General features: G+C 39.7%; 2 protein-coding genes across 6 annotated transcripts; both read right to left on the bottom strand.

Moving 5' to 3' along the window:
• Positions 1-57,099: 57,099 nt before the first annotated feature.
• Positions 57,100-80,922, bottom strand: LOC116995361 (ADP-ribosylation factor-like protein 8B). The gene is made up of 7 exons (XM_033058037.1): positions 80,622-80,922; positions 76,297-76,377; positions 67,863-67,936; positions 67,407-67,500; positions 64,941-65,008; positions 61,918-61,988; positions 57,100-59,221 (listed from the first exon to the last, which is right to left on the bottom strand). The coding sequence occupies exons 1-7, from the start codon at positions 80,808-80,810 to the stop codon at positions 59,172-59,174; spliced, it is 627 nt and encodes a 208-aa protein (XP_032913928.1). The 5' UTR covers positions 80,811-80,922; the 3' UTR covers positions 57,100-59,171.
• Positions 80,923-84,724: 3,802 nt separating this feature from the next.
• Positions 84,725-119,622, bottom strand: SPAM1 (sperm adhesion molecule 1). 5 transcript variants are annotated; one of them, XM_033058908.1, is made up of 6 exons: positions 119,394-119,622; positions 106,851-106,986; positions 101,728-101,999; positions 91,720-92,890; positions 90,069-90,158; positions 84,725-88,264 (listed from the first exon to the last, which is right to left on the bottom strand). In XM_033058908.1, the coding sequence occupies exons 4-6, from the start codon at positions 92,686-92,688 to the stop codon at positions 87,560-87,562; spliced, it is 1,764 nt and encodes a 587-aa protein (XP_032914799.1). In that variant the 5' UTR covers positions 92,689-92,890; positions 101,728-101,999; positions 106,851-106,986; positions 119,394-119,622; the 3' UTR covers positions 84,725-87,559. The 5 variants fall into 5 exon arrangements, with proteins under 5 accessions (XP_032914799.1, XP_032914798.1, XP_032914797.1 ...); XM_033058907.1 differs by lacking the exons at positions 101,728-101,999; positions 119,394-119,622 and adding an exon at positions 119,313-119,383; XM_033058906.1 differs by lacking the exons at positions 101,728-101,999; positions 106,851-106,986.
• Positions 119,623-144,179: the final 24,557 nt, after the last annotated feature.

The raw sequence follows: 144,179 nt of genomic DNA, 5'->3' as shown, positions 1-144,179 counted from the left end.
GAAAAAGTTCATTTTCTAACTGTGGTGGCTGTTTATGGAACAACAGCTACTGAGTGCCATGGGCAGCATGTTGTAGTGGCCACACACCTTCACTGCACAAATCCCAGGTAACAACTGCCTGCATTTTTTTTAGCATACCATGCTGTGTCAGTGGTAGTAACTCTGCTGCTTGACAGAGAACTTGTACGTCTTCTTAAGGAGTGAAAATGCTTCCCCAGGTCACTTACAGGATATGCAGGAAGTCATTAAAGCACGATTGCTGGTCACAGAAGAACTTTGCATTGAAGGAAAGTCCTTGCATATAGGTGCCCTCATTTATTCTAAGCACTGGATGTGACCTCCTTTAGAGGTTGCAAGAGCTTTCCCTTCAAAATGGACTTAAACAGAGAGCAAACACCCCAGCAGAGTATAGCTGTACTTCAAGGTAGCAGAACTATGGCAAGCAGCAAACTAAAAGCCTGGCTACTAAATCTCTTATTTTCTTTACCATAGGGAAACTTTTTGAAACAGAAATAGTCAAGAAGGAAAACTGTCTCTGGAGACATTCTGCTTCCTAGCATCTAACAGACAGAGAAAATAACTGATATGAAAAGACATGAAGACTTCAAGGAAAGGAGCAGCCAACAGCAGCACCAGAAACATGTCCTAAATTTGTAATGCTCTCTAAAAGAGCCAGAAAACAAATTTATGCATGTACTGTCCTTCTTTGGCAACAAAGAAAATATTACCTAGTACTGTCCATATATTTTTATTTTATTTCATTCCTAGTGCACAGGGTATACATCTTGCAAAACATATATTTTAGCAGGAAGTGATAGTTACTCACCTCAGATTATTTTTGTCTTATGAACATGCACTAAGATGGCATAAGATGCATGAAGACCAGAAAATCCCGGAGTGTCTTTTCTAAATATTTCAATTGTGTGTGGTTTTGTTTGGTTTGCATTTGATTTTTTTTTTTTTTTTTTTATTTTGGGGTTTGGGGTTTTGTTGCTGTTGTTGTTTTTGAGGGGTTTTTCGTGGGGGGTTTTTTGTTTTTTTTAAGTAACACCTAGAAATATCTTCATGCATCTTAGATGTTATTGTATGCAAACTATGTGTGCTCACAAATTTGGGTGATAAAGAATATCCCTTTAAAGCAAAATAATCACATTTAAGCAAACAACCTTAACCATGCACTGCATTTACACATTTATAGCATATTAGATTGGACCTAATAGCTAGGCAGAGGACTCCAACAGGGGTGGAATTACTTCCTGCAGTCATTTGCAGTATCAGATCCAAGCCAATCTTTCCCAGGTGCCAGTTGGGAGTTGGTGGCTCTGGTATAAAAGTGTTTGCTCAGTCAAGGACTTGAGAATTAATCACAACTTACTGAGGGAATGATATTTCAGTTGGGTAAGGCTCTCCCAGAATTCATGGCACTACTGGGGCCATAAGGGAAGAGATGGCAGCGTGTGGTTGGGTTTTACTCTGCAGGTATAGGAGAGATCAGCCCTGTGGTAGAAGAATTACAGTAAATTCACGAATACAAGCTGCACTGACTATAAGCCGCATCTCTGGGTGTTGGCAAATATTTCGGTTTTTGTCCATAGATAAGCCGCACCCGAATATAAGCCGCTCTGTCGTTCGCAGCGAGGACCCGCGTGCAATTAGTAACAGAACCGCGGGAGGGCGGGGTTTACTGGCTGAGCTAAGGCTGTGCAGGCTCGGCCCGCTAGGGGCCGCTGACGGGGCCAGGTGGCCCAGCCCGGCGCTGCCGCTCGGGGCCGGCTGCCGCTGCCACTGGGCTCGGTCACCCCGGGTCGGCGCTGCCCCGCGGTGGCAGGCAGGGACGGAGCTTCCCCTGCTCCTACGGCAGCGGCAGCGGGCGGGGACGGAGCTTTCCTGCGCCCGTGGCGCCGGCGGTGGGCGCGGACAAAGCACCCCGCCTCCTCCCCGAGCCGCGGCAATGGTGGCGCGCACTTCCCCCCACCTCCCCGGGCCGCGGCAATGGCTGCGCAGGGTTCCCGTCGGCTCCCGGAGCCGCGGCAATGGCGGTGCGGCCCCCCCCGTCGGCTCCCCGGGCCGCGGCAATGGCGGCGCCCCCCCCCCCCCCTCCCCTGGGCTGCGGCAGAGGAGGGAAGAAGAGAGCTCTCCCGCCTCTCTCCCCGCCCCCCGTGCTGCCTGCAGGGAGCCAGGGCAACACGGTAACACTGTAACAATTGCGAAATGCCGGCTTTTACTGGCCGGTGCTTGGCTCGGCACTCTGGCTGGCATGTCTGGGGTTGTAAATGTCAGAAAATTATTAATATATTAGCCGCACCCGACTATTAGCCGCACTTCCGGGTTTCCACCAAAATTTTTGTCAAATTGCTGCGGCTTGTATTCGTGAAATTACTGTAACTTAGACCAACTAAACTTCTCGTAAACTTGACCACAAGAAAAAAACCAGGCAGAACTTCACTCCAGAGGAGATAAATTGGGTGTAAAATGGGTGGGTTTGGATGACTAAGAGAATGTTTTTTGCTTTGATTCATCTTTAATTAGATGAAAGACAAATATTGCATCACATGCTGTTAGGGCTTAACACAGGCAATCAGCAATAAAAAGTTCCATGTTATTTACATTTGTTTTCTCTCCCCTCACTCCAAAAGCTGTTCTGGTGTTCACATTCATTACATAGTCACTTACAGGACTATGTTTGTTTCAGTAAAGTGAAAAGGAAATGTATCCCTTTGTTCTTTACATAAAATCCTCTTTTAGGATTTGCCTGACCCAGTATTATTGGGTATCCCTCAATGTCATCAACATCATCACTGGATTGACTCTCAGGCTGGTTTATTGCTCCAGTAACATGAGGGAAAAGAGGTATTCACCATCACTACTCATGAGATACAGGATGCGTTCTCTGCTCTGCCTGTACCAGTCTATTTCAGACATGAGGTGCCTAAGATGCATGTAAAATTAATCATTTTGCCCTGAGATGCAGAGCCCAGAGTTAGTCAAAGCTCTGTATAGTGTCCCAAAACCAAATGCTAAATTCCACTCAGGCAAAATTCCCTAAGTGGGAATAAAATTATTTTGCATTTATCTCCTAAGGCATATATTTTACAAGGAAATAAAACAAAGGCAATAAAACAGCTTCCCCTGGATTGATGCCTGACGTCTGGCAGAGAATCTCTTCATGTGTTTTGGATATGGATAGGAAATCTTTAATGTTATTAGAGAGAAAATTACTACCCAGAAATGTTCCAGAGAGAAGGTTAGTAGAAACAGCTTGGAAAATATTTCCTTGGGTGTGACAGAAGATGCCTTCATTGTAGTCACTGTAATAAGAAAAAGGATGCTGTTTAAACTTGATTTTATTAAGAAATAAGACATTTCAGAAACTTGCAGAAAATAATCTTGGATTGTGAAGTAAAACATTAATTCTGTTTGAGTAAAATCAAAAAAAATAAATGTAAGTCTGTAGCTAAGACTTTTTTCAATAACCCGTGTTCACAATTCAAAGAAACTTCATAGTAAAATCAAACCAGTAAAGGCACAGAAAAACCCTTGAAAGTGCTTTTTCTACATATCAAAGGACCTAACATGATCCAGAGTGTGTATTTCACAATGAATGAAAACCTTGAACAAAGATCTTCCTGATCCACTGGAATATTTAGGGAAAAAAAAACAAACTGAGAATAAGAAGGATATTTTTAAAAAAGAACAGAATCAAAAAAAGAACACAGACATCTATATATTGAAGGATAAGCCAGGCAAAGTTTGCTATGATATTAACCAAAAATAATCAAGCTATTTCAGCTTTTGAAGGAGGGCAAGGAGAAAATTTTTCCAGCCGTATAAATAAATTATTATAGAGCAGGGGCACAAGAATGCTAAAAAGGTAAAGCACAATATAATATTTGTGTAGTCCAAAGCTAAATATACTTTGGTTAGCTTCCAAGATTGATGATGTAGAAAACGAATGCAAAATGAAACTAGATAATGAGAATGCATCTTTAAAACTAGAAATTGTCGCTGATGCAGAGTAAAAACATAATGAACATAGGGCAGGTAGTGAGATAATTTGCTCAGAATTGGTACTGAATTTGTAAATCCCACAGCAAGTATTTTAGCAAATCCTTCGGCATAATTGAAGGCAGCAAATGAGGTATCTATATTTAGGAAAGTGTGAGCAATTTCAGTCTAGACTCCAACCTAGCAAGCTGGAGAACAGACTTTGAAGGAAGGAATGACTAAAAAATTAGAGGTATCTGAGACAAAATCCAATGTATTTTGCTAAGGAGACTTATTAAGAGATTGACTTGGAAGCTTTCTTTGATGGTCTTTGGCCAAACTAAGTGAAGTATATCTCATTTATCTGGATTTTAACAAATGTTTAATATTCTTCTGTAAATATGTAAGCATTAGTTAAGCTGGAAAATTTAGAGATTAATAAAGTATCCATAAGGAATACATTAGAAATATCACTGTGTGTGATTTGTTTTAATTCCTGGTTCTTCATTAATGGTATAGTCTAGTAAAAGAGTGGATGCCTTAAGTTTTAGCTTTCATATTTCTCAGATACTGTGCTGGCTTGGTGTGGGACTCTGAACTTCCTATAAAGTGTTAATAAGTTCTCTTCACAAGGTAGTTAGACAAAACAATTCTTTTCCAGCTTGAGAACCAAGGACAACTTCAGGCCCAAAAAGCACAAACAATGGTGAGTTGAAGAGATCAAATGAGGGGGATGGGACTTCATAACCTGAAGCTGTAATTAGACAATTAACCCCAAGATGTAAATGGACCAAAACATAAAAGTGTGAAAATTCGTGACTGGTTGTCCATATTGTGTCCATCTTGGATCCATCTTGGGTGTAGCCTCGGCCAGGCTCTTGAACTGCCCAGGGTGTATCCTTTAAAGGCCTTTTAAAGACCTACTTTATTCCTTTAACTCTGTCTAGCCTCTGTTTCAGGAAGCCTCTCAAGGCATCAGAGGGAGCAAGCAAGGTATAACACCTGGGAAGAGCAGAGGCTTGCTCCTTCTCTTGGAGGCAAATAGCTTTGCCTGAAGGTCAGCAGCTTTGAGAGACGGCCAAGGAATGAGAGAGAAAACAGGCAGAGCTGGGAGCTGGAACTCAGGCTGAGAATCTCAAATGTTCCTGTAGGGACATGAGAGGACAGGGAGGTGTCAGAGGGGGCAGAAAGATTTTCCAGTCAGCCAGAGATGATTGAGAAATTTCCTGCAACTCAGAAGTCATTGACCTAACTGAGGGCAAACACAAAAGGAAAGAGCTTTCCATAAGCACCAAATGGGCACTGGGTAAATATCAAGTAGTACTTTTTTACTAATGTCTCTTGCCTGTGTACATTGTATTTTTTCTGGTTTTGGGAGTTAATTGTTCATATTCTCATTAAAGCTGATTTCTTGAGTTCAAAATTTTGGGGCAGTTTGTAACGAGTAGGTCTTACCTAACTGATTTCAGAGATGTAGGTGACTCAGGGTCTTGTCAGGGAAGAGAATGGCATAAACAGTAAATGATAATGGGTAGAACTGAAGGGAGAGGTATTTGGCAGAAAATAAGTAACCAGTGCAGTTCATAAGGAGTCATTGTTTACATTAGTGACTATAAAACACTGTATGTTGATGAAATCCATCCCTGGCACAATACTGAAAGTATCATCAAGGCAGGGAAGGTAGAAGTATCCTACATAGAGAAAGACATAATTAAAGGAGTATGAAATATAAAATAATGCAATAGTATAAAGTGAATTAGCGATATCAGTTCTGAACACATAGAGAAAACCACATTAAGTTAGGAGCTCTTCCTGTTGAAACATCAGAGAAAGATAATCTGCTTTTGAACTCAAGGTTAACTCAGTAGTGCATGTGATGAGACCAGAGCAATGTAACAGTGACCCCATGATGTTTTAAAAGAGTGGTTTCTGCTAGAACAGTAACACTGCTGATACCTGTCTCATTGTACAAAGCATTACTAAACACTTGCCAACAATACAGAGAACTTGTCAGAACCTCTATGTTAAACAATCACAGAATGAAAGAGTGCCTTGGGTTGGAAAAGACCTGAAAGATCATCTAGTTCCAGCCCCCTGTCATGGGCAGGAACATCTCCTACTAGACCAGGTTGCTCAACGCCCCATCCAACCTGACCTTGCAAAGAAAATAAGAGGTCAAACCTCATATAAGAGATAAGGAGGAAGAATACAGGGCTGAGTTTCTATACTTTGTGAGAAGTATCAGACCAGGCATGACAAATTGAAGCCTGAAATGGCAATTTATTCCTTTCTATAAATATATAAGTCAAGTAAATTATAACCATTACAAAAAAAATCAGCAAAGGGATAAGTGCAAGTCAGAAGTGAGAGTTATGTCCAGAGTGCTCCCACACATTTATGGAAATCAGAAGGTTTCTAACTGAGCAAAAAATGTAACTTGTCTTCTCTTAAATAGTTTCAACACGTTTCCTGTCCTGCTGTAGGAGGTGGGAATATGCAGCAGATACTAAACTATATCTACATGAAAGTCTGAGGAAAGAAAAAGTGTCTTGGCTTAGTAGTATAATTTTCCAAAATACCAGCAATATTGAAGAAAAATGGTAAACAAAAGACTCCATAATAGCAATGAAAACGACAATTTGAAAAAGAAATACAGTTAAATTTTGATACCTCTCTTACCATTTTCCCACATATTTTTGCTTTAATGAGAACCTTATCCATGACCAAGTCTGTTAGGTATCAGATGTAAAACCAAGTGCAGTTACAAAAGGCTGCAATTTGCCATTTATTTCATTCTCAGGTTCTTGATCAGCAGAACATCCCCATGTTTGTGCCCTCTAAAGGCAAGACACATTCCTCAGCTGGGTTTCGGCTGGCAGTTGGAAGTATATTTAAAAAAAAAAAACCTGCTATGAAAAATCAGTGCTTTTACTGCATGCACTGAAGGAAGAGGATGAGGAAGAGAATTTACCATATGAAACAGATGGTTGTCAAGCTGCTTAATCAACTACTACAAAGTCCTGAGATATTATGAAGGGGGAACTATAAGAAAAGTTATCCCAAATGGCCAGGACTGCTATTTAATGCTGAAATAAGAGATTAGTTACTATCTTGAGCACGTCTACATTTCATTGCACTTTAAAATATGCCTTGTAAATTCCACGTACAGCATCATGGCCTAACAGTATTCAATAAAAAATGGTATGTTATCATCTTGGGGCTGTCAAATCTGAATCTGAAGCATCAAACAGTACCACAAGTTTCACCTAAATTATGGATTGTAAAACAAATCATGATTGATTCCCTAATTTCCATTTTAATGGCACTACAAATGGTAATATTTACACCCTTTTTGGCATTGCACCTCATTTTGGCACCATGGAGACTGATAAATAGCATTTTATGTCCATTACCAAGGACATAGATTGTTTACAATTTACTTATTCTCAACACTTTAGATTTATATGTACTGGATAGAGAATAAATTTATCTTAAGCCTAATATTTGTTTTCTACAGGAGATCCATCTCCAAAATTGCACTTGGATCACAAAAATAAATAACCAATGAAGGAAAAATAGATTACATCTTTAGGGGACCAGTCCTGTTCTTTGATGCAGCAGAAACAGCACCAAATCCTACAAGAGGATATTAATATACAAAATAGAAGAGAATGACGATCTTCTGTGGTTAATGTTTACTTCTGAATGTCTATTTTCACTACCTTGCGGAGACAGAGGATCCAAAAGTGATAGGGGATACAGAACAAAAGGCCAACACTTCTAAATTTTTTAATTAGTGATACTGACTTTGATCTAAGTTTCAAGACAGCTCTTTTACAAAGTAAGTGATTAAATTAAATATTACATAAGCCAGAGATTGTGATGGTGAAGAAAGGAGGATTCAATGGCAAGGACTCTTCCAAGGGTGTTCCTTTTCAGAGAACTCAACTATGTAATTCTAGGAGTTGCTTTAATATCTCTTGTGCTCTAGGTACTAAAGGCTCATAGATTCACAGAATATACTAAGCTGGAAGGGACTCATCAGGACAATTCAGTCTAACTCCTGGCCCTGCACAGAACAAGCCAAGAGTCACACCCTCTGCCTGAAAGCATCATCCAAACACTTTTTGAGCTCTATTAGGCTGGTGCTGTGACTGGGGAGCTGTGACTGGAGCTTCCCACTTCCCTAGGGAGGTGTTCCAGTGCCCAAACACCCTCTGGCTGAAGACATTTTTTCTAATATCCAACATAAACCTCCCTGACACAGCTTCAGGCCATTCCCTCAGGTTCTGTCAGTGGTCACCAGAGAGAAGACATCAGTGCCTGCCCCTCCCCTTCCCCTTGTGAGGATGTTGAAGACCACAATGAGGTCTCCCCTCAGTCTCCTCCAGGCTGAACAAGCCAAGTGACCACAGCTTATCCTCATACAGCTTCCCCTCAAGGGGACCCCTCATGGCCCTTTGACTGGATGTTCTCCAACAGTTTAACATATTTTAACCCTTTTTAAGGCAAAAGGGTTTTTTTCATTTTTTCTAATCATACTCATTACTATAAAGATGCAATAGCTTAAGGGCTACTCAAATGAAATTGAAAACCTTCTAGGCTAATGTTTTGGTTTCTTTGTTCCATTGTGCTTTTCTAAATCAGCCTCCTCAGAAGCTGTTCTTAGGCTGGTCATGTCTCTCTGAAAGATACTTCTCTGTGTAACATGATCTTCATGGTTAATGCCCTTTTATTTTTCTGTATTTTCTTAGGGAAGAGGACCACAAATGGTACTAAGAGCAGTTATTTTCCAGTATTTTTCCATAGGAATTATTAGTTTCATTTTATACATTAAAATGCCCTTGACTTAGAATTAAAATGGAGAAAAGACATTAAAACATTTGATTTTTCCTTTAAAGTTTTAACAAGAATTTAATGAGTTCCTGAAACCCATTGGGAAACAAATAAAGACAATTCTAGCTACAGTATGAAAATCCCTTGCATTGCTTTGACTACCAAACAAACAAACACCTTCAGGTTTATTGAAGAGCCAGTAGCACATAAGGTTTTCCATATCACTGCATGACTGAAACTTCAGAACATCTGGGAGGGAGAAAATAGGATGACAAAGATAAAAATGTTCCTCTTACCTAGAACCAGTATACTAAACATAGGATTTTCAAAATGGGGAACAATAACAACTCCTGGCAGGCCTGTATGCTGAAGCACTGCACAGACACCTGTTAATCTTTATAACACTCACCAGGCAAGAGGGCAAATATAGCTATCCCCGTTTGACAGGTGAGAAAAATTGAGTCCCAGCTTGCTGGGACTATGTTACAGCAAGAGACAGAGTGGGTGCAGACTAAGGACTAGATCTATGTACCCTATTGTGCCCCATAGCAAGTCCATAAAACAGATAATTAGCAGTCAGGCTGTAATAGCAGTGACAAAGATTGGTTCTGCCTGTGCTGTAATTGGACTTTCTCATATTATTTAGCTTCCATAGCAATCCCTGCAGGACCTTTCAAAATGGACTTTGTTGAGGAAAGTGTTTGGGAATGTCTGTAGGCTGAAATCCAAAATCCTTTAGAGGGTACACTGCCTGAAGTCTGCCTTCAGCTAATCCATCAAACCTGTTATTTTGTCATGCAAAACAAACATGTGCATTACCAGCAGGGTTGATCAAACCTAGGCAAGTGTGACATCCAATTTTTACCTGTCCACTCAAATCATGGTATGTTAAAGCTGACACAACTGCAGTAGTGAGCTGCCAAAGAGCACAGCCTGCTCACATTTGGACAGCTGAACTCAGCTGCATGTTTTCAGCTATTTGGCTCAAGCAACACTGCTTTCACTCTCCTGGCTATTACCGACCTGAGACTTGGACAGCTTTGTGTGAAAGATGATGTGCTATGCCCTGGTATGGCTTTAGAGATTTCACCCCACTGAGTTGTAGAAAGAGTAAATTTATTACAAAAAACCCCAAAAATCTAAGCCCAAAATTATTCCTCCCAAACACCCCAAAACAAACAAGTTATTTTCTCCTCTGTAAAGGTAATCAGAGGGAAGAAATCCCAGTTTTCTGAAACAAATTACGAGCTCTCTCAAGGTAACTGAAGTACAAACTCTCATCAGTAGCTGGACTACATGATTTCTAGAAGTTCCTTCCAAACCTAACTGTTCTCTGATCCTGTGAAAGAAACAGCTATGCAGATTGGCATGATGTTTTCACTGCCCAGCTCAGCTCCTTGTAAAGAATACTCTGCCTTGCAGGCCTGACTGCCCTGCTGATAGCAAGGGAGAGAAGGAAAGCAAATGAGAAAAAATGAAAAAATCAGAATGGCCTATTAATTTAGTAAACCCATAAAAGTTGTCATCTTTTCTGAATCGTTGGACAGATAGGATTTGGTTAAGTTATTGCTTTTTATGATTGTTTTTAGAGCATCACTTGCATCTAGTGTAGGCTCCCCAACAGTCACTTTGTCTAAATTCATTACTATGGATGAGGTACTGCTCTGTGTGTATTGTCATAAATGCATATAAAGCTTGAAGTATCAGTATGGAGCATTTGACTTTATTGCTTTGGCACTGCTCTCTGTTATCTAACTACTCTGAAGTGCTGGACCTTGGCAGGTTTGCCACAATTGTTTATCACTGAAGTATACAACAGTACTTTAAACTTCTCTGCTTCCAGCATATTCACATTTATGGCATTTGTAAAATACTATAATTCAATTGAAAATGGGATTTTATTGTTTGGAACAGAGAGAATTTACCTCACATGAAACAATAATTTGTACAAGTCTGTGAGTGTCCGATTCCTGTGATTTTATTTCTCCTTTTTTCTTTTTTTTTCTCCTTTTAATACTGTAACACTACTATTGTTAGGGGATAGAGTTACCAAGCTATGTCCAGGCAAGATACTTCTCAGTGTTGCACTAGAAATAGTTGTGTTTGTAAGCATTGCATTGCACTGTCTGTTCCTGTCTTCCAAACTAACAGCAAGTATTAGCACCATGGACTGGCTGGTTTTTGTAGTATGTGACATCTCCAGAGCAGCAAGCTGCTTTTTCTTGGTTTTATTAACATGCAAATTTTGAGCCTCTCTTGCGCTGGTCTGCAGCGATGTACGATCCACCTATGCCCCCTACCTCCTCTTGTTTTCCTTTGAGACATCCATCTGAACCATTTAATCTATCTTTGCACCAAATAGGTTGTCTAAAGTCCAATCTTGTGAGGAACAATTGTGGGGACTGGAGCCCACCAGGCCACGTTTTTATTTCTGCATGCAGCTCCCTGCTGAGGGCAGCATCCTGCCCACCTCAGGGTACTTTGGGATGCAGCCTCCCTGTGTGCTGTGCTGGTGGGACAGACAGATGGACAGCATCTGCAGCAAGCAGACCATGAGAGGAGGGTGGCAGCATTCCATTCTGCTGTCCTGTGGATCAAGTAGCTGCACAGAATAATAGAAACAGGATGCAATCCAGATACAAACAGAGCCAGTAACATCCAGAATCTCCTACCTGCCAGTTCTGAGACTCAAGTGTGAAGGAAGGTCACATATCCCCTAGGATATAATCAGTGTAGGTGTACATGTCAAAGGTGATTAAAATCAGCAGAAACACATTTTCCTTTTCCATTTCTTATATTGACTCTTATTCCTTAAAGAATGATAATTTCCATTTTCTACAGTCTGAGGAAATATATTGCAGAAATTGACCTGCCCATAGGAGTAACTCTCTACCATTATTGGTTTATCTTTGATTGTTAGTAACTATAGTTCTTTAAAAGTATCAAAAATATGAAGTTCTCACAGTAATTTTAGCAAAAACATGTGGAAGATGTACCACTGTACTTTGGACAGACATTGCTCATTCCATCATTGTTATTCAGTGAATATGATTCAGAAAGCCAGTGGAAATGAGCTTTTCCCATTTCCAGAGTAATTTCTGTCTTGGAAGCTGGCTTTTCTGCTTCTTCATCAAATAGTAAAACTCCCAAAATAACCAGATAACTTGCTTTCTATCACACCTCAGAACCCACTGAGAGTTCCCACTGGGCCTACCATACCTTAATTTAAAATTGAAAAGCTCTCTCGTTTACTCATAATTTACATTGTAACATGTGAAAAGCTAGAAATCCCAGAGGGCAAAATCATATCTCCTGTCAGTTTGGGTACATTCTCACAGATCTTGTGAGTTTCTGGGATTTTATACTGCATGCCCAAAGGCAAACAGAAGAAAAAAAATTTTAAAAAGAAAAAAAATAAAAATAAGAAAAAAGAAAACAGGGAAATTTCACTGTGTCTGCAACATAGGTACAGCAATATCTCTTGTAGAGGATTTTTGGATTTTCACTGATGCCATGCAGCCACATCAAGCCTTCCTCTGCTCAGCACCAGAGAACTCCCTCTAGGGAAATTTGAGTAATATTAGAGAGGTACATGTGTACATGTATATGTGTACATGTGTACCAGAGCAAAGAATTGAAATGGTCTCTGTCTCACTTCTGCACTTTGGCAGACCCACAACAATCAAACTAACTCCTTATAATAACAAGTAGATGGATTTTTAGATCTTCATTTCCCCCATTCTCCACATAATTTTATGACAAGTGAAGCCAAAGTGACAAAAATGGAGATGGAAGAGGAAAACTGTCATGCCATGGTTTACAACAGCACAGCTTCTCCCCCACTGCTTCATCCACACAGCTCAGAGGTGAAATGCAGTAATCACTTTTCTAGCATAGTTAAGTCTATTCCATCTTTTTCCTCTATGTTTAGATGCCTCAAAAGCCCTGCTGATCAGGCCCTGGTGAAAAAGGCTTGTCTTACACAAAAACGTGTGTTAGAAGGAATTTTTCAGGCCACCAAAAGATTTTAAATAGCATTTAGGCAGAGGAACCTACAGGATGCTGCAGTAAGAAGTTCACTGGACTTTTTGTCAGAGAAGAATATTTCAGGAGTCCTGCACAGGACAGTAATTGGTCCTGCACTGTTCAATATTTTCATTGCTGGTCTGGAGTCATACAGTAAATAATTGCTGATACAGAGTACTGATGCTGCACAGCACTGGGGAAGTGATCTTTGATGATGAAGAAAGGAAGACTCATATGCAGTCATGTGAATCATTTTGCAAGGTAGAGCCCTGAAATGAAACATTTTCAACACAGAAAAGACGTTTGACATCCTGTATGCAATTGTTTCATGTTTGCTTTTATTTTTTATGTAACTAATTTTGCATTAAAAAATTGCTTTTCCAATAGAAATTCTTCAGGGACTGGGTCCAATTTGTCCAAATATTAGTAAATATTTGAGGGAAAGGTGTTATTACCATTTCTTTTCATCCACTAGCTCAGGCACTTGTTCACTGCTTGAGAGACCAGGGATCAAACCTTTCTGCCTGAAGGGATCTGAACTCACATCTGGCACACACCAATGAAGTACTAGCAGTCTGTTAGTGCAGCTATGTTCGGTGTAAACTATTTAAAATTCATTGAACCATCATGGGAAGGAGTGAGTTATTTCACTACCTAGCTTGATCTGCTGGGTACTCTCATAGGATGTTGGACATTTTCATTCCAGTCCCTGCTCCAGTGAGTCTTTCGATATTAATAGGAAACAACATATGACCAAGAAGACAGAGGAAGGACACCTCAGTGAAGAATGATCTTATTTATACTAGCATGGTATGTATGTATGCAGGGAAGTTTCCTAGATATACTGGTTCAAATCTACTAAGTATAACAGAGATAAATATAGCAGAGAAATGAACACAAGCCTTTGGTCTTGCTGAGGATTTTCCTAGGCCTTAGAAACTGGATAAGAGAAATCAATGACTAAAATATCATTAATTCTAGCTCCTCATTTTATTATTTGTCCTTTAAGTGTCAGAAAATCAAATATTCTGCTATGGCCAATGTAATGCTTCAGTAAACACATGACTATTTCTCACTTGTTTTCTAATTTGGCAAAGACAAAACAAACTGAAAAAGAAGATTTGTTTGAACTTTTTAAAATTAATTTTCATTGATTACTTTATTCAGCTGGTGAAGAGAAAATAGATGTTCAGTGATCTTTAATTGGATCCATTTTAGGGTGTAAGATCCTTAGCAATGTATTCAATTGTCACCTAAAAACTTTATCAAGCCTTTAATGTGCACTTTCTGAAGTCTGAATAATTGCTTTGGTGGTGACTGAAAACTTATTATGTGATTTTAATTACTGAGCGGACAATCAATCTATGTTCCCTGCAGCTATAACTCTGCAAGTTTCTATTTAGTGCCTATTTCCCTCGTTTTCTTTTTTAGGTGAAGGAAAATTGACTAGCATGAGTTTTTCCTCTACTGGAAAAAATACTTATATGCCATTTTGGGGTTTACTTTGATGTGCCTGACATAAGCAAGAAGAGTACCTAAGTGCAGTGCATTACCCACTATCAGTTTAAGGAATAACATTTGGCAATAGCTCTGTATTTTCTTGTTCAAAGCTTTGTTTTGAGCAAGTAGGGCTCACTGGCTGGGTGGCTTCTTGCATAGTTGATTTTTTCAACCAGATAATCTTAACACCAAAAGGAAGTTGCTCACTGTGACCTGTTTGGGCAGGGAGAGGTAGGGAGATAAATGTTTTTGCAGTTGTAGATTCTGAAAAGCTTATCCCCTTTGCCAATTAGTCATCTACAGCTGAGGATGTCAACAGGAAAAGGATGGGAAGGCTGGAAGCCACCATAAATCTCTCTGACAAAGTGATATGTGCTGTATGACTGTAAAGCAAATGTAAACTGAAAACAATCTTGGATTTTCAGTTCTACCTCAAGTCATTCTGCTGTAAATTAAATCAGAGCCCAAGATAACCCAACTATTTTCCTACATCATACCCTTGTTGCCACTTATTCTTTCATCCCCCTATTCTGCAATCACTTTAAAAGTACCTGACTGAATTCAGTGTGACCACTCTTGCCTAATTTCCCTTCTTTTGTAATCTCAACTAAACCAGGATCAAAAGATCATACAACTAACTCCCTTTGCAGTACTATCTCATTGCCTTGAAATAACATAGCCAAATCTTCTGTCTAAGCTGATTCCTGGTAGCTATCTGACATGTTCATTTTTCGTAAGATCATGTAGCATTTAGACCTAGCAACCAATTCGTTTAATCAGAGCAAGTCTCACTGTTCCCACTGCAGTTAATGAGGGAGAGTAGCAGTGAAAAAAGCCTTTCCACTTGGACACTTTCTCTGGGCTATGATCATAAAGAAGATCTATCTGATTTGCTTAGACCTTTAAATAACTAATTCTAGTTGAGCTGAATTCCATATGGCATTTGAACTAATGCAGCCTATTTCTAATCAGAATTATGGTTTAGAAATTCTGCTGTCCTTCAGGCTTCATGATCTGGTCATTTTCATATTCCTATGTATTAATGAAAAAATTCTTCAATACCTGGCATGGCCACATTTAAAATGACACACAGCACAAAACATTTGACTTTATGGATAACAATAATTTAAACCATTCAAAAGGCCATAACTTATTCTTTCTCTCCAGGGGATGAATTGTGCAGTAATGAATGAATGAATAAATAATAGAATGAACACAAGAATGTTTAATTTTTCCATACTGGGAAATCTCTATTGCCAATTTTATTTGGTTTGTACCTTTATTTTTATGAAATCAACACATAACATCTGTTGAAAGGCAAAAATAGATCAAAGGCCACTTTAGCTTAGGAGTATCACTAACACATTTCTAGTTTCATTTTATTATAGAGACTACTTTGACAAGCAGGACAATGCAAAATTCTATTAAAAGTTTTGTGGACTTTAGAAGTGTTACAAAAGTTAGTCTTGGAATCACTAGGATTCATTCCTTGTTGGTACTATTTACCTTTCCAAGGAATGATTACTTAAAAACCTTTCCATAGTAAAAAATGTAGTTACTCATATTCCTCCCTTGTGAGCAGCAAAAGAAAAAAAAAGTTATGATGAATCAAGATAAATATGCAAAAAACTGTTCTGCAGATGCTGATCTTTCTGTATTAATGGGCAACTTTTTAGAGGATACTTTATATACTGCACTAGCACACAGTTTTTCATTTGTACTTTTACTGGCTGTAAAATTGCAGTTTTTCAGTTTCATCTCACTGATTTTCATTTCCAGCTCTTGCAGCTGAGCTTATTTGAGAGTAAGAGAGGAGGAAAGAGAAAAGACAGTGTAGAAAGGAACCAGCCTGTGAGAAAGTGCAGGAACATAGTCTGAAAATATAATCCAAGCTGTCACCATGATTAATATTTCTGGCCTTCCTCTCATCTTCTACTCATCAATGCTCCTTTTGCCTGTGGTCTTGAAGCTAGCAATATCACTTACTCTTGATTTTACTTTACCTCCAGGTCTTCTACCCTTTTGTTCCATTCTTCCAAAATTTTGCCTTACTCCTTTTTGCTTTTATACTCTCCCCCTTTTCCATTACCCACAGGCTATCCTGGGAAATTTGTTCTTTAACAACACCCACCCGACAGAGGAAGGTGGACTGAGTTAACCCCTCACCATCATCAGTGGCACTCAGCTCAGCCTCAGGTGGTGATTTCCCTGCTTGCGCCCAAATCCCACACCACTTTCCCAGACCCCATTTCTGCAGAAAGTTGACCCTGAAAGTCTCACCCTGTTCTGTGTAAATGCACTCTCATCAACCAAAATACACTCCAGACTAAACACAAAACTGAACAGAGACTTAGGGGGGGTTAATATAATTACTCTGATTTTTATCTAATTACATAATTCTACTTTGGTAAATAAGGAAGATGATAGAGAAAGAAAGATTCTCATCAAATGTAAGTAATTTGCAGATCTTATCTACAGATAAAACCCAAATCAGTTTTTGTCTGAAAAACAATAACAAAGTTCAGACCTGCTCTAAGCACAGTACAAGAATATAGAATATCTGGACTGATGGAATATTTCCTAATGCAAATTTTTAAGTTTGGTCGGTTGTAGCATTTATATCAGAATGATATATCATAAAAGGAATGTCAGCTGATTATTGCATTCCAAACAGCAGAGTGGAGAAACACCATCTGAAGGATTTACTTTTTAAATTTACTACTTTTAATTTTCTTAAGTTATTTCAACATTTAAAGCATGAAACTCAGCAATATCCCAGTCTGTCCTCGATTAGCTGTTGTACCCTAAAATAATTTCTGATCAAGCATGCTACTGCACAGCAAAAAATGTGGATGATCCAAAAATTTCAGCTACTTGCATCCATAATTAGTAAATTGAAAATTAATCTCTTAAAATAATTCAACCTGTAGCTAGACATAAACACTTACTAGAATTCAGTATTGCTACCAATCACTACAGGGTACTAGGAAAAAACTGTGGAACAGCATACCTAAAGGACAGAAATGATGATAAAAATAAACTTCTGTTGGTATTATGTGCTTCACACAATCAATTTTTGTTTTGTCTCCGAGAGATTTTCTTCTTGAAAAATCTGAAGTGTAGCAAGTGCTAGTTTATGTCCTACAGCTGAATCAGCTGTGTCACCAATTCATCACATCTGGAAGACTGTTACACAGTTCATATCATTTATTTGCTTGCTAAAGTAGCTAAACCCCAAGTTTTTACTTGAAGGGATTATCTACAGATGTTCCCTCTGATACAAAACCTGTATGTGTATCCCAGGAGCCATCTCATTACTTAAACACGGCTGTATCGAAAGCTCTGCCCTGAAATCTGAGTGCTCAGCAATAGGCTGTCACGTCATTCTGGCTGGAAGAAAATGCTACCAGCTGTGCTGAATAAGACTACAACTGAATACTAAGTAGTAGAAGAAAACAGGAATTGCTTTTTAATTTTTTGTTGTTTTGGGTTTGGTTTTGGAATTTTTTAATTTTTTTTTTTTTTTTTGCTAGAAGTCCAGCCAAAATACAGTAAATTCATGAATACAAGCCGCACTGAGTATAAGCCACATCTCGGGGTGTTGCCAAATATTTCGTTTTTTGTCCATAAATAAGCCGCACCCGAGTATAAGCCGCTCTGTCGTTTGCAGCGAGGACCCGCGTGCAACAAAGTTGCCAAATAGTAACAGAACGGCGGCAGGGCGGGGTTTACTGGCTCAGCTAAGGCTGTGCAGGCTCGGCCTGCTCGGGGCTGTTGATGGGGCCAGGTAGCCCAGCCCGGCGCTGCCGCTCGGCGGGACCACTGGGGGCCAGCCGCCTCTGCCACTGGGCTCGGTCACCACGGCCCGGCGCTGCCCTGTGGTGGCAGGCAGGGACGGAGCCCCCCCGCTCCTGCGGCGGCGGCGGGCGGGGACGGAGCACCCCGCCGCCTCCCCAAGCCGCAGCAGTGGCGGCCCGTGTCCCCCCCCTCCTCCCTGAGCCGCGGCAATGGCGGCGTGGGGCCCCCCCGTTTCTTCCCCGGGCTGTGGCAGAGGAGGGAAGGAAAGACCTCTCCCTCCTCTCTCCCCGCCCCCCGTGCTGCCTGCAGGCAGCCAGGCTCCACCCGTGGTGCAACAGAGTAGCGATTTGTAACAATTGCAAAATGCCGACTTTGCAGCTGCTCGGGTTTGCACTCTGGCTGGTGCTTCTGAGGTTGTAAATGTCAGAAAATTATTCACATATTAGCCGCTCCTGTTTATTAGCCGCATTTCCGGTTTAGGCGCAAAATCTTAGTCAAATTGGTGCGGCTTGTATTCGTGAAATTACTGTAAGTTTCTTAGATCTCCTTATATTAAAGAGCATTCCTTGACACTAGAACAACAAATAACTGGACTGATTCCATAATGTAGTATTTTCTTTGTGTTCCATGAAGATACTGTATTCCATGAAATAATGGCACAGTTCATACAGCATCCATCTCTCTCCGTACTTCTGTGACCAAGTGGGCACACTGAACTCAGCACTAGCAGGCATCATCCTCTGACAGGATGGGAGCCAGCAGAGGATGCCCTATTGTCTGCAATGCCATTTCTGTTTCAGAGTTTTAAGTCAGGAAAAGAAAATTAGAGATAGGATTCTATTTGAGTAGTTCGAGTCTTGACTTTCAATATGGCTTCATGTTAGTCCGGATGACGAGAAGCAAATTAACTGCCCAAATTTTTTGCCTAGTTAATGGAGAAAAAAATTAGCTACTGAAACTCCAATCTGCCCTGTTGACATGGTGCTTAGGGGCATGGTTTTGTGCTGGAGATAAAATTTTTAGGTTTATAGTTGGACTGAATTATCTTAAAGATCATTTCCAACTTGAATGATTATGTGATTCTGCGAAAAGGATCTCTCTCCTCCAATGAGTTACACAACAGAAGAGAACAAGTCCTTTTGCTTAGATTTGCAGACTGCCACTCTCACTAAGAGTACAAGTAATTCAAATGGAAATGCTAGCCCTTCATCTGCCCAGCATCCCATTTGAAGGGCTCTCTTACAAAGAAAACTGGAAAAGAGCAGACAGGATGACGGTAGCATTTGAAAGACGCATCACTTTAAGTCTTCCCATGGAAAGAATATCTTTGGTCTGTCTGAGGAAAATTGTGTCCATGTGTCTCCAGTTCCACAGGACCGCCACCTGGGAGGCAGGAGATACTCAGGGTGACAGCAATCATTCCCTGTATCCCTCAAGAGGCCCCACTAGGCAGGGAGGTTCACATGTCATGATAGAAAAATTCCAGAGAGAGAGGGGAGTCAAATTCAGTCCTAGGGAAAAGTGTATATGGTAACAAAAACTGGTTTTTGTTTTTGTTTTTTAGGAAAAAAGGCAGCTTTTTAAAAAAACAAAATAATAATCTTTATAAAGGAAGGAAAATCTCCCTTTCAACTTCCCCATCCCTCTCCAAGTGATTCTTCAACCAGCATCGTTTTACCTCTTAGCTGGCCTCCCTTTGCCCTGACAGTGCCATGTTTTTCAGTATACATTAAATGACAAGAGAAATACATAAAGTGTAGGAGAAAGAAACTTCAGCCTGTAAAATCAGCCTGGCAGGAACACACTTGAGACAAACTTTAGGAAAAGAGAAGAGTACCTGTGCTACATCTGGGCTAGAAGAAGAATCTCTGGCCAAAACAGAGCTGAAGAGGTGTCTCTTTTTTAGCGGGTTACCCATCTTTTCACTTTGAGTATGCAACTGCATGCAAGTTTGACTATAAGTAAATGGCTATGTTTTGATTCCTTTGCATTTTCCAATCTAGGCCTCTTGACTAGTTATTTGAAATAAATGTGTTTATGTTTGTCATAACTCCTGGAAGCAAAACATCTGACACCTAAAATATTTTAGAACTTCCAGAGCAGGAAATGGCAGCACTTCTCACTTTCTGATTAAACTACAATGAATGAAAAAATAATAATCCTTTAAACAAGTGCAAAAAATCAAATCAAGTGTACACACTACAGAAGTGAAAACTCTCCATTAACATGATATTCAGTTTTCTGTCTCCTCTGGTTAGCTGAAATTACTGTGTTCAGATAAATAAAAATCCAGGTGTTCACCTCAGCTAATCACCATTGCAATATCAAGGGAGACCTGCAGGCCAATGAAAACTGAAAAAAATCTTCTCTTTGTGGGAATAGAAGAAAAGAGTCCAAATGGCTTTCAATAGAACTAAAAGGTATTTATGAGAGAAGAAGCTTTTGAGCTGCTTTCATTCAGCATGACAAGACAATTGGGAACTGTAAGTTCAGCTGCCCTTGGACTACAGCCCTTGGCTATGCTGTCATGTAAGAAGATGAAGTAGTCTTATGCCAGTAAGGTTAAAAATGTCAATTCAATCACTTGTACCTTAATGATTTCTGATGCATAATCTATAGGCATAAAACGCTCCATACTGCATTTCCCTGCATTCTTCCCCTATCCTTTGCTTTTTCCTCAAAAGGTGGGTACTTGGGAGGTGGAGGGGGGAGAGTGCAGAATTATACAGATAGGCTGGCAGATGAAAAGAAGAAAACTTAAGGGATATGAAAACAAATCACAATGGTCATACGGAGAGATGTCCATTTTTTTCCTGTGGAAATCATGAAACCCAAATAGTAAAGTGAAACCAATGAATTGAAATTGCCAGAATATACTAAAATTCTGGCCTGAAACAAAGGCACATGTGAATTCACACTGGTTTCAGGTTAAATGAATCAAAAAATCAAGGGACAAGGACATTTTAAGAACTACCAGGTTTGAAATGCTCATCCAAACTTCCCCAAACTCTTCAGTCCCATGCACATTCAGCTCTTGGATGTTGTGGAAAAAAAGGGTCCCTTAGATGATGTGATTTTTTCTGAGAAGGTTATGAGATCTGCTTTTTCTTTCATCTACAAATGGTGGAAATATTGGTCATTCCTCTCCTGTCAAACCAAATCCAGCAGAATCACCTTTTCTTACTTCTTTAATATGATGATAAAGGGTCCTCATAAAGGTTTACTCTGCCCCTTAGATTATAGCTTTACTGTCACAACCGAGTGATTGTGTGAATCTAACACCATGCTTCATTATTTTATCTGCTAATCAGAAAATGTCTAAATAAACCCCCAGATTTTTAAATTATGCTATTTTATTAATATCATGCAGTAAATATTCTTATGAAATTTGGGTGAGTTTTCTTCACTGAGTAATATGAGCAGATGAGATATTTGAGGCATCAAGCAGCTTGCACCTATTGGGTTCTAGATGAACTTTTCAGTTCCGTCAAGTAAAGAGTTGAATTTCAGCTTATTCATTGGAAACAAGTATTACAACCAGTAGCTGGCTAAATCAATAATTGATCAAACCCAGTTTGACAGCAGCTGAATAAAATACTTATGCTCCCTCAGCAATGGTAAATCCAGCTTTGTTTCTATTGCCAATGTGAGAAGTGCTTGGAAAGAAAACATTGAGGGGAAGAGCTGACTGAACAGAGTATTTCATCCAGCATGAATTAGTAAATTACTGTATTTTTAGGTTTTTTGCAAGGAAAAAAAAAAATTTCTTTTTTTCCATTCAATTGGAATTGAATAATTCACTTTTTCTTCAACATTAAATGAAAAAAAATAAAAAAGGTATTATTTAATGGGATTATGGCTTTAAAAATATAGGATTGTTTTTTTAAAAATTACCAAGGGATAAAAAGCACTGGTCAGGCATAAGTTGAGTGAAGTCCAGTATAAACACATCTGGGGGAAGGAACATAGCCCATGAGGATTTGAAAAAGTGAGGATTTGGAGAAGCCATGTGTAACGTAAGACTGGAATGAGGAGTTGTGGGATTGCATAAATCCCTGAGCATTTTGTACATAGTTTGAGACAGGACAGAAATAGCACAAGATCTGAAGAAGAAGCAGTTACCAAAAGCTAAGCTGTACAGATGTAAAGAAAAACAAGACAGAGACATAAGTGTTTTCAATGGGTTGATGATTTTATGACAGACACTAATTTGTGTTTTGATAGAATAACCTGGCCACCCATTTTAACATTTTCAATGTGTGTGAAGATATAACATAATTTTGCTACACTTTAGCTATGACAAATAGCTCCTTTCCTCACATTTTTCATGGCTATCTGCTAATAAAACAACAAAGTCAGGTTCTTTAATTTTTTAAAGCACATTCTGTGCAACTATTTAATGTTATTATTTATCACAAACTGTAACAACCTCTTCTGCAGTACCACTGTTTAATTGGATGCCCCAAAAGCTATACCTGTCTATTGACTCACAGTTCTCCCGTGAGAAATTTTCAGAAAGAACAATTCCTCTGCTGAGATACTGGTATGAGAAAGATGATCATACAGATGACCAGAGTTAGAAAATAATTCTCAGCTAAACTTTACCCTGAATGCTATTCCTCTATGTAAGTCTCTTCTGATTTCCTTTCAATCCCCAGCTTTACCTGACACTCCAGCCATATGATTATGTGTATCAATGTACAATTCTAAGGCTCAGTGAAGACGTGGGACTCTCCTCTAGCTGAAGTGGGCAGTGGATCAGGAGTCACATGGGTCAGCATAACATCACCAAGGGATTCTTTTTATATGGAGACTTGTGCCTCATGATCTGACAAGACAAATGAAGAATAGCACTTATCGGGTAAAGTTTTCCCTGCAAAGGAGATTAATACTTCTACAGAACATGCTGCTAATAACATCAAGGTTTTGTACTCAGTCCCTGTATGAGCCATTTACTTACAAGCTGGAGTTGGTGATTCCTGCAGGTCCCTTCCATCTCAAAATATTCTGTGAATCTGTGAATTTGCTGAGACTTTATTTTTAATGGAGAGGGCACATCTAATCCAGAATAAATAAAATGGAGTAAACATCCTTACAACACTCAGTTAACAGTCTTTCCTCTCTGTTGCAAAGGTTTGTTATATGCCCTATAGCAAAGGGGGAAATACCCAAAGTGCTTAATGGTACTGGGAAGGCTCTAGGACTGACTGTGTGCATAAAAGAGTCTGAAGACTGACAGCTATAGGAATGGCATCCTATAAGCCATAAACGTTTCTATTCTTTCTTGTTTTCAAATTACTACTTATTCTCAAGACAGTTGTATGCTCTTGCAGCTGGGAGTGCGTGATGCTCTCTGTCAACTCCAAAACTGGCACAACCTGCTGCCCTGAAAGAATGGGCAGTCCAAACAGATTAAAGGGAGGAAAAATGCCTGGCCAGAAAACACCAGAAGGCTGCTCACAGGATTCAGGTTGTCTCAATCACTGCCCCATACATTATACTGTTTTGCCTTTCAACATTTATGCTCCCAAATATTCAACCTTTAAAAAAAAATGCTCTTTATCTAATAAAGTACCAAAGTGCAGCCTGCATGATTCTTAGTGCCTTTACATACACTTCCCTCTAGTGTTAAAAGGCAGCAACTCAACATGATCCCAGGAGCTATTGGCTTGCCTTTGATTGTGACACTTACTGTGAACATCAAATCCTCTCTGCAGTAAAATAACATCAAAATAAATAGCACCTTAAGTATCACCAGGGGAAAAAAATCCTATCATTTTCTGTCCTTCAAGAGATACTGCAAGTCATCAGAAGAATCACAAAGTCAAGGTAAAAGATTCAGAGCCATAACATATTCATTAAATTCTGTCAGGTATTTGTGCTCTACAGCTGTGTGTTAATATTAGACCTGACTTTCAATCATTACCTAAGACAGTACTGCTGATATTAGGAATATTACAAAGTAGAATATGTTTTTGTCTGGGTGTGTGAAAGGACACAGTGACAAGTAATGCCCTTCAGTGTAATAACTATGTCAAACCAAATTCAGAGGGCACGCTCTGAAAGTCTCTTGTTCTAGCCGTGGTCAAGGAAGTCACTGACTTTATTAAAACTTATATTGGCTTAAATGTAGGATAGTCATGCTAAATTATAAATAGAAGAAAGAAGAAAAACATCTTTGTTATGCAGACTGCACATTTCAAGAAATTTGAATATTGTGAATACAGCTGTTAAGCTAAAGGAGAATCCATCTGAAAGCAGACAAATCTTCTAGTGGGTTAAAAAATTCATTTAATGAGGACAAAATTTTTACAATATGTATTTTTAAAAAAGTCTTTATGCCTGAACAAGTGGGTATATTTTGGCTGGTCTTCCTGAAACCATTTCTACTTGGGAATCATATTTCAATTGACTATCATTAAGAAAGGTATCATCCTCGCTATTCTAAACATCACCCTGATGCAACTTGTCCTAGGTTTTTCTGTGTTAATAAAAAAGAAAAAGTTTCTAGATAAACGCTTTAAAAACTGTCCATGGGTGCCTTTATAAGCAATATGAAGGCTCCTGAAACCTGCCACAGTAACATCAGCATGAATTTTCCAGTGTTTCCTTGCTTGTTTCCAGATAGTCTTTTCAGCTCCTATTTAGATCCCCATCATCTTTCATCCCTGCAGACAAAGGTGCTGATGCAAATGAATGCAAACTGTTACTGTTCAGATCAGCTAATGCTTGCTCCAATTACCTCATAGGGGGCAAACATGCAAAGGAGACCAAATACACAAGAGATTTAGCTTCCCTATTCACAGGGAATGTGTTATATTCAGGAACCTGAACACAACAGGTGGCTAACACAGCCACAGAAAATGTCTTCTGGGATTCATTTAATAAGTAAAGCTCTGACCCTGCAATTCTCCCTGCTTTTATGTGCTTGCTGCAGCTTTAGCATTTTGGTAAGTCACATATATACCTTTCATTTGGTTCACAGCTCCAGTTGAGCAATGAAACATACAGGACCAGGTCCCAAGCTCACATGATTTAACTCTTGAAAAGCTGACATAGGCAACAACTTAATATGGATGTTCTGAAGAAAGACTGACCAACCTTTCTTGGACTGCTAAGTTTTTGCAAAAAACTTAATTCAGAGAAACTGAGTATTCTAGGATTGAATTGAGCAAATAATTTTGTTTATAAAATAGAGGGAAGGGAATTGAAATACTCCTTTTTAAGAATTCCTGAGTTAAACATCTTGACACAAACATGTACCAGAGTTTGATTCCTTAAAAAAAAAAATAAAGTCAAAAGCTGAAACCTTGTTATCTCCCTGTCACTTTTCCAGATTTTTTCCTTTAATCTCAGAGCCAAAATGCAATACACAACTCCTCCTGTATCTCACATTCTTCCTTTCATGTGGCCCTCTAGACTTCTTTTGGTATCTCCAAAAAGGTCGTCTGGAGATTTATTTATGCGAATTAAAAAATAAAATTTTCTCTCCAATGCTGCAATTGAAGAATGCTGCTTAGAGAAAGGTGTCAGAGCTAGGTAGACTTATAAGAGTCATTTACAGTTTCATATGCATATTTATACATGAAACTGGAAAGGAACTAGTTGGCTAATGTAGGAGCTGAAGGAACATGTAGATGTTCCCTTCTAAGCCACTTTTATGAATGATGTCTAAAAATGCTGCTATCATACCACAGCTTTCTCTCCTTACACAGATTGTGTGACATTTTACTTTTTGAGTAATTATCTTCAGAGAGGTTTAACTTAGACTAAAATACTCAGCAATACTACCCAAAGCAAAACTTAGTGACCCATATACACATTAACAGTCTGCCAAGAAAACTCCTGCCACAGGAAATCTCCTGCAGAGATGAAGTCTCTAATTTTAAGTTTAATAATTAGTCAAAAACAGTTTGTGTGGGATTCATCCATACTAACCAAAGTCCTTTAACAGTTGTGTATCAAAGCCTTGTTCCCCACCCTTTGCTCTGTGCAGTCAATAGAGTGAAAGAGCTTCAGGAGATGATTCCTGTGTCCTGTCTTTCTTATGAGAGTTGGATAAAATTACTTTCTGGAGGTTAGTATTTCTCTACACTAAATGTAAAACTATTTCAGTGTAAAAAATTCAGATATGCAAGTCTAACTGTTAGATGGCTACTTTAGGGCCAGTGAACCCTTTCATTATCTCAGAAATGACAGTGGCTGTCTGAGTCAGGGCAGAGACCACCCAGAAAGGCGGCATCTCTTCCTTGGGATGCACCAGTGAGTTTGTAAATTGTGCAGGTAGCCAGTCTAGCTGGGGAGTTAAGTCACAATACACCTGATAAATCCCAAAAATACAAATAAATAATTAAATTATAAATTCATCTGACAAGCTGTTTTTGATGGCTAGGGTTACCATCTAGTTAACTTGCTCCTTATTGCATGTAGGTTTTGGGAGAAGGGATAAGCTATTGGTTTCTAATAATCTAAAAATTAGTTTGAATAGAAACAAATATAGAAAAAAATCTGCCCAATACTCTGCTTGTGACATAATTGGGAAAGCTTATAACACAATTTTCTTATCTGCTCATCCAAACTGAGGAGCAGAGAGTGTTGCCCTGTTAATATAATTACTATTCAGATCTTCTTTTCCAGTTAACCATAAAAGTTTTGGCCTTCACTGTAACTGCCTGACTTTCATGTGATGTACTCTGAATGTTAAATTTGTGAACTGCTGCACATAATTGAGGTCATCAGAACTCCAAAATACATTTGATGCATCTCAGAAAATCTGGGGGTTTTTATCTTTTTTTTTTTTTTTTTAATTGCATTCAGGAGAGGTGCAGAGAAACTAGCTGTCAGTCTGTTTTTATCAAACTTGTTCAGATCATGTCTGCAACTGCATTTTGCTCAAGACATTAGTATGCCAAAAGTAAGGGATGCATCTGTGTAACAGGGTATAAAAGTAGGTCAATACACAAAGACATCCTCTCAGTGACAGTTTTATGTCTTAAAGCAGTAGAGCATCCCAGGCTACTTGCATTTTGAATTCTAATATTCAAAAAGTAAAGATATTGAATTAATATATGATCCTTTAGCATTCAGTGGTAAGTTTCCTTCACTGAAATCTGTCCATAGAAATTTCAGTTCAAGGTAATATCTTTCCTAAAAGTTCAAAGTTAGCAGCCACTGAATTGTCTTACTCCTTCTTTCCTCCTAAGCAAAGCTGTTGCACATTGGCATTGTACTGAGTCATGCCCTGCCTACAACATCCAAGAGCTGAAAAACCAAGTTTGAAAAACCAAGTTTAAGTATCTTTGCGAAGACTGTCAAAAGTGAAATTGTTGGGCAGTTAATGAGTAGCTTAATATTTACTAATATAAACTCATATGGACGTTTGAAAAGGAAATACAATGTTCAACAAATCTAACACCTGAAATAGCTTCAGCAACACTAACACTTAAGAGCTGGGGCCAATGGACAACCAAATGGTTAATTTGCTTACTAAAGAATTATGGGTTTGATTTCACCTTTCCCTCCCCACCCCCCAAAAAAAAAATTTGCAATGCAATCTTTTCTCAGTATCTATGGGTTATTTGGAAGCATTACTAAGGGACCAGATTTTGAATTTGTTGACTGAAATTATTCATTTTAATTATACATTATGCTAAATAAGCTTGTTGGTATTGTTCTTGTTTTCTGCCTGTGACCAATTTTTTTTTCATGTTGAATAATGAATGACAGGCACATGTCCAAGATTTTAATCACTAGCAGAAAAATAACACTGAAATATCTGAAGGATTCTCAGCCATTTGCACACAATAGACTCTAGTCACAGTGATATTTATGCATAAAGAGCCACATGGACCCCATAAAAAGCCACAAACTTAGGACAGCACCACATCTTACTAGAAAACTGCAGTCTCAGCTACTTCTTTGGAAAAATGTTTCTTGACATATTTACGGAGTGTTAGTCTTCTTGGCCACTGCTATCTTTTGGATCTTTTCAGAACAGTGAATAGTATGGATGAAAATATCAGTTGTAGAATATCGTTCTTCTTCCTTCAAACCTCTCATTTAAAAGAGGTTTTCCTCCACAGTACAAGAAAACTAAATCCTCAAGAAAAAGTTATTGTTATTTGAATGGTTATTTGTTACATTGCACCTGGGTCATGCAACTAGCATGATCTGTTCTCATTCATCATCTGCAGTACAGTAAGTTCTCAATACTTGGAATAAGAGTATGATGCCGGGGAGCTAGGCATTGCACAGAAACAGGAGACAATTGTTTCTCTGTGGAGATTACAATATAGAAAGGAATGTCATTGTAAAAAAATCCTCTACAAAGTATGATACAATCAGGCTTAGCAAAATGAAATAACAATTACTCTTAGCAGCTCAGGGAGCATAAAATCATGGAGATATCAAGTTTTGAGTTCTGTTTTCTGCTTTACAGCAATAGCTTTTGATTTCCTGTATTAGAAAAAAACAAACTTCAATAGCCAGAAATTCCCACAAACCAACACCAACAAACAAAAAAAACATGAATAAAGCATACTACGGGACACAATGTGGTCTTTTCCAAAAAAAAGAAATGTAGAAAGGTACAGCTGAGGTCTCAGAAGAAACACAGTGTGGGCTCTCTATTACTGGCACAACGAAGCCACAGAAAACTGAGAGTCCAGCTATGAGCAGTCAACATGAAAAAAAATGCCTAGAAAATATTTTAAGTAAGCTGATTTGTTTAAATTTACACTGATAATAATTTGCACTCTCAAGACACAAGAAACTCCTTTGTGAATTACACACAGGGCATGTACCATGCCTTATATAGTGACCTCCTCAAACTGAAAGAATACGGTGAAATAAATGGATAAAGACAAAGGAGGCAGGAAGGCAGCAAGATGTTTCTTTCCAGAAGAAAAGGAAAAGGCAAACATTATGCTGTGAAATCACAGTGGCTCAGCTTGCCTGCCTGAGAAATGGAGGAACAGGCTCTGGAGATTAAAAGATAGAATAACCTTCCTAAAAATCCATTGAACTCTGATACTATAAAATGTGAAAGTGGAAAAAGATTTAAAAGCAGAGGCCAATAGAAAAAGTTTTCTTGCCTGTTGTTCATTGATGAGAACATACTCTGGTAAAATGAAAGTCTATGAATTCCAAATATAGTTTTCCTGCAGAATTGTGTACATCTTATGCTGAATCAGATAGTAATAACTGATCAATAGAATAAATGCAGCAAAGTAATTAGGTTGTTTGTAAATTTGAGTTTCATCTGAAAAAGGAGGAAAGCAGTCAATACGAACAGAGTCTGAACAGTCTAGAATTTGGGCATGGCCATCTGAGGCTGAACGATTCTTTTCTGAACACTTTGCTGAAGATGCTCTCGAGTGAAGAATTAAAAAAAACAAACAAAACAGCTCATTTAATTTTCCCTCTGTCATGCTCAATGGCAGGTTTCACAGTATCTTGTTCCTTGTAGAGATTGGTTTAATCTGTTCTTTAAAACCCTCAACGAACAGTGATTTCACAATCTCCTTACACATTCTCTTGAGTTCTTAAATCTTCTACCTCTTAGAAGATTTCAAATTTTCTTCGCTCCAGTTCAAGATTCTCGGCTTTTATCCCATCTGCAGCAGGTATGAGAACAGTTTATTTACTTCCCTTTTGCAAAAATATTTTTTAAAATTTGAGATTATAGCTGTGTCTCCTGCGTTAGTCCCTGCTCCATATTAAACCAATCGACCTCCTTCATTCTTTGCCCACATATTTTGTTTTCCTGATTTTTCTGATGTTTGGCTCTAAAATTTGATCTACCTTGTCCATGTTTGTCTTGACATGCAATACCCCACATGGACATGATATTTCATTTGACATGCTATTTACAACTGCCTATAATGAAAGAAATGTTAAATAGGATCTACCCCGCTTCCTATTTATGTATCTTGCTAAAAATCTCTTTTTCCTGAGAGGTCTGTGATTCTTTTCCAGTCTTGATTTTGTGTGATTGATTACTCCTATGCACAAATAATATTTTCCACTTCTTCCTGTTTAGCAGCCTCCTACTTTTCAAGAATATATTCTGAATTTATTGATAAAATGTGGAATTCTAGACCACTATTCTAAATTAAAGGACCTTCCCAGCCTGAATTTATCTGCAATTCCCACTTCTAGGACTTTAATTAAAATATTGAATGGACTCACAACAGAGCTTGGATCTCTACTCAGAGTGAAACTTGCCGGTCTGATAGTTAAGTATTGATAGCTGCTCTCTGATGACTTAAATAATATTATTTTAGACAAATTGTCAGAGCCTTGACATTAGAAGAAGAAGTATTAAGCAAATGAATTGAGGAAGATACATCCCAAAATTTTAAAGGTATGGGAAGATATTTTAACAAAGAACAAGAGATTTTTCTTATAATGTTCTGTAATTTTCATTTTACCTCTCTAAGGTGTATTATTTGCATTACAGTTAATAAATACCACTTTGAAATACAATGTCTGAAATGCCATTAAGTAACTGTAACTTTTATGCATTTGTGCATGGTATGTATGATAACCAGATATTTTTGACTATTGGCCTTTTCTTTGGTGGGTGCAAATTTGCCAGTGGCTCTCTGTTACTGTTCCCTCTGTCACATCTGTCCCCTGCACCCCAGACTGCAGCTCTGACTGGTCATTTGGAAGACTGCAATAAGTTTATGCAGTAGGAACATAATGTTTTGTAGAAAGTGATTTCTATATGGCTATGATCCTTACCTGACTGTCCAAGCCATATGGGAATCTCTCTGCCTTGATACAGTTGGACAAACTGAAGGATGCTAAATGAATGGACTCAAAAAATGGTGGACATAAAAAAGCATGAGTGAGAGTCTTTCAGTTCCAGTAGAGAACATTCAGCCCAGAAGGCAGTACCACAGTTGAGTGCTAAGTACCCTTCTCCTCCCCAATGTAAGAGCCCACTCAGAGCATCAGAACTTTGAACCTCAAAACCTTATACTCAGAAAAGGAGGGAAATGCAACTCAAACAAATGTATTTTTTGAGCGTGTACTATTTTTTTGTTCCCCCTAGGAGAGATCATGGCAGAATAAAATTGATCAGGAATCAGGTTAATCTATTAAAAATCCTACCTGTTCCTTCCTTTCCTTCAGATGTCTTTCTTCGCTACATCTTCTGACAAGCAGACAGCCCTTTTTAACCATCTGACACCACTCCTCCTACAAGATAAGCACTGTTGCTCCCACTAACAGATGGGAACCAAGGTAACTATCTGGAAGTGGGCTTAGGTGTTGCAATGCTGAAAGTTGCAAGGCTCTTGCAGGTACCTGGATCTCAGTCAGGAATCTGTTGCCCAGAAATGCCTGAGCATTGTGTGGGGAAGTAAAGCATCTCCAGATAGGACTGATAGTGGTTCATTGTACTGAACAGTGTATCTCAGGAGCTACCTAAGATAGCTATTAGGAAATGCTGACAAGAAAGGTTTAGATCAACTCCAACTGTCTTTCTCCAGACGCATGGTAAGGACACAAAGTGCCTCCAAAATGAAGTATCTGTGTCAGAAAAGCATTTTTTATCTGGAATCTCAAGAGACAGTCTTGCAGATAAGACACAAGAGACATGGATTTTATGTCCTCCTCAACAAAGGCACCTCAGTGGTTTGGGATGTGTGCCTGCTAGAGCAGGACTGGACTGCAGGAACTTGGGAAACCCAGCAACGGAAATCTGAACTTCTGAGGGCTTACCTAAAAGTAGCTCACACTCCTAGGCTAATATTGAGGATAAAAGAGTGTAAGTGCCAGTGGCACTGATGTGACTTGGTGTTTCTGGAAGTATGTGACTGGCCCACCTCTACACAGAACATCCAGAATGAAGTGAGTGTTGTAAGACTGGCAAGAGCCCACCACCCTGAGTGATGTCTGTTTTACCAGATAGCTTTCTCTGGGCAGACTGCAAGAGCAGCAACACACCCAGCACCTGCCATGACTGAAACAGGCAGGGTACTGGGCTGTGTGGCACCAAGTTGTCCACCATAGATGCAGAGAACAAGAATTGCACAGGTCTCATTTCATAAAATTGCTCTCTGTTAATGGGGTTGGTTTGCTTCCAGATGCTTTCGAGTGTAAGACTAATTGACTAAATAACCAAAGGTGCATACATGAAACATAAAGGTGAATAATATCAGTACAGTTCACACAGCACCGATTAATGTGAACACAGCATCCACAACACATGGATTAACACTGGCTGAAGATAGGCACACCTCTGAAAACTCATGTTGGTGATCTGTCTCCAGGTAATTCCCCTCCTTAATTATCAACATAAAGTGAGATATATGGAACTACCTCTCATGTGCAAATAGATTCCTGGTGGCTAGATGAAGGTTAAAACTCCTGTTGGATAATTGCCTCAATTTAATACTGTTAGCAGATGCATTTATAGTTTTAAAACCCTTTTTATGATATCTAAGTAATTGCATCAATTTGGCAACATTCTACTTAATTTTAAACAGCTTTAACAGAATGCCTACACTTGAAAACAATTCTTTTCAATGCTTACATCAATTGGCTCATTTTAACTGCTTTTTTTGTATAAGGGGGCAATTTGAACAATTACTCTGAATTGAAAACAGCTTTTGTCACTGCTAAATTGAGCCACTTGAACTGTTATTTACATGTGCTATAAAATTTTATTTACTGCCAAAGGAATTTTCCTGCAATTGAATTTTCATTGTGATTCCTAGATTTTGTTTAGACTGAAATGGTTAATTTATTGATTTTCATTATGCACTCACAGTTGGGAAAAGTGATCCAAACCTGACTTATTAAAATAAAATTAGTGTCAATCCAGCATTACTCAGATAAGAAAACATTATCTTTATTCACTTCCAGTATTAAAAAGACTTTTATTGAATGATAAGAGTCACTGATTGAGTTTTCATCATCTTCTATCTCAAAGCTCAGCTTCTCTCAGCATTTTGTAGCTGTTTCTATTATAGATCATATACTTACATGCCAAAGTAACTGTAAATGCAACAGAAAATCACAAAAAAGATGCAAAATATTCACTGCTGATTAGCAACTAGCAAGTCCATGAGAAAAGACAGCCCTGACATTACTGACATCACTTATGTCACTGATACCTCCCATTTTCATGAATTCAATCAGTTGTCAGAAGTGCCAGCTTTGGTGAGTTTAGGCTTATTTGGCCAGATAAAGATGTGACACAGGCTGTGTCTCCTGCTCTGCCCTTTCAGCCTGCTTTATGGGTTGGTAGAGAGCTCACCTGAGATGAACGGTTCATGCTCTGACAGAAGGAACCAGGTTGTGTAACTCACAGAGGGGCTGTACACATGGGCTTGCCTGCATTAGGAATGGACATCTGTCTGATGAGCAGTTATTTTTGTCTGACCTCAGGGCTGGTGGTGAATTGATAATTCACAGAGTGAAAGGTCTTGATGAAGACAGGGACTGCAGTGGCTGACATTTTAAAATATCAACTAGTCTCCACCACAGCAATGCAAAATGATCATGCTTGGTTCAGTGGTAGAGTTGGGACTTCCTGGGCATTTCAGCAGCCTCACCTTCACTACAATGCGGACTTCATTGCTTTTTCTGCATGATGGTGGGAGGAGAGTTTGATGTGCCTTGGGCTAGGGGTGAATTTAGTGAGAGCTCTCTAGTTCCCCTTCAATCTAATTTTCTCTGATGATTCTTCAGATTATTCTACCTCCATCCTCTGTATCACACCCTGTCTCTTTCAACTTTCCCTCAGTTCTAGGAGGGCATTACCCACTTTTCCCTGGGTGTGCTGTAAGCCCATCCAGCACACACATACTCCATCTCCTCTGCCTCTGGTTGGCAGTTCCTCGGTTTGTTTCTTGCAGACCTGCAGGCTGTTTCATTGGTTTTCTGATCACACACACAATGTTTTCACTCGTATTATAGGTGCAGCTTGTGGAGGGTATTGTCAAGGTCCTTTGTCCTCATCTTCTTGAGGCTGCTGTCTCAGGATTTCACTGCAAATTAACTACAGATCTCTGTTTGTTTTCTTCAGTGCTATGGAATGAATGATTCTCTTGTGCTAATGGCAGAACTGTCGCAGGCAGAAGAATCTGTTGTGTTTACTCAACAGCAGTGCTAGCAAATTGCTATTATTCTGGACAATTTTACTTTTCTTTAATGCCATTATTTCTTTTGCTTCCAGAATCCCAAATGTTTTTATTTTGTTTCCAAGAACTTCTTTGACCTTCTTTTGACCTTTTTTTTGGTCTGTTTTTGCAACTGTGGCATCAGGAAAGTCAGATGCCATCTCTACCTTGCAGTTTAAATGGCTACACCTTTGTCCCCTGTGCTTGCCTATGCACACTTCCTAGTAGGTATTCAGAGACAGGTGGTTATATATACAACAATCTAATGACTTGCTTGGCTCATCTGGGCATTTTCAAATGAGTCAGAATCATATAAGTGGGTTGTTGCTTTTTTTTTTTTTGTTAAATGTCTGTTTACTAGCAGATCAGACCTTGGTCTTGGTCTTTAGCTGTATTGCTTATTTTAAAAATATTCTCTTTATAGTCATCCACAGAAACCACCTTACACCAAAGAGAAAAGCTAGTTGGCATGGTAAACCAGTGCATTAATTCTGAGACCTTAAAATGCTTTGCAGTTCTAGACTTCTTTCTAATTTGCTTAAATTCTGATGTATATTTGGAGATCCTTCCTGTACATCACAACTCTGCTGTCCATATGCAGATATTGTGCAGACTCCCAGTGCAGCACACATACAGATCCTCTAAAAATAGGATATCATCCATAACCATGAGCAACCAGGCGGGTATGGGTACTCGAGATTAGCCACTTTGGAGTGCTTAGTTTTGTAGATTAACACTCTCAGACTATTTCTTTGTCTTGTATGATTAGATCTAATGTAGATAAGACCCTTGAGGTGTTTTTATTAAATCTTTACTTTTTTTTTCTGAAGTGGTGGTTTATATATTTGTAGCAGGTGCACCATTTTCAATCTTGGCAATTGAGCATGGAGCCCTTGTCAGAGTCATGAGGCTGCATTTCAAAATCTACAGATAGCTGAGTGATGGGAAATGAAGGACTTTGATTATTGAATGGTTTCTCTGTAAGCATTTCCATTTGGAGCATCTATATTTGAAAGCCACTTTAGTCAAACAGGTAATCTAAGAATATCCTGGAAAATTCAGATAGGCACTGAAAAGCCCAAAATACAGGGCAAAAAAGTTACAGGAATAGAAGTCCTCTCTATGTCCTTTTCATAGTATCCTTAAATGGTAAATGTTTTTACATCTGCATGAATGGATTTTAATTAAGTGTATTCAAAAATAGAACACTGAGATGACACATTTTGTTGCAAATACAATCTGTCAGCAAACAGCATCTGGAAGAGAGGTTGCTCTGTCAGCTAAAGCAAATAAAGGAAGAGTGAGCCCACCTCTGTTCTCTGAAGATGATCCTTGGGGACCCTTATTTCTCAGAGTTTCAATGCAGGACTGATCTCTGATCATAGAGCCACCCTAACTGTTTCCAGTAACAAATTTATGATACTCATCCCATGCCAAAAACTGCTCCAAGAGAGTGTCCATCTATAAGCATCCAACAGCAGAGGTAGGAAGCCTATTCTTCCTTCATTCCCCACTAGAAATATCCTCATGGCAAATATAAGATGCAAATCTAAGCCAAAAAAAAAAATCAATGTGGGCATCTGTTGTGGGCCTACTTGCATTTCAACATCATGGGCACCTGTTAAAGCGTAGGATAATTTTGAATAATGAATTTGAACAAATGAAAGGGTGGCACAAAAGGACGGGCTGTGTGCCAGTGCCATCGCTGACTGCCATACTGTGCACACACGGCCACCTGCCATGCATGATGGGGCTGGCTTAAGCTGTGCCAAAAGCAACTTCTTTTCAATATTATTCTTTTAATATTCTTTCATGCAATCATTTCCTTTTACTGCCTGCTTTAAATTATCTCCAAAATGTAGAGCCAACCACTGAGGGTCATTAATTCTGAAGCACAAATACTTCAGTGAGATTTTTCCTCAGTTTACATATCTGAGACAAAGTCAGTTCACATATCTGTAGGCACTCACCTTGGTGCCTGGTGTGATCAAAATTGCACATTATCACAACAAGGTTTGCAAACAGAAGTCTCTGAACCCTACTGCCCTGCAATAATAGTACATATGAATGAGTATAGGAGAAAGGAAGAGAAAGCTGAACACGGATCCACCTGGAATCTGGCAGGGTTTTGTCACAGATACTGATAAACCACTAGTAACATAAGGGTTTTAGACCTTACTTTGGTAATGAAATAACTGCAGCTTGTGGTAGGTGCACTTAGCACAAGGTGACACAAGTAATAGGTATATATTTTCCAGGAGACATCCAGGCACATCAACTGTTTCACATTATACTAAATCTGAGATGAAGTTGTCCAGACTCAGCGCTGCACTCCTGCATTAAGGAAAAACAAGGTCCTTTTTGAAATCTGACTACTTTTCAGCAGTTCCTTTCTTCCCAAGACAGTGAGTTCACTTATTATCAGAGCTCACTTCTTAAAAACAGTTGCTCTCTCCTAAACCCTTGTAGATTTTATTCAGCTGCCCAGCTTTTTGGAATTCCTCTCTTAACAAAACAAAGCAATGAAAAAAAATTAATTCTTGTAAACTCAAATACAGCATACATCCGCACCTTGAAATGATTGCCATATTTTTGAAAGCATACACAGACTAATAAAAGCCAAAGTCAAATACATAGAGAAGGGATGGGACAAAAAAGCAAAACAGTGGGAACACTGAGAACACTAGCAACATATGAGAGTGGTTATGTGTGGTTATGTTGTCTCTATCCTTGAAGTCTGGCACAGTGCAACTCAGTGCTGGAGTAAAATGCAAGACTATGTGCTATAACTTTGATATGCATCACTGCTTAGGCCCCGCATTGCAGAGCTACTGACCACGTGGAAATGCTGAACTCAGCTACAAATTCAGTATTTACAAAAATTCAGCTACAGAATGAACTCTTATTCCTAGATATCTATGCATATCCTTGGGGAACTGGTTTTTTTTAAATACCCTTTGTTCATCTGGTAAGCTGCTAATTAAGCTTCTGGTTCCTATTAACAATTGTTAAGTGGCATATGTGATGTTTCTCACGGAAAAGATTGCAGCAAATACAGCCTGAACAGAGTGGTTCCTTCCCACAAATTTTACATTCTGCCAGAAGCCACAGATTTGCAATTATATATTTCTGTTGTCTTTCATTAAAGGCATAAAAAAGATGCAGTGGAACAACACTGGCTTTGGGCATTAACAGAAGGGTACAGCACAGACAAGCTGGGGGGCTTGAAGGGGCTCAGTCCAATGTAGGCTTTAGCACAATCAGAGGCACGTCAGTTTCTTAATGTGTAGAAAACTACACAGATTCCATGCAGAGAGTTGTCATTTCCATTTCAGAGAGAGAGAACACCCTCACAGTGAACCTTGGTTGGATTCCACCCTACCATGAGCATATGTCCAAACTAAGCTCATCTTAAAATCAGGCAACTGTCCTTTTATATGTAGTGCAAGCTGTGCAGGAAACATGCCCAACTGCTTTAAATGCACAATAGGCAGAATAAGACAGCTCTGAACACCTCCAGAGAGCAATTTGGAGAGCCTAAATTGGGGGTTTGCATCTCTCAACTTCTCAGTGTATGCAGAGACTCAAAGGGCCACTTGTCCCTGCACAGCTGAGCAGGCAGCCAGCTCGAGCCGATCAATAGGCAGCACTTAGCACAGGCTCTCAGCCTGCTCCTGCCAGCTGAAACACAGCAGTGCTGCTGCCTGTCCTTGTGCACAGCAGCCTACCCTGCAGGGACCCCTGCCAAGCAAGAGTGAGCCTGATTTGGGCTGCCCACAGCCTGGAAGGGTTGCTGCTCTCAAGTTCCCTGGTTCAAGGAGGGTAGCCATGCATCAGAAGAGGTAGGATTCATGTGGGAACACTCCTCCATTTCCCTGCTCAGTCCAGACCACTATAAAGCTGGGGAACACGAGATTTGCACTGGGAGAATTGTAGCTTGAGAAAATCTAATTTTTACCTAGAGGATTATGCTCTTATTAGAAGATGGCAAATTTATGTGATGTCCTTGGGTTATTTCTACTTTTTTCATACAGACATCAGATGCACAAACAATCCTATGGGTAGGTAGGACTGAAAGGCAAACACCCTTTCAGATCCACTTATTTCTGCCTGATAGTTTTATAATATTCCTCGACATGCAACATGACTGCATTACGTGTATGTTAGGAATATCTGGGACTCAAAGTACAGTAATTTCATGGCTGTAAGGCGCACCCTTTTGACTAAAATTTTGGCCCAAACCTGGAAGTGCCCCTTATAGTCCAGTGCGCCTTACATACGGACAAAGTTCGGAATTTGCCAACCTGGAAGTGTGAGCCACGAGCCGTGGGGGGAGCCGGCAGGGCCACGGTCGGTGGGTGCAGGCGGGGCCATGGGGGGAGCCAGCAGCGGATCCTCGCTGCAAAAAAAAGGTGAGCCTTATAGTCCAGTGCGCCTTATATATGGGCAAAAGTTCAGAAATTTGCCGACACCTGGAAGCGTGCCTTATAATCAGGTGTGCCTTATAGTCATGAAATTACTGTAAGTTCTTTCTTTGTCTCTGCTCTGGCACAGCAAGACCAATAAGGGCAAAGAAATCCGAAGACAATTGAGAAACTTGGCTTTATAGTCAGCAGTAGATGAGATAAAGGCCCTCTCTTGCAGGACTCTACATTTTACTATATCAGCCGCCATTATAAAACTAGTGAGTGGAGACACACTTTTCCTATTCTGAAAATTGTGATTCTACAACTGAAGCAATTATCCCAATAAATGGGCACCAAAAAGGAAATCAATACTTTGTTCCTTTTCTCCAGACTTCCATAGCATTGTGTTCTTCCCTTTACCATAGAGTAGAAAGCATTTCAGCTCTTTCAGAGGCTATATTGGCTTTGTTTTCTCTTTCACACACTGTATTGCCACAGAAAAACCTCGTGTTTTAGCAGAAGATGTTCTCTGCTTAACTTGTAGCTATAATGTTTCTCCGGAAATATTTGCTAAATGCAATATAGCATTTGAATTGGCTTTTTAGAAGCTCCCCTGAAGATGGAATTGAGAAGAAAGCCACTTTGATTAACCCAACAGTTACTTTCTTATGATTACTGCTATTAAAGAGAGAAAAAAAATTCCAGCTATGATTATCACAGAGGAACACAGATGGTTAACTAGCCATTGCTTAAAAAGTAAAGATGCAAAATAAAATTTTCCGGGCAAATCTTCAGCATCAGGTGAAAAGGAATTTGGTTGCTTTTCACAGGAAAATCAGTATATTTTAATTTGGGAGGACTATATATCTATATCTATCTACATCTATATAATCTAGATCTATATCTATCAGTCAATAGATGTTTAGAAGTCTACAGAATGGTAAAACCCAGAGAAACTGACAGAATTATCTAATGATATAAAGATGCATTTATAACTTTAATAACTACTTTATTATTATAATAAGACTGGAGAATTTCATTTATCCTTGTAGTACTTTAATGGTATTAGTTTATATAATTAATGGCAAATCTGTGAACTCTGGTGTATACATTTTTTGAATCAGATTTCTCCCTTCTTGTAACATTAACTTAGTGCTATGGACTTCTCAAAGAAGGCAGAAAAGTTACTTAATCACAGGACTTTAAAATATGTGTCTGTTATTATTGGCATTGCCAGTCAATCTCAGCCAAAATGAACAGTTGTATATACTGCATTTTCTGCATCGGAGCTCAAGGTTTTGGAAACCTGGAAGTCTCAAGTCCTATCTTCTAACCTTAATTGTTCTATAAAATATTAGTTTATAAGAATAAATTGTAAAGAGCAGCTTAGGTTTTGTTTCAACACCTACAGACTGATGTACGGATTAAAGAAAAAGGGACATGGTGATACTTCAATAAAAGTCAAAATTCCAGCAGTATTTCTGACAATGACTAGCTGATTTTATATGATAGTCTGACTACTGGATATACCCACCAGGAGAACTGTTTTTCTTCCTAGTTAATTAGCTGTGGAAGACAGGAAACATATTTTTATATACATGGAAGACTAACTGAAGATGTTTCCCAGATGGAATCTTCTCGAATTCCCTGATGTCTCTTAGTTACTGGCAACTTGTCCATTTTCCATTTTAAAACAATTTCATGTCTTCCCACTCACAGCAAAGAACTGATCTCATTTTGACACAGATTATTAAAGATGTCATGGATTAAATCCTGGCTTTATTGAAGTCAGCAGATATTTTGCCAGTGATTTAAGCACATTCAGGATATTACCTGGCTGTCTGTATTGCCTGGAGCTTCACAGTGAAACTAAAGCTGTTCATTTCTCCCACTAGAGACAAATCTGCTGCCCCACCCAATAGTACAGGTCTTTGAACCATCCAGTAGCTTTTGAGATAAAGCCTCCCATGACAGGAGAGAGACATACAGGTTTTTAAGCACCCTCACACAAGAAACCATTAGCTTGTGGACCTTAACCTTATGAGGCTTTGCTGAACTTAAGGAAATCACTGAAAAATTAAAGAGTTAGTTAAAACATAGTAATTTCAGTTAAATATGAAAAGGTTGGAAGATTCTAAGTTTGCAGGTTGTGGATTACAAAGAATATTTTCAAATGTTATTTCATCCCAGTATAATGCTATGATTATAATATGGTTCCCATTACTATCACTAAAAATATATTTTTTTCCTTCTACCCTGATAAAAGCATAAAGAGAAAGAAAAGCTCTTAGCCTGTAGCAGAAAACATCAAGTAGAGGCAGTTGGAAAATGTTTGACTGAAGCAATAAATTACTGCTAAAACAGCTGGGATCTCATCAAAGTCTACAACTTCCTTGTGAGGGAAAAAGAAGGGGCAGACGCTGATGTCTTCTCTGTGGTGATCAGTGGCAGGACCTCAGTGAATGGCCTGAAGCTCTGTGAGGAAGATTGGATATTATGAAAAGGTTCTTCCCCCAGAGGGTGTTTGGGCACTGAACAGGCTCCCCAGGGCAGTGCTCACAGCCCCAGCCTGACAGAGCTCCAGAAGTGTTTGGACAATGCTCTTAGGCACAGGGTGTGACTATTTGGGATGACCCTGTGCAGGGCAGGAGCTGAACTGGATGATCCTTGTGGGGCCCTTTCTACTTAGCATATTCTGTTATTTTGTGATTCTTCAGTCTCTTAATGAGACTGAGTATCTCCAGCAAGATTCCCAGGACAAAACTTGCTGAGACACTGAGACCAGGCTCCCATGATCAATTAATTTTCAAGACTGAATACAAGTTAGTATTTCCCTCTTGTTAACACCTGTGAACCTGGCTCAGGGTACCTATAATGCTCAACATCATACAGGCAGATAACAGAGTGCTAATGTCATCTTTCAGTATACAGATGAAAGCCAGCTTGGACTGGTCACAGGACACATTAATCAGTGCTGGAACGTCAGCTCATCCCAGCTAGCATCTTCCATGTTCCATGGCCATAGTGACTGTGGTGTGTCTCAGAAGCTGCTGCTGCACAGGAACAGATAAATCACCCCATTCACTCCATCTGTGCAGGCAGACAGTTGTTGCTGTGCCATATGTTCAAAGACTCTGGCTGGATTTTACTGTGCATGTCATATAACCAGCCTGTGCACATATAATACCTCTCTGGGATAATGAGAGAAGAGACCTCTCCAGAAGTACTGCTCCCATGTCCTCCAAGATCCTGAATGTAGTCTATTCAGAGAATTTGCAGCTCTCTGGGGTAGAAAGCTGAATTTTAAAAAAGCAATGGAATTTAACAAAAAAAGAAGATCTTTGTCCAGTTTCTTACATAGTTTTATCATGATACAATATGCAGAGGGAAGATTGTAGCTTGAATACATCTGTGACTGTAGTCTGCAAAATAGCAATAAAGAAGATACCCAACATTTTATTTGCATTTATCCAACATTTGCTAGAGATATTCTAAATTAGCAGCTTTGTTTGAAATAGCATGAACAGAGACAGTACTGATCCATCCCAAACCTGTGAGATCTTTCATCCTGTTGCACCTGAAGTGCCAGCAGGCTCTGCCTGGTACTTACTCTATGACATCTGTCCCAATTAGTGCCATCCCACACCAAACTTGTGTGTCTCTGTCACACTGCAAAGTCACTCTGTTGAAAGTTGTTCCCTTTCTTTGGGTACTGCATGATCCTAGTTCATGATGCAAGGGATAACTTCATTTTATAAAGGTATTAGCTAAAAGCGACCATTACGTATTTTTTTTTAAAATCCCGTATTTTCAAGAAACAGTGAAGAACTAAGAAACTCCCTTCTTTCCCTGCCTTTATCCAACTCATTTAAGATAGAAACAGACTTTCCATGGAGGAACAGCATTCAGCTATTTCTCAGGAGCTCCCAAACCATGGACTGATGGTTTCTGTTCTTTTCAGTGAAGAGGCAGCATTTCAGCAAACTTACTGCTCTAACCAATAACAAACATAGCATTCACTCTTAACACACAGCCAAGCAGGTTCCAGGAAAGCCTACAGGAAAAGAAGGGGAAAAAAAGACAGAAAGCAGCCTCAAACCTTATCAGTAATTTATTTGGTTTAAATAGATTTATCTTGTTGCAATCCCTTGATTCAGCTGCCACATACACATAGACAATGGAAAATATCACTATTACTCTCAGAGGAGAATGATGAAGGTACATCAGCTTGTGGGAAACAGAACTTGTGAACGATTCTGGATAACCAATTTATCTTTCTGCCGCTTAACCCTCCTATCTTGCAAAAATATAGCTGTAGTATCCTGAATTTTTACTCCATTATCAAAAGCAGGATGAAGTTTGCTTTGAGCAACTACTGTATTCTGGCATGTATATATCTCGAAGTACCTTAGTTTATTTTTCCTCTCCTGATAGAAGAATGGGGACATTGCATTGCTTACTGGTTTTGGTATAGGACAGTTTCTTCAGATTAAGTTTTGCATTATCATTCTTAAATATTCGGTTTGTATAAGAGATTAGAAAAGAAAAACAAGCAATAAAACTAACAGTGTGCTTCATTTGTCTGTAACTGCAAAAGAATATACACTGAGTTTTCTTTCATTCACTGTTTCACCAATATCTAGGCTAGCAGTTTAATAAACACAGCAGGACACAAATGTCTCCAGGTGGAAAAGAAAAGCAATTTCTCCCAGAGACAGAAAGGAGTTCCTGGCTATATCCACTCCAAGTTATATGTATGTTAAAAGGATCATCACTTGTTTCAAAAGAGATTGAATCAAGATTAGCAACCTGTGCAGCTAACATAAAAAACAGTCCATCACTCTTAAACCCTTCCCAACCAAGCGCAATGCTCTAGGGAGACAAGGACCTGTTAGGTTTCCCAATGTCCTGTTTCTAAAGATGACAGTGTATGCAGAAAAGAGATGCCTTGACATTTGAAAGTGACTTCAAAAATAGCTTTGTATCATAAGATGAAATCTTTTAAAGTAGTTTTATTTCATAATATGATCTCATCTCTTTAATGTGAAAGTAAAAAAAAAAATGCTTATTTGCTAAACACAAGGCAGAAAACACATTTGCAAAATACAAAGCCACAAATATGCAGAAATTAAAGTAAATGAGCATGTATCTGTAATAGTTCTCCCATATTTGAGTAAGGAATTTAGCAAATTATCTAATGCTGAAGGGTTTTCACCAAAACAGCCCTTCACATTGTGCTGTCAAAGCTCAAACTTCAGACCAAAGCCCAATATATTATATCATATATTTTAATAAAAAGTGCATCAGCTATCATACTATATGGGCATGTGTACACATGTATGTGTACTTACACATGTATCTGGTATTGTTCATATATTCTACTTTAGAATGAAAGGAGATACAACAGTGAACCAACTACCTTACAACAACCTTCAGGGTGAGCTGTTCCTGGCTTTGAGGGACAAGGAGGCAGCAAAGTAGTTTCCCTCAGCTCTCCTCCCTTCCCCTCGTTTTGCTTCATTCTGTTCATATACAGACCCTGCTCAACATCAATATCTTCAGAGAAATTCACCATGCATCTGACTTCATCAAGAAGGTTACCTCTTGCCAACTGCCTCTCATCCTCAGGAAGTAGCTGATAGTTCCATTCCCAGAAGGAAGGGAAAAGACCTAGGATTAATTACTCTCCAGCTAAGTGCAGAAAACAGATTTTCCATTAGACATTTATCATGCCACAACATTCCAAAAAGCCTAATATCTTGCACTTTAAATGGAAAGCCAGAGACTTTGTTCTAAAAAGCCAGAATTTAATTTCAGATGCACCAGAGCAGAGACAATAGGGAGGGAATGTAAGAAGGAAGATGGAAATAGAGAAAGGTAACTGCATTTTTTCTCAGCTGAGTTGAGGTGCAATATGGTAGAACAGAAATGAGAGCTTTACTCATATTTTGCTCAAGTGGACCTCCTAACTCTTTGTAAAAGTCACAGCAGAACTGAGTCTTGTGGGTAATCTTAAACCAGTGTCCTATTTTCATTAAAATTAGTAGGAATCTTCCTGCTGATCTGCATGGACTTGTGCTGCTGCCTCAGCAGCCCAGCTCTGCCTCACTGCCTCTGCCAGGTTGAAGCCTGGCAGGCAGAGGTTAACCAAGGAGGCAATAAACCAGCTCACTCCTAGCTCAGCAGCTCTCAGATTGCTAACTAACACACCACCAAGGCTATGACCTGCTGCAGCTGCAGTGCAGGGCTGCAGCTCATCCCAGCACCTGTGTTGTGAGGACATCACCTCTGGCAGAGGACTGGCATGAAGAGATGGGCTAAGGAGCTTCCTCAGCTACAACAGCTCGACTGCCATCAAAAGCACCTCAGTGGGGATGGAGAGAGGCCAGAAAGATGCAGCCTCATGTGCCCCAGCAATCACAGAGGGGTATGGGAGGAAGGGGAGGCGGCACTAAGTGAAGCAGACAAATGAGCATCATTAGGGAGCAGCACAAAAAAAAAAGGAAGCCAGATGAAAGGGATGCAGGAAACAGCCACATAAATCTTCACTCCCTTTGTGTATCATATTAATTTGCATGGTTGTTATTTTTGTGAGGAGATATTTTTTTCCTGAGGAGTAATCTGTCAGTTTTCATTAGCCCCTGGACAAGCAAACCTCAGTCAGCAATGATGACCTCCAATTCTCCTCCCCAAAAGATTCCATTCCCACCCCAGGATTCACACAACATGTTTTCCTGTATGCAATGTTTGATCGTGCTGATTTGCTGCACTTGATGTAAAATAAGGGACTTGAGCCTCAGTGTATCTCTGACTTGACTGACTTCACTGATTTATACCAGCTCAGCATCAGGCATTTAATTTTATTGCACTGAAAACTAATGGCAAAAATTTTACAGTGCCCATTAGAATCCTCTGTTTAAGACTCAAACTACAGCAATTAAATGTCATTAAAAATATCCACTAAAATTATTACCTTTTTTTCTGTGCAGTGTGAAAATATCTCTTGCTGTTCCCTCATCTTTCATCTCATTTTAAAGACATTTATTTATTAGTTTACAGCTCAAGTAAATTGAGAAGTTCTGATGCTCAGATTTCTTACATGTGACTTTGGAGTCTCATTTTTCAAATGTATTGCACAGTTATTTTGACAGATATGCCAGATTTAATTAGCAATCAGTTTCCCAGCAGTTTGACTACTGCAGCATTATTTTGTTTGTTTTCCTCTTTTACACTTAGTTCAACATAGACTGAAGACTGAACTACAACTTTGAACTTTGTTTTGGTACATGTAAGGCAGTGTGACAGCTTGACTTCCTTTTCATTGAAAACCAATTAATACACCCAGTCGGAAAATTAGTAGAAAAACAAAGTTCTTATGAATGATGATCACTCCCTTCAATAAAGCCTGCCTTGTTTCTCAATTCTTTTAATTTTTTGTTTTTTTGTTTATAGAAATCTATAAACCAACTCATAAAATATTTCCAGATGATCACATTAACATAAAGCAAGAAAGGGCTTCAGTGACCTTACTATAATGTAATCTCAAATAAATATTCCAAGCAATGAAATTGCAAATGTATATGGGATTATTTGCTAATCTCTTTAGTAGTATCTCTAAAATATAAGTCATAAGTGTATTTTATTCTTTCTGCATTCCTGTATTTTCAGAGAGAATGGTTGGTGCTAGCATGATAGATCTTTCTGAGTAGTCTTTATTAAATATTGCTTTCTTGAAGCACTAAAGGTATCATTCTACCCCCACTTACCAACCATTCAACCCTGATTTTTGTGTAATTGATGCAAATGAAGCATGTAATAATGTTTTGTCCAGCACATGAAGAACAGCTTTAGGACTTCCTAGTTATTGGAGAAATGAGAGTGAAGAGAATTCAAGAAGTTAAGGAAGGTTAAGAACCCATTAGGTGATTTTATTCTTCCACTGATCAGAATGCCTTCCAATTCCTCTTCTCTCTCCAAGCCTGAATGGGTCCTGCACCTGGGGAAGAATAAACCCAGGTTACCAGTACTGACTGGGGAACAATCTGCTGGAAAGCAGCTGTGCAGAGAGGGATCTGGAGGCTCTGCTGTACAGCATCCTGCCAATGCCAAGCAGTGTGTCCTTGTAGCCAAATGGCCAATGGAATCCTAGGGAGCCTTAGAAAGAGCATGGACAGACATCAAGGGAGTCCATCCTGCCTCTACTCAGCTCTGCTGAGGCCACACCTGGAGCACTGTGTTCAAGCCTGGGCTTCTCAGGACAAGAGAAATGGAGCCCCTGGAGTGGGGCCAGGGAGAACAACAGATGATTAAGGGACTAATGTCCCATGTCTATTAAGAGGAAAGGCTGAGGGAGCCAGGGCTGTTCAGCCTCTAGAAGAAACAGCTGAGACGAGGCCTCATCAAATGCCTATAAATATTGGAAGGGAGGGTGCCAAGAGGATGGAGCAGGATCTTCTCAGTAGTGCTGAGCAATAGGACATGAGGCAATGGGCAGAAACTGATGCACAGAAAGTTCCACTTGAATATGAGGAAGAACTTCTTTACAGTGTGGGTGATCAAACTCTGGGAAAGGTTGCCCAGAGAGGCTGTGGAGTCTCCCTCACTGGAGATATTCAAGAAGTGTCCGGACATAATTTCATGCCATGTGCTCTGGGATGCTCCTGCTTGAGCAGGGAGGTTGGACCAGATGATCCACTGGGGTCCCATTCTGTGAGACATGCTAGCCTTAACTTTTCAGAGACAAAATACCTTTGCTTTCTAAACCATGCAGCAGACAGACCAAGGAGATTGGCAGCAATATGAATGATATGTAGAATAAGTAATGCACATTTACTGATGAGCAAATAAAGAACTTCTGGAAGTTAGGCACTTATTAAATCTTCACTGCATTGACTAAAATAGTATCCCCATACAGAGATATTTTATGTTCCATCAATTTTTTTGTCACTCGGTGCATTTACAAAAGAGACAGTTACTAACCTAACATGTTTAAACTCAATTCATATAATCTCAAAAATTCAATACAGGTTGGGTCATAAACACTGAAAAAATCTGAGTTAGAAGGCTCACTGACTGGAATATCTGGCTTCCTCACAAGCAAAACTAACAAAATCAAACTCAGGTCCTGGAAACAGAAGACAGCCCTCCTGAGAATTTTATATTAAGAGCATATTCTCTTCCATTTCATTTCATGGGAGACTTGCTTTACAGGGACAGTAATTCATCTTTCTCAGAGATGATGCAATTTTTCAAGGCAAATGAAACTTACTTTGTGACCAACCCATTTCTCCACTCCTCAGGAGGTCCTCCAGAAAACTAGTAGATTTTTCTGTATAGCACAAGGCGATAAACCAGCTGATAAATAGGTGCATGATACAAATGGTTTCCTTCACTCAGCATAGAAGATGAGGTTGTAGAAACATGCAAGATGTCTTGATGGGGTAGTCATCAGATTAACAGTCAGACCCAGAGCACTCAGGGCATTTTCTCTCTGCTGCATACCAAGAAAACGGGCAGAGTGATAGTTTGGGAGCTGAACTCGGTATGCTGAGGAATGATCCAAGTTGGCACCTACTGAAGGCTGTCAGATGTGAACTGGTATTACAGGCTCTTAATTCAACTGGTCTGGAACCCGAATTAAGTGACAAAGTATATAATAAATATCAAAATTAACATGGAGTATCTTCATAGATTCTTTCTGGAGCACTTACAGACTTCCATGCACCATAAGTACACCACAAATGCTTATAGATAATCGACATTAATTTCTACAGAAGGGAGGCCATGTAGGGCTCTTTTTTCCTTGTGACTGATGACCTCTCCTTTCAAATATCTGGTTAATTTTGACCTTAATCAAGTAGGCAGGTAGCCAACTACCCACCTGCAGGTACAGCTGCACATAAAGTACATAGATATACGCTTTTATATCCCATCAAAGTTCCTGCATGTGTGTTTGGGGTTGTGAATGGATCAAGACCTAGAGTGTGGATTTGGATTAAAGGTTTAAAAATAAAGCCTAAGCCTTCAAAACACAAATCACTGTTCTCTGGGGACTAAAAAGGAGTGACTATTTTCCTAAAAGTCTCATTTTATCTATTTTTTGAAGAATACATTTACATACTCTCCAACAGATGTCAAGAAATCCTCCTGGTCTATGTCTGATATACATTCAATCACTTCATGCAGTAATACCTACATATATACATATATATACACATTTCTATGCTGTGTTCTGAACTATAGAGGCATCAGACCACCTCTTTCTTAGCCAGAAAGTTGCATTTCTGAATACAGAAGGCAGCAGTATACTCTGTGAGATCTACCCATCCCTTGAGTTTCTGTGCCCATATGCAAGCAGAAAGGGGAAGCTGACACACCGTATTTCACCACTAGACTTCACCACATCTGCCAAAAATAAAAAAAAAAAAATACAGCTATTTGGGTGTTTTAAAACACTCCATTCAAGTCCTACTGCTATAAACTTTGGGAAGAAAAGAAGTTGTTGAAGGAAGGTACAAGATGCTGTATAAATGGTCTTGACTGCCTTAGGATCTACTCCAGTCTTTTTCAGACTAGAGAACAACTTCTTCATAGCATATAAGGAGGATAACCTTGCTTGGGTAATGCTATCAACATTACAAGGAACAGGCTGTTGAAAAACATGGGACATCTTTTATTCTTGGATCTTTGCAACACAGCTCTTGGTCCAATATGGCTGCACCATGTTGCCTCCAAATCAAGTGACATGCTGCAAACTTGGATTTTTTGACCTTTAATTAGTAAATAAATACCAGCAGTGCATATGCCTGGTTTTACATTGAAGGATGTATTAGGGAAATATATTGACTTGCTTTCCACTAGAGTGAAACTACTTTCCCTGAAATCTATAGATAACAATGAGTAAAGAGTCAGGCAATGCTGCTTAACAAACCCACTTACTTCAAGTGCACTTATCTGTAAATAACTTACCCTGACAAAGTATACTGCCTATATAGGTGCATCCTAGTGCTTCAATTTTTGAAACTAAAAGGTAGACAAGTTACCCTCCTTGGGGACCATTTTGCAAAATTATATGCAATATGTGCAATCTGGTCCAACTCAGACAGAAAACAAAAGCATTTTCTAAACGATTACCTTTGAGTCCCAGGGACAAATTGCCTCTATTAGCAAAGATTAGATGTTCAAAGATTACAGAGGAATCACTTGCCTATTTCTTCAACTCAGTGGAGCTTTGACTCCATCACAGGATGTACTGGAAACATGAAAAGCCCATGAAAAGTAAACTCATCCAGAGCAGCAGCTCCCAAACCAAAATATTAAAAGGGCACACACCTTGTCCACACTGTCATGGCCTTGGAGACATATTGGAAAAATCTATACAGAGGTGGCTAACCCTTCTCAATGTTCTATTTCAGTGCAATTCCAAATGCTTCTGCTGGCTGACAGTCACCTCCAGAGGGACCAAGGCCATCCCAGCAGCAGCTGGACAAAGTCTGTTCCACGGGATGTCACAGGACTACCTGTCCACTCTATTAAAAGCTGTGCTTCTTCAAAATTTCTCAGACACAAGAAATGATCCCAGTCCCATCCTTCATCAGAATGAGTGCATTTCCAAGTGCCTGCAAGGAGGATTACCTAATCATGTCACAAAGAGTATGCACCTCACTGACCATGGGGAAACTGTACAGTAGTTTCTTATCCTGCTCGTTCCTTTCCAAGTGGAGAGCAGAGACTCACGGATGTCCAGCTGCACATCTCTTGTCCTTTTTTATTTTCCAGCCACCAGGCCTGCAAGGTTCAGCAGTTGGTGCTGGCCAACCCCCTCAGGATTAGGATAAGTGAGGGGCTTAGACACTGCATGCAGCACTCAAGGGCTGCTGCTTGGCTCTGCCCCAGCTCTTTGCAGAATTGGCACTGCTGAAGGGATGATCCCTGATGCTAGCACACCACTAACTCATGTTTTCTCACACTGCCCATACAACTTGGATTGCACTTCCTCTCCAGAAATGCCTTTTCTTGTTAGCCCAGTTCCAGATTCCCTCTTCTTCTTGGAATCCTGTATGTGATGCTGCAAATGAAGAAAGGTGTCTTCAAGAAGTCCTCATAAGAGTATGTCTGTTTCTTAGGTCCCAAGCATAAACATATAATGGAGACATACTAAGGCTCCAGTCAGTGTACCCTGGGATTTTTGAAGGGAAATGTACAAATGTGTCCTGCTCTTTGAAGGCATTTGAGTAAGACAAATCCATAGAACAAATGCTTCACAGGTGTACTGTATAAATGAATACTTATAAACTCCAAGGTATGAATTGGCCTGGAAACCACAGTGCACAAAATAGCCAGAGCCAGCCCTTCTCCCAATTCCCACTACCTTACAGGCTTCCAAGCAATGATATTGTGGCCTGGGTTTGGCAGAGTTTGCTGTGCTGGCCCTTGCAGGATCACAGTGTGCGTGACACTGGCCAGGCTGGGGCACAGCCAGAGGCAGAAGAGCCTCGGTGGAGACATGAGCCAAAAGTACAGTTTCTTCTGTTTCACTAACTTTAAAATTTTGGGGTCACTATACACAATTCTTGTACATGTTCCATCACTTGCTCAAAAGTCTTGTGACAGCTGGTACGTACACCCTGTCCTAAAGCACAGAACTGAGGCATTCAATTTAATATGCTGCTCAGGTGACTGAAAAACAGCATCTTACAAAATAGCTTATTCAGGAACAAATTATGTATGTGTCACTGCTCTCTGCAGAAGTTTTATAATGCATTTTTAAAAAACTTGACTTTGGGGTTTTTTTTAATATCATTTAACTAAAAATTTTATGTTCGTGATTACTTCCTACAATACACAAAGCAAATGGAAAAGAAACATGGAGGAATTACATAGCTAGCAGGAAAAAAAGATTCATAAATAAAATGTGCTGGAAGTGAAACAGATGGTTGGCACCTGGTGGTCCTTTATAGCTCTGGGTGACAGCAACACTTGTGCTGCTTTAGGGTCCTTGACATTGTAGGCTGTGGGATTTCTAGCTGTGCCTAAACTGAAGGTCCTAGCTCCTCAGCAGTTTACATCCTCAACTCTGCTCTTTTCCCAGAGCCTGGAGGATGCTGTGCATGTTGATCAGACTACCAGCATCATACATACCGGGTGGGCATCAGGACCTTCAAGCACAGCAGGGTACGCACCACCTCCCAAGCAGAGCCAGAGCACAAGAGTAGCCTCTGCTGCTGTGTCTTGCACTCACCGGCCCAGAGTGCTGAGAAGTAGAAAACAGTGTGGTCACTCCTTGTCTCTGCACGCCCTCCCTGCTTCTGAAACACCAGGTGTGGATCCATGCAAGGCACTGCATTATGTATTGCTGCCTGACTAAGGGGAGCAAACCTCCCTGCACAGAGGCTCCCTGGCAGACATGTTTGTGACCTCTCCAAACAATTTCACTGCAATGATGTCTCCAGTGGTCTAGATCCCTTCCTAGCAATATAGTCTCAGAAATAAGATGTCACAGCTGTCAGTCATCTACAATTCATCTCACCCACAAAGCTATTGGATGTGACAGTAAACACTCACCTTCAGCTAAGCCCATTCTGAAAAATTACTTGAAGGCAAATTGTTGAAAAACACACAGGCTGTTGCAAATGGTAACAGTGAAACCAGTGCCTGTGCTGATTTGCCTAAGGTTTGTATACAAGGTCACATAATAGGAGAAATGAGGAAAAAAATCAGCATATGGTGCATAATTGGTGGTTTCTGGGATATTTTTTTTCTCTTCTATTTGCATATATATGTACACAAACAATGGGATGGGACTGCTGGAGCAGCTGACTCAAAGCTTTATTCCGTCACAATCATCAGTCTCATTTTACAGAGCCAAGCACGGGAGTTGGAAACAGCTACAGCCACTTTGCAACAGCAGATGAAGTTCTTTTTGTTACAAAGTCTTTTAACAACTTTCTAGCCAATAGCATAATATTAAGAGCTGATAAGGCCAATTGCTTAGGCCAATTAATAAGGCTGCACGTACATCTTGCTTTGAACAATGCTTGCTTGTAACAGCTTAAAACACTGGATAAACCTTCATTTTTAAACTTACATATTTCTACTATCTTGCTTAACATATTTTCCTGAGGCCTATCTTTACACTCATAGCCCCATTGTTTCTTGTCCTTGCATCTTAGGTATTCTTGCATTTCTCCATTCTGAGATTTGTTTTAACAAATTTTTCTGAGAATTTTACACCTTTACAATTTCCCACAATTCCCCCTCTCAGTTCAACCCTAAAGAAATCCTTTTAATGACTTTGCTGTATATTAATTACCTTCCATTACATAGCTCCACTACAGTCCATTTTTCTTTACCTAGCAAAACAGTGTTATCAGCTTTCTAAACAAGGCTACACTAACAAACTTTACATGATATATTGCTTTTTGTTTATCTAAGGCATCTTTTTTGCTTGCTTTGAACTACAGTACTTCTAAGGTTTTGAAAGATCTGGTTGATTCTAAGATGTAAGTCAAATCCAGATGCAAGTTCTATCTCTTGTTGTGTTAAATCTCTGACCCAAGGCCTTAAATCAAAACCTTCATCATTCCTTACACTATCATACAGTAACTTGAGATCAGCAGACAACTGCATAAGAGTCTGTGAACTCTCTGTACTTCCCTTTCCTGCATCTCTTTCTTGAAGGACAAAAGGTTCCTTGATGGTTTTGTCCACCATCTGTCACACGCACTGAAGTGAACAAAGCACTATTACTAATATCACCGCCACAACAATTAATACATATAAACCTATCTCCTTTAACCGAGATGGAAAGCTCCATCCCTCAAACAAATCATCCAACCATGATCCATCATCTCTTTTGATTTGAGATATTAAATCTTTCAGCTTTTGTATGCTTTCGTGGATGGATTCGGTGTGGTCAGACAGGTTCATACAACACAATCCTTCAAATTCTTCGCAACCATGTCCCTGTGCCAGTAAATCAATTGCTGCTCTATTTTGTATGGTGGCATGTCTAACACTGCTGATGTTTGTCAGCATATCACTGATTGCAATGGATGTGGCGTTGGTTTGTTTACTCAGCCAACATCCAACTTGATCTAATTGTTTCAAGGCTGAAACCCTTTTCACAGCTTTCCAGGGCATAAAATCACTCTTATAACTTTCTTCATATTGATGGGTAAATCTTTTTTCCTATGTTTCTTTTTAACAACAGCTTTAGCACTAGGTGCTATCACAGTGAGCCTTCCAATGCTGTATGGGCCACCTTCAAGGTGTGTGACCTTGCCAAGCCCTATCTCCACAAAAGAACCAATATCCTTTCATAATTGTCATGGATATTGGTCAACCCCGGAAAGTCCATCCCAACTATCTGAATAATTACACCAAAACCTCACGTTTCTGTACACAAGGTAATGGGGAGTAACACTGTACTTTGGAGGATCACTTTCTCACCCATCACTAGCTGAAAATGCAAGGCAGAAATCCATTGTTAAAGAAGCAAGCATCTCTAATTATTGGGGTTCAGATACTGCTTTGAGAACTTCTTTGGTCCAAATGTCCCAATCACTTATGCGATTGCTTTCGTTGGCAACTTCACCTGACTTACTATTAAGTTGCCTTTTGGTTGAAGGATCATAATATACAGGTATTGGCCAATCTTTTACTGGAACAAAAGATTTCTCCATGTATTTCAACTCCCAGATTTGTTCAGGGGCTAGCCAATTGTAGTAAAGAGGGCTAATTTTACCTTTAAAAATTCAATGGGGGAATACCAAGCTTTTGCCAAAAGAGCTCTACAAAACCTACAATTTCCACACTTTCTCCACTGACAAAAAAAATCAAGGTTTGCAGGTTCTACAGGTGAACAGGGAATGTCAGGGGTGACCCAGAGCTCTTCTGTTCAGCTCACGTCTGCGTGCCTGTTTCTCTGCTCTGGGAATTGTCAGCGCGTTCTTGTGTGTGATATGGTTCGATGTTTTTTGCTGGAACCGACTTAGGTCGTACACCTCTGAAACACAAGCATACTTTTAGTCCCAGGTTATTAGTTGAAAAGGACCTTCAATTTGTCCTGTCTCAGGGTTTTTGTTCATATTTTGGGGGCTTTTTTGAGTTTATCTCCCAGTGAATCTTTGGATTTTGCAAGCTGCTCTCCTAAAGTATTAGCTTGGACCTTAACAATATGCTGTGGGGTGTTAAGTTTGTTACAAGCAGAAAGCATTTGGGGAACAGTCGGTGGTTGGTTAGGCAAAGCTAAGATAACTCTCTTGCACTCCATGTTAGCATTAGAAAAGGCAAGGTTTTTAATAAGATAGGGGTGGGCTTGCTCATCTGGGCACAGCCTTTCAAGAGCCTGTGTCAATCGATCTACAAAAGTACGACAAGCCTTGGTCTCACCTTGCATTATTGTGGAGTAAGCACTCCCACGACTGTCTGCTGGCTCCACAGTACGCAAAGCCTTTCTAATGGAATTCTTAATATCTCCTAGAACAGCCCTGGGCAGTAATGTGCCTGACCTTCAGGTTTGTCAAAAGGTGTGTCTCCAGATAATTGAGCAATATTAAACTGAGCACTGAGACTACCAGATAGTTTTCTATTAATCTGTTGAGCTTTCTCCACTCTAAGTCCCACAAAATATATTGAGAATTGCTTGAAGTCATAGAAGCCATGATATGACAATATGTGTGAGATCATAAGAATTAAAAATACTTTTTAACACATTATCAAAATAAGGAGAAGTCAGCCCACTATCCTTTATAGCTTGTTTGAGTTCTTTGAAGTCCAGATGTGATGGAGATTCATACTGAGGATTGTGATTATTTCTCCCATATCTCACAGGCATAGTAAGGAGTTGTCCATTTAATGAGTCAAAATCTTTAACTTGCCTGAAATCCTGTCTGATCTCAGATCAATCAGGTAAGCATACTGAATTACTTTTCTGTTTGGTTTTTGAAGGCTCCCCAGGTTTTACAAAAAATGAGGGAGCCTTTGGATCAGATTAAATCAAGGCAAAATCATCATCCAGGCTGGATTCAGTGTCTAGTATTTGTGCAGCAAAAACAGGTTGTCTCCCAGCATCGTCTGATCCTGAAACACTCTCTGGCACTTGTGCTGCAGAACTAAACTCCCTCTTCTTGCTCACAGCCTTATTATCTCAACATAGACCAGCAAAGTTACCCTTAGTGTAAGACATGACGCTTTTGTAATGGGAACTGACCTTTCCCCCTCCTTCTGAGACACAGCAGCAGCAGGGGGAAGGGAAGGGGGAGAGGGAATGGACAGAGTTGGAACGAAGGAAGGCTGATATGGTTGATGGAATGAAGGAAGGATGACATGGTTGATAGAATGAAGGAAGGCAGGGGGACGGGGAGGCAGAGGCGGCACAGGTGAGTTGCTTGATGGCATTATAAAGTCTCCAGTTAGCCAAGTCCCACAACTCATATGTCAGAGCAGACACAGGGTCTGCAGTTGGAAAAGTGGTGCTGACCCAAGTTAGGGGATCTCTTAATTAATTTTTCTGAGTATTAATATGAGGTTTAGTTTTGATAATTGGCTTCAGTCGATGATAAACATCCTATTTCTCAACAGACAATTCCTGTCCCATCTTAAACTCACCCCAGAGCTCACCTTGCTCTTTCAGCAGGGTGTCTTCTGGAACTCCGTCCCGGCATGTCCTGCAGGCTCAGGCAGAGGCAAGCATCATCGCTTCTTGCAATGGACCTTTTATGTATCTTTCCAATAGGTTGACTGTAACAGTGGTGGGTGTTTTTGCACTACTTAGTGGTTTGTCTGGAGTCTCTTCTGCCTTCACTCAGAGCTAAGATTAAAAAATACACAAAGGAAAGGGATTTTCTCATGTTCAGGCTTGGTTGTTTATTAAATCTTATCAAAAAGTACAGAATGTTCAGTGACACTTCTAGCCACCAGCTAGAAGCAAGGAAAATGGAGGCAGATCCAGTCCAATAGAGGAATAACACCTATATTATTTATACTTTTAACCCAATAATTAAATTCCCATGACCCTCAGTGTGGCACTAACTGTCCAACCAGAAAGTACTACCTGAAACCATGAAGAAGGAAGATGAGCACCAAAAGAGACACCACCCAAAATTCTTCATCTTCTTCCACACCTATATTACAATTTAAAACCCTTCACCATGTGAAAGCACACACTTCTATTTAACTACACATCCATGACTTTAACTCCATCACTCAGATTTGGAAGCCTTCTCCAAGACCTCAGGTAAAAAGCAGTGCTCTCCAGGGGGTCAGTACCAGAAAGCACAGGAAGCTCAAAAAACCCAGGTTTCTGGGATCCAACAATTAACAGCTAGTCAATTTTGTTTCTCAAAACAAAACAGGGCACTATTTTCTTTTGGATCTTTTACACAGTAACAACAATGGGACAGGGCTGCAAGTATGGCAATCTTAGAGCTTTTATTTCAGCACATCAGCCTCATTACAGGGTGAGACACGGGAGATGGCAAAAGCTCTCACCACAACAACAGCCAAAATTATTACAAAGTATTTTAAAAAGATTTTGAGGCAACAGAATACTGTTAAAAGCTTACAGGCATTTGCTTAAGCCAGATACTGAAGTTACACGTACACCTTGCTTTTTACAATGCTTGCTTGTGGTTAGCTTAAAATCAATGGATAAAGCTTCATTATTAAACTTACATCTTTCTATTCTCTTGCTTAACATATTTTCTAAGGCCCATCTCTACACAGCTTAAAAACACAGCCTTATTGTTTCTTGTCCTTGGATATTGGTATTCTTGCATTCTTCTACTCTGAGTTTTATTTTCACATAGATTCTGAGAGTTTTCTACCTTTTCTATTTCCCTCAAGTGAGTGCAATTCCAGTATATTTTACAATGGCTCTACTCCTTCAAAAGTCCATGAGCAACAAGAGCATTTGAAATTCATCACCTTTGTCACCAAGTGCTGTTTTTTCACCATACAAATTGCCACTAGATGGATCGTTTTCTCAGATTTTGGAAGGTCATTTGCAACATCCCCTTTCAGGAGCATCCACCTCTTATTTATGTACAGAGCACTTAGCACTTAGTCAAATTATTTTCATGCTACCACAGAACAATGAGCCTCTGTAGCTACACCTCTGCAGGTGAGACTGCAAACATTATCAACAATTTGTAGTAGCATTCCCATAACACTCAAGAAAGATTTTATCAAGTCTATGCCGTATGTTCTTAGCAGCTTATCAGAGCCAGTAGCCTAAAAGTACCCTCAAATAGAAGTGACAAAAAAATGTTATTTCTATAGTTCATGTACCTAAGTGCAAGAACTGCATAAATGACTTATAGCCCTTTCAATACTATAGCAATCAATTGATTTATAGTGTCTTTAGAACACTATGCCTGACCTCCTCCCTCTTAGATCTGCACGTGTCCTTGAAACCCCTGGCCACTGAGTGCCTGTCTACTGTTTCTTGACATGAACTTACGATATGTAATAAAATTTCCATACTCACAGAAAAGTTCCCATCAGAGAGCTCATCTAAGTGAAAGAGCAATTGGAAGAAGGTATCTGTAAGATGTTAGAGAAGCACCAAAATTTAAAAAGTGAACTGCTTCTTTAATCTGTTTCCATAGAACTAATCCTACTTCAGATCCCAGCTATTTTATTTTGTATACTTGAAAATTCTAAAGGTTCAGGAATGGACAGAGTAGTCCACAAACACCATTTCATTTACATTAAAAATACTTAGGAAATCCATTAATTTTGGGGTTAATAACATCAGAGAAGATGCACATGATTGCACCTGCTCGCTATTTCACTCTGATTAAGAAAGAAAAATATCCACTACAATTCCAGATTCTTTCCTTTCCCAATAAAGAAGGACACAATTGTCTAGAATGTTTTATTTTTCAATTCCAAAAGAATATTCATATGAATAATTCACATTAGGGAATTACTGGAAAAGCTAAGTTACTAAAGACACATAACTTCGTAAATAACTTTTTTCCAGAGAATGTGGAAGTGTTCTGAATATCAGCATTTTGTTCAAATAAGAAGCTCTTAATTATAGTTTTAATTTATTATTAGTACTTAACAACATGTGTTCAGAGGGAAGACATTCTGTGTGAATAATTATATGCTACATTCAAAAAAACCCAGTCATTTGTTTTCACTGCACAATTTATTCAGTTTCAAATTAGAAAAAAATTACTATTTATTTGACAATTTGCATGCATAAACTCAAAACATTTCAGCTCAAAAAATTACTGATTTCTTCCAGTCTTGTATTAAGGCGTTCAGGAATTTCACCTAGGCAGACAAATATCTGGATTTAAAAAAGAAAAAATCAAAATAGACAGACAAGTTACAAGTCAGATTTACTTCTGTTAACAAATATGACCACAGTGATTCCTGGTAGTATAGACAGTTGCATTCCTTATCTTTTCAGTGTGTATAGCTGATAGGAGTCAAAGTGATTGGGGAAGAGTTATCTTCAGCAAAAGTTTCTTCAACAGTTTCTTGATTTGGAGTGCTGAATAAGCCATTGTAATGTTATGTCTGCCAGGATAGATGAAACAAAATAAGAAACTCAGTAGCCTGCTTGCAGACCGTAGAAGCACAACACCAGCAGGTTAATACAAATACAAAAGCCTCAGCCAAAGAAAACCCAGAAACCCCAGTTCCCATTTCATACATAAGTAAAGTTCAGAACTTCAAACTCCAGATGGCTTTTTTCTAGGTATTTTTAAATTTTTGTATGTTTTTAAATCATGTGCATTTTGTATTCTTGAAATACGATGACTGAGATCAGGTTCTCTAAGCCATAGATAACGAACTGTTGAAAAAGCAAAGATTTAAGATGACCATAAAACAAACTGTAAAATTCACACTAGAATGAAATGCTGTGTGAGAACAAAGGCAAATACACAAACAGAAGGAATGAGAAGGGCAAACATCTCACAATATATTAAGAAGTTATTTAGGTAGGTTGTAGGAGTCCAAGGTCTCTGAAAGACATGCAACACTGGACTAAAATTTGATAGGTGAAATTGGCACCCTTCCTGATGCAATCCAATGCATTGAGCTGAAAACTGCAGCAGTTCACAAACTGATTCATGAGCAGATTAGATGTTTTTGCCTCAAGGCAGTAACATCTGTCAGGAAGGCAGGAAGGACGTCAAGGGGCAGCAGCAGCTCTAGCCCTCAAATTGAAATTTGTTGCCATATTTGTCTTAAGACAGCACTCCATGAATATCCTTGCAGACCAGTTTAGACACTGAGACTGCAGAAAAAAAGCAACCCACTGCACTTATACCAAGCTAATAATTATGTAATTATCTTCCACAGTGTCTCAGGACAGAGTACCTGGCAGCCTTATACCTACATCTCCTGATGAGACCAGTTAGCTAGGCTGCAGTTTGCTGAAAAACCAGTATCATCTCATTCAACTGCACTGACATCAGTCAAAAACACAGAAGCAGAAGACAGCTCCCAGTCTTCTCCTTAACAGACTAGTAATTTCATCAATTTAGTAAGACAGCATAACAGTCTTTCATTATAAATGGTACATTCCAGCCCTTTGGTCTCCCTAGCTTCTTGCCCAACCTCTTTTCTCAAGGTCTTCCACAATATACAGCACATGGTACTTCAACAATGCCCACACAGTCCCAAATGGTATACGCAGTGTGCTCCCATTTTTTATTTTATTTTGGCAAATACTCAAGAGCTTGGCCACTCTTTCTAGGCACAGTATTACACTGGAAGATACCTGACCAAGTCTCAGTTAGGATTTGAGTCTTTTCCATCACTAATCCCAGAACTTCCACAAGTAAGTGATCTACACTGTTCTACATTAATGATCATTCTTTCATACAAATTTTAGCATGCTTTGTGTTGCATGCTTTTCTCTTCCAGGGCATCCAGATAAATGGACTGGGACTAAAATATATTTTCTCTATGATTCTTTCAGAAATTACACTGGTTTTTTACTAGTTTCCAGTCAAAATCCCACTTTTAAGAATCTCTGCTGCAGCCTTGCCAATTTGATGAGGACCAAGCACAGCATTTCTAAAACCTTGATCACGCTCACTGCCATTCAACTACTGAAATTACTTTGTGTTGTCTTCTACAGTCCTTATCTCCTGAAGTCTAATCTTCCCCAGTGTAGCAGCACATTCTGTGCATCTCCCTCACTCAGAGGTAACAGCTGCACCCCAAACTGCAGCAAACATGGGTCTGGTCTCCTTCAAACTAACATACCCAAGTCATGTGCACCACTTCCAGGAGATGCCCTCACTGCCTAACACATCTCTGCACACATCTGAAATCTCCTCCAGTTCACTGAAGTCCAGGTGCCATTTCACCATCACCTGGTTCTCTCTTTGTAGCCTGGAAATTTCCCCTGCTGCTCTGAGAAAGTGGCTTTCTTCCTATTCCCACTTTCACAGTTTCTCACTCAGCTGAGCCCTACAGAGCTGCCCAGTTCTTCTATCAAGTCAGGTGTCCTTGCATAGCAGCTATAAATACTTAGCCAGGCTAGATCCCATTCCATCCAGCACCACTTGTATCAGCAGCACACAAAGAAGGGTGGCACAGAGGTAGCATGCCCCCAGACAATTGCTGCTGCTGCTAGCTCAGCCTGTGCTTCATCCCTTCCTCCTGCCCTATGGAGGGAAGGGAATGGCAGAACATGACAGAGAAAAGGGACAGGAAAGTAGAAGACAGGAGAGAGTGGAAAATGCACAAAGCAAATGCAGATGGAAGACAAGTTCATGGGGATAGATCTTCACTGACTACAGGATACACTCATTACATTTCCACTTGAAAAAAAGCACCCATCCCTCAGTTCAAGGAACAGCCACAGGCACATAAAACCTGCTTAGCAAATAAAACTGTGTATGGAGTAAATCACCGAAGTTTTTTAGGATCATCTAATAACTGGAAGGCCTCCATATGCAGCTACTTTTTTCTCAAAAGTAACACAGGTTTCTTGTAAAGGATTCAATTATTCCAAGCTTTAAATATGCTTTTCCAAGGTCCCTGTCAAATTAACTTCTCATGGAACTAAATACTTCTACAAGTGTTTTTTAAAATTACACATAATTCTATGTTGAAACAAATATGGTCACATACAATATTTGCAAAATATCTTTCAATCTAAATTGAGATCTTCAATAATATAGTGGAGGTAGATGTTCAAACCTGATCTGATCCAAAGTACAAAGCATACACTGATGACACTAGAAGCAGCTTACCTATGTTATCCTTCTCTTTACAGGAAATAGAATAGCAGCAGATTTCTCTGTCTTGAATAGCTGAAAGGTTTCTACAGGAACAAAAAGGAAATTTCCATGAAATTATATGTTTTCTGCTTTTTACTCAGTGGGTTCAATTTTATTCTCAGATGTTAAATTCTTAAAATATGCCACTGCACACAGAAAACCACACATTTCTTAAACTGCAAGGACAAAAAGGTTATAAAGTTCACTTCAAAAAAATTTGAATTTCTCATTAGGTCAGTGTAACAGTGAGAAATAAAACCAGAAAAATCCATAAGCTAAAAATAATGTTTTGTGGTCACAACCAAGTATTACCCATGTCTTATCTTTCACCCTTTTCTCCAGTAAATCATAATAAAATATCTATTCAAATGATCACACCATTTGTCTTTAGGATGTTTACTATATCATACTTAATATATCAGATCTGACTCCTGCTGAAAGGATGCCGCTACATTTAGGAAGAATCTGATTCTTAATCAACTTCTTTCTGAGAATTCTCCAATCCCCCTCAGAGCTTCTGAACACTTCGTTATCTTTGTTATTTTTTCATTTATTTATCCTCACACAAGTGACAAAGACATGCACAAAACATTTTCCTGAAGCCGGTGCAAAGTGAAGACACTGAGAAGTCTGAAGACCATACAAGAGATTCTAGTACAAATAGGGACCTCCCTGGACTTCAGGAGAGCAGACATGGCCTCTTCAGGGAAAAGTCCCATGAAGTTAGGCCCTGTAGCAAAGAAGGCCTTAAGAAAGCTGGTTAATCTTCAAAGCTCATCTCCAAACTTTAGAACAACCTATCCTAACAAGCCTGGGAAAAAAGCCAAAAGGCATTAAGTGGGTGAACAATAAGCTCTTGGCAAAATCCAGTAATAAAAAGGAAACATATAGAAGGTCGAAGCAGAGACAGGTATCCTGGCGGAATAAAAAAACACTGTCCAAAAATGTAGAGACACTGGTAGATCAGCCAAAGCCCAGCTGAAGTTGGGTACCATGAGGGATGTCAAAGAAAACTAGGAAGTGACAAACAGAAGACATAAGAAAATACTGAATGATGAGACAGGGGACCTGGTTACATATTGAAATGCTGCCTCTGCTAGCAAGATTAGCCTTCAGGAACCCTGGGCCCCAGAGATCACAAGTAAATTAAGAGCAAAGAATTTGTACCCTTGATGGAAGAGGATCAGATCAGTGAATAAATAAGCAAACTTGACATAGAGAAATCCATCAGCCTTGGTGGGATGCACCTACAAGTGATAAAGGAACTGGCAATGTTATTGTGAGGTCACTTCGAACAATCATGTCAACTGGGAGAGGTGCCTAAGAGTAGAGGAAAGCAAATGTCACTCTTCAGAAAAAGGAGGACCTGGGGAAGTACATGAGTCAGCCCCACCTTGATTCCTGGGAAGGTGATGACACAACTAATCCTAGAAACTATTCCCAGGCATGTGACAGACAAGAAGGTGACCAGGAGTAGTCAGCATGGATTTATACAAGGGAAATCATGCTTGACCAACTCAAAAACCTTCTACAATGAAATTTACAGTTTGGTAGATGAAATAAGGTTTTGACAGTGCCTTCCATAATATCCTCACAGACAAGCTAAGGAAGTATGGGTTGGATGCACAGATGGTGAGGTGGATTGATGCTGCCACCCAGAGGGACCTCACAGGCTGGAGAAAAGCGCTGGCAGGGACCTCATGCACTTCAAGAAGGGGAAGTGCAAAGTCCTACACCTGGGGAGGAACAATCTCAGGCACCAGGGCATGTCAGATGCCAACTGAAATGCAGCTTTGCAGGAAAGGACATGGGGGTCTTGGCAGGTCACCAGGTTGAACACCATGAAGCAGTGAGGTAAAAATGCTAATGGTATTCTGGGGTGCAGTAAGTGTGCTGCCAGCAGACTGAAGGAGGTGATCCTCACCTTTTACTCAGCACCAGCTGACCAGCTGTGGACCATCAGTACAAGACAGATATGAATCTAAGGGATAGAGTCCAGTAAAGGATGACTAAAATAATTAAGAACTAGAGCAAGTCACATACTAAGAAAGGTTGAAGAGCTAGGACTGTTTAGCCCAGAGAAGAAAAGGCTTAGTGAACTTCTTATTAATATGTACAAAAATCCGAACGGATCCTGTTAAGAAGATGGAGCCCAGTGATGAGACAAGAGGCAATGGCCAGGAACTGAAACACAGGAAGCTCCCTCTGGACACACAGAAACACTTTTTACCTCTGAGAGTGACCAAGCACTAGCAAAGGTAGCCCAGAGAGGCTGCAAAGTCTCCATCCTCAGAGATGTTCAAAAGCTGTCTGGACATGGTCCAGAGCAATCTGCGTCAAGGGGCAAAAGTCTCTGCTTGAGCAGGTAGGTGACCTCAAGATTCCTTCCAACTTTAGCTATTCTGTAGTTATCCAGTCTTTGGATCACTCTTACTATACCAAAACTTCACTTCACTTTCTACTAATTAAAATAATGTGACTTGTGAATCCTATTTTACAAAATTTGTGCTATACTGGTCATTTTTACAAAATTGTGTATTTTCTTTACAATTACGTTTACTACACATCGATTTGTTAGTTTCAGTAATCCCTAAGTTATGCTTTGGATATATGGCAAAAATACCTAACTTGCTTAAATTTACCAACACTAGATTGATACGGTTTTCTTCAAATGCCATTCAAGCATTAAACTGACACTGCATTGTACTGTGAGAAGTCAAAACGACCCTTTCACTATCCATAGCAGTTCCATTCTCAGTGATGGGAAAACAGGATTATCTGAAATAACTTTACACAACCAAACAACAATTAAGAGAGATTCAAATCTACTGCAGTCAGTTATCAGCCTAGATCACTACATCAGGCACCAGCAGAGCTCAAAGTGGAATATCTGAGAACGTAAAATAACATATTTTATAGCCAGTTATTGCCATAGACTACCAATATTTACGTATCAAACTTCAGTGTCTCCGTTTTTTACATAAGCAGCTACTTACAATTTCTCAATTAACTGCTTCTCATCCAGTGCACCTGGGAGGTCTCGTTTATTTCCAAGAACTAACACCTGAAAGAAATAATTCATATACATATTAAATCCAGGAGCAACGAAAGTTTGGTTTTGTCTGTAACTTTTTGTTGGCGTTATTCTGGATCTTGCAGCTATCTAGAACCTAACAGAGGACATAGTCAAAATGACCAATGACTGTGGGAATATCATGGAAATCCTGTTCCTAGTCAGGGCCAGATGCTGGATGTATACTCTCTGAAAACTGGATCAAATTATTTCTGAGAGTACTAGTATCAGAAGTCTCCTCTGGAAGTGAATCTAGATGGCACTATAGGATGGTGTCAGATTAAATGCAAAGAAATGCGGAAGAGAGCACCCATCACAAGGATACCACTCAAGCCACTGAAGGATATTCCATTCAGAGGACCGGACTGATGTTAATCAAAAGCAGGGCCTCAGCAGCAGAGACTGGTCCTGAAGACCCAGACAAAGTTCTCTCTATGTTTTTTTTTTGCTCCCTTGCTTAACACTGATGCACTGAACAGCTCAGCCTCTGAACTAAGTATCACCTAAGCACCAGCCAGCTCTCTCTCCAATCTGAGCATCCATGGTAGAAATCTGAAAGGCAGCCACTAGGAATTAAGTCCAAGAAATGCAGAAAATTTATCAAACAAGAGGCTGGAACTTCACAGCTCCTTTTTTAAGACTTCAAGTATAAATGAAGGTCAGATAAATGGGTTGAGCACATTCCAAGATAAAGTAAGCAATGGATGATTTTCTAGTTATGATTGCATTATTGTTTTCCACATGTGCTACAATTCTAAGTAAAGACTGTCCCATTATATCCCATGAATCTGGAACATATTGAACTCATTACTTGCAGTCTAGATTAATAAAGTTGGTCTAAAACCTATAGTAACAAATTCTGAGTACAATAAATCGAAGGAAGTTAAATACTAATTACTACGTATGAAATAAATGTAAGTAAAAAGTATGTCACCACACCTTGGAAATTACTGTGCAGTTCAGACGACTGGGCATTTGGAATGTGATATTATAACATATAAAAGGTAAGGAACTTAATTAAATACTACTGAAGATATGAGACCAATCCTTTCAGTAAGAAAAAGTGAGAAGCAAAAAAGCACATAAAGAGAATGCAAAGGACAGGCAATGACACTCCCCATGAACAGCCTAACCGTAGATTTCTGTAGGATTTGTTCAACAGATAATTAACATACAAAACCACAACAACAATAGCAAACCTTATTACAAAAATGGAGAATCACTTGAAAAACTCTCCCTTGAGAATAGTGGGAGGAGAGGAGGGAGAGAGGAGAAAACTGACTGTATACTGGAGGTACCATTTTATACAGACCAAGTCCCAGATATCCACGGGGTGTAGATGCCATGCCCATAGCTGATGGCAAGTGTACAAATACTTCCTTTCCCACAGTTTGCCGTAGTAGCAACATCGAGATGGGTAGCATGACCAGATACTAACTGAACCTTCAGCTCCTTTAGGCCTAAAATTAGCTCCTGCCTACTGCGGCATCTGTGCTTATCTCAAGTTCCTGCTTTGGTGGCTTATCTTATGGGAAGTTCCTTCTGTGGCTTTGACAAGTGTTTCGACACACTTGAACTGCACTCTTTAAGTCCTTACACTGTCCACTCTCCCTCAGGTAACTTTGATTACCTGTAGTGGCCAAGTGTCCAAGTAACTGCCTACAAAAAAGGGACCAAGGAAGAGCCATCAAGTTGTGAGCATCTTCTTCCTCTTTTGTATGTACTATGGTTTTCTTTCTTATAATCAAGGTATGAACTCTTGCTTGGTGGTGTCAACATAAAGATCAGTGATAATCTGATGGATTCCTAAATTGGCAGATTACATTTAAATAAACAACATTAGTCTCCATCTTCATATTCCTCATTAGAACTTCGAGGAATACACTATTCTTTGACACTTCCAACTGGAGAACAGATGTATATTTGCATTTTTTCCACACAATTTAGTTTGAAATACTAAGTCAAGAAAAAGCCAGGACACATAAAAAGCCAAGCTCCTACTCCACCTCTGGAGGCAGAGGACACTACTTGATGTTACTGTCTGCCAACCTGCAGAAAGATTGATCTCACGTGCTGTAAGACACTGCCAGAAACATACCTGGGTCATTGGCTGAAACTCAGCCAACAAGGGACTGACTGGAAGTCTGATAATGCCACACGTGAAAACACATTTTTTCAAAATCCATTCTGACCTTTACCCAAGAAAATGTACAAACACAATGCACTCATAAGTTGTTGAGTGTTACAAAAAAATTCACAATTTTTCTAAAAGTACTCAATGTATCAAGACTGCATCATATATAACTTTCAAGAGACCAGATGGACCAACTCATGAGGATTTAGGCCACACTGTGAACATGCAGGTAAGAATAATAATGAAAATACTTACTGGAATTCCATGCAATTGTGGCTTATCTATCAAACTATGTAGCTCATTCTTTGAAGCTTCTACTTTTTCTAAGTCTGCTGCATCCACCATGTAACTGCAACAAAGAATAGTTATTTACTGTATTGACCATTACCTGCAGAAATTTGCATTAAAACACCCGAAATGTGATAAATATGTTGATATTGACAAGAGCATTAGAAAAATCCAAAGTTGTATAAGCCTGCATTTGTTGATATAGGAAGACAGAGTTAAATATAGCCTGTGGGGAAAAAATGGCCTGGAATATGCAATTACTTACATGTCTGGGTTGCTGTATGTGGACAACACACTACTTTTAATGTATCGGGTCTTCTTATATGATGGACATGGACAGAAAAACATCTATTTTATTTATATACAATGTAATGCCTAATTTTATAATAATACATATTGCACAGCATACAAAAGTAAACTTACACAACTGCATTGACTCCTCTGCAGTAACGCTCCCACATGCTTCGAAACCTTGGTTGTCCTCCAATGTCCCACACCTGAAAAGGTAAGAACACTCCAGCCCCAAAATAGTTTTTGATGACATAGTCCTAACTCAACAGAATAAATTAACTCTTACATGCAGCATGCAAGTTGTATTGCCAATTCCAAAATTTTATTAAAAGGTCTTCTTGACCCCTTCCAGCTGATGGATGGGGGACAAGCACATTCACAAAAGTCAGGCCTGCGACACCTAAAGCTCCAAATGTTCTTTTGGAGAATATTACCCTTTCCCACTCACTAACAGAAAAGTCTTACTCAGATACTGAAGTGAATTATTGCAAATGCAGTCACAAAACAAAAAAGAGTACCATCATTGTATGAAACAGTCACACAGGTTAATTTTTAATGTGGCTAGGGACACCAGAGCTTATGTATCAAAATGTATCAACAGGATAAAGACAGATAGTAAATAAACAAAGAGCTGGTAGGAGAGGAGACTGAATCCACATAGGGGATGATACTCCCCAATCCAAGGAGCTCCAACAGCTCCATAGCTCTCCCACTGGTTCAACAAATGTGCTTTAAAAGACACATGGATTAATTAACCAGAACCAGAAAAGAAACAATAGTATGGGTAGGCCTGAAGTAATTAAGCAGTGCTTCTTGAAGAAAGAAAGCTCAAATTCTGCATGTGATGTTATAAAAGCTCCAAACTCATAAATACTTACACATGCTATTAGTGTCCAGTAATCCCATAAAATTCTTATTTATTAAAACATTAACATACTATTTTTCTCTACAGGAGTTACATATTCTGCTTTACTTGCAAAAAAAATAGTATTTTTGGTGGATGACAATATCTTGTCTCAAAACTGTTTCTCTGATCAAAATACCAGGTAACATATCTACATCATGCAGGCCATCTGTTACAGCTACATCCAAAGACAGTTGCAAGTGACACACAGATTAAGACAGTGATGAACACTGAAAAATTAAAGTAATGGATTTGTTCCTCTGCCAAGGACAAAGAGAAGCAATTATTTCTTATTTTTAAGCAGATTTAGCTATCAAAACAATATATATTGTATACCAGATCTAGGAGGTATACATATTACAGAAGAAACTAAATTTGGTAGCAATATATACAGAAAAAAAATTTTTTAAGAGTTGTCCTCACAACACTATAAACATTTTACACTACAAATCCAACTTAAGCCTGCTGTGGCAACAAAGTTTTGCACAAAAGACCAAGACTTCACCCCTGAGATAAGGCCTTTTTCAATTAATGTCCACTATATTTTTTTAATTTCACAGCCTGTGAATCATATTTATGTATAATTTTCAATATCTTGTACTCATATTTTAGAAAGAAATATTTCCCAATTCACCATTAAAATAATTCCCTGATTGATATCTTACCACTCCTTCCAACATAAAATCATCGTATCGCCTAAATGTAGAGTGCTTTTTGATCGCCTGAATAAGATCAAAAATTTTACACATGAAAGAGCTTCTGACCATGAAGTGGGTATCAATTATTATCTGTACTGACATTTGAAGCACTGTATCAAAGGCCTTAGCAAAATAAACCTTTACGCTTTAAAAGCTTGAACGTGATGAGCACAGTTGAGCAGTACGGTTAGGTGACAGAACGCCCACCAACACTAATTACTCCAATAACTCATCAAGACCTTGAAACTATCCAAAGCCATCTGGTGCTCTTCTGTGTGCCTCAAAAAAGAAACAAAATTGTTTTCTTTGGAGACCAGAGGAAAAAAGGGAAAGATAATAGGGTAAGCTAGTAGTCATTAGATTTTTGGAATTCTGATAGCCATGAAAATCTACAAGATTATGTAGCCTGGACTAATTACAAAATAAATAATACAAGATAAAAAATACTGGTTTTGTCCTTGCTTGATGATATACTACATCTTACGGTATTAAATTGCACTGCAGAACAAGATTACTCACATTAGGAGAAAAAGTCACCTTGAAACAATGGAAAGATAAGTCATTTCCAGTCAGTATCCCTAATCAGGCTTACAGCTATTCATTAAACTACAACATGAAGGACACAATAAAGACTAGGTGCTTTGGAATCAAGTTTGCATCAGTACAGTAATAATGATCTGAAATATGGAAAAGAAATAAATGTATGAAATAAAAAAAAAAAATCCTCATCTCTTTCCCTTTGAGATCAAAATGATTTTAATAGTAACTTTCTAATACTCTTTATTATATAGAATAGCCAATGAAAGATTCAACTACTTAATACAAAACACAAAGTGCTGCACCAAATCATTTTCACAGTACACAACTGAACAGACAGAATACAAGAGGTACCCATGAAGGAAAGGAGAGAAGTCTTAGTGTTAAAGAAGTTTTCTTGCATGAGTCTTGCATTTTTGTATATCAACTATTTTTGCTTTCCAGTATTTTACACCGGTAAAAAAGTATGTTCTGGGTATGAATGGGGATAGGCAGGAGACTAAAACTTAACAGCTAAATATACAGCCAGCTATATAAAGAAGTTTACTTTGTCTGGCTGTTTTTAAAAAGACGTTGGTCTTCAAATTTCTCCCATGGCTTTTACTGGCCCCACAGGAATAAAGTTTCATAATATTTAAAAAGTAATTTTGACTAAAATCAGTTGATTTTAAGAATCAGCAAAAGCTTACAGAACGACCAAACTGAGAGAAAGTTTCTTTGATACATGGTACCATTGCCCCACAGTAAAATCTCAAGGACTTCTTGTTCAGGCTCAATCTCAAAGGCATGTATCTTGTTGGTACTGCATTTTAACATCAGTGGTTTATTTGTACCTATCTACTCCTATAGTGTAGTAATTCTTACTATACTTGCAGGTCTACACTGTCATTAATTTGTGCAGTGTTTTAATCTGTAAACTAGATCAACATGACAAAACCACTCCATATACTTACCTGACATATATCAAATTCTTCTAAAAGTCGAAACTTGGGATTTATCTCTTTCCAGTTATTTCAGGAGGATCTAAGACTCCACCTTAAGACCGTAGCTATCAGCTGTATTTAAGGAGCTGATCCTTCACTTTTGCACAAAGCTGTAGCATGACAGTTGAGCAAAAATGCACATGAATAAGTTCAAAGATTTTTGAAAGCTTTCAATTCCAGGAAGGTTCATTAACACTCTAGCTGTGTTTCTTCAAATTAGCTCATATTGTGGGAAGGCTTGATGGTTCATCAGAAAGTTGCAGGAAAAGTGTTTTCTAGATGCCATGTTACATGGCTTTTTTCAGTCTCACAGTAATCAGCAAAGTCTAGACAGCCTCTCAGCTGATCAGATATAACATCTTGTTTAGGATGACAGAATTATGCTCTAGGTTTGACAGTACTGACTACAGCTCGTCTGACTTTTAAAAGAGCTTAAGCCTCAGTGCAGACATATAGCTGTTTACATGCAGACATCTCAACCTGGAAGATGACTCCAACACTACAAATATTTCAACTCTGAAATATATCTTTCCTTTTGGAAGTATGCAGAAAGTATCAGCCAGAAAATCTAACCTAAACAGATGAGGAATTTGTCAAGCAGAGGGGAGTATTTGGGCAGAATAAGGCAGCACCAGTAACATCCACCACACTGTCCACCACAATGTACATGGACAAGCCTAAGATGTGACCAATGAGCTCACATACCCACAGCAAGCAGTCATTGCATTCATACCCAACTCAGTGTGTAATGATAGGGAACAACTGGAAACATGGGACAACTCCAATCCCCTAAAATTTAGGCAATTAATCCAGGTGACCATAATTCCTTCTTTGGCTACTGAAGTGCTCAGACGGCACCCACAGCAGGAAATTATTCTGTTTGCTTCACCCACCCTGTCTACCTGGTGAACCATTCTTGCAAAGCACCATTGCTCCCCAGCAAGTTCAGACAACTGGCTTAGGCTGGGTTACTTACCACCTACCTGGCTAAGCTCACGAGGACAAATCCTAAACAATCCCCTATTCTAGACTGAAATCTTAAATCAAAAAATCCATCTTTTTTGCCTAATAAACAGAAGAATAAAACAAACTAATAACCTCAATCTTCTTAATAAATTGTCCTGCATATAAAAATCTATACAGCCTAACTTGTAGTACCTACTTATCTTACTACTTTAGAATACTTATCCTATATATACAAAATGTCCTCATAGTTATTCTTACAGTAAAAAAAATGTGCAAGGTGGTTACATTTTCTGCAGGCAATATTTCTTAGAACACTACGTTCTTTGAAATCTGTCTTGGCCCTTTAAAGAATTCTGTTCTCCCTCCTCACTGATGATTAAGTCCAACTTTTAAACAAACCATTTTATTTACATCAGATTAAAAAAAAAAGCTATATGTGCATGTCAACGTTCATAATTTAATAATAATATTTTCACTGAAGAACTGGAAATAGACTTGCAACACAAAATGCTCACAAAGTACCTTCAACTCCTGACAACAAGCACAGAAGCATTTTAATGGGAGAGAGTATTTCTAAGTGATCAGGGGATATTTGCAATTTTATCAGAGACACAAAATATAACGCTAGAAGGATGAACAGATGGGTTTTAAACAGGACACAAAAGCAAAGTACTTAACTTCCTAAGGGTTCTGTCAGTCCGTTTCTCTAGCCTGTCAAGGTCCTTCTGGATGGCAACAGAACCCTCTGCTGCACCAGCCAGTCTTCCCAGTTTTGTACTACCAGCAAACTCGAAGGTACACCCTTGTCCCACAATCCAGGTCATTAATGAATACACTAAACAATCCCCTGGGATTTAGCACTAGTAACTGGGCTTCCTGCTGTGGATCACAGCCCTTCTGAAATCACCAGTACAGCTCTTCCTTACAGATAACTATCATAAAACACTGCGACATCCAGCAAAAACATATTTTTTACCGAAATAACCACTTTGACTTGAAATCAGGCCAGACACAGCACAGCTCTTTCAGAGTGACCCAAGTCAGAGTGACCCAAGTCATACAGAACAGCCAGTATGTGTTAAACACTGCTGGAGCTACACTCAGAGTACACACATAGGTTTGTATTACTGCATGACATTTGAAATGACAATATGACAGGTAAGATAATCTAAATAGTAGGAGGAAGCATTACAAAGCAGGAGGATTCTGCTCCAGTGAGGAGGCATAGAGACCTGAAAACACTACCGTCCAGAGCAGGAGTGCTGCAAAACAGGAAGCTGGCAGAGGAATGCAAAGAGCTGGTATCTTCCTCCTGCTTCTCTGCCACATCAGAGCCAAGTGCAAGCAGCAAGAAGCACAGCTTTGCTCTCCCGCAGCCAGGCTGTGCAGGGTGTGGTGGAAGGACACCGGCATCTAGTGGTGACAGCTGGGGTGACCACAGCCCATCCCGTCAGTTCCCAGTCCCCCGCTCTCCACTCCCTCCAGACCACAACGGCCAGGAAGTGAAGAATCTGCCTGGTCAAACTATTTTAAGAAAAACAAATGCACGAGCAAGAGAAATGAATCTGTGGCATTATCTGTATGCACCACATGTCTGTGGTACTCTATTTCCTTTTAACTGAGACTGCTCTAAGACCATCACTGCAAGAACCAAAGGCTGCTTATCTGGATATTCCCAATCACTTTAAACAGCAGTTCACGATTCAAGTCTTCTGAGGTTCTTGAAACTTGACTTGTTGAAGTACATTTTATTAATTGTTGTCTAGATTGTTGAATAGTAAATCTCACCAAAGCAAAAGGACTGCTAATACTAAGCAGATCCATAAAACAAAAAAAAAAATCAAAGCCAAATTACTCAGCAAACCGCAAAACTTATTTGGAATTAAAATCTCAAAGCCATTCAGTCAGATGTTTTTGACAGTGAAAAAAAGATAGCCATCAGTGGTGTAATGAACTCCAATAAAATATGTCTAGTAGATCTCCAAGTTGTAGTACATAAAATATTTCAATGGTAGAAATCATCCTGTACTTCAATACCACAGCCACAACCTCAAAATATAAAGTTGCCCACTTAGATTTCAAATACTGTGTGGTAAAATCCTTCCTTTATTACCTTCTCTTCTTGGAAATAACAGGTGACAGGTTACTAAACATATTGATATGTCAAAATTTGACAATCATGGTTAAAGCTGACATTCTAAACAGGTTTAGCTTCAATTCAGGAACATCTAAAACTGGCATCTTCCTACGAAACATTTCCATTTGCATAAATCAATGTTTTTCTTGTAGTGTGGCTCAGACAAATACTCATACACACATGCATGCCCGTGACCATGCTTTTACATATTAAGATTAGAGACTAAAAATGAGATTAAATCTTTGGCTTTTGGAAATGAGCACCAAAATCAGAGGAAAGAAAAGAAGACCATGTGCTTCAGTTCTTTCCACCTTCTGGAACTGTACAGAATTTGCTGATGGAACTGAAGTAAAGAAACCAGGCAGTGATACTGCACCAGCATAGTACTTCCTTCTTAGTGGACTACCCCAAAGTACAGCAAAAAACAGATAAAGGATTAGTATCACCTAATTGCTGGGTTTACAACTTACTTTTCCAAAAGTGATAAATCTTATACATAGAATGCAAATTTTCCACTTGATCACTTTTTGACCCAGATGATTTCTCAGCCTCAATTTTATAGTAAGTTTAATTGATTCTGTTTGTAGTGCCCCCTGAAACCTTTGAAAAAGGTCAGACACAATGCCAGGTCTTTGCTTAGCATAAACATCATTCCTGTCATGTTCAAAGTACTTCATGGGTTTAGTAAAATAAGGCTTTATCCATGAATTTTAACTGCTGACAGTTGAATATCATAATATATCTATGAGAAGGGTTACTTGTTTTGTTTGGATAAAAAGATTAAAGAAAATTTTAGACTGAACCTTTGTTATTGGACGACAAATAGCTCATAAAAGGATTCTGGCAAGAGGTACCTGCTCATCATTCTTGAGTCATCAACTAATCAGCAGATGATGTAATTTTTCTCAAAGTAAAATAATTTTGGAAACCTTATCTAGTAATAACCAGTAAGATTTTGACCTAGATACAAGAATAGTGACGTGCAAGTAGTTTATCCTGACAGGCTTTTAAGGAAATAAGCATTGAAGTGTAAGAGTCATAGTCCCATACACCCCTCACTTTCACTGAATGCTGTTGCAACAGAGACTGTGAGAACATGTCAAGATATCTTCCTGTGCAGACTGGCTTCCAAACCAAAAACCATATTTGAAACTAATAAACATATTAATATGTTAGCACTATCTCCTTATTCTTAAAAATTCTATTATAACAACTATATATAAAATTACTTTTGAGATCAAAGAGTAAAAAAAGAGATCCACAGAAACTCACCCACACCTTCTCTGCATAACTTAATCTTGCAACATCATTTGCTCAGACAACCCTGAGTCAGTTCCTTCTTGAACTATCTTGGCTCAAAAAATACTTTATTTTGATGACTGCTTACTAGCAAAAGATTTTTGCCTAGTTTAATGAATCATCAACAACTTTTCTGTTGTCTTCTACATTTAACAATTCTGCAGCAGCATTGGTACAGCCCTACAACTATGCCTATGTTTTCTCTCTATCAATCATGGCCTCATCGCTTCTATGCAAAAGACAAAAAACAAAGGAAATTCCTATTCCTGTGGTTTATTTATGAACTATGGTTGTATGCGTAACTTTTTTATTGACTGTGGCATCTCCGAAATTTGATCAGTGGTTTAGGAGTCATACCAAACCAAAGGAAGAGTATCTGAAGAACTGAGGAAAAAAGAACTTATATATTAGGGAAAAGGAGGGAAAAGTCAAGGTCAAGACAAAAATCTACATTCCCTTTACCTATTTTTAGCTAGAAGTTGTGAATTTCATCCTGACTAATCAACCAGGCTCCCTCCATAAACAACAGACAGTGCCTTAATGCCACTGGAGTGATTTATCTCTACTTTGATGCCTATGTGTCTCTGTAGCTCTAAGAGATGGTTCCATGATAACTGACTTAAGCTCAATGTTCTACTTCAGCATAGCTAACATGTGAGCTAAACCACACTCTCCACTGAGATACCTAAGTTAGGGGTCAAGTCACTCCAGATTTCACTTACAGTTGGGAGCAGAGGGGAAGGGGAAGAAAGAAGATGTATAGAGCCCCAGGAATCAACTCAGCTACCTCAGTATCTCCACATTTTACGATCTTCCTAAGAAAAGTGCAACAAAGCATCTGCCTGGCATAGAATACAATGAATCAAACAGATTAATGTAACAGAGAAATGTATTACTATTGTTTTTTAAAAAGTTACTCTGGAGTTAGAAAAACAGATAAGGGACCTTATAATCTTAAAAGAAATTTCCTGTCTTTCATATTTCCAGTTGAAATTACTCTATTATTTATTCCCTCTGTATTAATTCAAACATGCACACTTACCTTTATGGTAACATTTCCTTTTGTTATTTTTCTCATATTGAAGCCTACTGTAGGAATCATATCTTCTGTGAACTGCCCCGACTAGAATATAAAACCAAAATTATATTTATTATAAAACAGTTGATACATACAGGAAAGGTTCTCATTTGCAATATAAAAAAATGTTATTTTACAATGCTGTAAAATATCACATTAATTTCCAGCAAGAACACTAGCCAGCACTTCAATTACTGCATTGTCACATCAAGGAAGACTGTTCATTTCAGTCCCTTTAAATGATCTTTTATTCTCTTCAGCAACAAAGATCACCCCAGAAACCACGAGACTTCAGATAATTCTTCATCTGATCCTTTAGCAGCACAGCCAAAATACAGAACTGTAGGATGATTTGAGTTGAAAGAAACCTTCAACGGTCACCTAGTCCTACCCCCAATATGACAAAATATTATAAAACTGACTACACCATGATTTTTTTCCTGTTGTTTCTAACTACTGTTACCAGTAGCTTAACTCCAAATACAAAAACAGTGAGGGATTACCCATGCAGAGAGTACTATGTGCAGACTTGTTTCTGCAGTGTAGGTGACAGCAAAAGAATGCTGCTGCAGAGCTAAGAGAATGCCATTAAGACAGAAAAGCACAAGGCATTAACTCAGTGTACCATAAACTCCAAACATAAACACCCAGTATCCTCCTCCAGGTTCAGAGAAATGTTTTCATAACAGACACTTCCCATCACACCAATGGGAATTTCACAGACTTCTACCCACTACACAGAAGACACCTTTTGAGAATAAAGACAACTCAGATCTGAGTAGGTAACTCATCACACATTTTTCCTTTTGGAAATGCATCATTAACAAGCTATTGTGTCTCCTGGACACGGTACAATAACATAGGCAGTTCGTCATTTTAGTTATGTCCATACAGATGTCCAGGTTCTCTCTGCAACAAACACAGCAATCCTGCTTTTCTAGTCATCCAGCAAGGAAAGCAGCACCTTCTGGGCCTGCCGCTGCCCTTCTGCATCTATCTGCCCATATTTACCTCATCAAGCCATGTGCCTGGGTTGTTTTTCTTTTTTGGAAGAAAATATGGGCATATGGACAAGGCAGGATGCAGTCACGTTCCGTCAATTCCCTCTCATGTGAGAAATGGAAGATCAGAAATTCTGGGTGCACTGCACAGCAATGTGGCTCTCAGTCTACCCCTCTGGGGCTATTCCTGGCATCTGCACAATTTCTGAAACTTTTCTCTTTCCTGTTTGTGGTAGAGTGAGAACACACTCTGCCTCCAGTTTGAATATAAGGTTAATAATTTTTAATCTGGGGCTTTAAAAGCTGCGTAACTTTTGACAGTTATGATTGTCTCACAAGATTTTGGAGTTTGGAATCAGATCCTTCACACAAGAAACAACTTCCATCAGTTTCTTGTTCAACCTTACAGGAATCTCCTTGCTAAATCCTGTGCTATACATCTTTACCATATTTTGTCCCTTTTTTTACCTCTTCCTCCCTGCTTCAGTAACTTGTCAACAGCAGTAGGAAAAAAAAAAGTGAAGACAAAAGCCCCTGCAGTTCCACACATATACACATACCCAGCACTGACAGAAGTTTTAAACTGGATGTAGTAAGACAAAGCCAACAGTAAACCCTCTTGTGTATTGGGTACTGGTCTGCCCAAGAAATGGGGGAGTCACCATCCCTGGAAGTGCTCAAGCATGGACTGGATGTGGCATTTTGTGCTATGGCATAGTTGACAGGGTGGTGTTCTGTCAAATGTTGGACTTGATGGTCTTGGAGTTCTTTTCCAATCTTAATGATTCTATAATTATATGAATTTGTTAAAATATGTAGTACCTATATTTGTGGAGACTGACATATAAACATATATGAACACATAAAAACTGAAAATGTAGTGTCATTACTCAAGGACAGGAATGCCTGAAGAACCAGACACTTAACTCAGGAGGCTGTAGAAAGTCAGAATTCTACTTCTGTCAGCAAATTATACATCATATGTAATACGCTAAACTGGAAGACAAAAATAAAATAAATAAAAAATACCAAACCACCATAACTCCTCTAATATTGGGGACAGAATGTAAAGAATTAGCATCATCTTCATTGGTCTTTAGTCTTTTCCTCTAAAAATTCCCCATTCTGGTTGAATGGAACCAGATACAAAGGAAGTATTATGTCTACCATTTTTTATTTTCCTACACAGTGAAGAAAAGAAAGGAATAGGTTCAATTATTTGGCCACATTAGTCCAAGAGCTCTGTTTACTGTGTTTTAAGTGTTGTAACCACCTGACCAACATAAAGTAAAAAGTCTGTACTACTGTGCTTGCTAAGGAAGGTTTACATGACAAATTGCCTATGTTTATGAATATTTAAGAAGTGCAAAAAAATTTATTATTGTATTTCAATAAAAACCAAATTACCTCCTGACATGAATGAAAAATAACCAATGCTAAGAAGTTTGTAATGTTCTCTGAAAGTTTCTGAATGTTGAACTGATAATGCACACCATCATTACCCCTTACCATACCAACAATCATGGACCAGATTCTACTCCATTACATCAATGCACATCCACAGTAGAAGGCAGTGACTTTATCCAAGGTTTCCATTGGTAACTAAGGACTAAATATGGCTCAAACTCTTGAGAGCAGAGACTGTCTCAAAGGGTGTTTATTCAGTCTTAGCACGATAGGATCTGAGTGCTCTTGCAAAGTGAAAAAAATTGTAATTTCCAATGTTTTTCTTGATCCACTGCAGTTTGCATTTTAAGTAACCACTATTTTGCAACAGCTGTTTTCATCATCCCACTCTAGTCATAGAACTCCCAATCTGTTTGCCCTTTCTACTTCAACAGTATGCTCTGGTGTTGAAGATAACATCACAGAGACAAACACCTACAATGCCATTCCATTGGTGGAGTAGTACAAGGGAGTGGGCAAACAGTTGGGCACACAAAGTCTGCATCACACACCACTGAGGTCTCTGAACCACTGTGCTCTTCTTTGCTCTGCTCATGATAACAATCCAAGAAGTAAGGTAATTTATCATGCCTTTTCCCCTTTCCTTGGCAAGGCCTGCCCTTGGGAAATGAACACTTCCAATGGGCATAAGAAGCACCAAGGCCTATCTTGGTAAGATCACCTGCCTGACAAATCAGCTTAAATACCAGCTTACAGGTATATTCCACTGATTTCTGATGTCATCCAAAATATACTTTCACTGGGCACTTGTCATTTCTTTTCCTCCTGCTCTCCACTTCTTCATGCACACTAATGCATAATCTCGTATTTCCCCCCTCAATCCTTAATCATATACAAAAGCAAGTAACAAATATCATATACTCAGGTCTTCATTGCCTCAATCTCTCTGACCATAATCCACACACCTCCCAGTATGGTTTTGATCCATGATCTGCTAGCTTTTCACGATACGGACTTAAGAACATCTAGAAATTTTCATGTCATAGCAGCTGAAGCTGCAATACACCTCACAAGAGATACCACTTTGCAGAAAAGCTTCACTAAGCTTCATGATTAGTGGTAAGCAAATGTGACATTTATTTCCATCCTCTGATGGAAAGCAAATCTTTGGGATGGACCCAAACGCAGTTTGGAAGGCACGGCAAACATAGAAGAGGGATGTATTTCAGCATGGTGACAGAAGTGAAAATGTCATGGTAGGCGTCAGCATTCGAGAGGCTGCAAGGCCATCACCAGTGGAGGAACGAAATGCTGAAATCAGACTTGAATGCTAGAGAAGAGTTATGGAGGATTTATGGGAGGCATTAGTATTGCTGCAACTGATGGGAGGAGAGAATTCAGTAACGGGAAATTTGTGGCCTTGAAGGATGCACAATATATTATTCTGCAATACACTGAACATGGAAAGCCAACCTGAACCACGGCAAGAGCCCATGCCCATGAATCTGCTCCAAGAGGGGCACACTTTGCGGCCAGACCCAGGAGACATCTTCTTCCTCCCTCTGAAAACACTTTCACCTTCTGCTGTGAAATTCTCGAGGTTGCAAACGATGCAAAAGCCGCCTCATGCTCTCTCCCGCTCGCCCCCCCCCATCCTACCTCCCTCCCTGTCTCCGCATCCCCCCAGATCCCACCGCATCGCCGCGGGACCTCACGGCAGGCGGAGGCACCAGCTCAGCCGCAAAGCCCGCACTTGTTGCGGGGAAGGGCCGCGGGGCGGCGGCCCCTGCGCCCGCCGGGCGGCCCCTGCGCCCGCCGCACCCCGCGGCCCGGCCCGCCGCTGGGCCCGCACCGCCCCGCCCCGGGCCGGGGGCCGCGTACCGCCAGCACGGTGAGCAGCGTGGTCTTGCCCGAGTACTGCAGCCCCACCAGCGTGAGCTCCATCTCCTCCTTCCAGAACAGCGAGCGCAGCCACTCCAGCAGCCGCGCCACCAGCGACAGCATCCCGCCCAGCGCCCCCGACCTGCGGCAGGCGCCCAGCCCCAGCGGCACCGCTTCGCTGCTGGGCATGGGAGCGCCGGGGAGCCGAGACGAGCCGGGCGAGGCGAGGCGAGGCGGCAGCGGGGCTCGGCCGGGCTGGCGGCGGCGGGGCTGCGAGGGGAGCCGAGCGCCAGGCAGCGCCTCACGTGACGGCGCCGCCGCCCTTCTCCCGCCGCCACTCGCTGCAGACAGGGGAGGGGGCCGGGCTGGGCTGGGTAGGGCTGGGCTGGGCCGGGCCGGGCCGGGCCGGGTAGGGCTGGGCCGGGCTGGGCTGGGCTGGGCCGGGCTGGGCTGGGCAGGGCAGGGCTGGGCCGGGTAGGGCCGGGCCGGGTTGGGCCGGGCCGGGCGGACGGGCAGAGGCGGCAGCGCCCTGCGAGGAGCCGGCGCTGGCCGGGGGTGGGTGGCCCTGAGCGCCCAGCGAGGGGATGCAGCCGCGGGGCGGGAGTGGCGGGGCGGCTCCAGACACCGCGGAGATGCTGTTTGGGAGCAGCTGGTCCCCGGGCTGTGGAAGGATGTGGCGGCACAGAGCTGCTGCCTTGGGTGGGCTGTACAGCATCCCGCAGCCAGCAAAGGGGGCCGAAGCCGCGATGGCAGCGCTGCCTTACGAGAGTCGGTGTGGTGCTGGGGCCGCTTGACTGCATTGATTTTGTAGGTTCATCACGTCTAGTGATGGCAGTTCTCACACCCCTAGGCTAGGACCTCCACTGTTCTCAGGAAACTCTGCTTGAATTCTTCATTGTGTAGTGACAGGCTTCCAGATCTAAGTCTTACCATGTTTTTATTTTGTTTCTCCTGTGGTAGTTTTTGGAAAATCACCCATAGTATGACTCCTTGCCTCAAGAGATGGTTGTGATGGTGGTTTTGTGTTGTGATCAACGAGACATGCTGCTTCACCAAGAATCTTCTGCCTTCACTGAATAAAAGCAACATTCAGCACACAATCTTGCCACAGAGCATTAGAGAAAGGCTTGTTTTACCCATAAACACAGGGCTAACACTTGTCCTGGATCCATCTGCCAGTCTCAAGAGTTGCAACTGAAGTCTGATGCTCTGGAAAGGTTACAGTGTCATTGATGAGGGACATTCATAAAGGTTTATGAAAGAATGTCTTATGTTTCAGGGAACAATGGTGGGGATGCAATAAACACATGGTCAGCAAAATAACTTGAACTGACACTGCATATTCAGATCTTTCACATTTGGGAAGAAATAAGGTATTTGAGACTCAGATTTGTAGTTTGGAGCACTACCAAAGATATTTGATCACATTATCTGTATTTTAAGAATGCGTTTTAGTGACAGCTGAAGATCATAGAATGATTATGATTGGAAAAGACATCCAAGACTATCAAGTCCAACCTTTGAGTGATTACCTCCTTGTAAACTAGACCTAAGTGCCACATTTAGTTGTTTCTTGAACGCTTCCAGGGATAGTGATTCAACTGCCTCCCTGGGCAGATCTCAAGGAGACGAAGCTTTCAGCTGAATGAAATCTCCAGAGAGAATGAGAAGAGGTAATGTCTCACTGTTTTTTTTGGTTTGTCCTGATACACCAGTCATTCAAGGGGGAAAACTTGTAGAATCAATCCTTTCTGCTATTGAGGCACTACATTAGGGAGTGACTAGTCATCTTTTCTGTTTGTAGGCAGAGTCAAGCAGCTGCATTACTGAATGGAACAGAAAGAGCATATTGAACTTTTCAGTGAGGTACCCACCAGTGTCTGCATGTGTCATCTGTACCCTCTGCTGGCTGCAGCCCCAGAGGCTCTAGCATGTGCCCTAAATTCCAGTCATGCTCTGGTGAGGGAAAAGGTGAAGAAGGATTTCTGTATAATTAAGGATTAAGGTGAAGAAGGATTTCTGACTATTAAAGTGTCAAATTAAGGTTTTTAACTCAAAAATGGTGTGATTTGGATGCCTAAACTTGGTATATGCAGTTCATGCTGAAATAGTGCATAGGATTTACAGGCAGCCTAAGACTGTTGTTAGTCCTCTGCCCTTAATTACCAGCTGTCCCAGCAATAAGGTACTTTGTGCTCTGTTGTGACATTAACCATGTTATCGTGGGACTGCAGGATTCCCTTAGCCTCCCTTTAAATGGGTGGTTGTTTTGTCCCTGCCTCAGGAAATCATCACTTGACACAAGCAAGCTGTCGTCTTGTCTCAACCTGCTAGTAGCCTGAGGGAGCAGCATGGTCCATGAGACTGCCAACATATGGTATCTTTCTTCTGCAGGATCTTGAAGAGTTCTGTCGAATAAATATATTTCCTGATATAAAAACAAAGGCAGAGACAGGTGACTGCATAGAGCCCACATATATGTGGTGCTGAGCACCACCCTCTGGAATTGTGTGCACAGAGCACACAAATGTCAGTTGAATGTATTAAAGTAATGATCCACATTAATTTTCATGCTGTCTGTGTTGATAACTCATCAATAAAATAGCTTGTCAGTTATAAACTAAGATTTACACAAGCATAAACTGAAAAATATCATCTAATTACTACTGACCAAGGAGAACTATAATCAATATACTATGATGGTGGTAACATATTAGTGAACATAATTAAATTCAAAGTTATTCCCCTAAGGATGTTAATGTTGATAAGTGCCCCTTACCTTCTTGCTCTTTACTTTCTTATATATAACAAGGGGACAACAAATGTGGGAAGCTTTTGCAGTCCTGAGTGGCAGTGACAGTGAAGAGTAGCTGCAAGAGTTATGGAACAGCTATGTGAAAGAACTATTCTGTAAAGACCCTGATCCTCGACTGGTATACACAAAAGCTTAGAATTTGTCTTGAATACAGCATGTTTACATGATCATCATCATAATGAAAAATGTTGTGAAGCAGTGTTAATATGCAATGAAGTATTTCCAGAAAAACAGGCAGGGAGGTCTGGGATTGCTACACATTGGGAATCATTTAGAAGTGGTAGGGGATGAAGTTAGACTAGTAAGCTTTTTGAATCTGTTTCTAGCCTTCTATACAATAGTTTTCTGTAGTACAGGAGAAAAAATTGCAAGAACAAACAACAAAAAAAGTCTTTAGGAAAGATGAAATCATAAAATAAAGCAGTTATTTTTGTAAGACACACAATAAACATTTTTTTTTTGTATCGAAGTTATTTTTTGAAATGAAGCTCGTTACTCCAACTTGAAGTCTCAGACCCTAATTTAGCTGGCTATCTGCCATTGCAAAGGAGCTGGCACAAGAACAGTGTGAAAAAAGTCTTTCAAGTAAGTTTTAGGTGTGTATGCTTAAAGGATGGAATTTAGTTGTCATCTTATAAAGGTCATCAGTGCTTCATAACAGAATGTGTTTTAAAATTACATAACTGTCTCTGTTGTTTGTACTGAAAAGTGATGGATAGTACATGTAGAAATCTAATCTGTCTGGAAGTTGTCTAGAACATATTGCTCAGGTCTCAAATCTTCCATACAATTATTTGCTAATATATATATTTACAACAGGATACCCAGTGTGATGCAGGGAATAAAGGAAGTTTTGCAGAACTCTTTGGGATACTAGTCACATCCTAGACTGCCTACAAAGTGATTTTACTGGCCTCTCAAAACATCTCTCCATGTTGTTATTTTTACCAAAAAAAAACAAAAAAAAACCTGCAAGGCGAGGACTAGACTGGTTTTATTCTGTTCAGATTCTTTAAGTGCCAATTGCCATCTCCCTTGGAAGTAGAATATCTTTGTATGTCCCAGAATAAGCAACACAATAAACTAGATCCAGATTATTCAGATAAAGAAGCAGAATTTCAATTAAAATTTTAGCATAATGTCAAAACATCGAAGGAGGGTATTTATCAGCTTTCACTTAAACAGACCCTTTCATCAAACCCACTTTAGCATTTCCCTGTCCCTACATATGGCCAGCCTGAGGGCTCTCTGAAAAGGAGAAATACAAAATAATGAATGGCAATCAAAGTGAACTGTTCTCTAGTATTTAATCTTTTAAAAATTACAAGAATGCAAGAAATGAAAACTATAAGGCTAACTAATGATTACAGGCAATGCATTGAATAGAAGAAAATCTCTTTGGAAAGGGGTCCACTTCAGGCCAAAATCAATTTGGCTTTGAACATGTGATAGTCGCCAGCAATGCAAGTCATAGCACCTCTTTCCTTCTTTTTTCCTTTTACTCCATGGAGACTCATTGACTCCATGGTGACTCTCTATCATAGAATATAGGTAAGACAAATCTAATATAGAGAAGAATAATGTATTTGGAAAATACTGTAATTTAACACATAGCAGACCTAAATCCTGAAGTCTGTAGGATTTAAAGCATGAATTGCAGATACACAAAGTAACATAAATAATCCTGAATGAACATTTGCAAGGTGGTTGGCTAAGCATTGTACATCAGAGCTGAAGGTAGATAGCTACTTAACATGCAGCTTAGGAAGGCACAGTTTATTACAATAGACTGCTTTCCTCTCAACTTCCTCTTACTTTTCTGGTCCTGGCTGTTCTCAAGAAAAAAAAAAAAAAAAAAAAAAGAGATGGAATTGGATTAATAGGTCTAACATATCAGTTGGTGTGTTCCTTTATCTTTACAGTGAGCCTTGGGGAGAGGTTGTCAATATTAAGTAACAGGTAGATAAAATGCTGAATGGGAAGAGACTGGTCTTTCCACATTCCGCACTGCTTCACTCTTTCACTTGTGCAGTTCACTCACTCTGCATCCGTTGGGAGGTACTGGGTGCTCTGTTTCAACTCTTCTGTGATTTAATCTTCTCATTCCTCCTTTTTTGGTGGTTTCTTGCTTGAATCATCACAAATGTTGCTATTACCTGGATGATAGTCAAAAGTATTCATGGCAAGACTTGCAGATTTTGTGAACTTGCAAGCTGTCCTACCACAAAGTGCTACAGATCCAGTATCTTTCAGTTTAGCCATGTCAAAGCGTTGTGAAAAAAATATAATTTCATATAAGTCATACAAGTTAGGCTAAGGCATTAGCAGTGGTGTTTCCAGTTTTTAGAAACCATTTGATAGTTACCACAAATGCAGTGTGAAGGGAGTTCAGGCACAGGAGTTATGATACCATGTCTTTTCTTTACCCAAGATGAAGTAACCAATATCAGAGCTGCAGTGGAAAAAAGCATGCTTTTACACAGGTGATCAAATCCAGATGGATTCTTTTGTCCTAAACAATCTACTACATATATGTTTTTTTATTGATGACTCCATTTGGAAAATTAACAGCAGAAGCAGCTTTGACTCGTGGATTTATCACTGTAACTGGGATGAGAAAATTGTCACTTCCTCTTGATAACTTGCTGTTCAAAAGCCATAAAACATTATTTCTCCATGTTAAGTCTAAAGGCTTCATCTATTTTTCTGCATCTCTGTTATGACCAACAACCTGAAAATTCAAAGAAAATTGATATAATACATGTTTTCTGCTAGATTAACAAATTAACTTTTTATAAGTAAATGGCCACTATATTGAGGTCCTGGTTATTTTCATTAGTGCTGCAGGCTATATCTGTGGGAGGTGGTGAATTATTTATGCAGATCATGTCTGGCTCTAGGGAGATTTTTAATGTATCAATGCCAGCAGCCACTCTTCACCCATCACAAGGCCAACTGAGTATTAAGCATCTGACATAATAATTTGAAAAGGTTATTTTATCAAATAAACTTCAGTTAATTGCTTCTAAATGTTAAATTGACTGTATGTTAATCAGAACTAGACATCTGATATATACTGGGAGTAGTTTTCTTCTGATGTATCTCTGCTACTTTCACACTCCTTTTGGCAATGGAATAGAATTAAGCTGGTACTTCCAGTTCTGTCAGCAAACTGAATCAGAAAGGTGGTCCTGAGATTGTCCCAGGTTCCCAGTGATGCTTATTTTCCTGTTGCCACTGCTGGGTTTTCCTAAAGGAGCAAACTGGTTTTCACCAAAGAGACTCTTCAGGAAATAATGTGGCATACAGTCCCATGCACAGACTTTTGTCCAAATGGCACATACAGCCCTATCCCGTTCCTAGGGATGGCTGGATGGAGCAACTAGGATTGGTGACCTGTCCTGGTAGGGAATGCATAGGCAGAGCAGATGAGCTGTGACTATTGGCAAGACAAAACAACTGGAAACCAAGGAAGGGACATCTGAAATAAGGAGGAGGGTTTGTGAGAAGAAAGGATAAACTGCTACAGCTCAAATTTTAAATAATAAAGCAGTAATATTCAAAGTTAATACTTACACTGAAATTAGAACCTTTTGAAGAATTACAAATATATCTCATTAAAAGAAAAACTACAGGATCCCTAAAGGTTCTATGAAAAGTGGTGGAACATTACGTTAATCAGATAAATTTTATGCTGCAAAATTTCCACAGATCTAAAGTTAAGCCAAATATTTTTAAGAGCTAATTCCATTCATGTGGAATAAAATTAATTCTTAGAGCATCAAAACTGATTACTTATTTTATATATTATATATTTAACTGTTTTAACTTGAAGTACCCAAAAGAACATTGTCAGCATTTACTTTTTTCCAAATATAATGGTTAAATATATAAACTGTAAAAAATGTTTCTTATTCTGGATTATCCTCTCATATGGCATAATCAGTATATATAGAGCAATATATCTTTGGCACAAATATTAGTTTATAGAACTAAACTGAAGAAATACATTCAAGCTGAAGCGGCACCTATGGTTTAGAAAAGGTTACCTGATACAGATAAGACCATAAGCCTTTCAGGAATTATTTTGTTGGTTTGTTTTGTAAATAAAACCTTTAGAATTTCAAATATAGTCAGGGAAAAGGATATTCACACTTTCATGGGTCATTTGTATTAAGGTTCTCAAAAATAGAATTAAGTGAAACAGATTAAACATCCTTATCTTATAGGATGAAGAACTACTGAAAGTACGAGTATCATTTTCTTCCAAATCATAGCTACTGGCAGCTGTAATAGTGTTATGTTCTGCAGATGTTGTATTAAGTATATTATTTCCAAAGGTAGATTGGAAATCTTCTATTCCAGGATGTGTAGATAATGTCACCTTACTCTCAGAGGTAAGTGAAAATGCAGTTCTGTTAGACAGGATCTTTTCTTCAGAGGCTTCTATGTTAGAAAGTGAATTTGAGGATATCTGAATGCAAATATCTTCTGAAATGCAAGCATGGACATAATGGATGTCATTTATATCAGCTGTAGGTTCACAGCTCTGCCCTGCATAACAATGGCAATCAAATTTTTCTATGAATGTTTGCAGATCCTTGTATGAGGGTTGCCCTTGTAAAGTGTATTTTCCATCCTTTGTCATTTGAATTGCAATATTCTCAGGGTTCAAGTGAAGATAGTCACTGGAATTCCATTTTTTCCGTGCACAAGCGCCAGAGTCTTGGCATAGCACTTGGCTACATATTCTGGCTGCCATTGTGATGTTGATGAGGTATGGGGTCAAAGTCCTCCTAAGGTAGTTGTCCAGAGTTCTACAGGTGTTCTGTGAAAACAACATTATACCTCCACAGTTTATTATGGAAACCATTAAAATGCTGTCATTGTAATAGCAGTTATACAGTATATATCTATAAGTGTTTCCCCTGAGGATTTGATAATAGCTATAACTTGTTGTTGGAAGCAAGTTTATCTAAAAAGCTGTTACAAAATTCAAGGATCACAGCAAATTTACGTTGTGTAGTTGCTGGAGATGTTACAAAAAGCAGTTAAATCAGAAAGCAGTTGTCTTTAAGCTTTCATTTTGTCTATATATTTCATGTAGCTTTTTGAATCAGATGCATTCAAAGAAGTTTCATGAAGAATTGGAGTTCCTTTTTAAGTCCTAAATAGTTTGAATGGATCTGGGAAAAAAAACAACTCACTTCTTCAGTCTACACAAATACTTTTTCTATCAAGTAATCTCTGTGACACTTTTCAGCTTTCCCTGACCTCAGTAGTCTGGCTACAGGGTAGGGAGCTTTCATGGCATTTTTAAATGAAAAGAACTGTGGATGGTCAAATTGAAGGTATGCTAAGATAATTGATCATTCTAACTGATAATGAAATTGGCATGTGTTCTGTGCATTCTTGGCACATTTTAATAACTAGATGTTTGGGGAACTCTATTTCTGACATCATAGGCATTTGTCCTATACCACATGTAGATATGCCTAATATTTATAGCCATGGAGATGACTTTGGTGAATCTAAGATGTAGGTAGGGGGTTTTTTTTTGTTTTCTTTTAGGTATATTTAAAAATATTTCCAATAAATTTTGGTTGATGCAGAAGTGAGGCTCGCGGTAATATTTCATTGCTGAAATGTTAGTGACTGTGAATGCTATAAAAATCAGGTTCAATTAGTGCGCAAATATATAGTCTGTCTGGGTTGTGGAGAGTTTTTTTTCTCACAGGAATCTCAAAATTCAGACTACAAAAGTTGCTTCTCATCTATGTCCTGATATTGAGATAATGGACAGAAAAGTTCCAGGTGCAACAATATCCTTTCTCAAAGGCGGGCACATACAAAAAAGTCAAAGTGGGATGCTTTGGGGAATAACAACCTCACAGAGCTGTGGAGGCATTTTTGTCTGTGACAGAAGGTCTGGCAGGGATGAAGCATTTTGGTCCTTTGCACTCAGAAGACTTCACAAGAGTCTTCCCATAAAATAGTTTGTTAAATCTAATTTGTCTGGTTATGAATGAACTACTTGGAAAGAATGATGAAAACATCCTTGTAGCAGTTTCTCAAACTATGTATTTCCCTTTCCTAAAACAAACTAGAATTTTTTTTTTCTTCTGGCTCAGATGTTTCATACAATGAAATGAATCAAAGTAGTATTTACAACACAGAGAATAGTCTAGGGCTGAACTTTTACAGACTGATTTTCCAAATGCTTGATATATTGTTGCCGAATTCACCACTCCAAAAAGCAGAAGGGTCTTTTAAAAATTGTTCCAGGCAAGCCCAAGTAATTTTTTCTTTACTTCGTGACTAAAATGAAGATATAGGAATTCTTTCTTATACTAATTAAACAAGTTATAACTTGCCTACAGTTATCATAGTAACTTGTCCAGTTACCCAGAGTCAACAGTACTAATACACTAAAGATTGAACTCTTGTTCTGTGTAGTCAATAATGACCTTAATAAGCCTCAGATATGCTTGGGTTTTGAGTACAAACAACTACTGGCAATATGGAGTAATCACTTTAATAGCAGAAGATATGATGTAAGTGATCATAATGCTTTACATCTTTTTCACTTAATTTCTCCTTCAAAATTGCATATAATAGTTGATATAGCATACCTTATTTTGTGTTAAATTCATATCACCCCAGATCACTATTCCAGAAGCACCCAGTGCAGCAGATTCTCCGATGGTATTTACCAGGTCATCCTGAAGGAAAATATATAAAGAATCATACAAATGTAATTAACCTATAACATAAGGGCAAATGGAAAAAAGCATAAGAGTAAATGACATATCCAAAATAACTACTTTGAAGACAGCAAGCAATGATACATATCACACGTCCTGCTCTCTATTGCACAATTTTATCCTGGAATTGGATTGCACAGGTGATACCAGAGAATGTTGCCAACAATATCTAATTTATATATGTCATCTGGTTAGAAAACAAGGCTGTAAAACTGAGCCATTGCTTAGGCATATGACATACACTACTCCAACCATGTTAAGGCTCATTGTGATGCATTGCCTTCTGGCTGCTCAGAGTTGGTAGCAACTGGTTTCGGTAATGCTGTGGGATAAAGATATTGGAAAGCACATCTCTTTTTTGGGGCTTTTTTTGGTTTTTTTTTTTTTTTGTTTTTTTTTTTTTTTTTTTTTTTTTTGGGTTTTTTTTTACACTTAATTTCTGTTACCAGAAAGTACAAAAACAGAAAAGTTGCAAGAGAAAGAGCTTTCAACAGTAGGAATCTCCCCTTCCTAGAGAATGTCTCTGGTCTTTAACAGAGTTTGGTTTGGGAAAATTGTTTCCATTCAGTTCTCCTTTTAGGGTCAGTTATTATCCCAGTCCAAGCAAAATGTTAAGGCCTATATGGTATGGGAGAGATTTCATGATAATCAAAAAGACAATAAAAAAGCAAGTTACTGTAGGGCACAACACAAATTTAAAAAAAGAATTAATGTAAAGATTATAGTATTTCAGTTATTAATTAGGATCCCAGCAGGGCCCCTGACAGCACACCTTGCTCCCTGAAAGTATCCACAGAGCTGGGGACAACACTTGCTAGTGCTCTGTCCAGAATGCTGGAGGACACCAGACAGAATGCCATCACCAGAACTCTAACTTCCCCTTCCTCATGGGCTGGAACACCAACAAGAGATTCCCCAGAGTGGTGGGTATCTCTGATAGGTGGTTGTCTAGAAAAATGTGAAGGGCAAAATATAGCAAAATATAGCCAGAACTGCAGTGAGATGATTGGATTTTAATCAGAGCCAAACCTTAACTATCCCATGACATGCTGAAATACCATTTTAAAAGCTACTTGAGTACAGCTAAAGACAGTATTTTCTCACTAGCTTTAAGCACTTTTTAAGGAAATAAAGGCTCATTTTTACTGTATTTTTTTTCTTATAACCTAAAAGGCTGGCAGTAGGTGAGCCCAGTATTACTAATTCTCTTTGCAAGACTTTACTCATATTTCTTTCCTCTGACTAAGTGTGCTAAATATATTTTCTAGTTTTGTACTATTTTGTTACATGTGAGGACAACTCAGAGAATAAAATACTATTTGACAAATATAATGAGAAAGGCTTGAAAATAGACCTCTTCATGTTCCCTTTGGTCAAATTTCTTTGACAGATTAATTTAATTTTTTAGACAAAGTTGCACACTTCTTTCTGATGCAAGTTAGTGTATTTGCTAAATAAGTGTTACCTGGTAATTTCTGGTCATATAAATTTGAACTATTTAAGGTCTAGCTTCACTCACCTCAGAGAGATATTCCTCATAGACATCTGTGAATACTGGACGTGTATATACAAAAACTGGAAGGGGGTGACTAGAGTTAGAGACATAGGAAGTTCTAATGGCTTCTTGAACTCTGTTACGAACAAAGAGTCGAGCATTTCTGGAAGATTTTAAGGCTGTCTCTAGATAGATAGATGGGAAAAGTGCTGTGCTTTTCTCCCACAACCAGTTAAGCTCATTATTTCTTTCTATTTCAATATCTAAACAGGTTCCTGTATAATTGTGTGGGTTTTGTTTGTAATCATAGTTATAACAGTCTGGGTAAAGGTAATATCCCCACAGACGATTTGGTTTCATTTCTATGCCCAACTTCAAAGTTTCCAACATAAATGATTTTGCTGCAAATTCAAATTCTATTTTAGCTATAGTTCTGGCTTCAGCTTCTGATAGACTGAGGTCTCTCTGCTGAACTAGCTCAATGGATTCCTGTCTATAAATATCTTTTGATCCCCAGTTCCTTATCCACACAGGTCTCCAGTTTTCCCAGTCAATGACAGCCAATCCAGACTGTTCATCTGAAGGAATGTAGAATTGGATGTCCTCTTTGGCTTTTTTTAAATGATTCTCCAGCAGCGATAGTTGAGGGAGTCCTCCATTGAATGCCTCTCCTGTGACTTCGTTTTTGTAAGGGTAGTAGCCAAGCCTGTCTGGATAGAAGAGAGTGATGTTTTGCCCAATGGATGTCTTTAGTGTACTCCCAATTAGAAGAAAAAAATTCATGTCCAGCTGCACTCCAGTCCTTTCAGTACAAAGTTCTGTAGGAGCATTCCAGATAGAAAGGAAAGGTGAATTAGAAACAAGTGGACGAGCTCTTATGTTCAGAGATGAGCAGCAAGAAACCAGAAGAGTGGCAAACACCACACCAGGTGCTACAGGATATGTACAGGTAACATAGATGCCAAAACTTTGCATTTGTCTTACAGTTTCCATTGTAGCATGTGCAGTGACATTAGGTGCTTCTGATCATACAAAAATTAAATGCTCTCTGGGTGTTCAAAAGTCTGTCAAAAAGTTTACCACACAATATATTTCTTCAGATTAATACCTATAAACAATATTCCTTGGGTGTAAAATAGTGGTGTCTTTTTTTCAAGGCTCTCTGTCATTTCAGGCTGCAGGAAACTTTTCAGACCTAATGCAGAAAAAGAAGCAAATGCAAAGTAAGAAATTATAAATATTTAATTTCTAACCTTGAAACAAATACCATTTCTGATTTTGAATATGTTGTAATTCTTGCTTTGAAGGAAAAGGACAGTGTGCAACCACAGAGAAATAAACTGTAATATTCCACTGTCCGTTTTACACCTAAAACTTAGATGTAAAAAACCTAGATTTAAAACCGACAGTGGAACACTGTTCAGTGGTTCATAAATCAGAGTGAGTGTGCTCAGAAGTAGTCCTGATTGTGCCAGTTACTGATGTCTGTAAAAATAAGCAGTTTCACAGTGATTTCTCTTAATCAACAGCAATGTGTATATAACATTTCTCACCTACATTTAAAAAATAAGTTCTAATTCTTTCTTTGTTGATTTTACAGCGCCGTTAAGGGAAGACACAAGATAATGTGAAATAAACCTGGAGTGTTTCACACTTGCAAAAAACCAATCGGTGGATATTCATTTACCTCAGTGAGGTATCTGAAATATTGTAGGCACTCTATCTTCTATCCTGGCCTCTTTTAAACAGGCTCAAACCCCTGTGTATCACTTTGGTATATGGCTGGCTGTATGTTACTTCAGGCCATTTGAGATGTACAAATTGAGTGGCCCTGAGTCAAAGTCTGCCCAGGGGTGCAGTTCATTAGGAAAGCTGAGGCTGCCCATACACCCACAGTAAGCAGTCACATTTAGTGGTCAAAGCCTCAGTACAGGCACTAGCTTTTACACAGAATCCCACTAGCTAAAGCATTCTCTGTATAGTAACTACTAATCTACATTCATTCTGATTTTGAAATGATTCAAACCTGAATCTGTCACTGTCTGTAGAGGCCTTGCGATGAGGCAATAGAGTATGCAAGGATTATATGAGTGTGTACACAAAAAAATAGGGGTCACCATGAAGTGGGCTGTGGAATGGCTGACAATGTAAAATCTCTATAAATTTTTTAAAAAAGTGACAATATAAAATCTCTAAGGATTCAAAAAAAACCCCAACCAACCAACCAAAAAACAACAACAAAAAAGCTAAAAACAAAAGCGAAGAAAATTAGAAAATTTTGTATTTATTGAATTCAGCCAGGAGTGGAATCTACAAATCTTTGTACAGAATCAGTAGATGGGCTGATATCTAAATGTTCATGCAGATATTTCATCATTCTACAGCTGCTGATGTGATAACCAAAGAAACCCTGCCAAGAATCAGTTTTATAGACTAGACTTAGATCGTAGATCTGATCATCAGGAGAGAAGATGTGGCTCTGTTAATTTAAATTGTTTCAAGAGCAGTACCTCATTTGCATGGCATCTGCTTGATGAAACTTGTAGAAAACAGGTCTGCATGCATTTTCCCCAACTTCCCGGAGGTGACAGCAGGAAAAAGCCATCTCTCCTCCAATCTAAGAAATGTTGGCTCTCTCAGCCTCTCCTCAACAAATGACAAATGCTTTAATCCCTTATTCATCTTTGTAGCAATTTGCTAGATTTTCTCCAGCATGTCCATTGCTTTATTGTGCTGGGGAGCTCAAACGTGGACACAACACTCCAGATGTGGCATCATCAGTGCTAAATAGAAGAAATAAACACATTGTATACTCTTGTTAATGCCACTCAAAAGGCTGTTGGTCTTCACTGCTGCAAAGATGCATTGCTCAATCCTGTCAGTTTTTTCTGCAACTTCATTCCAGCCATTCAGCTCACAAGCCTGTACTGGTGCATGGGGTTATTCCTTTCCTGGTGTAGGGCTTGACATTTTCTTGTGTCGAACTTCATGAGATTCCTGTCAGCCTCTTTCTCCAGTTTGTGGAGGTCCCTCTAAATGGCAGCACGATCCTGCGGCATATCAACCACTCCCAAGTCTGGATTATCTGTAAACTTGCCACAGGAACACTCTTCCCCATTGTTCAGATAATTAATCAGGATGTTAGTATTGGACCTAGTATGAAGCCTTAGTGTACATTACTAGAAACAGCTTTCAGCTGGACTTTGGTGAGGCTGGAGCTGTACATTCTAGACTGATCACAACCCACTGAGCTTGTCAGTTCAGCCAGTTTTCAGTTTCACCATCCAGTTATCTAGCTTGTACTTTATCAGTGAAAGCATTAAGGAGACTATGTTGAAAGCCTTTCTAAAATCAAGATCAACAGTCTCCAATTCTCTCCCCATGTCCACCAAGCCATTCATCTTTTTTTAGAAGGCTGACAGGTTGGGCAGGCCTAATTCCTCTTTGTTAATTTATGCTGACTACTTGCAATCACGTTCTTGTTCCTAATGTAAATGTTTACCAGAATTATTTGCTCTCTCAACCTCCCAGTGTTTGGGGTGAAGCTGATTTGGACAGCCTATATAGTTCCTTGGATCTCCTTTTTTTAACCTTTTTAAGAAAGTTACATTTGCTTTCTCCCAGTCCTTGGAACCTCCCCCAGTCATTGTGATGATCAAGATTACCTTACAATGATATCAACAGCTTTTTCAGCACATACCACTCCTTGCAGGCACATACCATTATGTCCCATAAACTTGTGTATGTCCAGTCTGCATAAATGTTCCTGACCCTCCTTTCCTTTACTACTGGAGCTCCTACTGCCTCCACTCAGTACTAGGCCCACATGTTCCCTTTTCTTCTGCTGCTGCTGCTATAGCAGTAGAAGCCCTTCGCACATTTTGCCAGATTCAATTCCAGGTGGGCTCTGGCTTCCTTAACCACATCCCAAGAGCTCAGATAGTGTTTCTTGTTCACTTGTCCCTGGTAGTACCTCATGTGTGCTGCCTTTTTATGTCTGAGCTTTGCCAGGAGCTTGTCCTGCCATTTCTTATTTCATCTACGTGCAGATTTTTGAGCTTGGAAAAGGTGATTCTCAAAAATCAGTCAGCTCCTGGATCCTTCTCTCCAGGACTGTCTCCCAAGGAATTCTTCCAAGCTGATGCCTCTAGATGCCAAAATGTGCTTTCCTGAAGGCAGTGGTTATGATCTTGCCATTTTCTTTGTTGCCTCTTTTTGAGATCCTGAACTCCACCATCTCATAAACATTACAGCCAAGTCCCAGCCTTCACCTTTCCTTTCTGTAACTGTGAGGTACACTAGAGCCTCTGTCTTCCTGACTCCTGCATTATCCTAAGTGACACATCCTGAGAGAATACAGATGGAGACTTCCAGGACAAACTTAAAGAATTCTGTACTGAAATTCTGGAGAAATATTCTTTTCACTTATGCAAATGCAGCTTATTCAAATTAAATCAATTATCACACAGAACCAGCTGATACACACCAGCATTTGCCAGGATGGTGATCTTTATGTGATTGGTGAATAAAGTGGGAAGGCCTCAGAAAGAAGCTGTATGAGTATGGTTTATACTGTTCCTCTGGCTTTGGTTATAAGAGTTTGGTTAAAAGGAAGACATTGTTTTGAGTATTACATTTACTGGTTTTGCTAGAATTCATTTATTATTGGTTAATCTTGCAAAGCTACATTTAACTGATTGTTGGGAAAGGGTTTTCCTCCAAATCTGCTGGGATGTACTCTACCAGGTATGAGTTAACAGATTATTTTATGTGTTAGTTTCCAGTTAAAAGGATTGCCTTCATTCCCAGACTAACAATGACAGCTCTGAGAAGTGTTACTCTCTTCAGTCTCCTTGATGTTTATCTAAGTCAGCTGAGTCATAAAGCTGGTCTTCTCCTTGTCAAACAATCAATTACTTTACAATGTATTAACACTAATTGTTCATGGGATACCTGACTGGAAGTACATATTGACGGAGCTAAGTGCCTTTTGTCTAGGGAAAAATCTTCAACTTTAGATTTTCCCAAGTCTGGCATTTGTAAAGGTTAAGCACTACCGGAAATCTTATTAATTTTCTTGGCTTAATTATTGCATCATTTTCCACAGCATAAACTGGACTGCAGAAACACACATGGTTGAAAGTGCAAGTGTGCTCTTGTGTTTTGGTGACTGCACAGTCATAGATTTGGGCCATGCTACATGTCCATGAAAAGGTGGACGCTGAAAAGGTTCCACTTGACCAAAGAAAGTTCAAAAACAAAAGGGAAAGAAGTATTATACATACCCTTGAACTTCACACAAATCAATGTTTGTTGCCCCACAAGTGGATGGTGTATTGCCTGAAAAAGCATTGGTTATACTGCTCAGCTTATGTTCAAAACCTGCCACTAAACACTAGAGGAATTCAGCTTTGAGGCATTTAATGAAAATTAGACACGAGAGTCCACATTCTGCCTTGATATAATTAGACATTGCTTAGTCAAGTCAGATAACATTAAACTTAAGCCAATATGCAAAAAGAGTATTTGATATTCTTATGTTAATAGTGTTGGTTACACTTACTGAATTTCAAGCAAAAGTCTGTAAAATCTTGCATTTTCCAGTTTGAACACACAAAAGCAGGCATGCTTTTCATGACTTCTAGGGCAGAAGGTGAATGTTACTGAGCTGTGCTGTCTTGTTGAACAGCAGCATGTAAGAATACTTGCAGTGCCAAGATCATTAATGTAGTTATCATTTTAGACTACAGTCTACATACTTACCAATGTAGAATAACATTGTAGTTGTATCTTATTGCCCATTTGGGTCATTCTGGCATTTCTTAAAGAAGAGGCAATGACATTCAGTTAACACAAACACACATAGGTGTTGGGATGATAACATTAGCATTTGTGAGGAATGGAAAGCTCCACAGAAAGAAGGTCCACCTCTGGAAGTGTGAACCATCTGTGCTACAGAGCTGATGGCAGTTTTAACCTGTGAAGGGTGATATTTGCACAGAGGATGTAGCCTTACTGTTACAAGCACATTAAACTTCACATCTCTGTAAAGTCAGAATTTTGTAAGCACTGATCTTGACAGCGATTTTAAAACTCACCCTCATATCAGTAGATTTTTTTCAGCTAGGCTAAGGCAACTGTAAATGAGGCCACGTTATGAATTGTTGAGGTTGAAAATGCCTCAGGTGATATAAAGGAGAGGAAGAGGATTTTATAATTAGGTACATGAACCAGCAAAACTGGCTAGTTTAGTCAGCATGTCTGATTTAAGAGATGCTTGTCAAACTACACCCAGTGCTGTGGCTGTCCTTATCATCAAGAACTGCCAAATCGTCTCTTTCATCATTGGTTACTCCCATTCCTGAGTTCCATTTCTGAGCACAGGACAATGAGTACATGAAGACCTGGAAAAACCTCCCAAAAAATTTCTGCCACCATTCCTGACTGTTGCCTATGGAAAAAAAATCAAAATATGCCCATGATGTAAAGGTCAGGAACTGAGCATACACATTGCAGACAACCCTCCTTAAAAATACCTACGCAAAAGTAGTCAAACAACTTTTTAATTATTTAAATGAGTTAAATATATGGTTTTAACTAATTTTATTTAAATTAGTTAAACTATTCATTTTTACTAAACTTACCCAATTATTTTCATAGTCTTATGATGGCTGCAGCAGTGTTCCAGGATTACTTTCATCTATTTAGTAAAATCTCTATGCTTTTCATTCTCTTTTTTCTCTTAATTCTCAATTTTATACAAATTCTTAATATCATACCAGCCTGTTCATTGATGTTTTGATTTGTTTTTTAGCAAGTTAGCCAAATAAACTATCTGAATGCATTCCTAAGAGTACTTGGAAAAATTTCCTTTGCTATACTACGTATAAATAGATTTGGCAGAACTCAGATTTTGTAATGATGGTTTTCATTGCAGAAGAAATCAGAGACAAAATAAAGAGTCCATCATGTGTGACTTTGTTAAGTATTGCATATCACTAAGATTACCCTGCAAAACATTCACTGTCTGCTGTATCTCTAGTATTTTGTGGCAAAACAAGACCAAACATATTCTCCATAGGAAGAAAAATACCTTAGGAGTCAATATAGAATTTAAAAATATAATTGTATATTTACCATTAATATAGATTATTAATATACAGCTAATTAAGGACAAGAAGAACCTGGAAGCATATTTGGATCAGTGTACTACACCACTGCTATCCTAACCTAGAATACTGGGCAAATCACAGCCCAGTTTTTAAAAGCATCTAGTGGTTTTCTTTGGTTTGTTTTTAGTCAAATATATTTTTCACTATATTACACTGAAACCTCTGGAATAATTCTAACCAGAAGGCTTCAAAAAAATAAACACAAACAAAAGGCACAAACCCAATTTTCCTTGGGCTTGTATACTCAGCCTCTTCTTTGTTCTGACTACTTCTCAAAGTAGGAGGTCAAATTTTCATAGTCAGAGAATTATTTGAGTTAGGAGGGACATCTAAAGGTCACCTGGTCCAACACCCACTCGGGATATCACTTAAGATGTTCAGTGTCATATTTACTGCAGCATCATGTATTCCAGCATAATTTTAAATTCTTTTGGACAGCAATATTTACAAAGGCCTGTAGTGTAGATCACTGTGCACATTGCAGTACAAGAACAGGCTTCCTAAGCACTTTACTAGATCTTCTCAGGGAGCTCTTCCAAACAAGACAATGTTATACGTGCAAGTGTACAGACAGTATCAAAGGTGGCCTATAATACGGAGGATTATAATCCACTATTAGTAAGCACTCAATGATCATCATCTCCCTTATGAATACTATTTTGAAAATCAGAGGTCGGAACCAAACATAAAAAATATACAACATGCAGCATAGAAATAACTGGAGTGCATTTCTATACAAAGCAGGTATAATTTCACATCTGTGTTAAAATTATACTTCCCCTTCAAAAAATTAATTACCCTAATCTAGCATTTCTAACATTAAAAAATCTACACTTGCAAAAGTAACTGTGCCTTTGGAAAAGGTGAGATTGCTCTGGAGAGGAGGCAAGGACAGACTTTTGCATAATCCTGGGAAGTATTGCAGTATTAAAACTAACACAGCAGTAAATTCTGTATCTGAAACTGTTTGAATCACAAAATTGTGCTATCCTTTTTACAAAAAATGGAATCTTCAAGTAAGATGATAATGGTGCTACCTTTCAAACATAAGGGAGCAGAAACACCCCTGGGGTATATGAAACCTGCATGGATGAAATTGTTCCTGGATATTCAGTAGCCACACTCTATAGAGTGTGTTGCTAGAGCAACAGGAGGAGGGTGAGGGGTCCTCAAAAGCAAATTATTCATGGAAATAAATATCTATTATTTACCTCACACCATTTTGTATATTAATATATGTCTTCACAGTATGCAATTTCAAGTTCTCTTCTGCAGTACCTGAGTACTCCCTCTTTTTAATCTTCCTCTCCTGGGACTGTAATTCATTGCATATTCCTTTCTCCCACGATTGTATATAAATAAATACAATCTGACAAAAATATGAAACTGCAGTAAAGAAATAAACCTTGCCTCAAGAGCAATTTCTCTTTCTCACTGTGTTCTTTTTCACCTGCTGTTCCTTGACAGCCCTCACATAGCCTTTTGTTATTTTGATAAACCTACTAATACCGAGGAGCCAGTCTAATTGCCACCCATCCCTAGAGATAAGTGGGAGAGATGGGTAAACAGATGTCGAAGTCTCAAAACAAAAGTGAATACAAAGCTATGCAGCAAACCGGTGATTTATTAAGGAGGCATTAGCATTATCGAGCATTGTTTTGGGAAACGGGTATGCAGAGAGTTAACAGATCAACTGAAAAGAAGAAAGCAGCCCAGTTAGGCTTGCCCGAGCAAGAACATTAGCATAACCCTTGGAGAAAGCCTAAGGAAAAGGATTTACAGCAGGAGCTGAAAGCAAGGGCTTGTGGCTCTGAGCTGAGGAAATGAGTTCTTTTTGTTTGGTCCTGCCGCTGGTTAGGGTGGCACAGTTGGTGCTTTCTCTACAGACATACAGCTGGGACACCCGACCCCACCATCTCATCTTATTCTAGCTGAGACAACCTGCTGACCCTCACAAACTCTGACTAAACAGAAAGCTGAGAAGCACAGTGATGTCTACTGGTTTTAAGAGACCTTAACATGTTGAGAGAATGGGTTTGGATCACTTGCCATGGGAACTGGAACTTGGACAGGGTGTAGCAGTCAGGCCTGGCTCTCACTGCCACATCCTCACTCCCTCTCAGATTTTCTCTCCTGCAAGGCTTTGGTGGATACCTGTGCAGCCCTCACCTGTGTGAGATTCCCCAGCACGTGCTGCAGTGCTTGCATGCAACTCTGACTCAAACCTCTTGCCTCAGATATTTTGTGGATTGTCTTGCCTGCCTGTGGCTTTGTGTAAAAAATAACTATTACACTGCAACATATCATTTACCTGACTTGAAAAACTGAGAACGTGCAGGTGTCTTTTTTTTCACCCCTGATTAGAAGTATTCATTAAGGAGAAGTAATTTCATGGTAAATTTTCTCAGGCATAAGTTTATACTGATAAACTTAGATTTCTAAAGAAACAGAAATTGCTAGTAGCATACTCACACTTGTAAAGGAGACCTATTCCCACCCCCTAAAAAAAATTGCCTAGACTGAGGACTTATACCTAAAAAGCTTGAAACAACACTTATTTATTGTTTTAGCAATTTTGTTTGTCTGGAGACACAGATTTTACTCAATACCTCTGACAGCTATTTGCAGTTAATAAGTAACTTTTTCTGTGTGCAATAATTCAAATGAATCACTGAGAGAGAAACAGCTGATAGTGTCACATACAGTTCGGTGGGTGTAACACGGGTACATGGTTGTTCCACCTCATGGCTCCTGACAATCTTTCTGGAAAGTCCTATCAAATTTTACCTTCCCTCTGTGAGATTTGAATTTAAAAATAGTAAAAATTTAAACAGCATAAAAATAATCAGTAAATACTCACCTCAGTGATTCCACAGGCCAGGACTTGCTGAAATGAATGAACAGGTGAGTAGACAAAATTATCATCCTTGTCTAGAAAGGCAGGGCTCTGGCCCAGCCAATTGGGATTTGTCTTTTGCTGAAAGCCTTAGCATAATTATAGGGTAGTTGATGAAAGGTGTCTTCTGACACAGCTGATTGCAGTAAAGTAGTACAAAAACACACTACTTGTCAGAGGTCTTGCACCATGTTCTGTCCTTTACCAAACAAATTCTTTTAAATAGATCCTTTTTTCTAAAAAAAAAAAAAAAAAAAATACAGTCTGACTTAATTTTGCTTTTCAGTGTAGCAGGGATTTGTCTAATGGAGGTAAAATAAAATAGGGTAGGGAGAGCAAAACCATGTTCTGCTTCGCCAGAATCTGGAATACCCTCAGGTGATGCATTCACACAGAGTGTGAAACAAGGTCACAGAAGAGATCCTTGCTGGAGAAGAGATTATCATGCCAGGATATCACTGAGCTGAGTGCAGCCTTGGACCCTCTGCTGTCACAGGGATTTGGGCAGAGCCCTTGGAGCTTTATAATTAAACAACCAACCACTCTGTGTCATTAAACTCCAGCTCTGATAATGCTCACACAGCACTTCAGGTTGGTTGAGGGCTTCCCACACCCAACAGATAGCAGGCAGTGCCCCACGTTAGAGTCATTTTGATCTGTGGACCCTCTGTTATACTTTCAGTATTGCAATTTACTTTCAATAGTGCAATTTAAAAACTATTTTTCATCTTCCCTGTTTCAGTTTCAAAACCGTCATTTCTATATTGAAAGGTTTTTGTCATTTTTCTTTTCTTTGTGTAATATTTTTTACTAGGTTTTTGGTACTTTGTGACATGTCCTCCTTAAATGTATATAATGATAAATCCTCCAAATTAGAAAAAAATCAAAATATTCAGCTATCTACTTTGCTTTTAAAGGTCAACTGTAGAACAACAATCTAAAATAATTATTTTGGAAAAATTTTTTTAAAAAATCTAGTTTATAAAGCTATTCTAAAATTATGAGAAAATATATTCTAAAGCAATTTGCTATGATGAAAAAAGAAGTTAGAATAGAACATTTCAAGTTACGTATATGTTTTCAGTAACATGCTAGTATATCCACTACTCTTATTTTGCATAAGAACTTTAAATCAATATTTGGTAAAAGTTAAGGGGAAAAAAAAAAAAGAAAGTTTTGGAAATTTCAAATTCAGTTCTAAAATATGTTTTAGTCTGTGTTGAATTCTTCTACCTGCTATTTTTTCATGGAAAATAGGCAACCAGCTTTTTGTGTCAGGCAAACAAAGAAATTAAGATAAACAGTAATTAAAATATGTAGGTCAAATTACTGCAGAGACTCATGGTAGCTGTTTCTGTTTCAGCCCAAGCCATGGACTACAAGGCTTTACCACTTCACAAGTAGCAGTGGTTTTCTCTCCCATAGCGTTGCATCTTTATGATGCAGGATCCATTCCACAGCATTCTGACAGCCAGAAATCCCATCCAGGATCTTTACCTCTCATCTTCTGGTCTAGCATTCACTTCCCTAGTCAAATAGGAATTTCCTCACAGAATAAGCCATCTCTTGCTGTGCAGTATTAAATAATAAAGGGAAATAATTCTCAACTTTTGAATGAACCATTGAATCATTACAGTACTTGGTGGAAGTGATGATGCAGAATAAAATAAAGTCAAGGAGCCTGAGAAGTTACAAAAATGGATCTGCAGAGATATGGGAAACAAAAAGAAAAGAGGTGCAGAGAATAATAGTCAAACCACTCTTTACACCTCATTAAAATCTACTAGTTTTTCTCCTATGTCCGGCAACATTCTTCTGGCTTCTATCATCAAAATATTTCTTTCAAAACAAGACTTAGAGTTGCTGGTAGAAAAGGTTCCCATCCTCACAACAAACCCCACAGAGGAGGGGCCTGCAAATTGTTCACTCCAGTACTCTTGAGCTTTTCTTTGTGGATACTGCTCAGTGTAAGAACAGCATCTCTGCCCACTGGATGTGTCCCTGCTGAGGCTGCCAGCAACAGCATTAGTTTTTGTTTGGGGTTTTATGAGGTGGACATCTGTCCATTAGCAACTGGAGAAGAGCCACCAGCATCAGGCTCCACCACTGCCAGCCTGTCAGCAGGCATTAACAATTTCCAGTTGCTGCTGAATGAGCTGGATTCAACCCAATAACCTGGTGCTAAACATTTATGTGCTCCTTCAAATCATAAACGTATGGCTGTTGGGTGGCTCCTGATTTCACTTTGATATAACAAAAATTAGGTGTTCCTGCTGGCTGTGAGGCAGCAGGAAAAGATGAAATAAAAGAACAGCCACAGCTGGCAGCTAAGAGAAGCTGATAAAGATCTGCAAATACCACAACACACTGTAAATAAAAAGTAGGATGCATATTGTGCAAAGGCAGAGCTGGTGGAAAGTTTCCAAGCAGTGTAAGCAAAGATTGAACTCAGCTGATCCAAGAATGAAACATGGAAGAACTAATCCCATTGTGGCAAAAATCAACATTGTGATTTTGGCAAAATGGATTGAAAGGCTGAGGGTACATCAAGTGGAGTGATGGGAGGCACGGGACTTATCTGAGAATGTGGGATCTCCCTTCCCTTCTCACCACCTGATCTCCTGCCAGTCTGATTCCACCTCCTGGCACCAGCCATTTCATCTCAGCAGAGCAATCCTTAAGGTACCTGTAACCTGTTTCTCAGCAGCTGTCCCCTGAGCCTCAGTGACATGTCAGATCCTACCCTGCACGCACCATACCCCCTTTTCCTAAGCCCACCCTTCACTCAGGTCCTTTTTTCTTTCTCTATTCCAGCACATCCCTACCTCCAACCTTCATTTCTCCAAAGTACCGTCCTAACCACCACAAACCCCAGGCAGAAGGATTTTCTCTGTATCATGCTCACACACCATGGCCATGGGACAGAACCCATCCTTCAATTTACATTGCTCTGGGCACTCTTTTCCTTCAGCCCTTCACAAGATGGGGCTGACTCCCCTAACTTGCTCCCAGGATTCTTGCCACTGGTGAGCACTGCCCTCCCATGCAGCCAGACCCGGGCAGTGTTGTGACCCTTGCAGATAAATTATGGAAGCTCAGGTTGCACTTCTGCACTTCTGGCAGTTCTGGTTAGCACCACGTGCATTTGGCATGCCCTGTTCACATCCAAGATTTGTTTTCATGATTTAGGAATGACTGTCAATTGCCTTTGTCTTAATTTACCACTCACTTCTCTTTACTCAAGATTTTCTAAATATTTTCCACAGTTCTTTGCCAGCTCCAGATTAAAGAATGCTGTTTTTTGGAGAATTATGACTAAACTCCATCCAGACCCCCCATCTGGAGTTCCGCTACTTATAGAGGTGGCACATTATAAGCAACTATCACTTGTGTCACTGTCTTTTGTTTGAGAGAGTCACTTTAGGTGCTAGTGAGGTTGGAAATCTTTTTCTAGGACTGGAGTCTGCTAGGGATCTGACCAATAAGCACATACTATAGACATCCTCAAATCTTATTGTCTGAGCATCTGTGTCAGGGAACTGACCTGAATACACGTTCTCATTCTGGCCTTTGTCACCAGGTTTCTGTACTGTGGAAACCTGGGCACTGGGGAAGAGACATGGAAGTCAGTGAGCATCCCCCAAGGAAGTACATTAAGCATACAGGAAAACCAGGGAACATACTGTTGTTTAACCTGAGCGAGTATTTTCCTTCCTGTGTGTGCATGAACTTTCCAGGTGGAAGTATGTCCTGAATGCACCAGAGTCCTCCTCTGTATTACAGCAGTTCAAGCCACTGACAGCTCCCATTGTCTACTGGGGCATCTGATGCTCTGTGGGTGAGTAGTGCAATTGAGAACAAATAATTGTTTACCTTCTTTCCAAATAAAGCAGTTTACCTGCCGGGTACGATGAAACACAGAGACACCAGCCTGGATTTTTAAATGGTAAAGGATGAGAAATTGCAGAGTATTTAGCTCGCCTGGCCTGTTTTGTGACCTGAGATGGTCTCGGTGTGGAATAGTTCTAAGTCCCAAAGCTGCCATTTGACCAAACAGGAAGGTTTCAGTCCCACACCTCATTTGCAGAGCAGCTCTGCTGTTGCTGTCTCTGCAGACCCTTTAGTTTGGACACAGCATCACATTCCTGCAGTTACAATTTTTTCCTCTTCTGGCACATTTGCATATGCAAGGCTACCTCTGACTTGTGCTTCTCTGTGCAAGCTAAGAAAATGCTAAGAGGAGCAGCATAACTCTCCCTGGGAGGCCTCCTACAATGTGGCTTTCACTCAGTGCTTTCCAGGGCTCAGATCTAAGCTTTTAAAGGCAACACAGAAGGTTCTTTTTCTTTTTCTTTTTTTTTTTCCTACAATTTTGAATAACTAACTTGTTTTCATTTTGAGAATGACAGATCTAATTTATATTTAAATCTTTTTAATCCCTTGCCAAGCTGAAATGACAATAGGCATTGAAAAAAAATCAGTAAATAAGAATTTTCCTAATTACCTCACTGCCATTCACGTTTCATTGTCTTTTATGTCATTGTATACCAATGCACTTCAAAGTTATATCTTCAAATGTGAAAGCTAAAATCAATCTGGGTGAAATAGGTTTATGTCAAGAAAGATACATTCCTGTTTATCACATGTACGTATTGAAAACAGCAGCTTTTACAAATGAGGAGAGAGAGACCCCTTCCTCAGAGAGCCCAAGTGAAAAAGGGTTTGTGAACCTTTAATTCCAGTTTAAACCAGCAGCAGTAGCACAGGATGCTTCTGAACCTTATCTCACCCTGAGGTGTCACCAGTGAAAACCCAAACAATACAAGTAATTAACTGGTGCGTGTCTGCAGATTTATACCAGTGAACCCACTTTCCTTAATACAGTGGGCATTTGGAATCCTGCCTTTAACAGGAGTAAAGGCCTATTCATGTGGTCATCTGGGAAAGGATCCTTTCCACATGGACAGGTTCAAAGCACACTTGGGAAGAAGAAGAGAGAGAAGCACACATCCTCACCACAACAGCAGAGAACTGGAGCTCAACCAACTTTCCCATTGTAAATACTGAATAGTACAAGAGGCACTTACCAGCATTCCCTAGACCCCTTAATTGTCATTTAGGATACCAGGACCACTGGATCTTAGAAAATCTGGCTTCTTGTTCTCAGGTGACAGACTACTTTTTTGTAGCAGAATATGTCTTATGGGCCAGAACATTTCTTTTCTGTTAAGGAAATATAATCCACCTGGGTGTTATTCATGTGGCAGACATGCAAAATTGATGTAAATGTTCTCCACCTACTGTTTTTCTGAAATACTAATGTTTTTACTCACCGTCATTACAGGGAATAGTACAGGGTAGAGAATATGACAGATGATACTGACTAGAAAAAACTATCTTTGGTTAAGAGTCTTGGCCTTCACCCAAACACAGAAACAAACATATCACTGCCCCAAGCAAAGATGGGGAGGAGGCTTTGTTTCCTGGGTATTCCTTCACAACATGTTGTGACAAAGGAGGCAGACCAGGAACAAGGAAGGAGGAAGGAGCGTACCTGGAAATAAGCTCTGCCACCTGTGTCTGGGGTGACTGAAGGAGTTACAGTCCCCTCACATGTCTCAGCTGGGAGGTCTCTACATGTGCAGCAGAGACAGGGGGCACAGATGTGGGCAGCCAAAATCACCTTCCACTGTCTTTTACTGGAGCACAGCAAGCAAGAGCAGGGAGATCAGTGCCTCCTCTATTTCCAGCTCAGAAACAGAGTTTTTGACTCTGTTTCCAGTATTTGACTGCTCAATGTGGACCAGATTACTTTCTTTAAGACTGTTATATTCCCTACTAATTTCTGATGGGTATTTTTATTTTTCACAACAGATTGGAGTTTTCTCTTAAAAAATAGTTTGATCAAACAGTTCCCATCCAGTAGTCCTCTGCAGTATAGTTGATTGACAAAGGTTTTGTCCTCCCCAGCTTTGCATGTATCAACTTGATTCAGATTGATTTCAAGGATTTTATTCCAAGACCTTCTTGGAGTAAAATCTGTTCTTTCTCATGAGCATTCAGAACTTGTCTGACAAGTCAGCTCTCCCCCCACAATCTGCTTGTAAAGCCAAGGAGAGTTAAAACTAACTACGGCTTTGCTATAACTGTTAGTACACCAGAAGAAAGTTTTGAAATGTAGATACTAAAAGGTTATGACCAATATTTGTCCTAAATTGCAAAAAATTCAAGGGTTCCAGAGGTTTTTTGTTTATTTTCTTTCCTTGTTAGTGGCTTACATATCACTTGTGAAGAAATCAGAAATAGATCAGTACCCATTTCTAATTAGATCTATCTAGAAGTGGTGTGTCCCTCATGCAAAAACCACTAGAAAATGCTTCTTTCTCGTTTATACTGGAGTGAGACATCAGAACCGTATTTGCTTGTGATTTCCATATTGAGAACAACAATACAAGTAATTTTAAGTCCAGACAAAGCCTTTATGCACTTTATGCATTATTTAAATAAATAAGAATCTCAGTTTAAAGGACTGCTTGAAGCAACAGACCCTATTGTCTGTTACCTTTAAAAACTAATTGTCCAATTTACTAAGCCTGCTGAGAAAAATGCCCATTCAGGTAGGCCATAAATGTTCTGTGTGAAAATGGCTGAATTAGAATTAAAAATTTAAAAAATCAAGACTTTTTGGAGGGACCGGGGTAAGAAGTTGCTTACCTGCTAGCTCTCATACCAGTGAGTTTCCACATCTAACACAGCTGGAATGCAACCTTAAAGAAAATCTGCATTATAAACTGCCTTGCAACTGCTTCACCTGCTTGGGGAACTAATTTAAATGACTTTTGAAAGCTACAGAAGTAGCAGTTCATTTGGATTGCAAAGCAGTGTAGAAAAGGTAAGTGTTTTCCCAGGCTAGCAATCTACATGTTAAAGACATGAAAAGAACTACTTGGAGTCATAAAGGCTAGTGCCAAAATACATTCAGGAAGACCCATGGTAAGTGAAATGGTGATTCTAGGCAGCAGTGACAGCATTCATGGGTTATTTATCTTGCATAGTCTTAAAATGTTGATGTATGCTATAAAAATTGCACTACACTTCAAGACAGCAGTATCCAATATTTTTAGACCCTAAAGGGCTTTAGGAAATGGCAATTTCCATGAGAATTTCATGTCTAGACTACATTTGATTTCCAATAGCTTAATTCTTTGCAGTATAGAAGCAGAATTTCTGGAGGGTATTTTTTATACACTTCAACTAGTCATTTGAGAACCATTACAGTTTCTTCTAAGCTTGACTTTACTTGGAAACTGTCCATATAAAGATGATATACCATCTTCTGCAATGCCTCTATAAAGCAGAGTGAATTACTTATTTCCAATTTCACTTTTGAAACCATACAGATATTTGAACTTGGTAACAAAAACACCTATAATCAGATCATTATGAAACAAACAGAACATGAGTGTGAGATAGAGATTAAAAATTCAAAAGCTTTATGCAGGGTTGTTTTAGGTGGTTGTCTTTTGCTATTTCTTGCTTCTGTGTTGAGTAAATATAGAGCAAATCATCTAGGACAGGTGTTTCTATGAACATAAAGGAAATCATCACTTTACTGAGGAAAAGATCTTGCAACCGGTGAAATCATGCAAATGTAGGAATCCCATTCTAAATATTATCAGCAAAGAAAAAATGTTAAGAAGCACCTTTTTCTCTGTTGTTATATTACTTCTGAATCCACATGCTCCCAGAGAAAAGAAGAATTTTATAATGGATTAGACAATAGTTAGAGTTTTCTATTTCATGAAGTGGGATTTTTGCATACTAATTTTTTAAGATAAGCTTGTGCAAGTAATAATTAACTTTCAAATAAGTAAATAACTTCCAATTACCACAGGATACACAACTGTTGTGCAACCTTATTTAGTAGACCATCTTTTATGGCCTGCAGTTCTGCCAGAGCTCTGGCCTAGGATGCAAAATAAAAAAATTAATTCTCACATGTAAGGAATGACCAGAAGAATGTTGGATTCAACTGAGTAGAGACAAATGCAAACATTTACACCGAGGTTGAAGTAATCAGCAAAGTAGCACAACAGATACAGCACAAGATGGAAATCAATAGAAGTCTAGGAGAAATAGCATTATATGGAAGGAAGGAAGGAAGGAAGGAAGGAAGGAAGGAAGGAAGGAAGGAAGGAAGGAAGGAAGGAAGGAAGGAAGGAAGGAAGGAAGGAAGGAAGGAAGGAAGGAAGGAAGGAAGGAAGGAAGGAAGGAAGGAAGGAAGGAACAAAGAAGATTATTAGGAAAACAAGGTAATAATTTTTGTTGTTATGAAATGGAAAGAATATTAAAAGCAATGAAGGAATATTTACATTTTCCCTGTCCACCAGACTTTAGACGAGAACTAAGAAAGCAAGGGATAACCAGATGATCTGCAGACCCTAGGTAGACCCTAGATCTGCAGATCTAGATTTGAGGACATTGAAATCTTCCTTAACCTGTTGTCTTTATCCCATATTTAAACAATACTGGTCCTTTCCCCATCTCTTCTCTTAATGGGTTCAAAGTATCAACAGTTAAATATATTTTTTCATTTATCATGGCATCACAGTTAAGCTGAAATTTCAGTTCCGCTCTATCCAGTTAGTATCTAATCTACCTGTTTCATCACATAAAATTTGTATAGTGGATGTTCAGTGCTCTGGCATAAAGTCTGTGGTACAGCTGGAAGTAATTGAGTTAATGGCAATGAAGACTGAGCTATTTTCACACTCTTCAGGCAAATTGGAGCCTAATAACTTCAAATGACACTCATATAACATTACAGTGAAGTTTTCATCCTGCTGCCTATTTTATCCTTCTGGGTAAAAAGATGACTTCTAAGCTGCCGAATTGATACTTTCCTTTATCATTTAGGGTTGGATTTCTCTCATCCATCTAAAAGTTGTGTCCCTGCTCTGAGGTAGTTTTTCCAGACACTCTATCACTGACACAAAAAGACAGAAACTCCTAAAGCAGGACCCATCCCATCTTTGTACAGCATCCATCTAGTAGATTTGGCCTTGCCAGGAGATACCTTCTCCCTCTAATAATGACTCAGTATATCATGGACACCTGAGTGGGTCCACAGACATAAATGGTTGAGGTTGTATGAACTGGATGCCACAGAGCCCTTTCCAGGTAATTTCAGGCATTTAGTTGAGATGCTTGTCTTAGGAATGCAGTTGTCATAGACTATCTCTGCAGGAGCCTCTCAAGCCCTTCTCAAATCCTCAGCAGTGTGTGAGGGGGAGGAATCACCCTGCACAAGTGCCTGTCTCTCTAAGTTGCCTGCGGATGGTACCTAACGAGAGCAGGTCTCTAATTAGCACACTAAAGGTAAGGTAGGTGAATTCAAGACCTAAATAGGCAGTTATTCACACAGAAAATGAAAAGTAATTTCTCTCCCTAGGAGATGGAAGTGCTTTCTGCACTACATTGCACTACTCAGGATGTGATAAAGGACAGTGTGAATACACAAAATTGCCCAATCTGAGAGTCAATGCACAATCTGAAGGTGTGCTGGGGACCCACTGGGGCAGCAACTGTCCGGTAAAGTGGCTCATCTATTTCTTCTCCAAGATACTGCATAGCTGAATACTTGATGTTTAGCCTAATAGTGAATAAACTTATATAAGTTTTAATAATCACCTACTTAAAAAGGGGAAAAAGGACAAAAAGTGAAATGAAAACATGTATATTGATAACTTTTCCAAAGAGCATACTGTGTTAGGCAGTTAATCAAAGCATTGCCTGTACCAAGTAAGGTCCCAAACATGCCCATTATATAAGTAATTGTTACCATCCCAAATAATGCAGGCAATGATAATGTACGTATTAATTCTTTTTTTTAAAGTACCAGAAGGTGTCAGATTAGCTTCTTTTATTAAAAATATCAACGATATTGAAGTTAATGACATTTCATTTCTTGTATGTATTTGTCATAATCTTCCAAGTGAGATAAATTTTAATAGGTCACTTGGTCCCTTCTTTGAAAATGTATGTATATCCCCAAAATTCATATATGCTTTGCAAATACTTCCCACAGAATAAAATCATCTTACAACTTTTATTTTACTCTAATATTCACCAGACCGTTCATAATCTTTGACATCATACAAGACAGATCCTCCCTTTTCTGGTACTTACAGCAATTTTAATATAGCCTATGATTTTGTCCTTTTACCAGGAATCATTGTATAATCAATTATATATGCACATACACATACATATACATATACATGTACACATACATATACATATACACATACATATACATATACATACACATATACATACATATATACACATATATATATATAAATATATAGGTCTCTTTAATTCCTATTCATGTTCTTTTTCCCTAAGTTGCTTATAATGTTTAACATATTTGGAGGCACAGTTGTATTTTTATTTTTTTAGCATATTTTTGAGGTAGTGTGCAATATTGCAACTGCAGGGATACTGCCTTATGATGTCCCACTGCTACACCAAATTCAATTGTTTGTGGGTTTTTTGCAGTTAGATGAAGCTACTTGTTTGTTAGTCACTGATATTTGTTATGCTCTTTCAGCATTTCTTTTCCTAGATGCACCTCTTTCACTGAGCTAATTTTTTATATTATTTTTCTCTATCTCCCTTTCCTTGGGGGAAAAAATTTTCCCTTCTTTGATTGTTACCACTAAGTTTACCCCATGCCCACTGGCCTGTGAAACTTGAACAATTTACTACAAATAATTCCCTGAGAATTGACACTAACTCAGAAAATGTACTCTATTCCCAGTGAACACAAGTCACTTATTCACTGGCTCTTCTTTCTCTGAGCAAAAATCAAGCAGACACAGATCTTTTCTTACTTTTACTTGTGAATAACTCTGAATTTGCTCATGCAAGGTAAAACTAAAATGCTGCAGAATGGAAACACAGGTTGAAAATAATCAGGACGCTCTTATAGTACAATTTTTTTTGGTAACTGGGAGAAAGAAGAGCTTGGCCTTGCATAGGAGCACCAAGGAACAATTCAGAAATAGGACAGGATGATAAGAAAGTTAACCAAATTCTAAAATATTACAGGCTGTTAATACAAAGGAACAAAGAAAAGAGAATAAATGTGTATTGTCGGGGGGAGGGCACAAGTAAAAATATTTATTGCATTCATCACCAGTGTTTAAAAATTGCTTACAAAATGCCTTGCCTTAGGATCTGACCCTGTGCCATCAAAATCAAAGCACTTTTGTTTTTGTTGATTGTTCTATGAGTAGTACCAACCTCTAGAGATATCCAAAGATTTGGAATGTGAAGAAATTAGTGTAATGTTCCCAAGAGCTGAGGAAGAGGATTATTTTGTAAATGGAACACAGGAACTACTGCTCTGCTGTAGTGAATTTTAATGTTGAAACTTGGACTGAAAATATTTCCAGGAGCCACAGGAAGGCAGTGTGTAACAACTTCATTGTAGTTTTGAAAGCTACACATCCAATATCTGAGGAAAGTGTGATAAATATCAATTTTACTACTTGAACTCAGCCTAGTTGAATATTTTTCAACAGCACATTCGTTTCAGGCAGAAAATGTTGACTTTTGACCTTTTGCTTAATTCTGACCTTATCGTTTAGATTGCTATAATGTAAATGACTGATAGATTGTAAATTTGCATGTAAATAAACACAAGATTGTTTGGCATTTACAGCATTTCCATCTTCAAAGTGGAGTTGGCCTTCTGTGAATGACCTGAAGAGATTGCAAAAAAAGTGAGTTTAGGTCAGCAAAAGATGAGATGTGTCAGGCAGCAAGAAGCCTAAAGCCACAAACACTCAAGCATCTTTCACAGCCCTGCTGGCCCTGAGTGGGCACACAGGATGCTTCCTGAAGTTTCCTTATCACAGTGATGAGGCCACCCAGGACCCAGAAATACCAATTTCAGAGACAGCTAATGTAGGCAGAAGGCAAAGAGCCCCTCACTGTCTCTTTGAGGGAGCAGGTTTTGAAACCCCAGATGCTCAGGTCAGGTAGCCAGGGTATGTTAGTGTGACCCAGCCTGCGATTTCACTCCTTCACACCCCTCCAGAGGAACTGGCAGGCAGAGGCTGTAAACCCTCACCTCATGTTCACATACAAAATGACTGAAGACAAAAATCTCTGTTTTCCTGCTCTTCCAGGGCCCAAATATTTTGAAGGGAATCATCCCAAACCTTCTTGAACTCCTCCTTTCTGGTTCCTTGTGGACAATTGCAGGAATCATATAAACTATTAATCCAGAGGTACGGATTAATAATCCAGTGTGTGATTTACAGGTGTGGAGGGGAGGCATTGGGGTATAAAATCCCCCAAATACTGGTACTGAGTGGCTGGCATGTGTCCTGGTGCAAGGCATTAGCCATTTGTCCTGTCCCCCATGCTCACTGTCTGCTATCCCATCTTTGAAAATCTGACTGTATCAGTCTGTGAGCTTGGGTAAACTGAATTCCCTGCAGAGCTGATAACGAAGTCTCTGGTGTGTCTGTGAGGAAAATAACAATATAAACATTTCTGCTCAAAGAATTCATAATCCTATGTGAAATTTTCCATTTTGACATACATTTTTGCTTTAGATCACAGTATTTTCTAACACAGTAATTTCTTCCCCACTTGTAGCCTGATGCTCAGTCTTTCTGGCAAAAAAAAAGTGATCATATGAACTTTCTACATATTGTGCTATTTTGAAAAGGGAAGAATATATTTTATTTCAAAAGTAATTTTTCCAAGGTAATTAGTTAGCAGTAATACAGATTTTTCATTATGCAAATCACCTTACAAGCCCATTAGCTATTGTGGCTGCCTTTGGTATTCTTGACTAGTTTAATTCTGCAGAACAGTGTGCAGCAGCCCCACACAAAGGGTTCACTGCAGGAATGAAAACCCTGTTATCTCACTCACCTCACAGGGATAGATTTCAGCCAAGCAGAATTTCAGAGCAGCTTTGTTTGCTGATGGGTGAATGTCTGTCACTGAACTTGGCTTTTGATAGGGGAGATAGAGAATTCTTGCAGAAAGGAAGCAGAAGCTTGAGAGGGAAGAACAGTTTTGCTGAAGCAATAGAAAGTACAATAATAGTGGGAGAAAGTGATATGCTGTTGGGTTTTGCAGTTTATATGAGGTAGAATGGAACAGCTGGCTTGTGACCCTTAGAGAAGTTTTTTGAGGTATTTGCTCTTTGCTGTGTGGAAAACTGATGACATTCATACCCCAAAGGGAAGAACCTTTAATTCTCCCCAAAGCAAGTAAATTCAGTGTCTGGTTTTGTGACCTTTTTACATGCTAAACTTTCTGTTTCACCTAAAGTGCTTGTTAAAGTACAAAAATCTGATTTTATACGCCGAAGTACAAACATTGAAACTAATGTTTTCATCAATAAGAGGAAATTCAGAGACCTGAATATTCAGAAACTTTGTTCAGCTTGCAAAAAGCTCTCCAGCTGTAACTGAAACTCATCTAAGTTTCCTGAAGCAGACAAATTTCTTAGGTGAGGTTTTCAAATGCAATTTCCAGTAATTTCTCAGTTCTTGATTTTGGTAAGGCCATCAGAATAGGACATATGTGGTGGTTTTGTACCATTTGTATTTTCAATTAAAAAAAAAAAAAACATTTGCGAATAGCATAGACTGTGACAGGCTGAAAGGAAACCATCCACCTTTTTCCCTAGGAGTTAGGACTTAGTTTGCTTTGGGCAAGGATTGATGAAAGGTGCAGGTGATGCCACTGAACCTTCTTCTCTAGCCTCAGTTTTTACTCGAATTTGAGTGGTATTTCTTGTTCCTATTTTCAGTGCTGCAATCCCTAAAATTACCATTATCGCTGTACATTAGACCAGAGGGAGTGAGGTTTAGGCCTGCAGAGCCACTTAAGTATTTAAAGCTTTTCAAAGCCTGAATTCTATTTAAATCAGTTGGAGCTGGTTGGTAAAATACATTCTTGAACACCAAACATAGAGCCTGCACTGTAACGCTAGAAAAAAATATATCCCTACCACCTGTTTATTTACATTCCAAATATCTCAGGATTTAAAATGTTAAACACTTTCTGCAGGGGCGCGGAAACAAATGTTTCAAAGCGTATTTTGACTTTAGTATTTAAAGCACAGGAGGTAAAGCTGCTAGAAAAGCTGCTTCTCATTAAAAGGGGGCACTACTGTTAATTAAACATGTTTCTAATATAAATTAAATAGTTTCTTTTTTCTCCAGCATAAAACCTCAATGAAAAGGGGAAAGTTGCAACAATATCAAAATGTTCTGGGAAGCAAAGTTTGTTTGTTAGTTGAAATTACTTTTCATTCTCAATTTGTATTTAGTTAGAAGTTAAACAGCTGAAGGCAAAATCATTTGTTGAATGAAGCAGCTATAAAAGGATTTTGTTATTTCCTGATTGAAAAAAAAAAAAAAGTCTTTAAAGTGATAGCCAGAGAAACATCTGGATTGCATTATCTGTATCCCTTGGAAATGAAAGGACGTAAGTGCTGGAAAATATAGTTGAAAGTAAAGATCCCTGAACAGTTGTTCCAAGTTCTTGATTTGTATTTTTTTTTCAATCCCAAACCTTGCCTTATGCCTGCAGGTTCTTCATTGCCCTGGCTCTGAAGGTCAGGGGAAAAGCAACACAGCTCCTAAGCCACTGCCCTCATTCCTGTCCTACCAGTTTCACTTTTGGTTTTTTGCTGCTCTTTAGGAGAAGGAAAAAGAGGAGGTATATTTTGACAGGTGAAACTTCAATAAAAAGAAACCTTTTGCATTCTTGTTTCTAAAATCTTCCTGTGTTGATTTGTCTTACGGGCTGTTTTATGCTCCTTAGTAGGTGAACTAATGGTAAAAACAAATTTTCTGTAATGTATGACCCCCTCAATATGGAGATAAACTGGGATACAGCAGGCCCTGCCCAGCATGTAGGATGTTCTCTTACATAAAAAAATGTAGGAATTTTTAAAAGGTGGTGGAATAACATTCCAACAATTATTCTGTTTAGTATACTGCTCATCTGCCTAAAAGCTAATTATAGGACCTTGATAGAAATAATTCCAAGTGATAGGCCTTTCTTTATTGCCATTACCATGTGCAAACACAATGAGCTGGCAAAGATTAACAAGCTCTACCATTTTGTACTGGTGGAGTTTTTCCACCTGCCAGCATCACTTTTTCTCACTAAGTGGGTGTCTCTAAGAGAAGAAGGTGATTTTTAAAGTCTCACTACCATTGCTCGTCATTAAACTAGTAGGAAGACATCTTGAGTATGTGCCTGTTCTCAGCTATTTTTGATATTGTAGCCCCAGTTTCTGCTTTTTAGGAGATATTTTCCTTTTTACGGTGCCAGACTGGTGGGAATTAATGTACACACTGAAAATCAAATGCAGTCTTGTCAACACTAACACTGTTAAGAGCAGCAACCAATGTTGTAATGTTTATAACAGGTCTGTCTGTGTACACGCAAATAAATTTGACAGATTGTGCAATATATTATTGAAATTATGCTCAGTATCCTCGAAAAACAGATTTTAATAGCTACTACTCACAGAGTTCAGCTACTTTTTTTCAAAGGAAGCAATGCATATTTTAAGTCACTTGCTATTTCTGTGTGTACAGCTCGTAATTTTTTTTTCTTGCTCATATTAGGATATTAGCAGCTTTGTGCTCAAAATGAGGGGACTGTGCACTTAAAATGTTAGGTGATTTGGAAAGGTTTTCAAACTTGTCCTCAGAGAATCTGTGTGATGGGGCTATTTTTTTGTTAATCTTAGCTTGCTGCTAAAGGAGATTCCCTCAAGTCTGTCTCAATTTTCCTTGTATTTCTAGTTTCCTACATTACTGACCTGTTTCTAATCAATTCTAAGGTTAAATGAGACAGACAATGCTTTAAAAATATGTAAATTCCAGTCAGGGATAAAAATTTATTAGGAGTGATTAGTGCTGGATATTTCCACATTAGATCTCATTAAAACGATGACTTAAGAAGCTTTTTGAAGGTGAAAAATAATCACAGACCTTCATATGGTCACAAAATGTGCTAAGGACAGAAGGCAGGGCAGGTCTGACAGGTCCTGACTCAGCACCTTGCCCACAGCCTGCAGAGTTCTCACCGGACACGGGGGGATCTGGTTTTGAATGTTTTACTTGTAGGCTTCAGAAAACTCTTTTGCCCTACCTTTGGCAGGATAAACACCCAGATAGGGCACCTTGCTGATGGTTTAGGGCACTAGGTGTTAGGAGAGGTACCTATGTCACAGCCTCCAAAGTTTCTCATGGGTGTAACTCCCCTCATGCCTGGAGGTCGCATCTGCAATGTGTTCTTGGTGACTGACAAAAGAGGATCAGACACTTCCCTGCTGTGGCCCTGAGGGCACTGATGGCTTTTCTGTCCTCCCCCAGCCCATGTCCCAAGAGCCCCAGCTCCATCCAGCCTGGGGCTGTTGGTCCCTGCCCCAGAGATGCTGCAGAGATGCCAACAGGCTGGAGAGTCTCCAGCCCTGTCTCTGTGTGGATGCCTTGGAGCTATGCTGCCAGCTGAACAAATATACATGTCCCTAGCACCCTTATCCCCTCAACAACCAGGCTTCAGGGGGTCAGGCTGCAGCACAGGAGAGCAACATCCAGTAAAAATTCTACTGCATAGGAGTCTGGCTGCCTCAGGGAAATCGAAGGTATAACAAAACTCCTACCTATTGAGAATAATATTCCAGTCAGGGTCTTGAATTCAGACCAAATACTTTCCCAACTTTATTAGACCCTTTATTGGTTTCCAAACCTGAAGCTGCACTACTAGGCTGTTGAATAAAATGGGACAGAATTGGGGTTTAGCATCATCTGGTTCTCCCTCAGATATTCAGAAGATATGTTTCAAGAACACTTAGCAAATCACTCTCTGCTGGTCACATAGTTGAAAATTCCAGAGACTGGCACCAAATCATGAATAGGAAAAAGGTCTCCAGGTAGCCAGATGGCAAGAGGGGTTGAGTGGTGATGAGATGTTGCTAGGAAAACCTGCTGTTGAGGGAATATAGCAGTCCAGAGTGCTAGAAAGTACCTGAGCAGAAGATTTTAGGGGTTTGGTAACTTCTACAGGCTAGGTGTAAGAATCTTGGTTCATTGTTGTCCCTAACATTGTGCATTTATTAGCAAACATAGCAAAATAAAACCATCTTTGTGTGTGCTCCTATATATTAGGACACAGACATTTCTTTTATAAACACGAATTTATGTAGACTAAAACCACAAAACCTCAGTGCAAGAGGTTTTGAAAACACTTGGTGATGATTTACTTGTCTATATGCAATATAAGTATTGTGTTCTGTCCCAGGTATCTCCATAGGGTTATGACAGGTATGGCAGGTATGAAACAGAGTGGACAGGAGTTCTGTATCCATCTGGGACAGCAGCTGAAGGCCAGGTGAGCTATACCTGAATCCCACCCTTCACTTAGGAATGACCCAGCTCAGAGAGTAGCAGGCTTAAACCAAAAGAAGTAAATGCATACAGAGGTTTTTTTACCTGGTTCTGATGAGATCTGCTGCTTACAAGGCTTTGCAGGAGAGAGAGCTACCAGAACTGTCTGTTCCCAGGCTGCCTTACCTTTATACTGGCTGGCAGACATTCAGTTCTTCCAGTCCTTCCCTAAGTGGCACAGAGTGAAGTTTGTGGCACACCACTTATGCCCACAGTCACTTGTTACAGCATGTACTCTTTGGCACAGCAAACAAAGCAGTCCCAACCTCCTCCCAGCATTTGAGATCAGGAGGGGTGAGGGCCCTTGGAATGCAGACGGAATCATTCGGTGCTTTGTAAAAACTGAAGTCCCTGATCATAGATATGGAGAGAATGAAAACCAGCCATTGGAAAATCGGCAAGCTCCTCAAATGGCACAAGTCAGAAATGTGATAGACAGGTGGAGGCTTCAAGTGTGTTTGTGCTTTTGGCTGGCTCCTCTTGACCTGGTGTCCCAGGGCTCCTTGGAGGAGTGGACATTCCCCTGACAAGCAGAGCTGCACAGCAGAGCCTTGGGGCTGCTCGGGGTACCCAGCACATTTATGAAACCTCTGCCCATATGACAGACCCAGGAAGTCTGAAGGGCAGAGCTGCCAAGGAGCTGTACAAATTCTGCTCCTCATGAGGAGGAGCAAAGCAAGGGGTGCCCATCTCTGCCAGGGTACACAGGCTGCATTTCTGACTGCTTCTCCCTGTGTGTCCCAGCTGATCACACAGAGGAGTTTGGTTTGTTGACCCTGTTGCTGTGCGGCTTCACCAGCTCCTGTCTGCAGCACCATGGCACAGGGAGGGACGCAGAACTCTTCAGAAGGCAGAGCCTTGGAAGCCAGCGTGGGACAGAGTTACCAAGGCAAACAAAACACTGTTTTTTTCCTGGAAAAAGATTTGGGCTGCACTGTGTAAAAATGTATACTCAATAAGAAGTTTGGAATAAGAAAAGGCAATGTCACTCTTATATTTCAATCAGCAGACCAATTCACCTTACTTTGGAAGTGGTCCATTCCCAGGAAATTTGACATAATATGGATAAGTCATGTTTATTCATTTCTACACCATCAAATCTTCCACTGAGAAATGAGAAGATTTAAAAGCTTATCATGTTTTTCAATACAATGAGTATTGAAAATCAGTGCTACAAAGTCTATTTGAGAAAATCACATTCCTCTAGGTAGATTTCAGTAGATGGGAGACTCTATTCATAACACTTTTCTGTCTGTTTCCAATTAATATTTTAATGAGCAAGTTTTCTTCAGCAAGCCTCTTGAGGAAACAGCAAATTTTATTTGAAAGGAGAGAAAATTTCTAAAAAAATACGTTTTACATCTTTCTACATTAACATTTGCCTTGAAGACAGATTGAAATAGTTTGATTGACCTGGTCAGAAAGATTGAGGGTCTCAGAAAGCACAATAAATTTGTAGGGAAGTAACCTATCCCTAAAAATGACAGAACATAAAAAATTTAAAAATTTTAATTTAAAATTCAGGTACTGCATTCTATTCAATAAATAGGGAAACCATGTAAGTAAAGGTAATTTTTATTTCATAGACTTGGTGACAACATAAAGAAACACCTTTTCATGCACTGTAGTTCCATTATGTCAAATTATGTATATGCAATAATGTCTTAAACAAGTAGACAAGAGAGTTCTCACAGTGCTTTTATGTCTAGAAGTCAGGTATTAACACTGTGAACTTAGGACTTTTTTGTTCAGCAGCTGAAACTGGGAGCAGGCTGATGGGAGAGCTGGGAATGGTGCTGTGAACTAGCTAAACTAGGTGTGACTTTGGAGTGGGACTTAGTATTTTCAAACTCTGGTGTGGCATTTTTATTCAAAAGTAAGGGGCCTTTGCTTGAGCTGCTTTAAGTCATTGTCAGAGTATAGGGAGGAAAAGTGAATCAAATCTACTTTTAACACCTAGAAAGCATTCAAGGAAGGATATGATATTATTTAGTTAACAAGTTAAGACAAAAAAACTGCTTATAGCCTCCCTTGGAAATCTCTGCTAATTGCAATCTATGGTTTTATTTCTTTTTATGCTGGTCTGTGATTTCTTTATTTTGAACGAATGAATGAAAGCACACAGTAGATAGGTAGATAGATAGATAGATAGATAGATAGATAGATAGATAGATAGATAGATAGATAGATAGATTTAGCATATGTCATTTCTGGTACTGTTTCTCCCATTTAGCTGCTTTTACTGATAGGATCATGAGTGCAACAGTGCCATAACTGCTCTTACAAGACCTCTGCCAGTGCACAGGCACTGAAACAAATGGCAAAGACTCCAGGGAAAACTGCAGACTTCTGAGGTGAAGAAAGGACCATTTGTCCTTTGCACCCTCCCTGGTGTCTGCTTCTGCAGAATGTACAGTTGCAGTAGTTGGCAGTAAGGAGAGACCCTGTTCTTCCTCTGGATTTGGGGATAGCTTGTTCATCTGGGCTCTGAGGGCTCTTACCCTGTTCATGGCTCAGCCATCAGCAAAACTGTCCCTTTGGATTTCAGTTTGACTGTCCATAAAATGATTGTTCAGGACTTGGTAAAGCATTTCAAGATTCATGGGCTGGACATGCTACAAAAGAACTGGTATTTACTGGAAACAGTACATGAGTGACTTAAAAATCATCAACTACTACAAACAATAGGCATTAAGCTCTTTTTGACATTTCAAGCTCTTTTTGACATGTTTTCAGTAATTTCTTTACACCACCTTGGTCAAACAGAATGCCTTGATCAGTGGTCCAGCACCTTTGGGAAGTGTTGGCATCTAGGGCAGAAGTTTTAGATTATCTGCAGAGAAAATCTACTGTGTCTGAGATACATTGGACCTGCAGCATGCTCAGAATAGACATGCCATTTCTTGAAAAGGCCATATTCAGTGCTCAGATATCAATTATCTGATCTCATCTGTAGCCATAAACTAGAAATGTGGAAAGAAATGCCAGACTAAATTATCAGTCAGAAAAAAATTGGGAATGCTTGGAGAAATCCATCTACAAACTAATCCAGCCAAATGTGTTCCTTCATAAATGAAAATTATTATTTCTTCTGTACTCTATATTTTAGCAGACAGCACTGGAAGAAATACTCCAGGTATTGAAAAGCAATAGTGAGTGTGTAGGAGTTAGCAAATACACCAGGCAAGGTGCCTGCTGGTGGCAACCAGCAAGTAGCCCAGCAACTCACCTTGCAGTGATTCTGCAGAGCAGTCACTTCCCCCGAGGTGACATCTCCCACTCACCTTCCCCATTCCCCCCAGCCTGGCACTGCCCAGGTGCCGTGCCTGGACACGGTTCAGGCGCATGGCAGGGCCATGCCTGTCCCTGCCCCAGGGCTCACTGGCAGGGAGAGGGGCAGTGAGGCAGACTGGGGTGTAGACAGTGCTACCAGCTCACCCTGCTTGCAGTGCTGCACCCTGGGGCTGGCTCCTCTGCCCTCACTGCTCTGCCTTCACTTCCCACCGCACAGAACAGCCCTGGCACTACAAGGCTGCCAAGTGAAATTGTTCCTCTCCAGCTCTGTTTGCCAAGATTGCACAGGACCAGTCATGCTGATTGTTCATTATACAGCCCTAATATATGTTTAATGACACCCATTTTTTTTGCAACGCCAGCTGCTATTTTAATAGCCTTAATAATAGCACATATTAGTAGCATTATTACTTGTTTGTGTAACACTCCACCTTCACTGTGCTATGCCAGCAGTAACTAATGAATGCATGCTAGGAAATTGATCCACCTGAAGCAGATTTCTCTGAGTAAAGCTTTAACTTCAGGGAAATAGGATGTCAGTTTAGTATGGGAGTGGATATGAGAGAGATTTAAAGCCCTTTTTGGATTTATAGAATAGCTTCCAATTCCTGCTGATGCAGAAATCAGTTTAAAAATAGATAATTCCACCTGGGCCATTTGTGTGCCTGCTGCTCCAGACTCAGCCAAGAGCAGCAGACCTGCTGTGCAAGCCAGGCTGACAAGAGGTAGGAATCCAAGATGGGGGGATGCCAGTGTGACATCTTTCACTCTTTTCCATCCATCCTCCATACGACTAAAAAAATTAATAGTAAGAAAAGATGAAATAAGCCATATTACTGTGCCACAAAATCAGGGGTGTCTGATGAAAGCAGCCTAATCAGCAGCCTCAGATATGCAGACGTTGGGGAAAAAAAAACAGGCCTAAGACTATTTTAGGTCTTCTGTTTGACCTTGAATATTCTGCTTTACTCAGAATACCTTGCAGCCCTAGATTAATGTATGAAGTTGGCAAAATAAAATACTAGGTATATAGACAGAAGAAGCAAGAAGGAAGCTAAATTTTACAGCTTGCTGCTGAGATCTGACCCAGCCCCTGGGCCAGTGCTGTAGATTATGGCAATAGCTATAAACTATTTGAAGCTGTTACCCAAAAGATGGTAGTCAGCACCTCTTGTAGGAATCACAACTTGGGTGGTTCTTCAGAGCCTCAGTGGGAGCAGATGTTGGCCAGACTTGTGCTGAGCACTTGTCCAGGTTGGGTATTTGACTTATGCTATTTGTTGTACACTTGGTTGACACACTGAGCATCAACACCTTGACATCCTACATGGATCATCTTTTACTGGCACTGTCCTTCTCCCTGTGCCTGGGAGGAATGTGGTTAGTATCCAAAAGCTGGTGCTAATTTTAGGCACAGTTATGACAAGTAGGTCCTCTTTGGACTCACAGCAGCTCCTGGGCTGATTTGTGTGGGATATCATGTTGACAGTCACCCGGGCTCTTCCTTTGGATCCAATCCTTTGCCTTTTCCTCCCATCTGATAAGAGAAATTACCCCAGCACACAAGTCCTACACGGCTTTATTCCCCTTTCTTGCCCTTTCACGTATTTCCTGGCTCCTTCCTCTACTGCTCTAAAAGCACAGGAGGCCATAGCAGCTACTTTGAGGACAACCTGTAATTGCTGCTTGGGCAGCCACTAAAAAGTTGAGACAATTTTCTTTGCCAAAATTCCACCAGAAAAGCCAAGGACTGAAGTGGCAGTTCAACACTATTTTTCACATACTAACTGAAAGGTTTTCTAATTGATAAGCAATTAGCCAGTTCTGAAAGACTCAGGGTTAGACTCACAACTGGTATAAATCAGAGAAATTCCACTGAAGTCTCTGACTTATTTTCCAAATGGTAAAAAATTCAGCAGGAGCTTTAAACTGCCAATGTTATCCATCCAACAGCTGGCTAAAATTCAGAAAGATAGGACATTTTCTGTAATGCTGTTTGACATTAAGTATTCCTTGTGGGCCAGATACAATCAATACAGGAACTAAAGTGAAAATTCAGGGGTTTAAAAAAGAGCAAAATCCAAGAAATCACGGATCTTATAAACATAAGTTTTAGGAATAAGAGTCAAAATGTGGAATCAAATTTACTGATGTGTTCATTATCATTATGAATCAAAACTAAGTTTTAAGCGTTCTTCTGTCTCTTGAATGGAAGTTTGGCACTCCTGTCAAAGTGACTGGAAGGATTTTGCTAGCTGTTGGTGGGACTGCATCCCTTGTGAAGCACAATTCCCCAGCAGGTGTGGATATTGCCTGTGTGCACAGCACAGTTGCTGCGTTTTGTTTCCTTTCTCTTTTCACTTTCATTCTGAAAATATTTGACTCATTGCTGTTCCAGAAAATTGTTCTAATGAAGCTAAAGGCCCAGGAGCTGAACAGCCTTGGGAGAATTAGAGTGGCAAAGGGAGATGAGGAAAGCTCCACAATCTGCCTTTTCTCCTGTAACAGACAATAACTTTGTCTTAGGAGATAAACAAACATTGCCTGAACTTGGTTCATATCTTCTGGGAAGTCTAATAGCAGGTCTGTCTCTAACAGCCATATATATTAGAAAACTTTTGTAAAATTGGTAATTCTGAGGGGACTTCTTCCTATATTTCCTTCAGCTGCCTGACAAAACAGAACTGACTGGGGGCCAGTGTATACATCTTATTTTGGACATAAGTTAGGCCATACTGTGTTCTCTGTTTGCTTCACATTGTTGGGCAAGCATGTCACTGCTAGTGAAGTCTGTTACATCAGGATAAGACAATGATATCTGTGATACTGAGTGGTGATATTTCATTTTACCGGCCAGAGACTCTAATAATCATTTAGATAAATGCAAGACCAGACTGTAAATTACGTATTTTCTTTAATCCTCTATTTATTTAAAATATAACCAAAACAATTTCTGACTTCAATAGAATAAGAATAGAGTAAGAATTTAATATAATAATTTTTAATATTATACAATAAATCACAATGCAGAATATAAATAAATATAAGAAAATGTGTATTATTAAAATAAAAACACTATACTCAGGAAGAAGAGAAAAGGATTTTACCACCTATAGGAACACCTACTTCTTCCCATTTGTTTAACATAGATGGCTCTGAAAGATACAGCAAAAAGCTGGGAAAGCCTCTGCCTTCAGTACTGAGGCTATTTCAATGACCTGTGCCTAAAGATTTGGAAAAAGGCTGGGCTTTTACTTTGCAAATTCCATGTGCAGCAGGAAACTGCAGAACTGCTCCAGCTCTAAACAAATCTTCAGGGAATAAATGCTCAAGCTTTCACCAGCCACATCCAGTGAGGTTTAAAAAAAGAGCCACATTTTCCACACTTCTAAATACCGAGAAAGTCACATGTAGTTGAGACTTCGTTTTTCTGTAGGGAGTTTGTAGTTTTTTAGGGAGGCTGTGAAAACTGATCTGAGTAAGCAGCCTCATTGGCTGAGCTAGAAAATCCTACATTAAATTTGGAGCCTAGTAGAAAATTCAGGTACGAATTCAGCAGGTTAGGGTTCAAGATATATTAAGATTTAGATGTAATTCTGTAATTTTCAGAATGTGGCATTCCTCAGCCTTCCACCAGTGGAGAACAAGATGGAAGTATGTGTAAAAAGATACAAGAGATACATAATTTGTTCCACTATCCTCAGTACAATGTCACTGGTCATTAAATTATTCAATATAAGCACAAAATAATCTGTCATGGTGTAGGGCAGGAGGACTCAGTTCGGTAGTTACTTTTTAATCCACTTTACATAAAAATGGGAATTATAGAAACAAACTCCTAACTATTAATCTGACTCATTAGATGTACCTAGGAACCCTATTCCCATCAATTTCAATGTAGACCACAATTAAAAATGAATGTGAGATGGAATCTGTACAGTGTTTAAAGTGCTGTATTTAACAGTGTTATTGCTGACTTTAAGCATCATTTCAGAGAGTTAAGCACCTGAATTATGCCAAGGCAAATCTACTTTGCACTTGACTGTCAAACTGATTTGCAGCAAAGCCCCAGCCTGGGATTAAGATCAACATCCAGACATCTGGAACTGGCTGAGTGATGAAGAAAATCCTGGCTGTAATATCAAGCAGCAGAAATGGGCAAGAAGATGCAATATTACCCTTCAGCTGCCTCGAGGCTAATGGGAGAAAAATAATTTAATACTGAATAAGGCAAGATGGTTGGGATGAGGGCTGCCTACACTGGATCAGAATTGCTGATTTAATTTGTAACACTAACTGAACCTTGCTGTCACATGGATCTGTACCTCCTAACTTGTTGGGAAGGATGAAACAGGAAAACCTTATAAATATGATTGCCTGGGAAAAGATTTTGAGAATATGGAAACTAAAAGCAAGATTGAAATGAAAGCCATCTTTGAGATACCAAACCTTAGTTACTAAATAACTAGAAGACAATAGGATGGCCAGCTGCAAGTAATCCCCCATTGATAAAACAATTCCCTCTGCTTGCAGGCAGGTCCAAAGGTCAGAGAAGACCCTGCTAGCTTGGCAGAAGGAGTCCAAAGTGTAGTTTTTAGGGTTTAAAGTGTGACATTGCATGGTAATGTAGTAATTCTTAAAGGCTGTATGTAAATGCTATAGGATTTGTATCGTGTGTTAGATTGGTTAGTGGAAATTAGAATAGTCAACACAGAAGAAGATTTATTGTATTGTAACAGGAACCTTGCTCTCTTAGCTCTCTGTACTCCTTCTCTTAGCTCTCTTAGCTCTCTATTTTACCACCCTCTCACCTCTTTCTTTTACCCCTTGCTCTATTACTGTCTCACTGCCCTGCTCCAAGCTGCAGCTGGCAGCTCCAGGCAGGGCCCTTTCACCCACACTCTTTGCAATAAACCACAAGTTCCAAGACCTGGCTTTAGAGATCTCTCCATCTGTCCCGACCGTCCAGCCTGCCATCGCCTCCTACACTAACTGGCTGAACTTACAGATGGGGTTTACCTGATTTGATCTACATGAAGAAAAAAGGCCATGAATTTTACAGCCACTTCATGGTATAACAGCAACCACATGCCAGTATCAAACATCTGTCCTTTTCTGGGATGAGATGAAACAGAAGAGAAATAAGAAGATATCTTTGTTAAAAAAAGCTGGTGGAAAATGCAGTACACAATGTCAGAGAATTACTAAAAATGACTGTTCCAAATAACCTGAAATTCAGAATTAGTATCAGATTTCCCATTTCAAAGTGACTCATAGAAAAGCCTGGGAGGGTGATCAGCAGGTAACTATGTCAGAGCAGCTTTCCTTCTGTCCTGTTCTCATTCCCGTCTACAAAATCATTTCAATAACCTTGGTTACCTCTCCTAAAAGATTAGATGTGCTGAAAACTGTACATGGGTTCAATTATTAGTGAGATACTAGCAGATTTTTATCTGTTTGTTGATTTTTTAGTTAGGCAAAAGAACATTTAAGGTTATTCTCATACCTTATACCAAAAAGTATTGTTAAAATCCAAATCACATAGGATATTTATTTGTTATCTAAATGCTCAGTAGCTTATCAAAATCTTTACCAACTTGGATAACAAGCACTTTCAGATATTTTTGCATTTAGGTGTCTATATATGCTTCTTTATAACATGTTTTTGCTTGCAATGCCTGCCTTCTGATTTATTTTAGGAATGTTCTAACATGGAAGAGACACCTATCAATAAATATCACAAGACCCTTGTGGAGTACCTCACTGGGAGGCACTGCAGCTTCATGCTGAGCCTCCTGAAACCAAGGGAGCTTACCAATGACTTCATATGGCTTTGGATCAGACCATCAAAAGCACTAAGAGGGTCCTGTGCTTATCATCTGCCCCCTCACTTTTATTTTCATGTATTATTTTCACTTGATATTGTTAAGAAATGTTAATTCTCACAAACATGAAAGAAAGAATCACAATTTATATTATAATAGGAGAAAGTATGTTTATTATATTTAAAATCATCCATTCTCGTGGGTGTACAGAGATTCCTTTATTTTGTCGCTACCACTCAATAGATATAATAACACAAATTGAACTTCAATCCACTGCAAGAAAAAAGTGTACAGCCAGAATATTTTTTTTATTTAGCTGTGAAACATTATGTTCCACATCCCACATTGCAACAACTTTAACCATGCAGCTGCTGAGAGCCCAGGTGCAGATTTTCAGACCTGTTTAGGTATCTAACTCATACTATAAAATAATTTAGTCACTGTAATGGTAATGTTTGGTATGTAAAAATCTTAAGGATGTAGGCACTGAGAGAAACCTATGATGTGAAGTTTATGGCATCTGATTCTTCACAGGATGCTCTGATGGTTAGATCCCAGGAAAGAAATGTGCAATTGGCAGCACATCAGTTAAAGATAGCAAAATGTAGCCAACAGGAAACACAAAGAGAAGAAAACAGAAGTCCGAAAAATTATAAAATTAAAAATAAGAAGTGCTATTCACAGGAGAACAGGGAGAGAGGATTTGATGTTGGAAGTGCAGCTGGTACAAATGTGTACAAACATTCTCTCCCAGAGCCTGAGTCCAGCCTCAAAGGGAGAGGGATGCTGGTGGAGGAGTCAGAAGGAGCCTTCCCCATGGGAGCAGACCCTGTCTGTGGGGTTTGGGAAGCATCTCTTCACTGTGCCATCCTGCACATCCTCTCACACTGCAGAGCCCAGCTACCGGATCCTCACAAAATCATCTGGCCTGCCAGGACTGGTGAGGAAGAAACCAACTAAAGCCCACTGGAGGTGCCCTCCCACCTCAAAGGTGCACTTCTAGTTTACTTGCCCTACTTCAGTGGATATATTCAGTGGAAAAAAATCTGGACCTGTGTGCCTGGATACCTGGATTTATACATGATGCACTAATGTATTATAGACAGTTGCAAATTTACGTATTTACAGATGCTTTTATAAAATACTGTTTCACTACCTTATTCTTCAGTTACTATGAGTGAGACTAGCTTTCTGTAAGATGCAACCTTAATGGAGACAGCAAGAAGAGTCAAACTGAGATCTAATTCAATGCCACTCAGAAAACACTGAAACATTTTGCTTCCTACTAACATGTACTACAGTACAAGCAAAATGTCAAATGAATCATTTTTACACCCTTCTCTTGAAAAATCCACCACAATCATACCCTGATTTTTAAAGATTATATTTCTCTGAGAAAGCTGTTCTATTAAAGAAAAAAAAAAAAAAAAAGGCAAAAAATCTCTAGTTTTCTTCACTCTTAAAATATGTTTCAGAAAAAAATTTGGTAGATATCATTTATCCTTCAGGTTTTTTTGAAAATAAAGCCTGAATTCAGTTTATATTTTTATTATTTTTTTCCTTTAAAGAAGGATCATTATAAATTTGATTAATTTCTTATTGATTTGCTGTGGTTTAGTCACAGTCTCTCCTAACCTAAATGGAATCTAAAATATTTCTTTCTACAATACAATTCTGTTTAAAAAAATGAAAGTTCTTCTCACTTGCCTTCAAGAGCTCTATTAACATAATGTTTGTTCAATGCACAATTGCTTTTCTAACATTGTTATTATGGCAATAACTCACTGAGGATATATGAGGATAATAACATATGTTTAAAGAAAGAAAAGCTGCTAAAAGCTGCAAATTCACAAAAGTCAAAACCTGATGTGATCTTTGAGGTTCTAAAACAAAAAGAACTAATAGGAGCAGGTGGGTGTTAGATGCTATGTTGCAAATGTTTGCCTTGATCAAATAGAAGAAAAAGCAGGGAACTCAGCACAGGTCTCAGTGATCCCTGTTTTTCCTATAGTTATTTGTCCATTTTTTATCCAACTGCACATATTCTAATACAAAGACATATATAATACTCCTGCCTCAAGCACTACTTATTAATTTTGGTTTAAATAGTCATGGCTTTTAAAAAACACAGAGAGACATTTTGTTTTGGACTAGAATATATGCATTCTTCTCTCAGTATATATACTAATATACTAATACTTTTTCTTCCTCAGCTCCTGACTGTTTCATTTCTCTTTATATTGTGGAGGGCTCAAAGCATAAACACCTTTATCACATTGATCATAAAAGAGGAAAACATGAACTTAAATTCACTCAAATGGAAAAGAAACCAAGAATCTCCCTTCAGCATTCATTTTCTGGGAGGATGGTCTATGCACTGTGGAGATGGGTAGACTCTTCTTTTCTTTACAAAGGAGAAACGTGAGGTCATGCTGTCTTATTTAGAAGTAGCAGTCTTCTGCTGTCCTGGTGGCAGCAGAAACCTGCTGTCAGCTGAGCAGAAATCAGGCTTCTAGACTGGTTGATAACATAGGGCTCAAATTCAGAATCAATTAATTTTTGCACTTCTCTGCAGCTGCTCTGTGGATGGTAGAAATTGCAGTTAGTATGAGACTACCCACTTTACTTTTTCCTTTGACATTCTAAAAATTATGCAATATGTAAGGAGCCTGCATCAATTAATTCATCTAGGATAACACAAATTTCATTAATTTAAAGGATTCATATGAGTTTTTATACAGAAAATATAATCCTATTGAGGTGCAAATGACTTCAGCAACTTGCATTCCCCAGGAAACACCAGTGTGTAGATCTTCAAGGAGCCATGATATGTGGTGGAAAAGCAGGTGATGTCAGTGTGGCTGTGTGGCAAGACTGTGGGTGTCTGGAACTGATGGAGAAGCTCCAGAAGCTTTTGTCACTCGAATGAGGTGGAAGGAAATTCACCCTCCTATTCATATCGATTCTGACAGAGACCACATCCAAATGTTTTAAAAATTGGCTGAAGTAATTGAATTTGCTGAGGACAACTAAACACTTATTTTCAGCCATTCATTCTCATGCTGGCTGGATTTTCTATACTATCTGCCAGGAGAAAAACAGCCCAGAACACCCATTTCACATAGCTTTAAGGAAAAAGTCTTTTCTTATGACAAAGTTTGATATGTGGCTTTCTGAAAACTCCAGGACATGGCCGAGCCTCAAACATCAATCTCTGATTTTAATGTGGCTAGGTCTGATATGTAGTACAAAACCACTCGATCTGATCTTAACAGCCTGCTTTATTTTTCCTGCCCACACACCAGGACAGCTCTCATAACCTGACAAATTGCTGAGCACCACCACTAGACCTTGTCTGGTGAGCTAATCATGCTCTAGATAATTTCCTAGTGTTTTACCCAGCTGGAAGGGAATTTGACCAGGATGATAACTATTGAGGAACAGTCTTCCAAAATGCCTGTATCAGCCATTGGCTTCCTACTGCTGGTTGCCTACGAGCCTCACAAGAGGCTTGTTGGGCCAGGAAGAGCTGCCCATGTTCCATGCTGTCCTGGCTGGAGGACAGCAAAGGCTGGTTAAGCACTCAGCTCTGCTGGTGCCAAGTACTCAGGACTGGTGCAGTCAGACACTCTCTACTAACAGGATAAAATGAGGATCTTACACAATGCATTTAAGGTCAGGCTAAGGTTTACCTCTAAAGAAGTTAAATTCATATCTCACCAAATAACAATGCCTGCAGCTCCCAGGGCATTCTCTCCAGTAGTGTTAAAAAGATCTTACTACAGTGAAAAGAGTAAATATCACTGTCAGGTTAATTCAGCATCTCACAGCCTTTCTGAAATAATCCAGGGGTATGTTACGTGACTGTCTCTCAGACTAGGGCTTCATTCTGGTCCCTATGAACTGTATTTTATTCTGGCTAAAGGTTTGCTGTCTAGACTACAATAAGTATTAAACTGTACTGCCTGAGATGTTCATAATAAGGAAGTGAATAAACTGGGGGGGAAAAACAGCATTTTAATCCACTTTAATGCAAAAATTTAATCACAGTTATTTGATAACTCATCAATTACTAGAAGCAACTCAGTCTTCCATTAAAATGGGATTTTTTACACAAGAATTTCCTAAAATATTGCCTCCGTTCTCTTTTGGTTGATAAGAGGAAGAAGAGAGCCATTTTGCTATTTCAGTCAGTTGTCTTCCAGTCCCTCTCCAATTTGAAAGCTGTGATTCTGAAGGTATGCATTGTTCTTGCTGCTTTCCCTAGGAGCTCACTCAGATTCTTATAAAAACCTAGAAAAAGCAACCATAAACAGGCTCACACTACAGGAGGGAAATACCAGCATTGTGCAACCTTAAATGAAAGAGAAAATGCAACACTTGGCAAATTTTAAGACTTTCAGTTACATTATTCTTTCAAGTTTACATTCCTTCTAGTTTTGTTCCAGAGAGATGTCTTTCACTGTCCTGCTCATAGAGCAGGCTGTAAGGAGAAGATGTTTGATGCTTGAATATTTATCCTTAATTTGATCCATGACTAAGGATCAGCAACAAGTGAATTGCTATGCCATAATCACAGAATTTGAAAGGCCATTGATAAGCAAGTGGGCCCCTAGACAACATCACTGATTTAGGGGAGGATGAGGGCCACAGTACATCAATAAATGACTTGATGTAAAATAAAACTTCACAGAGATGTGTTACCTGAAGGGGAAAATAGGCAGGAACTGGACATAAAATGGCAAAGAGGATGCAGCTGTTATTGATGTCTGTCTATCCTCTCCTTGCAAAGCTAAGGAAGAGCAAGCTGGGTAAAACCACCAAGGCAGGTGTCTCCATCTCCTTTAATGTCTTCAAGACCAAGAGAAGTGAAGCCCCTTGCTGGGAAGTGTAGTGGGTGAGTAGTGGAAGTGATATGGGAGTAGTGAGAGCTAATAGAAGAGGGAGCTAATGCTCCTTCTCAGACAGGATGCTAATTTTAGATTCAGTAGCTGGGTTGAAAATTCAAATATAACCTTGAAAAGCAAATACAGCTCACTTACTAAATTCTGCAACAGATAAACTGGGCTCTGCTGGTAGTTTAGGTGAGAACAGAACCAGGACGGTGACAGACAAATCATGCTGCTTTTTCACAGGAAGTATACTGCCCTCATCCACGTTCTGAGAGGATGTCCAGAATCACATTAAAAAAGGCCTAGGATGATGGACTTACCTCAAAAATACTGTTATGTGTGTGTTTGTATGTGTTCAGCTGATGTGAGCAGTACTCCTCTGTTCTGGGGCACCATTGGCCTGACCAACATTGGTATTATGGGACTAAATGAAATGGTTTTGAGGTGGAGGCATGCAGAACAACTGCTGGTTCCAATTTTTCATTTTTATGTACACAGAACAAGTAGATAACATCTCTGCCTCAGTTTTCCTTCTAAAATAAAGGGCAGGTATCTGGGGATTAGCGATTACATACCTGAGCAAAGTGCATGATGGAGGATTAATGTATTAACAGCCGCCTATGTACCACATCAAATTTCTGAAATCCTTTTAATCCATTCAAATGCTTGCTTGAGTACAGCCTAGTTAGGAATTAAAGCAAAGAAGAAAAAAATATGTATATTCAAGGCCGTGTTTTTTTCTTCAGAACATTGTGCTCTTTAAAGCATGTGGATAATTAGAATGAACCAGCAGAACTGGCCCAAGTAGGAGTTTTTCCATCCTGATGCACCATCTGCAAGAATGGTTAAAGGGTAAATGCAGCCCACATTGTTCCACCAAAAACTTCCAATAGGGAGAACTAATAAAGGCTTCTCTCTATAGCCTAGTCAGGTATACACAGATGCAGGCAAAGCATAATTATACGATGCCATGGAGGAAATCCCTATGGATGCATTCAACCTAAACTGAGAAAAGTACAAAATTATTCTTTTGTCAATTTTTTACTCTTTCCAAGGGGTTTCTAAATGTCAATGGAAAGATACAGGGCTGCAAAGCTGTTCCAGAGACAGGAAAATTAATTGTTCCTCAAAACTTCACTCTTTGGGCAGGAACCAGTGTGGCCCTAATCATGGAAACTGTAATTATGACAGTCAGGGTATAAGTAGCATTCCCACAGACTCCTTGGTTTGCTTTCCATTCCTAAAGCAGTTTCCTTCATGAAAGTTTTTGCATTTCCTTCAAAGAAAATCAATAATGTTTAACATAATTTACTGAACTATTCCCTTCCACTTCAGTTATGAGTTTCCTCTTAACTTCCTCTGGACTTTCCTCTATAGACATCTTTTGCACCACAGCTGCAGGCCCACTGAGGTCTCCAGTGTGCCAATCTGTGCCATCTACCCCAGTGAAGATGAAATAGTTAATGCCATGCCTTTTTTTTCTGGATGGGGTTGAAAACTGAAGTTTTAGGGTGTGCCACCATTAACATGGTTTTCCTGTGATGTGCCTGCCCTCTTGCTTTAGCTAGAGGGCTTCAAATCATACAGAACATTTTCAGGTTCAGTACATCATACCTCAGGAAGCACAGTTCTGTCAGGCATTCCAGGAGTCTTGATAGGCTTACTCTCCCAAACTGGTGGTCAGGCTGATTTCAAGGCAAGAGAAGTGCAGATGAGTGGTGTGTGCAGCCACGCCAGGGGCTGAAAGGTGAACAATGCGTAACTGTGTTCCATTTCCAGGAAGTGCTTTCATAACTTAAGAGATGACATTGGGCAGATCTCTCAGTTTGTCTGTAGAACAAAACAGAAGAACTATTAGTATTTATTCCATGTATATTAATTTGTATCAGTCAATTCTAAGGCATCTGCCATGCAAACACTGAAGAAACAAGGTGAGCACAATCTAACCCAAACAAAGGGGGGAAATTCCCAGCCAAAGTAAATTGGTGTAAGTCTGGAAGCCAACATATCACAGTAACTTTTCTCATCAATCCACTGAGGCTGTTTCCATCACTTCAGTGGGCCCTAGGATATCTTAGTGGCTGTGACTGGTGCAATGGGAAGCCTGATGAAAACATGGTTTCTTTATCATTAAAGCTTTCTCGATAACAACCAGAGTAACTCTGAAATCAAACCTTGGCTTTTATCACCATCTTCACAATTTCATGAGCATCCATGATCTGTCTATGCAATGCCAGCCAGAGATACTCCAAATAGCTCTAAACAAGCACACATAATTCTTTGTCATTGTGCTGTACCATAAAGGGATCCAAGTTCAAACCCTTGATAGCAATAAAGCAGATACATGAACACTTGGTCTGAGCTATTTATTAGCCTGCCTACACTACCATATGCAGCTAGTGCCTTCCAGAACATCTGATATCTCTGTACAGCTCTGTGGACTTTGTAGCTAAGGCCTGTGCCATTACTACAAGCAGCATCATTAATCATAAGGTTCCTACAGCAAAACCTGCATACTTACATATAAGAGACAGAGAGTCGTATCATTTTCTGACTCCAAGATCTCCCCTGCATTCAAAACTCTGGGAAAATCCCACACCCTTATACAATCAGCCATCATGGATTTATATTTGAGTTCTATTGTTCTTCTTCTCAATCCTAGCTTACTTTTTTATCGCTCCTGGGATTGTGACCTGCTGGAGGTGAGGATCACAGGTGTCATATGGGCAGCCAGGCTGTTGTATATATACTGCTGGATATGGTGTAGCTATGCAATCCTTCCTTTGTCTCAGAACAGAAAAACACTGGGGAATATCTACACACCTGAGGTATGTTCATGGGTGTCCCCAATCACACATTTTTCTGTTACTTTAGGGTAGGCCTAGCATACCCTAATTTCATCAAAACCATCAATATCCAAGGTAACCAACCTAGGTATTTTTGATAAACCTTTGATGCTTTTAGTATCTAATCTGATAGTCTGAGGCACCAGTTTGTGTCACAGCATACAAGGTGTGCCTGTTCCTCCTGCAGCCCAGGCAGGCCATACACAGGACCAGTGCAGTATGGGGCAGAACTCAATGTTTTGTCAGAGAATCTCACCCCATGAGGCTCACAGTACACAGCAAACCCGGATTTTCAGTACCCACATACCCACAAGTGCCATGCCAGCATTACTGAGCCTTTTAGAAAATGGTGTTTAAGAAAATTAGCCGGATTAGCCTGATCATCTCTCAGAAATCATATACTAGAAATCAAACTTGGCAAAGCCACTCAGGGCTTGTCAGCATTAGAGGGAGGCCAAACTGAACTTCTCACCAAAAGGCTGCTCAGCCAAAGCTGGAGGATGGTGAGCTTTCTCTTTTGAGAAGATGATCAACGAAAGGACCACCTTTAGAAAGTCAGGCTGCCCCATAGCTGCAGAGGAGATGGAGAAAGGGGCAGGGACCTCCTGCCAGCCCAGCAGTCCTGCTCCTTACACCAGCCCATGTCTGGGATCAACATGTACTTCTGGCTTTCCAGAAGCGTTCCATGGAGGCTGCTGACCAGCAGCTTTGGCCAAAAACAGATGGAAAATGCAGACCTTGCTGTGCTGGGGACCTATTGCTGAGCACTGCTCTTGCAGTTCACAGAAAATCTGAGCTGTAACAAAATCCTGCCAGAGGGCAGCAAATCCCTACAATTGCTGGTTATTCACATTGTGATTCTAAACTGCAGCAAGCTGAGCTGCTCCCATGAGAGCAGTACAACCATCCTGCCCCTCTGCTTCCATGCTTGCACAGACTGGTCAGGGAGGTGTCAGTACCTGTGCTGAGCACATCCTCAGGTGATTTACATCCAGTTCCAGGGAGCACATCCCACACAGGACCTCTGTCACTGGGTACAGGCACACAGTGGTGTGCACCAGCAGGCACCCCTGCCCAGGCACCTCATGGCATCACACCAAGACCCTGGGCTCACCAGAGGCTGCTCCTCCTGGAATCTGTGGGAAGTGGGGAGGCTCAGCTCTCCCACACGGCAGGTCCATGTACCTCCCCTCAGGCAGGACTGGGGTGCAATTAGCCCCAGGTTTACTTCATGCTGGATGTAATGATTTGCTGCTCCAGTGTCCTCTGAGCTGGCACATGGCAAAGTATCAGCAAGATGAAGAAAATAATAAAAGTCAACAGCAGCAGCAACAATATAACAACCACAATGATATCGTTATAGGTTACTGAAGACTGCAAGGGAGTGGCAGATCACCTTTCCTCCCGAGAGAAACCTTTCCTGGGGAACTTAGCACAAAAAGGTATTTGTAGGAGCTCTATTCTTAAGGGGAAACAGTTGTTCTTTTTTATTCAATGTGATGGCAAAATATTGACTTCTGACTACTACTTTTTTTTCCACTTGATGCATTTAGCCACAACACACACATGCTCTGTCTGAGAACAGTTTCTGAAGTCACTTGCTTGCAAGTGCAAAAGGATGGCACAAAGGACATGCCCAGGCTCTGCTCAATATTTTTCCTTTTCCCTAGACTTTTCAAATTTGCTTCCAGTTGTGCAGGATTGCTAAAAATTTATCCTTCTCTTTTTGCTTGGTATTTCTTCCACTTGTATCTGTTGTAGTTGAGAAAACACGGAATACCCTTTCTGCTAACTAGATTTTCCTTTGGCAAAGGGAACACACAGGCAACCCATCTTGGTGTCCAGCTGACCATGAAAATGCAGAATGGACTGCAATTTCCAACACAGACAAAAGTAGAAACTGTGTGTCTTTACTAGGTAGCAAACAGCTCTAGCTAAGACTCAGCAAAATCAACTTTAAAGAGGTGGTTTTGAAATCAAGACACATAGAGAGAAGTACTTGAAACCAAACAAAAGATACTGCTGGAAAAAAAATAGCTGGCCAAATGATAAGAAAATGACTAAACACTCATCAGTTGATATAAACCCTGTTTCTCTCTCCCTAAATTATTCTAGAACACGGGTATGCATTTTCAAGCTTTGTCTTCTATTTTGTAGCAGAAAACCTACTCCAGCAATGTTACAGTATTCATATTAAGAGATTAGAAAAATTACAAATTATGAATAAAGACAATGATGTTTCCTCCTTTCTACAGCAGTATGGCATTGACACAGCACAGCCTTGATGGGCTTAAACCAGACTGTCTCAACAGGCAAGCCAGTTGCCAAATACTCTTATCAAAGACAGGAATGTTTTTTGAAAGAAGAATTTTCACACCCACTGAGATCCAATAAAATCCCTGGATTTTTACAAAATAATCCTTTTGTTGACTTCTTATCACAAAGCTAAAGTTGATACACTTAGAAGTCTGATGATGGAATGAGGATTTTTCCTGTGGAAGTCATGCTGTCAGCGGTGATTTTTGCTTTCTGTGCTGGACCCAGATTTGGTGGCAATGTGCTTGGGGGCTGGTGACAGAGGAAATGACCTCCAGAGCCACAGAGCTTGCAGCACCCTCGGGGAGGGGGATATGGCAGGATGTATTGCAGCTGTCTCTACCTTTCCTCATATGGATGGGGGCTTATTAGATCAAGGCAACCTTTAGTGATTTGCCTCACTGAGATTCTGCAGAGTATCTCTGTTATGTTAGAAAATGCAGGGGGAAAATATATAGCAGAATGGATAATAAAAATGGAGAAACTAATAATAATAATAAAAATGGATGATGGATAATAAAAATGTACCTCAATGCACAATTATCTGCCTGACCCAGTAACACTTGTGACTGATTATAGCCAAGATTCAAACTCCTTCAGTACAGTCCTTCACTGATCCTGATGAAGGTGCTAGAAAACCTGAGCAGCATTAACTGCTGAGGAACATTTGAAAATTAGAGCAGATTTACTCCTCAAAATGCTACAAATTAAAGTATGAATCTGATGCAATAGAGCTATTGGCTATTGTAAGGAATGAGTTGAATAATGAATCAAAAGTTACAATGCTGAATTATTGGAAGGTAATTTTGCAATAAAATTTAGCTTATTATGACTTCTGGACCAGGAGATCACATTCTAGCAGGCAAGCTAAAACTATGTTTTGGGCTCGTCAGGACAGTCATTTGGCCTCTATCATCTCAGCTCATTGTGCTAGTGTAGTGAATTTTTCTTATTATGTACATGAGAATTCATGCATTCTTGCAGCCCACTAGACAGCTGGACTTCTGATTCTAAAAATATCCTCCTTTTCTAGCTGCATAAATGTCTCTCATCTGTAGACAATTGCACGTGACAGTGGTCCAGCCTGAGAGGATTCATGCTTAGTCCTAGCAAAAGACAGATGGTTTGATGGATTGATTTAATGGCCACATCCATAGAAGCAGTCCTGGTGCTTAGTTTGTACAGTAAATTCACAAATACAAGCCGCACTGAGTATAAGCCGCATCTCTGGGTGTTGGCAAATATTTCGGTTTTTGTCCATAGATAAGCCGCACCCGAATATAAGCCGCTTTGTCGTTCGCAGCGAGGACCCGCGTGCAATTAGTAACAGAACCGCGGGAGGGCGGGGTTTACTGGCTGAGCTAAGGCTGTGCAGGCTCAGCCCGCTAGGGGCCGCTGACGGGGCCAGGTGGCCCAGCCCGGTGCTGCAGCTCGGGGCCGGCCGCCGCTGCCCCTGGGCTCGGTCACCCTGGGTCGGCGCTGCCCCGCAGTGGCAGGCAGGGACGGAGCTTCCCCCGCTCCTACGGCAGCGGCGGCGGGCGGGGACGGAGCTTTCCCGCGCCCGTGGCGCCGGCGGCGGGCGCGGACAAAGCACCCCGCCTCCTCCCTGGGCCGCGGCAATGGCGGCGCGGCCCCCCCGAGCCGCGGCAATGGCGGCGCCCCCCCCCGCCGGCTCCCCGGGCTGCGGCAATGGCGGCGCGGCCCCCCCGCGTCCTCCCCGGGCCGCGGCAATGGCGGCGCCCCCCCTCCTCCCCTGGGCTGCAGCAGAGGAGGAAAGAGAGCTCTCCCGCCTCTCTCCCCGCCCCCCCGTGCTGCCTGCAGGGAGCCAGGGCAACACGGTAACACTGTAACAATTGCGAAATGCCGGCTTTTACTGGCCGGTGCTTGGCTCGGCACTCTGGCTGGCACGTCTGGGGTTGTAAATGTCAGAAAATTATTCACATATTAGCCACACCCGACTATTAGCCGCACTTCTGGGTTTCCACTAAAATTTTTGTCAAATTACTGCAGCTTGTATTCGTGAAATTACTGTACTTTCCTCATGCTCTTAATGCCACTGACTGGGTCATTTTCTGGCATACACTGAAATAAGCACAAAGCCTCTTTGGCCCATGCTCAGCCTTACAAGGTACTCAGTGGTCAGTACAACCGTTTTCCACGTGTTCTAAGCCCAAAGGTTTTCCAGAACCTGCCTTCTCCAAAGATGGTAGCCTTTACACTCGGAGATATATTTTGCACGCTTACAGAGTCAGCACAGTGGCTTGAGTTGTAAAATAACCTGAGTGGGCTGCATTGCTAGTCAATTGTCTTCAGGGGATACAGCATATTAAAAATTGCATGGACTACAGCATGTGCACAGCATTCACATTCTTTGAGGATCATCAGCCTTAAGACACAAAGTTAATGTTCAGGAGTTGGCTTCAGCTGGCTGCCAGTGTGCCCAGGTTTGCTACCACACTGATCATTTGCCTGTAGTTCAAAATACTCACACTGCAAAGGGCAGGAAATGGGGCTCAGAGGACCATGATCCAGCATAGCCAGCCCGACTTCAGGCTGCTTTAGAAAAAATGTAGGAGCCCATATAAAAGCATCAGAACTGCTTGGGCTCTCCCTTTGCCTCTCTTACTACTCATAGCATTTTAAATTGTGCTGAATCGATTCTTTTGAGAAGCACATTTCCTCTCTGCCCACTTTCCTGATGGAATTGTAAGGCAAATCCTAACTGAAAACTAAACCAGTGATGCTTAATGTTCCGTGCATGTTCTTCTCATAGAAACTAAACAGGAGGCTAGGTCTGTGCAACAGAAAGGAGCTGACTCTCCTCCCACCACCCTTCCTGGGGTCCAGCAGAGTTACTGTGTGTTTGAACTAGGGCAAGATCAGCCCCCAAACTGAGCAGAACAAGCACCCACACATGCAGTGGAGTAATTATAGCTTGCACCCAGCACCAGCAGATATGGGTGACATTCCTCTCTTCCTACTCCTACAGAATAGCTGTAACACAACAACAACAAAAACAAAATGTTTAATTTTTTTCATCCCCACCAGCTGAGCATTAGATTAAAGCTAAATGTTAGTGTTGTAGAAAACACAACAATTCAGTGTTGTCATTCTAAGGGATTATTGCAATTATTTTAAGCTGGGGGTCATGTAAACCTCGGTAAGCCTCATGTATAGATGGAGACTTTGAACAAACCTAATGAGCCTCTTTCAGTGGCCAAGCCCCTGTGGTGCCTTTTCATTTAGCTCTCCTCAGCTGTCACAGGACCTGCTGTCTCACTGCAAGGAGCACAGAGGGGATATTTTGCTACTTACAGTCCTCATAGCAGCTGGTGGGTGCTGGGAACTAATGGACTAACACCAATCTAAAAGGAAAATTCCAAGGGTGAACAAAGCAAGCATGAATATTTCATGCCTGTTTTTCAGCTACTCCAAGTCTATGATGATAGACCATCTTACAGCAGATGAGGTTATGCCCCTTTAAGAGAGAAGAAATCAAAACAAAATTAAAATAGATTGCCTTCTGGTGAGGTTAATGTGAAAGTGAGGTAGCTCTACCACTCAAATTAGCATCTTTGGTGAAATCAGGTTGGCTTATTATTGGTTTTTAATCCAAGTGTGCTTGACCTGAGAACTGCTGCTGATATACAAATACAACAGTGGTGCTTACACATCATTGCTCCCTCTAAATCGAGGTGTATTGATACCTGAATTCCTATGGAGGCCCAGGGAGAGCTTGTCTTGTTCCTCTGTACTTCTAGATTTAGAAAAAATGCCCAAGTTCCACACCATGAAGGTTGATGCTGACACTTAAGAAAAGACTAGTTGTCCAAGGAGCAGTCCAAAGCTTCCAAAGGACTCCAGTGCATGCTTGTATTAAGTAACCCCATGCAAAGACCATCACCGTCCACTGTCAGTACTCTGTGGGATCTTTGAGCCTGACTCAGTTTTACAAAGCTTGAGGAAGCACCTTTGATAGAGCAGTGAGTGGCCCTGCCTCTGTCCTGTCTCTGTCCTTTCCCTACTCAGATCAGCTTGCATCTTTCCTGAGAGCAGTGTTCCCCCATCCCTCGGTCCCACTGAAGGAATATCAGAATCATCATCAGGGCTTCTGGTCTCCCATGTAGGGAAATGCTTTATCAAACTGCCCTGCCAGTGCTTTGGGTATTCCATGGGTACCCATGGAGCTAAGACAGCCCAGTAAGGAAGAGGCAATACCTGCCACAAGTTTTTTAAACACATTGTAGTTGGGGGCCATGTGCAGAAGTGGAGAGGCAGATTCCCTTCGCATTAAAATGCTCACTTCTCCTCATGATGGGGACAGGCACGAGCAGCCGCACATGGATGACAAGGGTAACAACACAAGGTGAATGCAAGTGTCAGCTAAAAAACCCAGCTGTCCTCTCTACATGAGCCACTGACCATATTGCTGTCCAGGAGGGAGGTAGCAGCCCCGCAGGGCTTCCACAGCACACAGGGCAAGTGGACACAAAGCCAAGGTAAGGAACACCTTCAGCAGAGAGAAAAACTAAATGCTTTTAGTTCTACCATGAAACTCAGCATTGGAAGGAGCAATACAAGAAATGCTCTTAATAATCTGCGGTCTAATTGGCTGAGAAGGTTATTACTACCACAAAAAACAAACACCATTTTTCTAAAAATTGCCCACAAACATCAGACTTCTTGACTGTCTGAGGAAAAAATGTAGGACTGATGCTGCTTTGTTTTCATAGACATTGGAGAGCCCCTTAAATAAAAGCTAGGAAAGTTCTTGCTGTAATGGGAAAATGACAAAGGAGCACTGACTTTCTCTGAGAAAACAGGCTGCCAGTGTGTTAAAATATCACCCTAGTCAAAAAATCAATAAAATTTTTGAAGAGGCCAAATTTAATGCTGAAATAGAAGCAGCCACATAAGTGAAGTTTAAAATACTGTTATTTGAAATTATAGAAGTCTGCTTATTTTCAGCTTGTTAGATACTGTTAGCTTCCTCTATAAAAGGGGTTACATAATAAGCATAATCCGTGCAGCAGCACAGGCCATACATGCCAGGCTGTGAGGTTATGCAACTGCTCCAAGCTTGCTCCAGCCAGGCAGAAAACAGTCTCACACCCCTCAGAACTGTTCTGCTGCTTCTGAGTCAAGCTCACAGACACATGCATTGCAGTATGAACAGGCATACTCTCATTTACATGTGCATGTAGATATATGTGGGTATCAACACACATTCACATATGCCCTTGTTTTCTTATTACAGCTTAAACAAGATATTCCTTGAATCAGAAAAATACCACCAGGAATTACTCTGTTGAGACTGAACAAGGGATAATCTGATATGATGTAGCTGTTAAAAACAGCAAAGTTAAGTCTGGAAGTTAAGTCAAACTTAATTTGAGAAGCCACAGAAGGAATTCTCCCCTCTTTCCTAAAGGGACCTCTAGCTGTTCCTTACTGCCTCATGCTATGGAATGTGGAAAGCACATGGTGCCATGGCTAAGTGAGAACAATTCAGGGACTTTAAATTCATTGAGCAGTATGCAACAGCATTGTTTTTCCTTAGGCTTTCAGAAGGACAGAACTTTTGTATCTAAGAAGCTGCACTGTTCCCAGTCAATATGGTTCTTCAATGTGTACAGAACTATCATTTCAAACTTGTTTTTAGAGTAACCTGTGTTTGCAACACTCCCACCCTCTGAATCTGGCACAGGTTGACAGGAAATTAGTTTTCCTGAAAGGTAA

The sequence above is a fragment of the Catharus ustulatus genome, chromosome 4 (assembly GCF_009819885.2).
Source record: "Catharus ustulatus isolate bCatUst1 chromosome 4, bCatUst1.pri.v2, whole genome shotgun sequence".
Classification (NCBI taxonomy): domain Eukaryota; kingdom Metazoa; phylum Chordata; class Aves; order Passeriformes; family Turdidae; genus Catharus; species Catharus ustulatus.
The sequence above is the reverse complement of the archived record's forward strand: the minus strand, read 5'-3'. Positions and strand labels throughout refer to the sequence as shown.

Bases quoted from the DNA above. Each gene is read 5' to 3' on its own strand.
- LOC116995361 (XM_033058037.1), bottom strand. From the start codon at position 80,810: ATGCCCAGCAGCGAAGCGGTGCCGCTGGGGCTGGGCGCCTGCCGCAGG. The intron at 76,378-80,621 runs GTACGCGGCCCC...TTTATATTCTAG, and splicing joins CGCTGCTCACCGTGCTGGCG to TCGGGGCAGTTCACAGAAGA. The intron at 65,009-67,406 runs GTAAGTATTTTC...TATTTCTTTCAG, and splicing joins CACAATTGCATGGAATTCCA to GTGTTAGTTCTTGGAAATAA.
- SPAM1 (XM_033058908.1), bottom strand. From the start codon at position 92,688: ATGGAAACTGTAAGACAAATGCAAAGTTTTGGCATCTATGTTACCTGT. The intron at 90,159-91,719 runs GTGAGTGAAGCT...ATTTTCCTTCAG, and splicing joins ATGAGGAATATCTCTCTGAG to GATGACCTGGTAAATACCAT. The intron at 88,265-90,068 runs GTATGCTATATC...TTGTTTTCACAG, and splicing joins TGAATTTAACACAAAATAAG to AACACCTGTAGAACTCTGGA.